The sequence below is a fragment of the Carassius gibelio genome, chromosome B3, assembly GCF_023724105.1.
Source record: "Carassius gibelio isolate Cgi1373 ecotype wild population from Czech Republic chromosome B3, carGib1.2-hapl.c, whole genome shotgun sequence".
Taxonomy (NCBI): Eukaryota; Metazoa; Chordata; class Actinopteri; order Cypriniformes; family Cyprinidae; genus Carassius; species Carassius gibelio.
This window is the reverse complement of record NC_068398.1, coordinates 16727520-16830414: the sequence shown is the minus strand read 5'-3', so window position 1 is coordinate 16830414 and position 102895 is coordinate 16727520. Positions and strand designations below refer to the sequence as shown.

The window sequence follows — 102895 nt, the reverse complement described above, 5'->3', positions numbered from 1 at the left end:
AACGTTCTTCATTATCAAGATAATTACAAATACAATAATTAAACCTGTCACTTATATCTTTTACGTTTTTGTGCTTGTTATAACTTTGTAGGTCACATGATCAACATAGCGGATGATGATATACAATTTGGATTCATACTTCATACATACGCATTTAGGCTGTGGAGTATAAACTCTTTTAGCGCTCCATAAGTTAGTACTTATTGAAATTAAGTGCCTAATTAAAGGGTATGCGGTTTCGAACGCATCCCGACAAAATCTCGTTTTGAGGTCTCGCGTGGTTCTATGTAATTTGAACAACTTCAAGTTACGCCTCCTACTTCAAGTTACGCCCACTTCAAGTTACGCCCCCGTCTTGCAGTCTGCAGACAGACCCTTGGATGGGGATGGGGTGTGGTTGGTTGGTGATTAAAGTAATGCCGAAAGAGCCCATGAGTAGCGCAATCGCAAATATCAAAACTCAAAACATGTCATTTTCATTCCTAAAATACATATTTTACAGTCACTGTTGTGCATGTTTATCATACACACATCTAAAAAGCTTCCTACCGTGGCCGTCCTTCACAAAACATAACATTTGTTTTATCATAGGTAAAATGCAAAATGTTTCAAAGCATTTCAGTCAAATATAATTTATGCAACACTTCAAACCTTTAACCCATGGGGGAAATCAAGCCATGGCAACAGTTTAAAAGTAGCCCAATTCTATTGAAATAAAACATACTTTACAATTTAACAAAAACATCCAGTATGCCACAAGCTACAGGAGTCAGATTTGACTAATCACGGGTTATGAGGAGAGTTGACTGACAGACCTTGATGGAGGATTTGCTGCTCAACAGATCCTGAGCTCAGTGACAAATATCTGATCTTTCTTTACACAGAGCCCACGTGATCACAAAATCCAAAGTGAAAGAAAACAGCAAGCACTCTTTCAAAAGAGATTATATTCTCTGCATTTTGATAGTGGCCTGCTGATGCAGGAAACTTGTGTGCAAAACTATTTGCATGTTTGAGAGAGTGGGCGGGACTAGACACAGTCTTCTCCAGGGGCTATACAAAAACACACACTGTAAATGGGAGCTCTAGAAAGCAAATCTTAGAAATCCCAGCATGATGCATTTTTGTGGTCCAAAAAGAGGACAACCTATCTAGAGGTTTGCCATTTTGTAATGTTCCATGGACAATTTATCTCATTTGTTGTAATGAAAACATTCAGCTCCACTCTGTTCACAACCAGAGCCATACTTTTCTTGCATGTACAAATATGACGTGAGAGCCAGTTACCCACATTATTAATGTACTATGATTTTGAACACTGGGTGAGCCCTGGTGAACAGGGAGTCTGTGGCTTCACTTTGATTTTCTGCAGGATTATTTAGTGGTAGTGTTATGAGATGCATCCAGTTTCTAGCTAGAAAAAGTATTAAAATAACCAAATCTGAATTAGATAGTAGTTTAAATAGGCCACATCAGTTCATAAATATTTCACACTCTTTTGTCCTTTTTGTCTCATTCAGAATGTCTAAACACTTCTCATATGATCGTCCACTTGCTGCTGGCACAGTGATTCTCTTGTGTTCTTCTTCTTTCAGTAGTCATGAGGGCCTGCAGTCGGAAAGCAGAAGGGATACTATAGGTGCCATATGGAAATCTTGAAGTTTCATCTTCATTAACAGTGAGATGCAGACTTTAATGTATCCTAGTAAAAATTCATTTTCACTCACAGCTTCAAGAGCACAGATGACATTTGCGTGTATTATTTTTCAATTATTCTGGTATACATAAATCAATCATAGTGAAACCAATATCACTACCAATATAATGTTTTGGTGACACATCGAATGCATATACACTTACATTAAATATACATCCATATATTTACTTGAGGTCAACTAGCAAGCATTCAAAAAGAGAAACGAACCACATCTAGATTAGCTAACTTACAGGAACTCAACTTGAACGTGTCGAGTCATCCCCATCATTTCCTGTCATTCTTTTCCTTTTTCCCTCTGCATATCGTTATGCTTCTATAATAAGCCATTGAGTTTGTTTACAATGATTCAAGAAAACCATTATATATTAAACTTATTTGTCCAGAAAAGATTTCAGTTTAAATTCAGATGGAATAGGCCTATGCGAAATACGCATTGAACAGCTTTTCATGGTTTGCTGGAGCCAGTCTGTGTGTTGGGCTTAATGTATTCATGAGCCACATTAGATCTGTGTGTTTGTGATTAAATGATTGTTTTACACCACAGAGCGGATCAATCCTCTGATGTCCCACAGGTTTTTACAGAGGCCAGTCCGGTTCATGCAGGATGGTTCAAAACAAACTGCAATGTTCTGCAGTGTAAAGCTACAGTGGAGCTGACCAGACCAGACCAAAAATGCTCTTTTCTAACATTACAATTAAAGAACAAGAAAAATACATGTATGGACATGTCCAGTTAAGCCATGTCTGGTTTTTCAAACAAGCAGCTATGCCTTTAGTTAAAATGAATTTGACTCTGCATATGACTTCTTCAATTATTAGAAATGGCTATATGTGTTCCGGTAGCTCTCTGGCAGAGTATTGCGTTAACATTGCAAAAGGTCATGGGTTCGATTCCCACGGAGCACAAATACTGGTAAATAAGAAAATGTTTAGCCTGAATGCACTGTAAGTCGCTTTGGATAAAAGCATCTGCTAAATGCATACATGTTAAATATGCATGGTAAGCTTCTCCAGAAACTCATGCACACTTTCATAGTTATATTTGAAATAACATTAGAGTTTCCTCTCACAAAACTATTTCCTGTTCTGCAACAGTATTTCACAACTAACTGAACCTCAGAACTGACCAGGTCATTTTTACACAGTTGCACAGAAAGAAAAGCTGACGTCACGTGCACGCTTAGGTGAACATGTAAACACGAGGAGAGCCGCAGACTTTACGACCCAGTTCACAGAGTCAGCCAGTCGGCTTTCTTAGTTTTTTTTACAATGCGTCTGTAATCTCATACGTGCTGCTAGAAGACTGAATAACTTAAATCTGAAGGAGGCAGAGCATCGTACTTTTAGTAAGTACCATTTACAGTTAGTTTCATATGCCGGAAGCTTATTATGGCAATTAGAGGATTTAGGTAAACATGCTGTAATGCCAAAATGACGTTAATTCGCTTCTCCAGAAGAATATCTTGGGACAAAATTTAAATATCAATTTGGTGTAATGAAGTTGAGTTGATGTAGTTTCTACTATAAATTTTAATCTGCACGTTGTTTAGTTTTAATTTAAATTATTTGCAAAAGAGCCTCTAATCACAAAAAAAGCTCTAAGACGTAGCCACCGTGAATGATAAATGATACAGAGCCTATTTATGAATTTAGAATAAATAAATAATTCCCCAAATACAAACGTAACAGGTGACTCGTAAATTCGGAATAATTACGAAACGCTCAGAAACTGATCAAACAGCCGGTATGAAAATAACACTAGGTGCAGTTTAATATAGGCAGGGTGAGCTTGGATAGTCGATTAGAGATTAATAGGGGGGATTTTAACAGTATGTGCAGATATGTGCATTTCCCCAAAATTGGCAATTTTCTTCACAAAATGTACTATGGTAAACAACTTCAATTACCAAATGTTACTATTAGTAAAGCTGTGAAAATGTGGCATTAGCTATAAAGTTATAATAAATAAATACATTTATTAATACAGTAATTGAATAAATAAATAAAAGCATGAACTGTATATATTAAAAAAATACAGACTCTTAAATCTGTATATTTTAACAAGGGAGTATAAACTAGAAAAAAATCTCTTTTCACGTGCTTTATCACTGTATTTAAGACGATCATAAAATGTGATAAAAGTCATAACACTCTCTCTAAATTCTTTCACAAAAAAAAGCCTGTTTTGGGACCATTAAAATTTATTGCATAGTGACATTATTTTAATTACAGTGAAGCACATCATTGTGATTTTGGTGTGCAAATATAACCTGGGCATTTTATTAACTGCTTTGTGAGACCCATACAACTAAAGTATTAGGCCTACATTACAACTGCTACGGTTGCCCTCCAACTCGATTTCCTTGTCATTTGACTAAATGTGATTTCTTAAGGTCCTGAAGGCATCACAATAGACTTGCATACTACAACTTCTAATCTATTCACATGAGTGTCTCATGTCTCCACAGAGCAGTAGAGCATCATGGGTGAAGCGGCTGTGGATGATGGCACTAGTGAAGTGAAGGCCCCTGATGGTGGCTGGAGTTGGGCCGTGCTCTTCGGTTGCTTCATCATCACAGGTTTCTCCTACGCTTTTCCCAAGGCTGTCAGTGTTTTCTTCGAGGAGCTGATAAGAGAGTTCGATGTGGGCTACAGTGACACAGCCTGGATCTCCTCCATCCTGTTGGCTATGCTTTATGGCACTGGTATGTTCACCACTGCCTTTAACTGAGAATTGATTGTTTACTGTTGTCCTTTTTGCATTATTGACACACTGTTTTCCAATTTAATACTGTAAAGCTGCTTTGACCCAATCGGTGTTGTTAAAAGTGCTATATAAATAAAGGTGACTTGACCACCAAACATAGTAGTAATTCACCCAAAAATTTCTTGTTCATGGAAACAGAACGTCTGAACTGTTTTTGTCCATGTATCAAATGTCGATAGGGTCTAAAACTGCACTGGAGTAAACAATGACCGAATGTTCATTTTTGAGTAACAATCCCTTTGATGTCTTTCTAATTAGTTAAAACTGGATTCAAATAGTTCAGAAAGAATATATGCATATAATTACTCTTTGCAGGTCCGTTATGCAGCATTTTAGTGAATAAATTTGGATGCCGTCCAGTGATGTTGGTGGGTGGCCTCTTTGCATCGTTGGGAATGGTCTTGGCATCATTTGCCACAAGCATCATTCACATATACTTGTGCACCGGAGTCATTACAGGTACCTCAGCCATCTTTTACCGAAGGACTGCTGTCTTTCCAGGGACATGTAAACATTTCTATCTTCTGATTCCAGGTCTTGGAATGGCTCTGAACTTCCAGCCGTCACTCATTATGTTAAATAAATATTTCAGTGAGAAGCGGCCGCTGGCTAATGGCCTGGCCGCTACTGGGAGTCCAGTGGCTCTGTGCTGTCTGTCCCCTTTGGGGCAGGTCCTTCAGTATGAATATGGCTGGAGAGGGGGCTTCCTCATCTTGGGAGGGATCCTTCTGAACTGCTGTGCCTGTGGGGCTTTAATGAAGCCTTTGGACCCACCAAAGACCTCAGAGACCCCTGGGATTGAAAACACACCAGATGATGGTAACAAGAAAGCAAAGCCCAAGCCCAAGCCCAAGCTGCTGGACTTCAGTGTTTTCAGTGACCTGGGCTTTGTCATTTATACAGTCGCTGCCTCCATTATGGTGCTCGGTTTGTTTGTGCCTCCAGTTTTTATGGTGAGCTATGCCAAAGAGTTGGGAAATGAAGACACAAAATCCGCCCTACTGCTTAGCATCATGGGTTTCACTGACATTTTCGCACGGCCCACATGTGGCTACATCGCTGGACTCCAGTGGGTTCGCCCTCGATGCGTTTACCTCTTCAGTATCGCTCTCATATTCAATGGCACCACAGATCTGGTGGGCTCCCTGTCTAAAGACTACACCTCTCTGGTGGTGTTCTGCATCTTCATTGGCATCTCTTATGGCATGGTGGGAGCCTTGCAGTTCGAGGTTCTCATGACTGTTGTGGGTACAGAGAAGTTCTCAAGCGCCATTGGTTTAGTTCTCCTGCTTGAAGCTACTGCTGTGCTGATTGGGCCTCCATCTGCTGGTGAGTGTTTACATTTTATTTTAAACCAAAATTATTTATACTGTGGGTTAGCTTCCTCTTAAACTAAACTAGGATGATAAATATAGAATCTTATATGTTGCTTCATATGTGAACTTAGATTTTGAATGGTCTGACTGCCCAAGAACATTAAAATGAACACTTTAATCTTATGACAGACCATTTTTTCAGGTCAGAATTTCTATTGTAAAATAGATGAATTGATCAATCAAAATAAATGCACTAAAATAGGATCAAGGATGTTTTCAACTGATTAAAAGTGTAAGTAAAGAAAAATTTGTAATGTTATAAAAAATATTTAAAATATATATATTTTTTACTTTCTATTCATCAAAAAATCCTGAAAAAAACATATAATAAAAAGAAACATATCAAATATTAAGCAGGACAACTGTTTTCAACCTTGATAATAATAAGAAATGTTTCTTGAGCAGCAAATAAGTATATTAGAATGATTTCTGGTGGATCATGTGACACTGAAGACTGAAGTAAAGGCTGCTGAAAATTCATCTTTGTGCAATAAATGAGAACATTCAGGCAACCTACCAATTAGCCAGATATATTATGTATGTTAATGCAGTTATGTATTTATTAGAGTAGATATTTTACACATCTCTCGTTAATAAACCTTGCTACACTTACTGTGATCTATTGAGAATATTTGAACGTTGTTGAAATCCTTGTTCTCACTTTGTAAAGGTCATCTTTTGGACTCCACTAAGAAGTACATGTTTGTTTTCCTGCTGGCTGGGGTTGAGGTTGTGGTGTCCGCTTTAGTGCTGGCCATATGCAACCTACTGTTCATAAAGAAGAAGCCTGAGGCACCAGAGACTGCAACAAAAAATGGAGAGACGGTGCAGGAAAAGGAAAAGAATCACTCCAGTACACCACCTATAGAGGAGCCCCACAAGGCCGATGGAAACCCAGAAAAGAAAGCCGAGGATATAATGAAGGATCCAAGGGAAGTGGAAACCGTTCTTAAAGATAAAGATGAGCAGAATAAGAACATCACCTGTAGTCCAGACACCAAACTCTGATGGACATTTCTGCTTAACAAGAGGTTGAAAGACAGAAATAAGAGGAGATTGCAGAACTGCAGTGTTGATATGTCACTGTGTAGTCCGATGTGATCTCCTAATGAATATTTAATTAATACCTACACTGCACAGAGAGATTTAGATAGGCCAGTCTTAATATGTCAAACTCAAAAACACAGACACTTCTTTGACTGAAACCAACGTTACTAAGGTTAAAGGTGCTGCATGTGATTTTTGTCATGTAATTGTATGCAGATAATGATCCTACTCACTGAAATCACTGCTCTGAGATATCTCAGCGATCTCTGTGACAGTCCTAATCAGTGTTGGGGGATAACGCATTAACATGAGTTATGCAATCAGATTACTTTTTATAGTAACTAGTAAAGCATTTAATGCATTACTTTTACATTTACAAGAAAATATCTGAGTTGCTTTTTTGAGTAAGTAATGCAAGTCACTTTGTTTTCCTGTTTATTCACTGATATCTCGTGTCAAGAGAAATTAGGAGCAAGGTACAGTAGCACGTCCTTCAGCCTGAGGCTTATTCTTTTCTCTTTTGTTGTTTACAGTTGTTAAAACAGTTGTTCTCTTTTGGTTGTTTTTTATTGGAGTAATGCAGCATTGTAACGCATTACTTTTAAAAGTACATTCACTGGTCCTTGCATCTATAAACAGTAAAAGAAAAAAGGGCTCTAGACACATTTTAAGCCAATCACAACTCATTTTAAACACTTTGCAACCCTCAATCAAATTGCATGTTTACAGCAGCCATTTATGTTAAGGGGTGTTCGATTTTGACATCACCAAATGCCTTGAAAGGAAAATAAATAAATAGACTTTTATCGCTGGAGGAAATGGAGAGCTTTTAAGATGCTGATTTTTTTGTTTTTTTGCTTGTTCATCTTGGTTATGCCAAAATGGCAGATATGTAGAAAAGGGAGGCATGTCTAAAGTCTGAAAAGTTTATGCAGCGATCACAGGAACTGAAAGTCTGAGCACACTAAGGTCTGATCAAATGCATAGATATCAGCAGAGAGATGAGATATCTACAGTGTTTCCGCTTCTCACACAAAATGCACCTTCTGCTCCAACACTTCTGTAATAGTGTGTGTCCTATTTACAGAGCTCATACTCTATGTACAATGCTGTTTTGTGGCCCAATGGCTTTAATAGACTTCTGATAATGCCATGATAAGTACTGTTATATTCTTCGGTATTATTCCTGATAGACAGCACACTCATTTTTAGTTACTATAGTAAAATGTATTTAATAAGTGCCATCTATCATTTATTAAGTGAACTGCAGCTGCTCTCATTCCCTCCAAAAAAATAAAAGAGGTTTAGTCATTTGCTCACCCTTTATCGTTCCAAACTCACGAAGCCTTCAGCGTTAATCTCTGAAACACATTGGTTTGCAATGAAACCAGATTTCTGTCCCTCAATTTAATGCCAATTCCACATGAACTTAAACACTTTAAAACATTTAGACAAGCTCTGTGCACTGATAATATTTATGTGAATTAAAGCCTGAAATAAATATTTATCATTACATTTGATTAACACTTGATTAACACTTTTACAAAGTAGCCTCTTTATGACCAAAGTTAAAAATGGAACGTACTTTTAAATCGGTCAGGTTTCATTAATGTGTGACTCTTGATCACAAAACCAATCTTACTATAATTTTGACCCATACAATGGATTTTGGCTATTGCTACAAGTCTGCGATCCGCCATAAAGCAAGAGGACGACGACGCATCAGGCGCAGACAGAAGACAAGCAAATGCACTCAGGACAGGTTGGACTTTGTATGAATCAGAGGTAAAAAAAAACAAAAACAAATACTGTTCAGTTTCTTGCACAGACCGATTGTTTCGTGTCTTTACACAATGTATCGCCACAAGCTGTAGGCTTTAATTTAGTTTTGTTGTTTTTTCAAAGCCTTGATTTCCATTCACTTACAGTTGAAAATCTTCATTTGTGTTCTACAGAAGAAACACTCACCTACATCTTGGATGCCCTGGGGGTAAGCAGATAAACATCAAATTTTCATTTTTGAGAGAACCATCCCTTTAACTTAATTTTTGTGCACGCCATTCCTCACAGCCTCATGCAATATTGCGTCTAACCAACTCAATTAATTAAAAAAAGCCTTATGCATTTGGAACGACGTAGTAATTGATAGAATTTAGAATTTTTGAATGAACTAGGCCCATGTCTTTAAGAAACATCTTTTACATGCTGAAAAGGGGGGAAAAAAAACATTTACTTACAAGTACTTATTAATTTATTTACACATTTTAAAATACACAAATACAGTGGCAATACAAATGAGGAAAGAAATCTTCCAGGGAAGGAAGATTTCCATATTTCCACCTGATACAGCACAGTGTGATGCAGAAGGACTGGCCAAACAGTCGCGTGTAGAATGAACCAGAAAATGAAATTGAGAAATCCATAATAGCTCGATCCCCGACAAAGTGTACTTGTGCCTACATTTAAACACCACCAGTACTGGAGCGGCTGTTTCTGTGAGACCACCAGTGGAGAGAAAGAATTACTAACTTATCAAATCTAGAATGGAACAAATCCCTTGCACCTCTCTAAGCACTAGCCTTTTCCCCATACTCACAATACACACACACACACACAGACAGACAGTGGCTATGAAAAATGGTACATTGCCATCACTAGAAACATCCTATATACATGACAACAGAATTGAAGAGTTCCACCACTAGCCAACCCACCCCCCACCCCATCCCACGACTACAGAAAAAGCCCACGCTCTACTATGCTGGGTGATACGGACAGGCAGCTCGCCCTCCACGTCCTGTGACTTATAGCACCAGTAAGTCAAGGAACCACACTTCTGAAACAAGGGAAAGGTAGTACTAAAAGCACTGGTAATACTCAGTAAATAAAGCTAAAGAAAAACAAAACCTTGCATCTCAATTGTTAAAAGTGTCAGTCAAAAGAAAATCAAAAACAAATCTTCCATGGCTTAAATGATGGCTGGTGTATTCTCAATGAGACAAGCTGGGCTCAGGACATCCTTTTCCAAATCCAAAAACACAAATGTTAAAAGAAAACATGCCCGCTTTTCTCAACATATGCCCCAAGTTGTTCATATCTATACCCTCGGGTCAGAAAAAAGAAGCCCTTTTCACATTCGACTTCCTGCTTTAAATGTCTGTCAAGAGTCTTGACCCAACCACGTGTGCCTGCGATACTGTAAAAGCTTAGTTCAGGGGGGTTAAAAGAAACAAACATCAACATTAATAACTCTACAATACAGGCATTTCACAGCTTTTGAGAAACCAAAGAAAAGCATAAGGGAATGCAATAAAAAAATCAATGAGCAAAAAACATGAGTTGATAAAGAGGGCCAGGTTGGTTGGTGCAACAAAAACTAAAAATCAATTGGTGATACTGTGGGTATGACTACTTGAACCTTTGCTGTATGCTTCTCCGCCTGGCCTTCCACATGATAAACTACAATAAAATGACATAAAAAGGACACTGCCTTCATCCTGCCACATGAACGAACAGGCTTTCAAACTTTCTATTTAATTCTGCACATTTCATTAAGCTTAACGCCGTTAAACTAACAAAAAGAGAAAAAGATTCACCTGCAAAAGACTGTAGCCAGTGTGAAATCAATTTAATCTCGGTTATACATAAACAAAAAGACAAAAATAAAAGATTACGGTATGCAAAATGTCAATGGCTATCAGTACAGCTGCATTTCAAAGCTGTGTAAAAGTAATTTTTTGCAACAGGAGAGGGTGCATCACGCTATGAGAGCCACTGTACATGGCTTGGTTTGTGAAGAGGCCCTTGGACGGCAGGACGGCCCTCTCCTCCTGATTTGTGTCAGAGGGCCGAAGGCAGTATTTGCGGAGAATCACACCCCGCCCCGCCCTGTCCCGTCCCTCCCATCTTGCCAGCAATTGTCTGGCAAAAAGTGAAGTTAACAAGCACAAATGTTGTGCCCATGTGTCTGGAGTAGTGTAGGTAAGGAAATGTGTGTGTGGTGTGTGTGGGAAAAAAAAGAAAAGAAAACCAAGATCTGTCCATCTCTGGAGTTTGCGTGACTCTCAAGTGTGTTTAATTGCATTGAGAGGAAAGAGGAAATGAAGTCTCGTTTCAATTTGATTTGCTGAGGTTGATTTCACATGGTTAGAGGCTGCTGGAGATGTCCTAGTGCAGATCAGGGTCGTGGTTGGTCTGCTCTTGAGGCGTGTGGAGGGTCTCATCGAGGTACGGCAGACTGCAGGCCACTTGGGGTGACACGAGAGAGAGCCTGGCGTGGGGAGGAGAGGAGAGACAGACACATTAGTTTCTGAATGCCGCATGATAGAAATACAAACTGTTGCTGAGAGCATCTCAGAAGTTTCCTGAGTGTTTTTAAAAGGCCAATTCACACTGCACTGATAGACAGACTAACGGTCCCTGCACACAGAGTCCGAAATTCTCATCCGAAACTTTCACGTGTTAAAAAACAAACAAAAAAAGACCTGTGTCCAACATGTTTACACATTGCTTCTGAAACATTCGTCCGTCACCATAATTAAACTTTCGGTGTTTTTCGCATCTGTAGCAAGCATTTTGAGAGATGTTTTTACAAAGGTGTGCAAGGTCTCGGTGCATAAATTTTTTTAGGTTGACTCAGTGTCCAAGGAATGTGAATTAACAGACATTTCAAGACACAACAAACACAGAATCAACACGTTTAATCGGCGAAAACAAGTGCTGACCCATGTCAGAACACATGATCAGACAAAACCTAATGAATGCGTCTTGTTGCCATTTGTCGGTGCACTGTGAATTTGCTTTAACAGTGCAATTTTAGTTTGGCTACGTTCAAGCAGTCAGTATCTTGGAGTGATAACTGCTAGGCGTGACTCTTTAAAAGATGAAATGCAGGAGCGGATAAGATGATTATGTCTTTACAGACATCGCCAAATTCTATTGCTTCACAAATGCTTGCATAACACCTGTAACCTCAGCAACAAATAATGATCACAAATAAACATTGAATTCAATCACATATACTACAGTTTAAAAATATGGGGTGTGACTATTTTATTTAATTTTTTTATAAAATAATTTTCAAGGTATTAAAAAAAGCATCAAAAACACACACAAAAAAACTGAACTGTTAAATATTTTGTTAAATTTTAAAATAAAATACTGTTAAATATTTTGTTAAACATTAAGCATCTTAATGACACTAAACTTGTAAGTGTACTTCATGTCAATAATGTGACAACGGTCAACTTGTTTAAATGGTTCTATTCATATAATATATCAATATGCTCTCTTATTTCACTATTGATTAATGAAGATTTATGACTGTCCATATTTAAGACTGGTTACAGCGTGTCAGTTTTTTTTAAATGAACTGTGATTAATGAATCATATTTAACACTCCAAACAGGACTGACAACCATATTATTCTGCTGTGTGAACATAGCCATTGTTCCCCTATTCCCATGAATCAGCTCAGTTTGACTGTGTCATGGAAATACCAATGAAAAAAGTATAAGCTCTAAGTCTCAGGTGATCCAGCCACAGGCAGACAGCACTCAAAACATGTAAACAAGGAAAGAAACACTGTGATCCGATCACTGCAAGCACATTACAAGGTGGTCACAAACAAGTGACCACATTGCATGTGTGAACACAAATTCATCTTAATTTATTGAAAACTCAAAGGACCACCTATTTACCTGTCAGTCAGCCACAGGACTAAAATACATTTTTAAAATGCTGAGAGTTATGTACAACTTCAAAGTGAAACCAAAGTGCATTTATATAAACATGCACAAGTGTTTTGGCTCAACCAAGACAGATCATAATACCAGGTATAAACAGTCAGTTCAGTTCTCAGAAAGACCATTTTCAGATTCATGATGTCATTCCATAAGGTAAGTCATTAGCAGCCCGGGTCAACTTCTCTGAACTATACACTTCTTACTAGTAATGCACCAAAAGGTGTTTTTTTGTTTTGTTTTTTTTTACAACAAAACACTGACAACAAAATAGTTTCAGTTGAGCTGAAAATGAAAAATTATTTTTATTTAATAATCAATTCATCAACCAACCAATCAAGTTTAATAAAAAAAAAATTTCTTATAAAAACTGAGTTACATAAACATTTGAAGTGCACATCCAGCAGATTTTATATCAACTTTCCAATGATATAATTGTGACTTCCAATTCGGTGTTCAAATACAAACATTTAAATGGTGGCTGTAATAACTTTTTTTATTACAGATTTATTCCAAAATATGTTAATTAAGATAGATTAAATTCATATGCAATATACTGCATATTATTAGCATAATGAATATTGTGATTTTTTTGGGTTCTAGCTAACTAATGAGCTATGGACATGAAATGGCTTTCCTGATGTAAATAAAAGCTGTTTTTATTGAAGTTTTTCACAGTTGATTGAGAAATTAAAATTAAACAACCCACCAAAAGACTGAAACACCTTTTTCCAAATATTTTTGGTGCAAAACTAGTTCTTACAGGGTGGTAACTCTTTGTGCCTGCATGCTTTGAGTCTTAAATATTTTAAGTGGTCCTGGGGCTGTCCTCTGAGCTCCCCCATGGCCTGCCACAGCAGAGGGCATATGGCATGAGAGGGGGAACAAGGTTTATTACACCAAACACAAAGGAGAGGAAAAACCAAAACAATGCATGCTGTATTATTGGTTTCCACTCAGGGACACAAATGGCGGGTTATTTCAAGATTGGAGGATGGGCGCCAGCTTCCGATGCACAATAAAATCTGAGGTGATTAATTACTAGGTGGGGATGCATTTTTCATGATCCTCCCATCAAAGGCAAGGCAGTGCTGGGGGGCCCACGAGGGCTCTAGGGCCAATCATGTGACGGCTGCTCTCAGAAGGGAGGGGGTGAATCCATCTCTGACATTACAGAGGGAACAAAAGAGCTGCAGAGGTGAGCCGTTCAGCAAATCAGAGACTACCAGTAAACAATTCATTCAGGGCAGAAACAATAATAAAGGAACTTAATGGAGGTTTTCTGTAAACTGAGGCCATAAGCAGCAGGTTTACACTTAAACAACTAAAAGCAAAAAGGCTTAGTGTAAAGTGTAAAGCTGCATTGATTAAGGTTGCACAGCAGCACAAAGCGGGTGATCACACTGCATGCCAAGAGAAATCCAAAACCAAGCACTGGGGGTTAAAAGATTGAGACAGAAAGAGGCATCCACACCCAGGAGACTAGAGGTTATGGATACATCACAAAGTAGAGTGTAGACACACACACTCACAAGCAGAGGGCGATGCACCGCACACAATCAAGAGCTCTCTGCTGCACGGCATTTGGGCTTCCTCTCAGCTTCAGCGACTGATTTTGAATTAGCTCTCCAACACTAGATTAAGCTTACCAATTATTGGGTTCTCTAAATACATGTAAGAGTACACAGTGATTGTGTGTAGGCTGCTAGGACAGCTGTGACAGATGGTCTGGATGGCATACGTGACATGGGAGCACTACTTTTTTTTTTGCACTAAATGAATGCAGAGTGGGCGTTGTGTTTACAACTCTTGATCTGATCAAACCCAAGCACTGGGATATGGAGATATGTCAGCCAGAAATTCACGTGACTGAAAGGAATAGCATAAATTGCATCCTCAAACCCACCAAGGGTTGAAATTATGCTTTAAACTGTTTTTATGGCAGGGAAATATTTCTGGAGACTAATGCTTTAGCACAATTTTGAGTAAAAATAAGCAAAAGCCCAACCGTCAGCTTAGAGGATAACAGTACTGTACTGTCCATCTGTGAGTAACGCATCGCATCATCTGGTGTTATGAATTACTTTCTGTGCAAAGATTAAAAATACCATCCGAGTCATTAGAGTGGAGCGTGAGGTCATAAACTGCTAACAAGGATGAAGCTGGAATAAAGTATGCAAGTATCCAGTGCTATGAATACTGGTGGTTTTATTATAGCCTTGAATACAAATTCAAATGAAATTTTCCCATTCATTTTCTCCATAGATTAAAAAAAAAAGAAAAAAAGTCTTCAATAAGGAGCCATAATACAAAGCATTTAGCCAGCTTTGAGATTAATTTTAAGGAAGGGTGTAACGATACAGATTCGTACAAAAAAAAAAAAAAAAAAATTCCGATACGAGTGTTCTGGTTCAGCATGCATGTGTACCAAAAAATGCAGTGCTGTTTTTACCACTGCACGTGTGGAACGCGTGTGTGTGTGTGTGGAACATAATCGAAACTGAGTTTCCCCCCAGGATAGGAAAGTACCGGTTATATCAATACATTTTGACACTGTGAACACATCTCAAATATAACGCATAACACGGTGATCTGCAGTGAGCTTATGCAAGTTGTCCAAAACATGCTTATATTAACTGCTTCAAACTATCTCAACATGTCACTTCAAAAACAATTTTTTTATTTAATTTTAAGGAACTCTGATTTGAAAGAATAAATGCTTATATGAAAAATGAAAATTCAGTCATTACCTCATGTAGTTCCAAACCCAAATTAAGGTATTTTTGATGAAATCAAAGAGCTTTCTGACCCTGCATAGACAGCAATGCAATTAACATGTTCAAGTCCCAGAAAGGTAGTAAGGACATCAAATTTAAAAGTAAAATAGTCCATGTGACAGTGGTTCAACATTAATATTATGAAGCTACAGATATACATTTTATGCAGAAAGAAAACAAAAATAATGACTTTATTCAACAATTTCCTCCATGTCAGTAGAGTCACAAGAGTCCGTGGTACTTAGATTGCTGTCTATGGAGGGTCAGAAAGCACTCAGATTTCATTAAAACATGAGGGTGAGTAATTAATGACAGAATTTCATTTTTTTGGGTGAACTTTTAATATCAGTTATGAATAAGCAAACTACAATCTCAGGAAAGACTACCCAAAAAAAATAACAAATGAAATGTAACAATAACACCACTGAGTCAGGTATGAAAAAATATTTTTGGAAGGCAATGAAGTTGATGTCTTACTTTCACTGAAACTGCTTTTGTACAGAAACTAGCTTGAAACTTCAGACAGACCGCTGGGCGCTAATCTTCAACAATGTTTGCATAAGATTCTTTTAGAGAACCTCAGAGCTGATTGTAGATTTGTGTCTCTATGGAGAAAATGTATGGTTTTTACATCTGGAGCCCGACTGTTGCACTCTGTTCGAATAACACCATATTGCTTTTCAATTGAACACTTCAGGAGCCTTTGCTAAACATCTGACTGCTTTATCTGAATTACAGTTAATATGAAGAATGAAGTTGTGAAGTCTCTTCATTCTGTGTGGTGAGATGTGCTGCGTAACAGCCGTACAGCAGTGATGTGGGACAGGGAGTCTATTAATCAAATGAAGGGAAGTGGAGGTAGTCCAGGTATTAAAAAGAAATAAAAAAGACACCCAGCTGACACTCACCCAATGCTGTCTCTCATACCAGAACATGGTGAGCATCTACTTGCCGTGTTGATCATAGGGAATGCTATTCTGAAGTGGGTGGGTGGAGGGGGAAACATTTATTTGTGGTGAAAAAAACAACAACAACAATGTGGTAAACACCTCAAAAATGCGGATCTGAACAGAAGCGTTAAAAGCAAATATTCAAATCCCCAGAGGCTCTCTGGACAGAATTATGACTGTGGGCAGCATTCCAGGAATGTGGCACGTTCTGAAAAGATCTCTACGCAAATAAGATCCAAATTATGTGGCAGTGGTTGCACAATACAGGGCTCAACAATAAGGATGGACCAGGGCCAACGCTTGCATTTCAACTATCCTTCCATTTATAAGTTATGTAAAGCAAATGTCACATCTTAGTGAAGTTTGAACAATGCTGTTTGCTAATTAAACTCGTGTAAATATGTTAGCAATGCACTGTTACATAGCTGGCTGAAAGCAACAGAGAGAGAGTGATTTGTGCTAGTCTTGAAAGAGACATTTACGTAGGCTTTAAAAAAAAAAAAAAAAAGTTTTGCACCACATTCCATCATTTTCCAGCAAAAATGCTTTTTTTAGGTTTGTTTAATGCTTTTTATCAGTAAAAATGTGTTACATGTAAAACTGGAAAAATCATTAAAAAAAAAAATTAACTGGATTAAGAGGGGGGGAAATCTTATTGTTGAGTCCAACAAGAATAATAATTAATTTTAAAAAAATCATTCTATTCTAATAGAAACATGTCTGTTTCCTAATAGGTTATTTACCAGGGTAAAAAGACCAGTTTATTTACTTTTTCGAACATTTATTCACATACTGTCAATTTCACTCATGCACACATTTAAAGATCAGCTTTACAGCATGTGTAGCCCAAAAACACCTCTGAGAGCAGAGTGCTTGTATAATGGCATGCCAAAAGCTCTGTAGACCGTGACATGGGCTCCATAACATGCCAGGCCACGGCATACAAAAAGCTCCATCGAAACACTCTTTCAGGGCTATCACTTTCTATCATCTTTTCCTGTGTGTCTCTCTGCTGGAAAACAACTGAGGAGGAGTTTGTTTATAAAGTCTTTCTAACCAACGTGATCTATTTTGTGGTCAGACTTGACTGGAAATAAAGAACTAAGAGCAGTGGAGCTGGGGCCACAGACTAACAATGCTGCCAAACACACAGGCGACAGTGGGATGAGTATTTCATGTCATAACGTTGGTACCTGTGATGTGGACATGCGTGAGGTGTCCTGTCGACCAGTTAGATCAGAGGAGGAAATGTTGACAGGGGCTCCACGGTGCAATCTCATACTGACCTTCCTGTCTCGCTCCATTCCTGGCAAAAAGACAAAGGAAGGAAGACACGTGTCATCGAAAGCATGGAAAATGAAGGAAAAAAGGACACTGGCACCACACATTGGGTTGTGTCCACCTAAACAAAAATCCTGCAGTTTTCCAACGTCTGAACCACAAAGTAATTACACCAAACTGGAAAAACTGCATTGAGCTGTGGGCCCCACAGAGAATAAACATTATTTGAATAATACTGGGACTCCAGTAGAGGTGACATATGGTGGGGGTTTATGAGTCTGTGCGCTCGACTCCTTGAGGACATACACTTCAAGACCAGTGCAGGGTCACTGTTAAAGTGTCTTTCTTGTAGAAATATCTGTGTGAACCTCTGCCCTTTGACAAGGCAAACGCTAGTAAATTTAAGTCATGTCTAGCAAACATCCTGCTGAGCATAGTAGCTTGCAACCCTTTAACCACTTCCTGTCAGCTAAGACGACAACAAATGGCAGGAAAGAAAGAAGCTGATGAATACAAATCGGTCTTGATCTGAAGCAGTGGAGAGAAAGAAAACCCTTGTGTAATCTTGCAAATCAAAATAATCCTTATGCAAAAACAAAAAAAGTTCTTCAGCTGTTTACTTGAGTTAAAAAACAAGCACCTACAGGCAGCAGAGGAAGTCTTACCTGTGTGTGAGGTTGGCGTGAGGGGTGTGGGAGGTGCTACCTCTTGGGTTCCTCTGGGTCTACCTGAGCTGGAAGGCATCATGCCACGGGCCGCAGGATTCCGCCCATGTCGCAGTCTTTCCTCTCGATCCCTCCGCTCTCTCTCAGGATCCTCTGCCGCTCTGTTTGCACCCTGAACAGCACAACACATTAGAAATGGAGCACGAAGGCTTTAATAGACCACAATAAAAACCAACAACAATTTTAAGAAATACAGCATGCATGCAAAGACAACCCATGTGTCACTCACAAATTTGAGCATATTCCAGTCAAACACGTAGTCGTATGAAAAGCCTTGTCTGTGGAAAAGGTTCCTGAAGAGCTGTCTCAGGTAAGAGTAGTCGGGCTTGTCGTCAAAGCGAAGGGAGCGGCAAAAGTTGAGGTATGTGGCAAACTCCGCTGGAATCAAACAAAAGGCACATGCAATGAAATTAAGTTTGTGTGGCCTTTAGTCACTTTGGTCGTATTTAAAGTCATCAACACAACTGTTCAAAAGTTTGGAGTTGGTAAGAGTTTTTGATGGTTTTAAAAGAAGTCTCATATGCTCACTAAGGCTGCATTTATTTGGTCAAAAAGACAGTAAAAAAGTATTATAATTATAAAAGAAATAGTGATAACTGATATATTCGATTGAATGGTCCGATCAAATGCTCTCTTCTACCACCTGCCTCTAACTAGTAAGCAGCATTGGTGTGATATAATATAACTTAAGCCTATTGGTTACTTAAAAACACCTTCTTTATAAGCAGAAGCTTACATGGGTATCCTTTGCACAGGACTTCAATAGGAGTGGACATCTTTTTCTCGCTGATTCGCTCATACTTCTGTCTCTTTGTGGCAGCCTTCAGACCCTGCCATGGCAAGGAGCCCAGGTTGAAGTACATGAGCACATAGCCAAGAGACTCCAAGTCATCTCGTCTGGATTGCTCTGTGAAAGAAAACACAGATGATAAACACTGTGTGTCATTTCAATCGCCAGACTATAAGACGTGAAGTGGCTTAATCGTAAATGTTCGGGTGATGACAGGTCAGGTCTGAAAGTACTGGAGGTTTTAATATATGTCAGTGTACCTATGCCCAAGTGGGTGTTGATGGAAGCGTAGCGAGCAGTGCCAGTCAAGTTTTTGTTCTCGCGATAAGGGATGTGCTGGTGGGTGCGAGCATCTCTGTACTTCTTGGCCAGGCCAAAGTCAATGATGTAAACAAGGTTGCCCTTCTTCCCCAGGCCCATAAGGAAGTTGTCGGGCTTGACGTCTCTGTGGATGAAGTTCTTGGAGTGAATGTACTCGATACGGCTGATCTGAGGACAGAACAGAAGACAGGTTCAGCAGGTCGAATGACTGAATGAGAAACTATGTGTATGCAAACCTAACACACCAGTCCAAATAAAGCAATGAGGGCTTGATAACCACTGAACAAGCAGTCCTTTCACATTATGCCTCCTTTCACAAAGCCTCTTGGCACTTAATACTCAGTCAAACACAAGTGAAAAAGAACAAACAAAACAGCTAAAAGGATGACAGTAAAGCTTGTCATTTCATCTGAACACCACATTATCCCATTTCAGGTGTCCTATAATAATAGACAGGTAGGGCTGAGAGGACAAAGGTTACAGTGATCATGTCTACCAGCATTACCATCTGATCAGCCAGCAGAAGAACAGTCTTTAGGCTGAACTTGCGAGAACAGAAGTTGAAGAGATCCTCCAAACTGGGTCCCAGCAGCTCCATTACCATCACATTGTAATCTCCCTCTGCTCCACACCATTTGATTGTTGGGATACCGACTGTAAGAGAAACAATTACCATTAGTACAGATGACTTTTTCTTGTAAAAAGGCAATTCGGATTTTATAAAGGAAATGTTTGCCAACTAAAAGGATCTTGAAAATTTTAATGACAGAATAGAGAAGAAAGTCTGACTAATACGTATTTGTATCTTTGAAGGACTGACTGACAGAAACTGAACGTGAGCTACACTATAATAGGTGGGGGGTTGGGAGCCCGTTTGTTTCGGTAGGGCAGTGATGGGATAAAACCCAAGCAGGGCTTCATCTTAAATAAACCAGCAGTCCTGGTTGGTCACCCTCAGAAAGGGCTTGAACTCATCAGCCATGAACCATAAACCATCTCTAACATGACCTTGAAGTGATGCAGGAAAAGATATTGGCCGTCAGGGAAAGACAGCTGATACCCAATTAGATCACTTTAAGGGCTTTTTCCTGCCCCCTCTTACCATTCAGGCACACGTGAACCAGGAAAGGCAGCTGTCACAACAATATAACGTAATCTGAATTTGTACTGATACAATGGATGTTAAATAATACACATAATCCTCCACAAAGAAGACTCTTATGTGATACAATTAAAGCTACCAGCTTCAATAAAATGCTCATTTATATTGGTAATGTGCAAATAAATGTGCATTGTTTCTCACTTTGAAATTTTAAATGAGATGGGAATACATTTTTTTATGTAACTTTACAAAAATATTGCATTAAATTACAGTAAAACCTGTTAACCGTTTAAAGTTACCATACACAATATAAAAATGTAAATGGTTTAACATGCCATAATTTTACTGTACAATATGGTTTTTGCAGGCAAGTACTATGAATTACTGTAATAATTTATGTAGAAAAATGTTTGGTTCTCCTTATTTTCGAGTGATATATATTAGCACATTTACATTTTCTGTTAATGATTATTGTTTATTTTTTTTTTTTATGTGTGGGGTGTTACACTGTTACACGTTCGATCTTTGTGTGTTTGAATATTCAGTTCTGGCCATGTTTTATAGACAGGCCACTTATGATTAACCAATTAATCATGTGGCTTTCTAGTTCCCCACCCATCATGGTGGTTATTATCAGTACCCTTTATCCCAAATAGCAGATTTCAGAAGATTTCATATCTCGAAATCAAATGATTTATGAATTGTACGTATGCAAGTAGAATACATGGGCACCAATATACCTTACAGTAACACCTGAACCCATCACCCTGCTTTTATTCACTTTTTGAAGCATCGCATCAGAATTGAGTGATTGTAATACTGAATTTCGAAAAAAAAAAATCCCTTAATTCTCAAAAAAATTTTTACACTCACTTGAGGTGGTTTTTGACTTGTGCGAAAAAGGGTTAATGTGAATAATGGGAGAAAATATGTTCCTCCAAGCACATCAAAAAAGCAATGTGACTCTGCGCTATGGGACGGTAAATCCTGACCAACCAAAGTCAAAGTATTTCTGTATTGCAGAATTGCCTCACAGAACTGCCGCCGAAAGCATTGGCAGCGTTTATTGTGTTTTTGTCTGCTCATTCTGAGCTGCAAGTAATGTGTTATGTATGATAATTATTATATTCAGTAGTTTCTCCTACTTTTCTTAGTGATGTGCAGTGCCAGTTTATCAGGAAAAGGAGATTTTGTTATCTTTGAATCGTTGGATGGAAACCGTGCTTGCTCGCAAATGTTTTGCACAATATTCCAATTTTGCGAATAAGTTAAATTCGCAACTTTGGATGGAAGTTTTTTTTTTTTTGCTTTTTTTTTTTTACAGTAAATTCCTGGTATCCACACCTGCCCTTTTTACCCAATGTAAATGTATTGTCATATTACAGTATAAAGAATGATTTTAGTCAAGCCTAAGCTTTTGTTTTGCGATATTTCAGGGATTATCAAGGAGAGGAAGAGACAGAGAGTTCAGCAGAGTTCTGGTAGGCCACAGATCTCTCGGCAGCTGCTGTCGTGTCTACGGCCATGTGCACCCTGAGCCTGGCCGATGCCTCCAACAACACAGAGCTTTTGCTATTCAGCACTTTCCAGAAAACATCCTCCAGGTCAGCTATTCCTGCGCAAACTCAGGAGGTTAAATATATCTCCTGGTCTGAGCTGTCCAGCACGCCTTTCCATTCTCACATCAGGAAAACTCTGACATGGTCTATATTAATCAGAATTAAAATAGAAAAATGTCAAGCCTTGTGCTTCTCCATGTATGGACTCGAAAAAGACCACAACTGTGCTGCTAAAACATGCAGAAATAATAACATACAAAAAGAAATGGCATAAAAGGATCTCTTCCTACAGTCAACATGCATGCACATATACATGCAGGTACCCGCACCTTTCTCAATATAAAGTTATCAGTGCGTATGCCTGTTCATGCTGTGCTAAATAAGGTTGCAAGTGGTGCAAGAAACCCAGTTAGGAGATGGAATGTACAGTGCTGGCCCCTCCCCCCCCCCGAAACCCACTCCCCTCCGCACGCACCATCTGGCCCGAGGTCCATGTGATCATAGAGAGCACAAGCGCTGAGAGGGAGGCTCACTCACAATGTCGGACTGTCAAGGCACGGATGCCATCACAACGTTTGGCCACCATGGAGAAAACGTCATGCATGCTCAGTCATGCTGGGAGAGAGCAGACAGACTAGAGCGTGTTTTAAAGTGAATGCCACAGACGACACACTTTTGCTGCAGGGATCATAAAACACCCCAGACAGGACTATCATACATCATGACATGGGGCCGATGGGGGGACGCATCCTCAGGCACCTCATGTATATTCATAAACCATCCCTATACATTACAACAGAACCAAAATTACAACAAAAACGATTCATGGTGGTGGTGACAGATCGCTGTGAGTAGTTTGAGATCTGATAATGCCACTCTCATTGGAGAAGGATGTGTTGACTCACTGACTGATGAAGCGAGGGGAACTGGTCACGATTGGTTTGCCGCCCACTGTTGCTACAGTATTCTGTAACACACTCTAAGAAATTAAGATCCTGTGAACTACACCTTACCTCCAGAGGACCCTCTTACTCAGGAGCTCATCAAAAGTACAACATTAAGCCAACATAAAATGGTCATAATTTATAGAGGCTTTTAGAGGCTAATACTACTAACCAGGGATCAACAGGAAGAACATCCAGTAGTTCCTGTTTTAAATTCCCACTGGCCCCAGCACAAAATAACCCATATTTATCTACACTATAATGTTCAAAGGTTTTGAGTTAGTAAGATTTTTTTGGGGTAATATATAAAATTTTCAAATAAATACAGCTGTTTGGAACTTTCTATGCTGGAAAGAACAGTACCACGGTTTCCACAAATTATTAAGCAGCACAACTGTGTTCAGGGTTTATAAGAAGAAAAAATTGGCACCAAATCAGCATATTATAATGATTCCTGAAGTATGTGTGACACTAAAGACTGGAGTAATGGCTGCTGATAATTCAACTTTGCTCGCAGAGGAATAACTAACATTTTAAAATATAGAAATCAAAAATAGAAGTTTATTTATATATAACAAAATACCAACCCCAAACCTTTGAATGGCTGTGTGTATTTTTATATTTCTATAATGTTAAGCTCTGCTTTTAAAATTTCACAATATGATTAAAAAATGGTACGCTATTAAACAGCCTTTCAATACCTAGCAATATTCAGTTTAAATATTACCCCCCCCCAAAAAAAACAACAACTAATAATGTAAATATCAATTTAACACCCAACTGTTCATATTAAATATAGTTAATATTATACAGGCTCTTATGTATGTGACAGCTGTGTGATGTGTATATGTGTGACTCATGGTTCTGCGTTAATGGATAGAGACCACAAGGAGCTATTGACTGACCGCCTCCTTGCATCATCTTGTAGATCTTGCTCTCGATGTGCAGCTGTGGGTGCTTCGTTTTCACACATTCTAGCTTGATGGCTACTTCTTCCCCCACGGAGATGTCTGTGCCTGGAAAATCAGAAAAGAGTGGAGACAGAAGTCAGTAAATCTATATATAACCAAAAGAAAAAAGCGAAAAATGGATAGTGGGTGGAAAAACAACCAAATTACTTGATGTGTCTAAAGTAGATAGCTTTAACAAAAAAAATCTGCTCACGTACCCATGACGTATAATACACAAGCATTAGAACAATAAATCCACTCAACTAGAGAGGCTTTGCATTGTCTAAATACTCCTAGCTTCCAGTGCATTATTGGGACACAATTAATATAACTAAAAAATAATGAATTTGCAGGCCTACTATGATAAAAAAAAAAAAAAATCCACATATCTAAGGTTGACTCATGCATGTAGCTTTCCAGCATGAGGGAGTGGGAACAATTATCTACACGGACTGCTATACCTTCTTTCCGGCCCACCATCTGCCTCACCTCCACATCCTGAGCAGAGGATGCTGAAAATCATCCACGGTCATCTGCTGTAACAGACTCCCAGTGAAACATAAGGAGAACGACAAGACTGTGGCATTCCCAGGAACTAGGCTATGCGTGTGTGTTATGCCTGAGGGATGTGACATGAAAGACAGGATGAATGAGCAGGTTTAAAAAAAACAATAGCGGTTAAACGGATCATAGTTGATCTGTACGGACCAAGCCCCACGGTTCAGCACGCATGTGATCCATGGATTAATTGCTAAATTTAACCAAAATAGAGTGTAAGTTTATCACTTGTTCGTATTTACACAAGCAAGCGAATTTTAAACAATTTCAGAGAGAAAAGGTGAGAGGAAACTTAATTCATTTCTCGCGTGCTGTTCTCTACATGCACAACCGCAGGCGGCGTGCGAATACCAAACTGAATCCTCTTCTGAATCCACTGAACAAAATTCATAAAGTTATGTCTCAAATGAACGAAAACAGCTGAGAAAGAAATCCGATGTGATAAATCTGTCTTAAAGGGACAGCGGCCTATAAATACTGCAGCTGTGATAAAAATCTATATTTAATTTATACAGTGAACACTGCTGTGTTATTTTCCCTAATTATTATTTTATTTGTTCTTATTTTTATCGGCTGTTCAAATGTTCTTAGTTAATCTAGTAGTATTTGCGGTGGTCTCAAAGAAGTACTTCACTTCAAGTAATAAATGGGAAGCAAGTTAAATTTAATTATTTTTCTTTTCTTGCTGTAGATAGCTGTGAAGCCATTATGCCGGACATAAATTGGCATCAGCTTATTGAAAGGGTGGTGGTGGGTATAACATCAACATGTTTGATGATAAAACTCACTGTAAAATGCCCCTCCACAATAGACAAGAGTGAATATGACATATGATACTCAACTCCGAAGTGACTTCCAGTAACATGAATCATATAGTAACATTTATCAGAATGGTAAGAACTACTGTTAACACATTTTGGTACCAAGAAAAAAAAAAAAAAATGTATAGCAAGCATATCACAGGATACAAGAACAGAATACATGCAGAAACTACAACTAACAACTTTTCAAGTGTGAAAACACAGTGCAAGTAAAAGCAAATACCGCACACATCAGATCCTGTTGGTGCCTGTGCCAGGACGTTTCTCTAGAACTCGTTTAGTAAATATGGTTTAAATGTTGGATGCGCAAGCGGTTTATTTTTACAGGTTAAACAAGTGCTATACCAGGACCATGCCGCAGTGGACCTGGATCCGGTACACTCCTGTTGAAACTCATCATGTATATATTTCCAGCCACTGCGCTTCCTAAATTACCATGATCTATTTCCATTTTAAAAAGACACTCCAAGAGGCACAAGCAGTACCAGCTTCATAGGACACACTCTACAAAGCCATCACTTGTCATGGCTTTTGGAAATAGGCAAGCCATCTAAACAGGCCAACTGCTTATATGGGCCCATACGATACGACTCTGGTGATTGTGACCCTTTTCGATCACATCTGTAGTGGTTTTCCCACAGTCCCAAAGTCCCTAAAACCTTAAACTCATCCTGGGAGTACTGCCGCGTGAAGAGTGGTATAACAATCAATAATTGTCAATTAGGGCTCCCCTCAACTAAAGATTTTTCTGGTCGACTAGTAGTCATTTATTTTAAGCATTAGTTGACAAATTACACATTTATTAATAAACATTTAAATCATTATAATGAGACTTTAATTGCCTACATAGCCTATAAGTGCTCAAGTAAATATATAAAGCCTGCCACAGCACACCGCAGAAGTAATGATTATGAATGTGTCAGGAGAAGGAGGCTGTAAGGAGGCAGTAAGAAAGCTGCAAATAACATTTTCATTATTTATTCTTTGTTTTCGGTTTAATAGATTAATTCAGCGACATGGACTCGTAATCTCCGCAGTAGTGGATGCGCCTTGAATGCATGTTTCATACGCATTACATATATTTGTGTTCCATTTGAATTGGTTTATTTTAAAGTAGACATTTCGCTCTCTATAGATGTTTTTCTATCTTTAAGTATACACGGAGATTCACGCTCAAGTTCACAGAGACCGAGACGGCAGATATTGCATCCTGTTTGCTTTCATTATTTTACAAAAGCATAAGTTTTGTTGTTATTATGAATGCACACAAATAAACGCAGAATTTTTATAGATTCAAGAGATGTATTATTTGTATCTGTATGACCAAAAACCATATTTTAGGAGTGAGCGCACCAGCGCCTCCATCTGTTACGTAGTGACTGACTTTGAGGCAATCGTGAATGTGAACAGTTTATGGAGCTAAATGCTAAAGACCCTCTAAAAAAAGCCTAGCGATGCCCATGCTTCTTGTGTATATTTCGGAGGACTGGGACAAATATTTCAATCGAGGCAGCAAAATTTGGCACTGAAATCTGCATTCTGATTCGGTTCATACTGGTTCTATAGGTACCAACCCTAGTAACTAAACAACTAAAACAGTTTTGGTTGATCAAGCCTCTTCTGGTCAGTCGACTATTACGGGGCAGCCCTACTTTCAATACTATAGTGCTCTTCAACACTGCTCCTGAAAATAAAATGAGCTGGCCAAAGCTGCTAATGCATGAGCTGGCCAACACAATTAGCTTAATAAAGCTACACATTACAGATGATCAAATATACATGATGGGTCAATAAAATGTATGGATGAGCAACAGCTCTCACAGACGGAAAGCTAAAAAGAGGCACACTATCACAAATATTAATGTACCGCAAGTCTGCTACTTTGATACATAGAACATCCTTAATACAAAACTGTGGGTGAACAGATTGTGCTGCTTTTGCAAATTTACAGTATGTGAGAATTGTTCTGTTCTCATGAAATCTACTGTAAGAGAGTAGGGTTATACTTCTGCCTTATTTGACTATAGAAAGATTTTGGTAAACCAACAGCTTGTTGGGACCAAAATTAATACTTTCAAGTTCTCTTTTTTTTTTTGGAAGCGGACAACTAAATGGTTGACAAACTAGGTGTTAACCTAAAAGCTTTGATTCTGGGCTTTACAATGCATTAAGGCAACCCCTGTTTTGTTAATCATCACAACAGGAATCAGTGACAAATAATTTGGTAGACATTCTCACCTAAAAGAACACAAGCATGTCTGTTTCAATTGCAAAACAATAGTGAGGATCTGTATGCAAAAAAAACACTCAAACACATTTGTATCTTTGTATCTATCCTTACAGTCAAGAAGAGCTAGACAACATGGCAAGACATGGGAAAAGAAAAAGACAAATGATCCTGATGAAAAAAAAACATTTAACATGTTGACTGACTTGGCTAACAAAACTGTCATCTGTTTCTTTGTCTGTTTAGATTAGGTTAGGTCTTGCCCAAATATACCATAACAAACATTTAAAACATTTGTGAAGCTGCCGTAAAACTGAAACAGTGACAGATCTTTGCTTTCATAATGTGATAGTGTAACGGATTATCAGAAATTAAAATGTCAAGCAGGGACTTGGTTCTATGCATAAGTTATAGGGCTGTCACTTTTGTGAAAAAAATAATTTTTGATTTAAGACATGAGTGTTCATTGAATCGATTGTAAAATCGATTTTCCATGTCTAAAAAAAAAGACGGAAAAAATATATATGCAGAGGGGACGGGTGCCATAAAAAAAACATCACAACAGGCTTCAACCCGGCTGAATTTATGATTTAGGCAATTAAAAAATCTCCAAGATTATTTTAAATAATGATTCAATCCATTCCAAACAACTTTTATTTCATTTAAATTTGAACAATGACAACAATTAAAAAATGTTTTATCAACCCTAGTATATTGTATACATCACCAGACCACAAGTCAAGGCATCACAAGTTTCCTAAAGAGGTACATTGACACAATTCTTCATGTAACCTCAAACATTCACCACCTCCACTTATTGGGATAGTTCACCAAAAAAAGAAAATTAGCTGTTTATCTGTTTACCCCCAGGGAATCCAAGATGTAGGTGACTTTGTAACATCGGAAGAGCACAAACAAAGATTTTTAACTCAAACCGTTGCAGTCTTATAATCGCAGTCAATGGGCTCCACTGTTTTGAGAGTTAAAAAACAAACAAACAGACAAAACTAAATTAAACCATGCGCTTGTGACAATACACTGAGGTCTTAAGATATAAAACGATCGGTCTGTGCAAGAAACTGAACAGTATTTGTATATAAGTGTATGCCACATTACTGTCTGTTTCTATGTGCCAGGGGCATCTACTAACATACATCTATGTCTACTATGCCAGAGCAAGTACATGCATCACACGCAGGATGTTGCTGGAAATTGGAATATTTTAAAGGTTCCTGCCAGGATTTACTGCTGTTTGTCAGTGTGCACAGCTACTCTCATCAGCCACATTTCCATTTAATTGAACCAAGTCCACTGTTGGGGATGGTGAGATTTTCCCGTCACACACGAGTGAGACCAGGCTGCAGAGCTCCAATTGTCCTGCCTTTTTTAGCCTCGCAGTACGAGTACATAGTACATACACAAGAAAAGAGAAACAGCAACACATCAGATACATTAGAGGCATATTACTACAATTAACATGAGCAAAGCCTAGACACCTGATCAGGCTTATTACAAGAAGTCCTAGCTAAGCCCATGCAAACAAACAAGGATCCATTCAACCATTTTCCATATCAGCCTAATCCAAGTCGCTTGTTTTATTTGTCACAGTCAAGACTAAGGTGAGTGGTACGTTTTATATTGTGCATTTCTCTGTAAAATATCTCCCCTTGATCTTTTGGCATTTCATGCCTCTATGAATGTGTTACACCACCACTACTGCTGAATATCAAAGACTGCAAAGATATGTACAGTGGAATTTGATTTGCCTGGGCACATTCAGCAGAGAGAATGTTCTTCTTCCCCTATACTGACAGCACAGGGAACATGTTCAGACACATTCACTCAATACATCAGTAAACACTACAGTGGCCCATCCTTAACACAGCTGTCTACTTGCACATGGTTCAACAGCGAATGACACAAATGACTTCAACGCCCTTGGTTACTTTTCATTCACTGCTGAATATCAATCATGGTTTTGGACTCTTTAGCCTTCTCTTTTCATCTGCTTGAATATCTGGTTCCTTCATAACACACTCTGCTAATTTCTTCCCCTTTAAGATAAAAGTGCAATATTTTTTCTGGGGACGCCTTCCATGATGTAAACTTGTAGATCAATAAATGTCAGTCATCACCCCAACTGCAGGCAGCTGGCATATTTCTCAACCCCCACCCCACACACCAGGCCCAGGGCCCTCCAGAGGGATTGGGGGTTCGGCCTGAGCCTGTCTGGAGAACAAATTGGTTGCACTCATCTCATTCATGTGCATATGCTCAAATTCATTTTGCGTGACCACAAGGTTGTTAGTTTGTGCAGTGCAGAGACAGATGGATACTTGTGTTGCAATGTTGAGATTCAATTCATTAGTGAGAGATCTGCTAAATAAGCATCTCTGGTAAATGAGAGAGCAGCATGTTAAAGCAGTGTGGGTATAATACCTGTTCAGCAACACAGTAAGAAGACATTTATGACAACACTGGGTGTTAAACAACACTCAAAGAGCATGTGGACAAAGTGTTCTACAGGGTGGAAAACCTAGTAACGAATTTGAACCAATTGCAACAAGTCAATTAGTTTTATGCTATGCCCGATAACCGACAAATGGCTAAAATTATTATTATTTTATACTATTTTGTCTAAATAAGCAAAAAACACAACTAAAATTACAAATCAATCATTGAAATGCATACAATATTAGATGACAGCAAAGCTAATCTACGGCTACATCCACACGAAGTCAGAGCCTTCTCTATCCTAACCTTTTTTTTTTTCTCTTCTCAAGAAATAACTGCATCCACACGCAACAAAACTGACACAAAATGATGTAGTATACATGCCAGACCAGTGTGGCGCTGTAATTCTGCCACAGAAATGCACTAAAAATGGAGAAAACGCGATTTTCATGCACATCTCATCAGTAAAGACGCTCCTTTAATTAGAAGTATTATCTCCAGCACGTGTGTTCAGATCAGGTGCCCCCCCAGTGCTTCTCAAAACTAGTCCAAAACTAATCGTGATTCCAGGAGGTTCCCAGATTTAAAAAAAAAAATGCTTTCCGGGGTTAAAATATACGTTTTTTTTTTGGCATGGTTGTCTTGTTAAAATTCGCATTTTAGGGGCTAAATATCATGTTATTGGTATTGGGGTTGCTTTGAACCGCGGACATAAAAAACAACAGCAGACTTGGCAACACTGGTTCAGGTGGAGCTGCAGTTACTACAGAGCCGTAGTCTACCGACAACTAACACAAAATCGCTTTCAAAATCGACAAAGAATCGCCTCCGATTTTAAAATCGATTTTGTGTAGATTGTCAGTGAATTACGGCTCGGTGTAGTAAATACCAACCAGTGTTGCCAAGTCTGTGGTAAGTTTTTCATGTCCGCGGGTCGAAGCTACAATACCAATAACATGATATTTAGCCCCTAAAATGTGAAGTTTACCAAGGGAACCATGCCATAAAACTTAAATTTTAACCCCGGAAAGCAATTTTTATCTGGGACCCTCCTGGAAACGCGATTGGGCTACTTTTGGACTAGTTTTGAGAAGCAACTGGGCAGGATTTGTTGTGAAAACTTGGCAACCCTGATCTGAAAACACGTGCTGGAGATAATACTTCTAATTAAAAGAGCGTCTTTACTGATGAGATGTGCATGAAAATCGCATTCGATTTTTTGCACAGCCCTAACGCATTATACAAACAAACATGGAACAATACATTTATTAATCGGTGTTAATGTTATTTAATGAAAAGACAATTGTTCAGTGTTTGTTCTTGTTTTTGTTTCTGTTATGTGTCGTAGCAGTGTCTGACTAGGGGCAAGATGTGGACTGATAAAATCATTTTTACAGAAAATATACAGATTCACTGTCCACACAAAAATGAAATGAAATCAGTAAAAACTGAACTGTTATTGTGAATTATTACTACATTTTAAAATTCATTTTATAAATATAATTTAAAACAATTTATTCCTGTGACATCAAAGCTGAATTTTCAGCATCTTTACCCCAGTTTTCAGTGTGACATGATCCTTCAGAAATCCTTATAATGTGCTGATTTACTGATCAATAAACATTTCTTACTGTCATCAGTGTTGAAGTTGTGCTGCTGCTTTATTATTATTCTTTTTTTTTTATCTAGTTTTTTGTATTCTAGTTGTTGTATTCTTTAAAAAATATTGTTTAAAAAAGGCGTTTATTTGACTTTTTGTAATATTATAAACATCAGTCAGACATCACCAACCCTTAACTTTTGAGCGGTGTATTTTGAATAGTGTAATGCTCAATTCCCATATTTACACAAATAAATATTCAAAAAAGAAAATTCCGATACAGTTCCAAAACGCGATATAGAAGTTGTTGTTTACTGAAGACAGTGGAAAAACATTGTGGCACTGAGCCACTAAAAACGCTCTGAGCTGCATGATTTAACAAGCCACAAAACATGTTTTCATGAGAGCTCTGCGAGTAGCTATTTCCCCATCTCTGGTTCACACAGACAGGCTGGGTTTGTACTTTTTAAGAGGCTTGGTAAAGAGACCATGTGTTGTTGATCAGGTCAGTCTGGCCTCCATCAGCCGCAGCTGGAGTTTGTCAGGCCCTGCCTCCTCAGGTGTCGGGATATTGGGAGTCTTTGCATAAGCCCCTAGTGAGTACCATTTCCAGTACACCAGCTGAATCACCACTGTTGCATAACAACATTTAGGCACTTGGTAATTCACACACTTGGATTCTATGTTGACCATTAATTCCACAGCGACGTGTATAAGATGTGTAACCTAACTCTAAAGTGCACTGATTGTGCCATCCTGTAAACGGCCAAACAAAAATCCTTCTTCCTACTTGGTCCGCAAACTTCAATGGACTTTTGCAAAAAAACAAAATTTCACAAGAACTTAATAGGCAACTTAACCATTCAGATTTAGGATCTTGCTCTGGAACTAGTGGTTGTTTTTTAAGCCGTTTCTGGAGAGTAGTACAGAGAGGAGGCGGTGAGCATTTCTCCACCAAAGTACTTCAGAGAACATTTCTTAATCAACAACTCTGGCCAGCGATGAGATCATAGCACACAACTCCAACTGCAAAACGAAAACCAAGGAGTTTAGCAAGAGCACAAAGCCCATCAAACCACAAGACACCATATGCATCCCATATTGCAATGCAAAAACTTTGCATCACAATCCAATCCATAAAGGCCGGCGCAGGAGGCTTCAAAAGAAACTAAGCACAGAACCATATATATAATAACTTTATTGTGATAACATAAGACCTTACCACAAAGGTACATTAAAAGGCAGCTGCCTATTACAATACTAGTTACCTCAGGCCCCAAAAACCAATGACGAAAGCTAATATTATGTCACCAGTTCTTTTCACAAGACCATGTGGAAGTTAAGTTGAAACTTGCACGCGAAGGGAACTTGCCAACTTGTTCAAGTTGAGCATAACAGACCTTTCATAGAGGTTCTTATAATTAAAGATCTCTAGCAACATGTAGAAACAACTCAGAAGTTGCACACAGCGTGCGATACCAATGCTATCTGTTTACTTGTGAAAAACTATTTTCAACTTCCTCTTCTGTCAGACCTGCAAGACCTGACAAATCAGTGAGATAACAAAAATACCGTACACATACAGTGTGGCAGAGTCTTTAAAAGGAGGGGGGGGGGGGGGGTTGGCAAGTTGACTTACACCTTGATATAGAAAATATTAGATGTTTAAGACACAAACACTTTGTCTTTGAAAGGATATACCAGGTCAGGACATTGCCATTACAATAACACCTTTCAAATGTGAGACTCCTACAGCACACATAACCAATTATGAACATAATGACACATGATTACTGACAGTTCAGCAAACTAAATGTACAACAGTGTTTTTAGAAAAGGCAAAGCTGAATTACGATCTGGGACTTACAGTTTCTTCACTGTTTGTTTTATAGTAAGAGTACAAATGTAACTTATATATACAGCAGTTTTGTAGGCTCTTGACAATATCATTTCTAATACTGTCTGGTCAATAAAGCATAACCGGTTAGGCTGGACCGCCTGTTTCTGTATTTTCACTCAAGAAAAGCCTCATATCACGTAATATTCGTAACAATATTTGTTTACACAGAAACACGGGACTAATGCCGGTAAACTGTCGTGTTAAACCAGCTTTTAAACTAGCGCTGGTTAGTGGGGGTTTTCGACACTGAATCAGACTCTCGAGAGCAGCTGACTGAGGGTCACTGGGAAGCCATTTGAGGTTTCAAAACAAAATATGGTGAGCACCATTATCAAACTGACAGATGAACAACTAGACAACGACTTACCCAAATAAATGTCACCAAAGGATCCAGAGCCAATTTTCCGTCCCAGTCTGTATCGGTTTCCTACTCGCAGCTCCATGATAAACGGATAAATAACAAAGCTAGCGACGAAGCTAGCTTCAACGGGAGTCGTTTAAAATTATATATGCTCGGCGAGTTTAATAAAAGCAGCGAAACCCCGTTCTTTGTTGTCCGTCTGTTCTTCCGTCTCTCCCAGCCTGAATCCCCCTTACACAGCCTGCTAGCTTGCTAACTCCCTTCACAGCAGCTACCCAGTTTTCACCAGTCGTTTTCTAACATTCCGAATCGGGGAATATCAAAATATTAGGCTTAATAAAAAGAGTAAAGTGTGAACTTTATGCTCTAGTAAATTTCACCCTGAAAAAAGTCTGTTTAAGAAAGGATGAAGGCGGATTTTGAGAGCGACTCCCTCCTGATCCCGCTGTCCCTGGACCTACCATCGACTCTCTGTGTATCTACAACAGACGCAGCGATCCAGCCGGCCGCCGTGACGTCACGTCCCCTAGCAACAGCGCTGGAAAATCTCGGGGTTGAGACAACAAACCGTCTGCTGCGATCGGTCGAGATTCAGAGACATCCGTAGCCGGAGCTCCATCAATGTGTAAAGACTGTTTATTTACAAGTTAGTGAAGTGTTTTATTAGCCATGTTCCCACTGATAAACCCGGACAATGCACGGGGATGTAAATGATTGTGTTTAAATAAACATTTAAGCTACGTGACCCTGCTGGACCACAACACCAGTCGTAAGGGTCCGTTTTGTTGTGCCGTTTTTGTGTGTCATCTGAAAGCTGAATAAATAAGCTTTCCATCGGTGTGTGGTTTGTTAAGATAGGAAAATATTTAACTTGGATACAAATATTTGAAAATCTGAAAAAAAAATCTAAATATTGAGAAAAATGTCTTTAAAGTTGTCCAAATGAAGTCCTTAGGCATGGAAATTACTAATCAAAAAATAAGTTTTGATATATTTATGCTAGCAAATCTTCATGGAACATTATCTTTACTTTATATCCTAATGATTTTTGGCATAAAATAAAAAGTTGATCATTTTGACCCAATGCAATGTATTGTTGGCCATTGCTAGAAATATAACCGTGATACTTCTGACTGGTTTTGTGCTCCAGGGTCACATATATATAGGTCAGCTAAATAAGTCATTGCTGAATAAGATTTATTGTTTGTCTATTGTAGTCTATTTAGTTCAACAGTGAAATGACCAAGTGTACATCTGTGGGTGTTCACTGGGTGTGTTTGTGATGATGTGTCAGGAAGATAACTCACAAAACCAGTTTGTGAAGTCGAAACTTATTTTAAACACATAGTTGACATATTTTCCACCTTTATGTAATCAAATGGAAATAGATTTAAGATGAAGATAATAGTTGCACAGTAGTTTCTGGAAGGAATTGTAAAATAAACCCAATATTGATTGGGTTTAAAGGGGTTTATAATACTTAGTTTATTTATTACAGTAGACTTGCCTATGGGCATGTGCATTATTAAAAAAGCCCTTTCTAATCATCTAGAATTCACTTGAGTTACACAAGCAAAGCATTTGATTTGCAAAGATTATTCTGAAAGTTATGGAGAGAGTTGTCCAAGGCCATAGACTAAAACATTAGTAATAACATTTATTATCAAAGAAAGCATGCAGTCTGAATATATTCACAACATTACTTGATTATTTACAGCAAATTATCACCTAAAAAGGTAACAATAACATAAAGCAGAAAGGAAGTGGAAAGAGACAATGATTACGGGAACTTATGCAGATAATGACTGATTGGTGCACATTTGTGCCTGCTGATCTAAGAACTATTTTTACTGCAATTGCATGTATTTAAATTGCAGATACTGCTTAATAGCCTTTTAAAAGTTCAAATGTAAGCTTCATTTAATTCATATTTAATGAAGTCATGTTTAAAGATGCAGCTGTACAGTGTTACATGATTCAGTAAACTCTCCTAATGTTTTAGGTGAAAGAACAATACATTTATTACCAAAACAAATGTTAACACATAAGAAAAAAAGTCTTTGCATGTATGTTTTGGAAAACTACTCTTGAGCCTCTTTTCTGAAACATGGTCATTTTAATCTGATAACACCCGCAGGAGCTGATGTTGTATTCAGTGGAGCATGATTGGTCCGAGCAGAGGCAATGCTCGAGGCTGTATAGGTGAGAGTCACGTGACTGAATTACTCAGCTTTCCGTTGCATGTGCTCGGTCACGTTGAGAGCAATGCGCCAGGAAAGTGTGTGAACGCCCACTCGAACAGCCACAGCAGATTTCCACAGCTCTAGCATCAACAGACTGTACTAGTGCAGCGATAAACAACACAAGATCTAAACAGAGGAAACAAATACATTCACCACAAAGAGTTGACAAAACGGGAACGTTCTTCTGTAGATTCTGGCTTAACTGGTACTTTATGGGAAGTGTTTTCACCAGTGCTCTGTCAACACAAATGTCATGAAACAACTGCATGCATTGATTCTATTAATAATAAAGAGAAGATTCAAGAAAACATACCACAGGCATTCTACATCAATGGGCAAGCTTGAAAACAACACATCTCAAAGTGTTTCTTATGATGCAATGCAATGATGTATTCAATCAATTTGATGTATTTAACAATACATGGTTTAATTGTATAAAAAAAATTATCTGAAAACTGTATATTAGAAAAATAAAAAAAGTACATTTAAAAAAATAAAAAATTGATTGAACATTGCTGAACATTATCATTCAATAATATTTAATGTATTTTAGAATTACTTTCGCTTTATTCTTTTATTAGTTAATGAACGTGTACAACTGGGACCTTCAATTTTAGTTCATGTTTTTTTCATCCCACATTATGTGGACACAATATCCCACAAAGATGGCAATATCCAAAATTCTTGGATCTTAAAATGCCAGCAGCTTTTGTGAGGGGTAGGGTTAGGTTAAGGGGATGGAAAATACAGTTTGTACACTATTAACCCCAATAGGACTATGAACTGTCCCCTTAAAACATGGAAACCAAACTTGTGTGCCTCTGTGTATATATTTGCTTTTGTTTGTTTACTGAAACAATGTGGTAGATCTACTTGTCGTTGTCTTGTTTTTTTATTTATCTTCTTAGGTCATCTAAACATCCTGTATCTTTTTAATAACTAATAGTGAATTCATGGTAAGTAACAACAACAACAATGACATCTAAAAAGTAAACTAAACAGAGGACAGAAAATGGCTTATAAAGAAAAAGACTGAATGCCTACTACTAAATGATTCGGTCAACACTGACATCTAGTGGTCAATTATAGAGTAGACGTAAATGTATTATTTCACCTAATCTGTAAACCGTCTATATGAGACTCTGGACCACAAAATCAATCATACGGTCAATTTCTCAAAGAATAGTTTTATAATTGATGTATGGTTTGTTAGGATAGGACACTATTTGGCCGAGATACAACTATTTGAAAATCAGAATACTGAGAAAAATCACCTTTAAAGATGTCCAAATGAAGTTCTTAGCCGTGCATTTAACTAATCAAAAATTGAGTTTTGAAATGTACAAAATATATTCATGGAACACGATCTTTACTTAATATCCTAATGATTTTTTAAATAAAAGCAAAATCAATCATTTTAACCCATTTGATTTGAATATATATATTATTTTTTGCTAAAGCGACTTAAACTGCATTCAGGCTACAGCACACACACACACACACACACACACACACACACACACACAAACATACATACACCAGTATGTGTGTTCCCTGTGAATCGAACCCACAACCTTTTGCTAACGCAATGCTCTACCACTGAGCCACAGGAATACCTTTCCTGCGACAAACACGCGTGTTGCGTATATACGAACACGATCACATACAAACAACAGAGATATACATTCTAAAGATGACATGACTGATTTTTACATTTGAACAAAACCATAATGTACAACCCACTTCAACATATATATATCTTGTCATAATCCCCGGAATACATCAGTAGGTTTATCGTTTCCTCACGGATGTATTTGACCGCGGCACACACACACTTCATGTGCCGCTAGAGCTGCTGTCTGTGGTTGGATCTCACGCTACTGTGTAAGTATTTTGCTCTCGATACAGTCTGTTTTAAACGAATGACAGCTAATGGCATCTCAGAGTGAAGCTCTGGCAATGTCTATGTCCTTCACTCGTTATTTCTTCAGATATGTAATACAAATCAATCCGTGGTCTCAGACTCCTGCGATGAAACACCTTTTCAAAATGTTTAGTGGTAAACGACAAATCCAGATTACTCCTCATAACACTAACGTGTAATGTTAATGTTAGAGCATACGGTTAAGATAGGTGCTATGCTTTTTTATAGAGTATTGTCCATTTCTCGTAGTCATTGTGATTTCATCAGAACCGGGTAGATATATATTAATTATAACTCGTTACTGATTCCAGAGACTTTCTAAGTGAATATTAGAGGTAGGGTTTTTTATTTGAGAAAGATGAAAAAGAGGAATTCGAGAGAATCTATAAATTATGAATACATTTTTGCTATTGTGTAAATAATATGTAATCATGTAATCCATAAAAAGTATCTAGTCTGACTACGAGTATTTTGAAATGTAATTGAATCTAATCTTAGTTTGTGGATTCTGGTAAGGTGATTCAGATTACATGTAATCAGTTACTACCCAGCTCTGGATTTCATCTTGTGCATGCAGCATGGCGAAACCCCGTGGGTTCGAGTTCTGGAGGGGCACTCTGAAGGCTGCGCGCTATGTGGTGGCACCCATGGTGGAGCAGAGCGAGCTGGCCTGGAGGCTCCTGAGCCGCAGACACGGTGCAGAGCTCTGCTACACTCCCATGCTGCACGCACAGGTGTTCGTCAGGGATGCCAACTACCGCAGAGAGAACCTGTACATTGAGCTCAACCAGGAGGACCGACCCCTCATCGCACAGGTGGGCTCCATCGTGTTTGAAGCCCCTTGAGGTGACACAGAGGACTCTGTGAGTTATTCACTGCTGTCTCCTTACAGTTCTGTGCCAATGATCCAGAGGTGTTCATCCAGGCCGCCCTACTTGCCCAGGATTACTGTGATGCCATCGATCTGAATTTGGGTTGTCCTCAGATGATTGCAAAAAGAGGTACTAAGCTCAGCGGACACTTCATTTCTGATGTATGTGAGAGATAAACCACCATTCATGAGACTTTTTTTTGGCGCAAGGATGCAGTAAATTAGTAAAATGTGAGCAATGTTGCAAAAGATTTTATTACAAAAAAAAAGCATTACTATTCTAACAAATATATTACCAGCACAACTGATTTCAACGCTGATAATTAGAAATCATGTGACATTAAACATGATTTCATGTGACATTAAAGACTGGAGTAATGATAAAATAAAAAGGAATAAATTATATTTAAAATGTAATAATATATCTAAAAATATATTGCAATTATTTTAAATTTGTTATAATATTTAACAGTATCCAAGGTATAACAAAAAATACACTTCCATAATGTTCTTAAAGTGCTCTATTTTCAGGCACTAATTTTGTACTTAATATACTAAACATAATTCTTTTGTACCTCTTAAGAATATCGAAGTAAGTGTATTTTGGGACACAAAATCAGTGCGCAAAAATACAGCACTGATATTATGGAAGTGCACGTTTTCTTCACCCTTGGTTACTGTTTTAACTGTATTTTTGATCTTATAAATACACCCTTGGCGAGCATAAGAGACTTCTTTGAAAAACGTTTGAAAAAATCTCAACATGAAGTTTGATTCTAAAAATACTTGCTTCATTCGTTCACTGAAATCTCACAGTTTAGCGAAATGCGTCCCTGTTTCCCCATTATGGCTGATTCATAAATTCTCTCCTAGGCCATTATGGTGTGTTTCTTCAAGACGAGTGGGATCTTCTCGAGAAAATGAGTAAGTTGTCTTATTTTAGCAGCTCAGTGCAGATGTGATCCACGTAGAGAATGTGTCTTATTCTGGTGCCGTCGTTTACAGTTAAACTGGCCGATGAAAAGCTCTCTGTGCCCATAACCTGCAAGATCCGGGTCTTCCCAGAGATTGAGAAAACCGTGAAGTATGCCAAAATGCTGGAAAAGGCTGGATGCCAGGTAAAGTGTTTCCCTTGTGTATTATATAGCAGATACTTTTATCTAAAGTGCAAATGGAGCGACCTAGGAGCCCTTGAGAGAGAGTGAGTCTTACGTCTCTCCAACCTGGAATTGATCTCTAAATGTTTGTAATACCAGCTGTAACCACTACATTACCTCAAATATCAATCTAATGCGATTCATATATTCTTGAACCAGCTGCTGATTTAAAAAAAATCCATTTGTAGCTCCTCACAGTTCATGGGAGAACTAAAGACCAAAAGGGGGCTTTGACTGGGATTGCAAGTTGGAAGCACATCAAAGCCGTACGGTAAGAGAAGCAACACTCGCTTCTGCTGCTGACTGTTCTCAGGGGTCTGTACTGATGGTGTGCCTTTTACTGTATTTGTGTAGGGAGGCTGTAAACATTCCCATTTTCGCCAATGGGAACATCCAGCACCTGAGCGATGTTCAGCGATGCATGGAGGAGACTGGAGTACAAGGGGTCATGAGCGCAGGTAACACATACAAAGACGAGGTTCATGAACCTGCTTGGACAGAAAGACTCCCGCTTCTTAATGCAGTAATGGAACAATATGAACTCCTTACATTTACAGAAGGGAATCTGCACAATCCTGCTCTGTTCGAAGGCCGTAGTCCACCTGTGTGGGAGATGGCTGAGGAGTACCTGGAGGTTGTGGAGAAGCACCCACCCTGCAGTCTGTCTTGTGTCCGTGCTCACGTCTTCAAACTGTGGCACCACACGTCAGTTCCTTCACATTTGATGCTTGCTGCTTGAGATTTTAGTCACTTAATGAATGGAGAGAGTTCAAAAGTGATTGACTGGTGAATTGTATAATAATAAGTATTTTATTTTTTTATTACAACAGCTTACAGATACATCAAGATCTGAGGGAGGAGCTGGCCAAAGCCAAAAACATCGCTGGGATTGCAGAGGTCAACCGACAGCTGAAACAACGTTGCCAGGTAAAGGAACTTTGTTGATTTTCATACTAATCATCATAGTTCAACTTTATTCAGACAGAAATGTTTCTAAAGCTTATGAGAGAGTTACATTTTCTTACCTTACTGTTACAGGAGGAGATGGCTAAAGATGAATCCGAATGGACTCGGACTGGACTTCCCTTCCCTCACTGGATCTGTCAACCCTACGTCAGACCACCGTGAGGACACGTTTTCTGATTGTGTGAATGTGAAGAAACCATCACAATTATAGTATTTCTGTGCTCTCAGCAAAACGGTATAATATCAGTCACAGTCTTTGACAAAGCCAAGGTTCAGAGAAATCATTTCTGTCCATGATAGACATACACTAGTTTGAATATAAGACATGAACATGATTGTGAAGCTGGTATATTTTGCAGGCCTAAGGATCCAAACACTGAAAATGGGCAGAGAGCCACAGAAACCAAAGCTGTGAGTGTAAAGAGGACGCTGGAGGACAGCGAGGGACCCAACGACTCGCTCTCCAAGAACAAGCAGAAGAAGAAAGCCCGTAACCCCCACAAGAACTTCTGTCCAGAGCTGAAACGTGAGGACAAATCTTTTCCCAATATTTCCCAGAGCCCACTGTCCTGATGGGGCCTTCCTTTAAGTTAGATCGATGACACTGCACATTATTGTCACCTTCAAATAATAATATAGGAAAAAAGATATGAAATGATACAAAAAAATGCTTATTAGACATGCACTACCATTCAGAAGTTTGGGTCAGTAAGGGAACAGTTGCTGTTTAATATTTTTGTGGAAACTTAGAAAAAAATTCTGGACACTAAAATAGAAATCATTTGTAACACTATAAATGTCTTTACTGTCACTTTTGATCAATTTAATGTGTCCTTTCTGAATAATAAATGATGTTATTTTCTATTTTACTTTTAAATGGTAATATATTGTCATTAAGATATTGGCTAACGCATAATGATTAAGGTCAATAACATTGCCTTTGCATCCTTGTTTTCTGCAGCAAAATACATCAAGTGTGAGCAATGCGGAAACCCTAAAGTACGTCTCATGATTCTATTTTTTCATCTGATGATTTTAATAATGTTAAAATGTACTCATTTTCGAAATGTTTACAGAACCATTTCGTGCGCTTTTTAAAAATCTTAATTTCACAGATGTACACAAGGTAAATAAATTTTACTCCACACCTTCAACAGGGGAATAAATGTGTGTTCAGCTTGTGCCGTGGCTGCTGCAAGAGGAAGGCTTTCAAGGAAGTGGCTGATTGTCCTGGTTAGTACTGTACTTCAAGCAGCTGCTTTCACTCCGACTACATCAGGAACACAAATCGCTTCACAAGGGAACGAGATTGTTTAGTGATTTGATACTGTAAGGAATGAGGCATTAGAATTTGATTTGCTAAAATATTTTATCAGTGTGTACTGAGCCTAAGAGGAAGTTACATTAACTTCTGAGAATGTTTAAATTAAAACACTATTCTGATGCATGTATCTGAATGTAACTTGTAATGTCCTACCATTTCTAAAAGACTAACTGTTTGCTCTCTGTTCATTGTTGTGTTACAGGCCATGGATTGAGATTCAAAACCAAGGCTTTAAAACAGTCGAACTCTGATCCAGGTGATGGGCTGACGAATGGGAATCCCAACACTCAGACAGTTTCCACTGCGGCCCATGATCCACTGTAAAGCAGACTGTCTAGTGTATGTGGACAACAGTCACGTCTGAAAACACATTGAACTGGTTTACCACTTACTTAACATTGCTGCACTGAATTAGAAGTACAAGACTGCATTTGTGGCCAAACCTGGTTTTCACTGTTGATGTGTGACTTGGATCCATATGACACCAAATGAACTAAACGTGCAAAGAAACAGAAATGGAAAGATCAGTGCTACTCTTACTTACACTAGATCATCTGTAGAGTCATTCTTTTCTGTAACAAAGTACCACTTTCTGGACTGCTGTCGGGTGAATAGTTCCATAGTCTTAATAATTGAAGAGGGTTTATTAGAGTAGTTTATTTTGATAATTGCTGGGCACGTGGTATATGAAGCAGCCGCTCTGAATGCACAATCCTGTACTGCTCACCTAAGATAGAGGAGCTGGACGTTCGGTGGAAATACACCAACGGACAGCTTCTCTCAAACTGTAGTTTTACTGTATTTATTGTCTTCCAAAATGAAAGATTGGGCATGGTGGTATGTTGCAACCACAGACAAACATCTTTGACTTTTAATGCATTTTTACCTTTTTTTGTTTGTTTTTGGAACATGTATATAAATTCAGTTTTAATCCGAGACCTCTACTTACTTTCCTGTGCGGTCATGATCATATGATGGTTTCACACACACATACTGACATTTATTGTACACAGTACACACTACAAAGATTCCTGACCCAGTAAATTATTGGTTTTGAAAGATGATGTGAGATTCAGATGCCTTACACTATCAATGCTATTATTGTACTGCCTTTTATCTTCATTATTTTAGTGTTTCAAAAGAAGTATGCAGTTCTAATACAACTTTGGTTCAACATAATGACATTTTCTTTTCATTATAGGCCAAAATGTTATTTTTTCACAAAGTACTTTAAAGCATCAGGACTCAACGCAGTGCCTTAGTCTTAAGACGTGGGACAGTTGCTCAGAAACACCCCTGAATGAGTCCCTAAATGTAAATGTGTGTACTGATCCGTGACTTCTGTGTGGAGGTTTAGTTTTTTTCCCGTCGGTTCCTTGGGCTTAGTATTGTTGAAACAGTTTGGAAATTTTGCTCGAATAAATTCTTAAGTGATAAAACTTGCCTTTCTCCTTATCTAATAACATGATCAAAAAACTGAACCGTTTTTAAACGTTTCTAGGTATCGTTTATTCAAGGCCATAAAAGCAAATAAAATCTACCTTCGTTGAAGGTCACCGAGCAGCTGATGATGATTCACTGGAGTAACAATCTTATTAAACAGCAGAACACAACACAACAGAGAAATAACTAAATGTTCTGAAACAGAGATAACGCTGCAGTTGTTGAAAGTGTTCGAATCAGTCTAATTGCATTTCCGACTGCAGCATCAGAAACACAGAGAAAGAAGCATCTTTTTGAATGTATGTTTATTTTAAAAGCATGTTTTGTGATGAGGTTTCTCAATGTGTAATCAAGGTTTGTCACAAGATACAGAGGAAAGTGCATCCTTTACAAAGAACAACAGGCCGGTACAGCTGAAGTGCCGCATTTCTCTTTTTCACTTTTTTTTTTTTTCCTTTTCATTTGAGCAACAGGGTGTGCTTGTCTTTAATGCAGACAGCAGATATCTTCTTCCCAACTTAAATAAAGTCTTTAGATTGTGATTTTTCTCTCTTCAGCAGGGAAATAATTTGATTTCTAACCAGGGGCCTAAGATGCGGCAGTGGCCCCGTGAACTTTCCCAGGAGAGGCATCTGGTCGGGTCTTCACATGTTGGTGCTCATTCGTGTTTGGCTGTTGGCAGGTGTGAGCTCCCCTTGACTGCCTTCTCTTGGAGGGGACTGGGAAAGCAATGAAAGGGATCAGTGAGAAGCATCATGTAGAGCGGGAAAAACAGATTGAGAGGGAAAGGCATGCTGGTGTTGGTGAAGAATGACAGAGATGAAGGGTATACTTATAGCTCTTTCTCAGGGAACTGAAGCTCACAAGATCTCGGAGCTTACGTTTTTTTTTCCCACATATATCAAAGCAACCTGCATCTAGTTGATTGCATACATGCAATAAGCTAGAGGATGGATTTAATACAAAATTCCAGGTTCAATACAAATTAAGCTCAATCGACAGCTTTTGTGGCTTAATGTTAGTTAAAAAAAAGACTAAAAGAAAAATAATGCACGATTTGAGGTTCTGGAGAGGCACTTACAATGGAAGCAAATGGGGCTAATCCATAGCTTATTTTTAAAAGCACTGACATTAATTCTTCTATAAACATTTGTTTATTGTTTTAGCTCTAAAGTTGTTCCCTTGATATTTATAGTCATTTTAGGGTTTAAGCTAAGCTGTCTTTGCAACAATTGTAAAATTGTATTTACATTACCATTCAAACATTTAGGGTGAGTATTTTAATGTTTTAAAAGCATTTATTTGATCAAAAATACTGTAAAAATAGTAATATTGTCAAACATTATTACAACTTCACTGTTTCAAATGTTAACATTTATTTGCCATATCAGAAACATCGGCTATATTCATGGCAACATTAACAGTATCATATCAATACATCATTTACAATAATTTTTTTTATATATTTTATTTAATAATTTATTCTTCTAATGTCAACGCTGAATTTTCAGCATCTTTTTTTTAGGATTCTCTGGTGGACAGAAAGTTCAAAAGAAAAGCACAATCCTCTTACTGACCCCACATTATTTTTTTTTACAAATGTAATTTCACATAGACAGATATAGTCTACTTCTTTTGGTTACACTGCTAAAACAGCAAGTACTTAAACATTGTTTCGGATTGGCCTCGTTCATTTCTATTGCAAGTGCCTCACTGTGACCCAAATTATTTTACTTTTTTCAAAGAAAATGAGAGACAAGTGCTGTCAATTGAGATTAGCCTCAAATGAACTGAGAACATTAATTTAACATTCACTTAGTACAACAAAGCTCACATGCAGTTTGCTTTTAAGTGCAGTTACACAGCGAAGGCAACTTTACATGAGTGTGAAGAACACAGCTTCATCTCACAGCATCCTCAGATAGATGTGTTACTGCTTTAATAAATGCAATGCTTTGACTGGGACTCAGAAACAGAGAGGGGCTCGGAGACACTCATGCTGATGGTCAGGTGATGGTGAGGTGAAGAGCAGAGCGAGGACACATTACCCTGGGGACCCTGTTACCTTGACGTGAATCTGATTACGAAGCACAGCTGCCCGCAGGATCATGGCTTTCGCTCGTCTCTGGAACTCTTTGCCCATCTGTAGAGACTTCTCAAAGGTTGTGCTTCTCTGATCCACGTCCCTGGCATACAGGATCTACAAACACGGTTTTCAATTCACAGGTGAAACTCAAGATTTAATGCAAAATCGTTGTGTTTCTAGAACAGTCCCTTGTTTCAGGCAAAAAGGCGATACGGCATGTTTTATTCAAGGTAAGGTGCTTAATGAAAAAGCGAGAGAAACGTGGTTTTGAAATATAATTCAGTCAATGCTGAAAGGTACTGATACAAAAAGTCTTTTAGCTTAACAACAAGAAAAGGGAACATTGTTCCAGAAAAAGAAGTGTCAGGGTGGATAAATGAGAGACCTTGCTGTGGGAGTCGATCCGGCCATTGATCAGGCCCTCCAGGATCAGCTGGGTCAGTTCATCCTCCAGAGCTGCCACTGTGGTATTAAAGGACACGGCCATTTTGTTCATGTCTGCTGACACATAGGGGCTAAAGTACTGCCCGTGGGAAACACAAGACAAGGTTAATCAATCGGTCATCAAAGTGCGACTGTGTTAATACTTTAGGAGTCAATATTATCTTATGGCCATTACACTTTTAACTTTACCTCGCATTCCAAATCAATATAATAATGTCAAGCAGGGCTCAAAAACACAGATGACCTGATGTTCACTGATCATGTGCATTGGTTAATATGGCTTGAACATATTGAACACTGCTTTTGGGAAATCTCCTGATTTAAAGGGATAGTTCACCCAAAATGAGCTTCTCTCATCATTTGCTCATCCAGTTATCGTTTTTAGATGAACTATTCCATTTAAGGAATCCAATTAAGTCGTCAAAGTTCGGCAACTAAATGAAATTCATAGACCTAAAGCCTATATCGCTTTACGTACCTGTATGAGGGCTCTGTTCCTGATTTGTGTGTACAGTGCTCTAACATGAGGGGCCAGATACATGTCTAGGAGGAGATTATCCTATAATACATCAAATAAAACACTTATGAATCACAGCATCCAAACAAAAATGACAACAGAAAGAATCAGTGTTTGCTAAATCAAAATCTAGCAACTCGGCACGCATCAATAAAACTCACCTTCATTTCATCCAGCATTTTCAGACAAGATGCATACTTTGACTCGTAAAACTTGAAGATAATATCACGGACTTGTGGTTCCAACTCTAAAAATAATTTAAAGGAGCTAAAAAACAAAAAAACAAAGGGCGAGTAAAATTAAATCAGTGAGGTTTCATCCACATGTAACCAGTAGCAATCTACATCTCGTGTTAATTTGAACACCTAGTTTGAAGGTGCAAAGAGTTCACCTGCTTGAGATGACATTTCGCTGCAGTTCCTGTCGGTCAAATGTAGCCAGGGCACACAGGCCCCCGTACACTGCTACATTACTGGGGGAAAGTAGCTAGAGAGCAAACAGAGCATCTCATCACACACTGTGTCTCATTCATCTTCAACGGTATTATTAGAAATATCTGATGTGGCATTAGAACAAAGCTGAAAATGACACCAACCTCAGGGAAGTCGCAGTGGTCGAAGGAGGCCTGCAGGAAGCACTTGGCAGCCGGTTTATACTTTCTTGAGGCAAGTTCTGCCAATCCTATTGTCACGAGAGAGATGATAATATCAAAGCACAAGAAAGACATGACTTACTGTAACAGTCTCAGGAATTTACTAAAAATGTGACTACAATAATAATAATACAAATTCCTCATGAAATAAATACACACATATATATTATATAAATTGTTAACAGATTGAGTATGTATACATATTGTAAATAACAGACTAAAATAATGATATATATATATATATATATATATATATATATTTGAAATACCAATGAAGCACTTGCCTGCAGCACATTTCAGTTTGGTTAGAACAGCTTGGTTTTGACTATCTCTCTCTCCTCGTTGCTAGATTGCAGAGATAAACAATAATAATTGCAGATTCATTCTCTTTTGGAATTTCTCAGCGTAGTAAACCAGAATGAAAGGATGCTCCTACCTCTGCTATCTCTGGAGTGGATTCAGCCTTACTGACGTAGCTAAGTACATGGGACCAGTTCTGGAGGTAAACGCTAACCTATAAAATATTAAGGTTGTTTGGATCAGTTGTCAAGAGACTGCTTGAATATTTAAGCTTTCTGGACCAAAAAGATTCATAACCGTGAAACAGGAAATTCTGCTATATGCTAATTTAAGCTTTAAGCAATAAAAAAAAAAAAAAAAAAAAAATATGCCCTTTCATGAATATTGTATCATCAGTTGATGGTCAGGGAAGACAAAAAGCCCATACCTTGATTACATTAAGACACATGTTGATGACATGCTTGGCGCTAGTGCAGTAGTCTCTGGCTCGGGAGTAGCATTTCAGGGCATTGCTGAGGTCACCACAGTCAAGATAGTGATCTCCGAGGTCATCATGACCCCTCCTGAACACATGCAGATGTTAAAAAAATAAAATAGCAGGAAGCAGGATGACAGACATTCAGTCTGGCCTTACCTTATGCTTTCTTTGATGGAGTTTCCCTTGTAGTTCTTGAGGTCAGTGTCCAGCTTCTCCAGTTTGAGCAGGGCTTTTTTCCTGGTGGATTCTGCCCAGGCTGTGTCGAGAGGAGGGGGTTCAACTGCCCCCTCCGGTACCGCATCTGGGACACCTTGCACATCCCTGTGTTGACAAATATTTTAAAGTACAAACCTATTCAAAGTCATGCATGTAATATTTCCACGAGGAAAGCATGTTTGGTTGTAGAAAAGAAATGAACTTGCCTTGTGGCTTCAGTGAGTTTGCGATGGATTTCTTCGTAGACATCAACATTAAAGGTTCTTTGGACAAAGGACAGGGCCATCTTCAGGGCTTCCACTCGTAGCTGGGGGCAGTGGTCTGCGATAAACTGCAGCCTCTCGATCCTCATCAGCCCACTGTAACTGGAGGCATACTGCTCTAGATCCTGTGCAAAAATGAAGTCAGCTCTCAGGTCAACAAAGTCTCCAAAAATGTTGTGATTCACATTATATCAGCGCTATATTGATGGTCAAACAATATGACAGATGCTCCATTTATACACTTAAATTAAATGAACATTAGATAAAGGCAATGCTGAAGCAGTGTTGTTACTGTTTAAACAAAAACTATTAAAATAGTTTTGTTGATTGTAATAAAGCTGAAATAAAGTATATGGTACATTTACATTGAAAAACAACAACAACAAAATTACAATGATATGTTGCCTTGGATGCAAAATACAAGTACTATAAATTACTAAAACTTTAATATTTTTTGAGATATTAAAAATAAAAACTACTACTAAACTAAAAATAAAAATAGAAACCACAAAAGCACATAAAATCACTAAAAGTTAAACTAACATTAAAATTAAATGTGAAGTATAAAAAAAACTAAAAAAGTAAAATATGAATACATGCTATTACAATAAATAAACAATATTAAATAACGCCGAGGTAAATACAAATTACATTAATGATTTAATATAAAATGCATCTTCAGCAAATCTCACAATGAAAATATTTTGTACTTTAAACTATAATGCCGTGATCCCTAAATCCCCCAAATGTAGCATTTAAAATTTTATATATATCAAATTATTACAATATAGAATATTAACATCAGCCATTTACTGGTTATCAGACAGAATCTCTAACAAAAAAAATTTAAACTTTTTCTGTGATTCTGAAAATGATCAAAACAACAAGAGAGTTTGGATGCTGCACCATATTTTGTTAAAAATAATTCCAAATTTAGAAGCTACTGATTTATTATCGCGAACAGCTTCAGGAAGAGTGTACACAGTTGTATAGATTGATACATACCAAAGTGGGGTTTTCCACAACATAGTTGGAGTCAGGCGCATTCTGCTGGTCTTCCTGAGGGTCAGCATCTATCTGCATGGGCTCTACAGACCCCTGTCAACACACGAGACACCACGTTTATCACTCGGCACTGGAGGAATGTGTTCAAGTGTAGCCGGACATCGACGAACCAACATCCTTACCGCCAAAACAAATCTTGTGTGGAAAGAAAAACATAACACCACTACACTGAGCGACAGCTCCAAGGCTTCCAGATGGCCTCACATCCTATCTGCCTTCATTGTGCGGTTACCTCCAGTGAGTATGATGAGGAGCTTGAGCTGTACGCAATCAATCCAGCAGTAAAATCCATCAACAGATCAGACACGCTGCTTTGACCGCTGACGTTCAGCTCTACCCATGAGGACGAGGCTGATCTGACTGGCAAAATCACGCTTTCCCTGAGCCTGTCCTGAACCTGCCCTTCAGCATCCCGCGGACCTGACCAAAAACACTCCTGCAAGAAGCCGGACGCTCATCAAATCACACTGGGGCGGACAAAAACAAGACGAAGCTGTTGAAATGAACACATAAAGATAAACCAAACCAACTGAAGATTGTGAGGGTTTAAAGAAATTCATTAGATGAAAGAGTGGCAGCAACAAGTACACACTGGCTTCTTACATGCAACATTTTGACGCAGATTTATAACGACTAAAGACAACAAAATTGGATCTTACTAGTCGAAAATGTAAGTTTTGTTTAAAACAGGATTAGTCCACCAATCCTAAATAAACGGTTACGAGACAAACTTTTTATACACTACATAAAACTGCATTAAGTGACCTGGTCTGTCCATTCAAGATTAACTACATTTAAATAACACAAATGACAGTCTAATATAACTGAATCTAGCTACGGTTTCTAAAATTAAAAATTCTGCTCAATAAAATATGAGCAGCTCCGCGGTGTTTAATCATTTTGGTCAAGAAAACCTGATCAGGTTTAAATTGAAATAGTGCTCTATATTCACCTCTGCTAAAAACCTAACGAGCAGTCTACATAGACAGTATTTAAGGGCCTCATATGAAGCTGTAGGACACTTAGACGAAGCATAAGATGCGTTCTAGCGAGGCACAATCACAAAACACAGCCTGAGTTTAAGCACACTGGCTAACGATACAAAACAGGCAGCTTGCTACATACACTTAGCCGGCTAAAGAAAGTTTCTCCCCCAGTGTTTCAGAAACAACCGCGAGAAAACCTACTGGACCATTTTGTGTGTAAACCAAAGCAGCTCTGTTGGATGTATTGACTGTCTAAACTGCACTGGTCCCGCTCCTCGGGCGGATAGAGGCGCGCTGTCGCTAAACTGGTCGCGTCCCGAGGGCCGCTGTGACTGACGAGCTCCTGCTAGACGAGCTAACACATCTCAACGGCTGCGGCGGGGGAGGGATCGACACTGGAAACTGAGGCGCTTCGACTCGGTGCGCTGCTTTTAGCTGCTCTCGTGTTGTGGAAGAAGACGGAAAAGCATTTAAATGTGCTAATTTACCTGAAAGTTAAAGACCTGCACGGGTAGTGGCATCTCCTCCTCCTCTGCAGAAACAGAGCACACAAACACATCCGGGGCATGAGAGTGCGCGTGGTCGACGTCTTGCAGCGCGGAGACGTCACTGCACACGCATGTCAAAAAAAAATATATATATATTATAATTATGTCTGATAATATATCTATATATCTATCATATGTCCTCATATTTATTTTATTTTTGATGTGTTTTTGTAAAGTCAATTTTGTCAATATAATACTCTAATGACCACTTTACTATTTAAAATGCTTAAAATATTTACTATTTAGATTTTTACTTTGATTTTTAGTGAACATTATAATAGTTACTAATTACAATAATAGCATATGGAACCAAAAAAAAAAAAAAAAAAAAATATATATATATATATATATATATATATATATATAAATACTTGCATATTATTTTTATAGATAACAACAGTGAGACTTCAATATTATTCTTTTATTATTTATTTATTTATTACCACTGAACAAGGTAATGTCCCCAGTTTGCATGTCAGAAATCTGGTCACCCTAGTTTGGGTGTTAGTCAGGTCTAGTTATGTACTAAGGGATATTGTACACTGAAGAGTTTATTATAGAGTTTATAATAACCTGTTAGCTGTTGTACAGTATACAGATGTTGCTTAGCAAATGAATAAAAGACCACATAACAGCCACAACCATACCTTCACAATGATCTCACGTCTTGTTCTGATTTATTTTTGACAAGAACTTAAACTGCGACTGAGATGATGTACTGTATGTGCAAGTGATTTAATTTTCAGTCATTAGTTCAATAAAAACAAAAATGCCTAATGTTAATGCATACTAACAAAAACATGCTCAAATGGCACACGTTTTTTAATCATTAAAATTGAAATATTAATCATTAAAAGGTAAAAGAACATTTCAAAGAATCATCTGAACACTTACAACTGTTAAAACATTTTGTTAGCCCTGCACAAAAATCATTAATGGCACATTTCATTTCATCGTGTTTGAAACATATCAAAATATATAGGAAAATGTATACATCTAAACTAAATGGACCATCTAGACAAAATGGTTTTCATTGTAAGTTGCAGAATGAGGTCCATTACAGACAATTGTGATTACAGCTTATTTTATATAGTATTATTTCTATTTATAGTATCACATAATAGTACTTTATAGACAAACTAATATTTCAGTGTGTAATATTTCTATCATTATTTAACAAATTATCACATACAGTAGTCACATTAAAACACAGGTACAGTATGAAATGTTTAACAGGCGATAAAAGCTGAAAATAAAATGCTTAAGAATGCATTTACCGTCACCCCTCAGGTGAGAGCATTTAACTACAGCCACACATTTAAGTCGCAAAATATCTTATGTATATAATCTTCTGACACATTTACAGATCCCAAAAGGGAAATTATGTGCAGATAAAATATGAATAGTCACGATTTCCACAATAAGCTCATAAAAATGTAACATTTGTTGCAACAGGGCAAAGAACCTTACAGTTAGCTCTGCCGGTTCTTCAGTAAATAATTATTCATCCTGATGCCATGGCCTTACGTCATTCTCTTCCAATAAATGTTCACATTAAACCAACAATTTAAGGCAAAGGTTAATAAAAAACAAAGCAAATTTGGCATATTTACGTTGATATATCAGTTATACCAGACAGGCCAAGGAAATGCATGTCTCTGCAGTTTGTCACCTCACAAGCTGGATTTATCTGTTGATAACAGCAGAGCTGAAGAGCAGGAGCCCGCAGTTTACAAGGCATATCAATCAAAAAAATGTTCCTCAGAATACAGTACACTTCTTGCCCCTTTTCTTTACAGGTGGAGGACATAAAACAGCGCGGATGGCCTCATCAAACACAGTTTTTAAACCCCGTTGAGTAAGAGCAGAGCACTCCAGATACTTCACAGCACCTGAAAGCCAAAGATTTCAATGAGCCAACTATACATGATACAGTTCCCCGTGGCAATGACATAACACTATTATAGCACATTGAAAAAGTACTTACATTTCTTTGTTGTAAAACAAAGACTAAGTACGCTTGATACATATATATTTACATTTTCTTGTTTAATTAATTGCACTAGTCATTTCTTAGTAATTGTTTGTAAGATGTACCAGCATTTTTTGTACCAGCATTTTTTAAACTGTATCTACACCAACTTTGGTTTTCAGTGTAGGTTCGTTAAAAAAAAAAAAAAAGGAAATTAACCATATACATATAAAAAAAAACGTTCATACCAATCTCTCTTGCCATAGCAAGCCCTTGCGGATAAGTGATGGGAGCTAGTTTCTTATCCCGCAGACGTTCAATCGTGTCTTTGTCATCTCGCAGATCAAGTTTAGTGCCCACGAGTATGATGGGGGTGTTTGGACAGTGATGGCGAACCTCAGGGTACCACTGCAAAGAGAAACCTGGTTAACACAAGGCACCCTAATACACTGTGGATCTTGTTGAGGAATCAAAATGCTCAAGAGCTATTTCTTATTCTTCAGTGGATACTAACCTTTGCTCTTACATTCTCAAAGGAAGCAGGGCTCACCAGTGAGAAGCAAATTAAAAACACATCCTGTAGAAAGCAAAGGAGACTCTTTGTAAAAATCAATGCCATCAATTATTCATTTCTGATTACACTGCATTATATAATGCTGAGGTTGTCAGAAAACAGAATAATAATTTTTGAAAACTTTTTATAACCTTTTTAAATCATTTATCATTTGAAGAAACACAGTACCGCTCAAATGTGTGGAGTCTGTGCAATGTATTATTAAAAATTATTATTAAAAGAAGGTCTTTATGCTCACCAAGGCCTGATTTATTTTATCAAAAAAATACAGTTAAAACTGTTATATTCAGACATGTTATTACAACTTAAAATAACTGTTTATATTTTCATATCTTTTAAAATGTAATGTATTCCTGTAATGGCAAAGTTGAATTTGTTTTGTGGAAACAGTGATTCTTTGATGAATAATAAGTTAAGAACAGCATTTATTTGAAATAGAAATGTTCTGTAACATTAAACACTGCAAAATAGATTTTCTTACTTAGTATTTTGGTCGTTTTCTAGTATAAATATCTAAACATTCTTGAATCAAGATGCATTTACTTGATAAGTAAAAGATTTAAGATATTAAGTCTATAAAAATTCTCAAAAGTTTGTTAGTCTTTGTTTAAAACAATCAAAATTATCTGCCAAATGCGGTAAGAAAAATAATCTTAATTCAAAGGCTAGACAATATTTTTTTTCTTTCCCCTTTGGCAGATATTTTTGCTTGTTTTAAGGACAAAATTTGTATATATATTTAATTTTTACAGAAAACAAGACATTTCTTAAGATATCTTAAGCCATTTTACTTGTACAGTAAATTCACCTTGATTCAAGAATTGTTTTGATATTTATACTGGAAAACAAGACAAAAATACTACGTAAGAGAATAAATATATTTATTTTATTTTACAAATTTTTTGCAGTGTAATTACTGTCAATTTTCATAAGTATAATGTGCTGAATAAGAGTATTTTAAAAATCGTACTGACCCAAAACCTTTGAACAGTAATGTACATTGTCATTTTCATAACAAAAGGCAGAGGAAAGTTGGGGGGGGGATTAAAATTTTTAAAACACATTGTAAAAATATTGGAACAAGCAAATAATTCAGTTGGATGTATGCACAAATCCCTGCTCAGTGCTCAAAAGATATAAGATCCAACTACAGACAAAACTAGTCTGTGTATCAAAATGTATTATTGGTTATAATTTACAGAGCAAAGAACAGACTATGCATGAGTCATTCCAAAAATTATAATTAATGAAGTCTAGAAATTAGTAAAAAAATAAAAAATAAAAATAAGCATCAACAAAAAACACTGTCAAAATTTTAAAAACTTCAGATTACATAGCCAATCACGGAGATATTTACGCACTGTTTGGGGATAGGAGAGTGGTCTAAGGCGGTCATAGTCCTCTTGTCCTGCTGTATCCCAGAGGCCTAAGTTAACAGGTTTACCATCCACCATAACATTGGCAGAGTAGTTGTCAAATCTGAGGGTCAGAACATTTCAGAAACACATCCACAGAAGTGAACTGTGAACACACATGGGTAGCAGAGACACAGGAATAATTCCCATTTTTAAAGTATCAAACTGTACTCACACTGTGGGAATATATTCTCCTGGGAAGGCATTAGTGGTGTAGCTGATGAGCAGGCATGTCTTACCCACGGCACTGAAATACAAAAGACGCTAAGTGGTGAGTGTGACTGCAGTACTGAGGACCGAGGACTGCACATACACGGCACATCAAGAAAACAATTGTAGAAAGGCCTGTAGTTATTCATTCAGGCATTACATTCACTCTTGGGCTCGATGGCACACTGGCAGACACTAATTCACAGTCCTGTTGTCAAATGAACTGCCCCGCCGGATGAGGAGTGAATACAGGGTGACAGCTTCTTGTCATGAAAAACACACTCTGCATGCACTTACACAGAAAGAGGAGGAAAGAGCATAGACAGGAAATGCAGCAGCTGGGTGAAAAGTGATAAAAAAAATAGGAAAGGAAGAGTAAGAGTGAGAAAGTCTGATAATAAAAGGGGCAAAAATAGAAAAAAATAAGTAAGCAGGCTAAAATAGCAAGTATGTTTGAGGGCTTAGAAACCTGAATTTGTATTCCTGTCATTAGATCATTAGGCTGTGAGTTTCACATTGAAAATGACAGAAAGCTTGTACCATGAGACAGGGGCTAAATGGTTACAATGAAACAGCAAATATTAATTCTCCATGGTCTAAAAGAAACTATGAATTAAGCCCATACATTGAACTAATACCATTAAATAAGTACAAATCACACCAGTAGAGATAATAAACGGTTTGGCCAATATGCTTTCTGCTTGACATGTATTTTAAGCTAAAACAGTACTAGTATCATTATTGTTAAAATTGTATAGTAGGCTACATATTGCATTCTACTGTTGTAGTCTAATAATTATCTAGTGATTATAAAAAAAGAATGAATAGTGGTTATGTAATACTTTAATGTTAAAAAATAACCGGTATGGGCAATGAAATGATAATAAAAACAAATGCTAGTAGATATCTACCAAATACCAATTACAATGCAACTATTTGTTTCATTCGATGTTTATCATCGCTGGGGAAAATACCGTATTAAGAATTTAGGATGGAATTATGCTGATTTTACATGATGCGCTCTGATAAAAGAAAAAGAAAAAGAAAAAAAAGGAAGAAAAAAGAATGAATTATGAAAAGGTCAACGATAAAGTTTAGGTCATTTCCACCGGAGCTCTAGTGATGTAAAGTAGGTGTGAAAACATGACATCATTACGAGCCATTCCACCGTACACGCGCATCTCATTTCTGCACCGCACGAGATGCGTGTAATGTTTGCATGGTTTACATGTGTCATGACTGCCACAAAACTTTAAAGAGAAATCGATTCATTTAAAAATGCAACAAATGCGCACAACTGTAAACGAGCATATTAACAAAACAGCCAAAACTAAACAGAGCCTATGCTCACTACAATCTAATTTTAAACCATAATGATAACAACTGCGGTGTGTCGGAGAAAAACACGGTCATATTTAAAAATGTTTAATAATGTTAAAACCCTCAATTTTGTCTCAGCAGGACTGAGCCAAAGCACGATCCCCACTCCCCAGCTCCTTCTCGCAACAATTGCTTTCCCCCAAAAGAAAACCTCAGTACCAAAATAAGCAATTTTAGCGTTTATTCTTCAACATCTTACCCGTCGCCGACAACGACACACTTAATGGCTTGCATTTGCAGTGCACGAGTAGTATCCGAGGAGCGAGGAATCTGAAGAAATAGCCTGAAATGTGATGTTAAGGTGCCTGTGGGCTGCTACGACTGCTGATCAGTGTTCAGTTGCAGCAGCAGCACTATTGGGGGGTATTTCCGGAAAAAGACGAACACAAGGTTCGTACACTTTCGGAGATCTCGTGAGTCTCTCTTCTTCTTTCTCACACCACACCGTAACACAGTACAATTCACATGTGAAAATATAATATCAATTTAATAGATAAGGAAGTAAACACGGCACGTTGAAATTAAAACCCCCTAAAAAAACAGGTTAATATATTTAAAGATTTTATTTGACAGGATAGGGTTAAAGGAACAGCTGTCATTCCAGCGCCAGACAGTTGGGATGGCATTTGTTGTGTTGGGTGTGGAGGGGTGGGGAAAATGATACAGAAATCTCTGAAAAAAAAGCCATTAATTCACATGACTACAAACATTTTGGGAAGAGTCAACTCCCTGGGGGTGAATAATATGAGGAGTCCTTAAAAGTAACAGTTGTAAAATAAATATACCTTACAGCCATTTTAACAGTGCGATGTCATCCAATCAACATTTCTGCCAAATAGACTCTTAGAAATGTTGTTTTTTAAAAATGTATTATTAATCATTAATATTTTAAGGTGTCTACTTACTTTATACTATCAATTAATTATGCATGTATGTTAGTGACCCTAAGACAAATCCTAATCCTAACCATACAGCAAATACAAGTAGTTAATTAATATTTGTCTGTACATAAATATAAAATTACACTGTAACAAGTAACTTTTAGTATTTATTGATGATGTACTGTAGCTTACAGAATTAAAAGTCAATATTCGGTTGAATGTATTTTGTGTCAAAATATCTAATCCAAAAAGCATGTATTACAGGACGCAAGGAGTATTAATATTGGAAGCCTTGAGAGAAATATTCTACAGTAAAGGAAACACAAGACACTTACATATTCAAGAATTAATCATTTTATTGCTTGACCTGCCATTGGGACAATCTATACCAAAAGATTTACAACTGGAGCACATCCAATGAAATCAAACCATACACAGTTATAGAAAAAGAATAATAGAAAAATGGTCCTCTTACATCTTACAACTCTCTGTGCTGATGGCTAATCAAACTGAAGAATGGTTGAACAGGAGTCTCTAAGCCTACAAGCAAATTTACCAATTCTTCTGTATATACTAGAACACAATTTTACTGAAAACCTCAGAAGAAAACACCATCGGCAGTCACAAACAGGGAATGAAAAGCAAACTTTAAAAAAAGGTTGGTGGGGGGGGGGGGTGTTGGGGGGACAAGCTCACTTCTAGTGTATCAGTGAATGTTCTTCAAGAAACAGGGCCTGAATTTGTAAATAAATCACAATAAAAGCAAGCAGAAAATTGAGTTAGCTGTGGAAAAAAAGTCACTTAATTTATTCATAAAAGGGAACGAATTACAAGAAAGTTTAAATGATGCAGTCTACAGAAAACCGGGAAAGACTTATGGTTCATTTGATCTATTCTGCACTGCCAAATTAAGTTAAATGAACAAAGCAATGCATATATGAGCAATAACAAGTACACCATTTAGCAATTTTATTAACAAATGGTGTCACAGTTTACATTAAGGGCTATATAAATTACTTCAACATGTTTATTTATTCAACCCCACCATGAGGCATAAACCACTCAGTGAATAGACAGTAGAACAGGTTAATCAAAGGCTACTCTTCACATATCATTAAGGGTGCAGATTGTGTCTTTAAAGCTACAGCACCAAGATTTGACCGATTCAGAAATTATAATCCAGTCTAAAGGGGCAGAATCGGGGAATGAGCATCTTTTCCCAGAAGACTGCAGTAAAGGCCTTACATCAAGCGTCAGCGAGGTAAAAGAAAACGATTCCTCCGTGTGGTCAGTCGGACAAAGTCAAACGTTGAAGATAAAAACACAAAATCTAGGTCAGTTTACTTGCACCTTTCTTTAATTAACATAGCAATTTTGGGACAGTTCAGTTAAATAAACTCTTAATTCCTGGAGCTTCAAGTCTAAATAAATGACACTGCTAAGGGTATCTGTATATACCGATGAAAAATAATATATTGTCGTTTACAGATAATACAGGTAACAAGATGACATTATGAATAGATTTGGGAGGGGAAAAAACTACAAGGACATTTCTGTTGGCTATGCACTATGAAAGTAAAGAAATAAGGCACTTCTCAAAGCCTAAATTAGCTCGAGTCTGCAGTATAAAGGAGCTGGACAGCTGTGTAACTACATAACACAAGATGTGTGGGAAACAAAAATACACAAATTTAAAATTCACATCAACTGTTTTCAAATAATACAAGAATATCTCTGTGTGACAATTAAAATCTACCTTCAGCAACAGTTAACACTATTGTACCCCCCAGTAAAATCGTACAACAAAACTCCGAGAACCCCAAGAACAATATCTGAGAAGAGATTAAGATGGTGGCAGTAGTGGATCGCACATCTATATATGATGGATCCGAACCCCATGACCTCAACACAAGCGGTAAATACTGGCCATGTTTTAAGACTGTGATTTAACTAAGGAGTATATTCTTAATTCTCAATCAAAAAAGGACACTGATCATTTGAAAACTACTTGTCTTAGTCCTGCTCTGTTAAAAAAAATTAGAAAGAAAGAAAGAAGGGGGGGCATTTGGGATTTCAAAACAGTTTTCATACACATCACATGGGATCTTCACTTGGTTAAAGAGGTCACCAAGTGGTCACTTCCTGTTGAGGAGCATCCTCACATACTCTGTCAGATTTCATTAACCATTACATTTCTGTAACTCTTCTTAATTCATCAAACCAAACATTCCTACTTTTTTCTGTACTTAAACGCAATGTTGAACACAAGATAACATCACCTTTTTGTGGGGGAACCAAACAAAGAAAAGCATTTGCAGCAGGTGGCATTTCAGAAGGGAGAAAATGCGAAACAAAACCTAACTTTAAAAGGAGATTTGTCTAATGTTGGTGAGTCCAGTGCAAGCCTGTGTGTAGCATGAAGGATGAAGGGAGAACAAAACATCCAACAGAAAATGAAAAAGTCCAATGAAATGGGATCACATGCCACAATGAAAAACAGCAGGCGCATATAAAGTGTATTTTTATATATATATATATATATATATATATATATATATATATATATATATATATATATATATAACACACACACACACACGTATCTATAGATATCAAACTGTGCAAAAAAATATGGTTGTGGTCATTTACTTCTAATATATAATAATTTACATACACTATATATGTGCAGCAATAACAATAAAAGAGCAAAGCTAATCACCATGATAAACATGGTGACATTTTAACTTCAGTACCTCCAGTAAAACAATATAACACACATGGATTTATGCCTTTGGCTTCCCTATACTCAAATGCTTGAAATGAGCGAGGGGAAACAGATTCTGAAACCCGATGCCTCAATTAAGATCATCATACACTGAATAGATAGACTACATGACTGTTAACCCTGCCACTGGTTTCCTTCATTCCATTCGAAACACTGTTATACAGAAACGTCAAGCAATTTGGAGGAGAGAGACAATCCCGACAGACCTTGTTAGTTCAACATGTTCACATGACAGGCATCTGTGGCACAATGACTGGCTCGTTTCTCAGGCAAAACTAACAATCAGCCTTATGGTAAATCTATGATGGATACGAACGCGACAGGGTACAGCACGAATCAAACAAACAGATAGCGAGAGAGAGAGAGAACACTGAAGTCAATGGGCACCTGGGTGTTGGAAAATGCATAAAGAAAAGTAAGAAAATAAAGCGGATTTGCATTGGTGGACCCTGCAATAGAGGAGGAAAGAGCCTAGAGCACCTCAGACGGACAGAGACACGAAGCTGTTGTACTGCTGAATGTTTCGCTTCAGGATATCTGAGCAGGGGCCGAGCACGCGTTCGAACCGCGGACGGTCCAGTTTTACGCACTTCAACGGGCCGCGAGCAACCACGGTGGCGGCACGAGGCCGGTTCATGAGGAGAGCGATCTCACCTGTTGAAACACATACAGAGGGAAATCAGAAAAGAGCCATAGAGAAACAAACACACACATTAACGTGCACTTACGGACACTCATCATGGACTCACATTAGCAAAGGGATTTCTGGGATATGGTTAAATATACGCGGCATGACTGATTTCACAGAATGTAAAGAAAACACAATTACCAAAGTAGTCAGATGGTGCAAGTCTTCCAACCTCTACAAATTCCTCATTCTCCGACCGTCGCTGCAGGACTGCTGCCGAACCCTGAGGACACAAGTCCGAATCAATACGTCTGTTCTTCCAGGACGCCTCTCTGAGGTTTTAGGACTACACTTTCAGTTTCACCATCATCGAAGTAGTATATAAAACCATATGACTCTAACTAACACAAAAACTTGTTGGAGATGCGGATGAGTAGATTTGAACGAATAGATTTAACAAGGAAAGCTACCTCTAGAATAATGAAAAATTCATCTCCTGGTTGTCCCTGCACAACAATCTTCTGGCCGTCTTCAAACTGGACCGTCTCGAGGGCATCAGCAACTGTCAACCGTTCCCATTTATCCAGAGACTCTGCGCAAATAATGTCAGCATGTTATCACCACAAAAGGCAAACTACACACACATACACACAAAGACACAACCTGCAAATATACATTACAATAAAAGAACATAAAAAAATACAAATTTATGGCAGACGAAACATCAAACTCACCCAAAATGGAGACCTTGCTAAGGAATTCCTCATACATTTTTCTCTTTCTCAGAGTACTTCCCTAAGCACGGACAGTAAACAAGACAAATCAGTTTAATTTTAAAAAATGAATAACTAATCAGTGAAGTCGTATACCAACCATGAGTATTCTCCTGTAGCTGTCCCGGTCGATCCCCCACAACTTGACATTGGTCTTTGCTCGGACAGTGGCTGCTCTGGGAGTCCCATAGATCAAAGCCAGCTCCCCAAAACTGCCACCCTCTCCAATACTGGTCACCCACTCGTTGTTGACGTACACCTGTCAAAAAACAACAGCACTTTCAAATATATCCATCCATATATCACATTTATGCATTATTATATTACATCCTGATTCATCGCTAATTTGAAAGCACTGCACTTACATCCATTTCACCTTGGTCAATAACATAAAAATTGTCCCCCTCATCCCCTGAAATGAGAAATCCCATACAGAAATCAATTTATTTGTCCTATTTTTACACATTCAGCTTCTGCTAAAAAGAAGCCTTACCTTGTTGAATCACAGTCTCTCCTGCAATGTAAGTGACTGAGAACATGGCGTCAAATATGTCACTGTGAAGAGTAAAATAAGTCACTTGCAATAAATGACGACAGACCGTATGAGTTACACTGAATATTTCAATCGACAAAATGTGTCACCTTCTTTCATTGTCGTCAAGATGAGCAAAGAGCACATTCTTTTCGATCGCTTTAGCAAGAGCAGCCATAGTTTTATAATCTTTAGGAATGACCTGTGAAAAACAGCAAAAGATATTTTCTCACTAAAGAGCAATTGTACTGTTGTAATGTAGAATTCAGCACAACAATGTTATTTGTGTGGTAGAAAAATTCTAAAAGAATGACACAAACGAAAAGTTACCTTTCTGACATAAGACGCTGCGTCTTCCTCGGTGTAGACCTCTGCACTGATGGCACCGCGGCGCCGTCGGCCCTTAACCACAGGGTTCATGGGAGGAGAAACCTCATCTTCACGGGAGTCTGAGCGAGAGCTGGACTTCTGCTGGCTGACCAATTGTTTAGCTTCCTCCTGACACACATAAACAACAATTGAGGCACTGGAATTTTAGAGCAAAAGCGTATTTCTAAAGAACACCGACTCTAAGAGCATGCGGTTTCCCGTGAAAAATGACTGACCTTCTCAAGCCTCTCGAAGTACTCTCTGAGGAAAGCCATGGGTCTTTCAGGCCTGTTAGTGCACAGATGCACAATGCAGTCCTTCAGCAGCTGCTGGATGTTGTGCTTCTGCACGTAGCGCTCACACTCCCGCAAGCTCCTCTCTTCTTCACTGCTCGTACTGCTGGACGCCATAGTGACCTGCTGACCCGACACATGCACTTCATGAAACCCAACCAATCCTTCTTCATGAGCCAAAAACATCATTAGACCAATTATTTGCATTGAAATGTGAAGATCTGACAATCATCATGCCTTCTAAACTGTAACGCCATGAAGTTTTCACAAATTTTTACTGTAAAGTCTGCTTGAATCTGAAGTTGCAAGCAACGTTGTGATGTATTTCTGAATGAAATGGGATCCTGAGGGCGGGGCCATCTCAAGCTGGCAGCAGACTGACAGCTGAAGGCGAGCGGATGCTCTGTTCATGCGTCACACAGACGTCATCCGAGAAGGAACATCATTCCAGAGGAGAAGCAAATTCTCTTATGTTAACTACGACTATGAAGACAAACCATTCTTTTTATTTGGACATGCACTTAGATGAACTGTTTACCACAAGACTTGCGTGCTGAGTAAACAGAGTCAAATCTGATTACATGTGGACTTTAAATTCAAAAACAAACTGAGATACTACAAAATATTTTGTACTATTTTGAATTTTGCAGACGAAACTGTTATGGAAGTCATTTAATTAGGCATATAATATATTTGTGTTAGTTATGAGGAAAAATTACTCTATTATATTTACACTTCAGTGGTTTCTCATACACCCACCCCTGTGTATGATCATGTGTAGATGTTCTTGTGGTTAAAATAACTTCCTACACTTATACACATATAAATTACACCCCTTACCATGTTTTTCAGAGTTAAGAGCTTCCCAGACATGTTGACCAATGAACTTGTCCAGTCCATCTGCCGTTACAAGACACGGAATAAGAACTATTTTGAAAAGTGAATTTTCCAACGGATTCAAATGCTAACTTAACAAAATCAATAAAATGTTTCCATTACACAAATATAATTTTTTTAATAGGTTTTTTTCCCATTTCTATTACTAAATTAAATGAAACTTTTCGTGATCATATCTTAATGAAAAAAAAGTACCAATGATACAAAAAAAAAAAACACGTAGTGTTGCTGCAACCCAATACAACATTAAACAATTTCAAATAATAAGTTGTCAAACCGCAACAAGAACAACATTGTCTCCTATATTTCTAATAAATACGTAGGTGATTAAGCTAATAAGCACAGAAAATTCTCTCAAGTAACATATATATTTTTTTTAATCAGTGTTGTATTTTGACAGTCATACCGTGGCCCCTAGTTCCTGTCGGGGCCCCTGAGCTCTTCAAATTCACAGTTCGCATCCCCACAGGCGTTTCTCAAGTCAACGCTAATCGGTCATGTGAACATAACATTATTTTAATGCGAAAGAAGCATGACATTGTAAACACAAGCTGCTAGGCACGTGTGTGAACGTCAATCAGCGTGACCCTGCAGCCTCGTGCAGCTCGGTGTTTTCTGTGAGCGGTTTTGTCAAGCAGCAAATACGCCATCTTGCAAACTAACGTTACATTCAAACAACAGCGGAAGCCGACCGCGTTACACGAACCTCTCTAAGAGGCCGTCAGCCCACGCATCGACACCAACAACTGTCACGGCGAAGACTTCTGCTATTAAAGATTCATACCTGAGTCGCTTGGATGAGTCTATGTACGTGTTTAACTCCGTTTACACGGGCTTTCTCACAGTCCTCGGATGGACGGTTGCCTCACCGGAAATGGTTATGACCAATCACAACACAACGATTGACGTCAATGCCCGTTACTCCTGACAACCTTAAAGGGCAAGGGGTTGTTTTTGTACTGAGAGGAGATCGAGGTTCAGACTGAGCTCATTTATTACATTCTGACTCACATGATGTGCTACATGTGCTAAGTGTTTAGACTATATTTTGCGGTCCCCCATGTCGTGACATTGCATTTCAAAAAGAACGTATTTAATTTTCCACGTGTTTAAAGCTGAGAGAGCCTGTGTGATTTGGATCTAATGAAGATGAAGAGGTTAAGTCTGTAAATAAACCCAAGCCTAGTGTTGTCCTTATTCAACCAGGGTCATAAACACCACTGAAATTGCGTTCTTTACTGCAACAAAACTAATACTTTACCAGTAACACCAACATATCTATCTCTCAGGTTTTATGGCGTATTGATTACACTGATCTATATAAAGACTATTACCATTACTATATTATAGATCAGTGATTTCTAAACACGTATATAACCACAGTTTTACTACAAATACCATGGTTTAACTATAGCAACAATGTTTTTTGGTTTTATTTTGTTGTAAAACCATGGTTAATTTCCTTAAATTCAGCACATACATTTATTTATTTATTCGAAAAGGATGTTTAACCATACTGACGTACAAAGGATAATAAAATACAATAATACAAGCAGAAAGAACTATTTGAAGATAAAACACAACAGATGAAGTGGTGAAGTGTAATTTAAAAGGATGAAAATACTGCCACCATTTAATTTCCCTCATGTCGTCCCAAAGATGCATGACTTTCTTTCTTCTGTGAAACGCAACAAAAACATTGAAGAATTTTGGCCAAACCAAATTGACTTCCATTGCATGGGAAACAAAGACAATTCTCAAGAAATCTTCTTTTATGTTCTTTGGAATGACATTATGGTGAGTAAATGATGATGGAAATTTCATTTTTTAACTGTCCATTTAAGTGAAAAAATAATCTATTTTTAAAATATAACCCATTATCATAAGACCATACAGGCCAGGTGCCTTATCAGGATATGAAGACACACCCCTCTTATCTCCTCCCTGCTGCCTCTGAAGCCTTTCTTACGACTGCTCAGCCTCATTCGTGTCGACTGCCCAGAGTCCACGAACATAGCCTTCCAACAGCTCTCCAGCACAAGGATATAGGGATATATCACTATCTAGCAAAAGAGAGGAAGAGATAAAGGTGAGGGCATAGTTAATATTCCATAGTCAGGAAGAGTTGTTGTTTGGTGTACAAATCTGCAATCACTGCTCAGTCATATTAATGTACTGTAAATTACCTATATCCTAATAAGAACTGGATAGAGAAGAATGACTCTTGTAGAACTGAACACTGTTAACATGTTGGCAAAATTAATTTAATTCACTTGTAATTATGGAAATGTTGTGTTTTGGTAATGATTCCATATCTTGGAAATTGTGACATACATAGCTGACTACAGCTGACTGTGACATGTGGTTATAATGTACCATGTGAATGAAACCGGCTCACTAAGGAGAAATTATACCATTTAGAAAAAGGACAATCAATGATATCTGGGCAGAGAACTGCAAGCTTTTTAGTCACATTCATTTTCATGATTGTATGCTCTTCCTGACATCTGCTGTGCATTCCAGGGTTTCCCTGTTGAAACATGTCCCTCTATAGCTTTGGATTGGAGCCTCTGTCCTGTCATGCCTGGAACAAAGACCGGACACGTAAGAGCAAACTAGTTGAGCTACATTTCAATGTAAATTACATCCCCAGCGTTGCTGCCTGCAGTCCCATTTTCATCCATTATAATCTACTCAGAGGAATATCAGATTGTCTTTGGGAGAAAAGCTGCACTTCTTCATATGAATCATCAGTTTGCTATGAAATTATTGTAATATTGCTGCTTTATACATGGGGTTTGTCTGCCAAAAATTCCAATCGAAATGATTTTTAAAGACCGTTTTTCTGAATATAATAAAATAATAATATTATATCTTTTTTTATTATTAGAAATTGCAGTAAGTCCCAACAGCAACGTTGTGTACATATACCAAAAGCAAGGAAAGGAATGGACTAAGGTTCATGTACTGACAGAACACAGTGGGCGAATCACAGGTAAGACAAAAGAGAATAGCTGCCACATTAGTCATTAACCCACCGATTCTGTGAGACTGACCCATAAAACAAACGTTATCTCAGTGCACCAATCAAAGGTATTACATAAACCACTGTAAACAGTGCAAGTCTACAACTGAGTCTTATAATAGCTGGAACTTAGTTGCAATGAAAGAAGTAGTGACAGACATTTCTTCTGTATTGTGACATGTGTCCGAATGAAAAAGGTTCGATCCACCATTATTGATTGGATGAAGGCATATCTGAATGCAAGCATGCAGATGTATGGAAAGGGAGGGGTTTATTGTTGAGAGACATTTTGATAAATTACAAGGTCAAAACAAATGTAAAAATTATGCATGGATGAATAGGTCACAGAGTTTAATTTTGATTTCATCGCAAATTTAGATAAGATTTACATTTTCCATTTACTAAAACTGCACAATAGGGGTTTTGCGCAATAAACTTCCGTATTCTGTCAAACATGTGTTGTCACTTCCAGTTCAGGTCATTTATTTTACTCAAGATGCCTTCAAATGACACCCCAAAGATGAGGATAGCAAACATCCAACACTTGCAGCCTGATATCTAAAATTTTTTTCTTCTTCTTTATACTAACTAACATTCAGATATCAAAATTATTGAAACACCAACAATAAAAACAACTAGCTAGGTCAGCTGACTACTTCATCCATTCATAGATATTGTCATCAGTTCCTTCTTCTGTTAACAATTTCTCCAACAGTCGGATGTGTTAAGACCCGTTTTCTAGTTTGGTCATGTAACGTGTGATATACTATATACCCCATTCTATAGTACATTTAGATTCTGATAATAGTAATAATAATAATAAAAAACATCTTTAACAACTGAATTCATTCTTAGGGATTGATTGGGCCCCAGAGTCCAACCGTATAGTGACATGTGCCTCAGATAGGAATGCCTATGTATGGACGCTTAAGGATGGGGTTTGGAAGCCGACGTTGGTGCTGGTTCGCATTAATCGAGCTGCCACGTGTGTCAAGTGGTCTCCTCTTGAGAACAAGTTTGCTCTTGGAAGTGGGGCTAAACTTATTGCAGTGTGCTACTTTGAAAAGGAGAATGACTGGTGAGACCTGCTTTTAAAAGATTTTTTTTTTTTTTCACTTGCTGAGATAGACGTTACTAAACATATGTATTATCTCATCCATACCAACATCTCTTGTGTTCCTGATTGACTCTATAGGTGGCTGAGTAAGCATATCAAGAAGCCCATTAACTCCACCGTTCTGAGTCTAGACTGGCATCCCAATAACGTACTGCTGGCAGCTGGCTCAGCTGACCTGAACTGCAGGTTTGAATAATCAGACTACTTACGCACCATGCTGCTTTGCAAACCATTTTATTGGTAAAATATTTCTTTTTATTGGTATAGAATTTTTTCTGCATATATCAAGGACATCGAGGACAAGCCCGGACCAACACCCTGGGGGTCCAAAATGCCCTTTGGAGAGGTGCTTCTGGAGTATAAAGAGTGTGGTGGCTGGGTGCACAGTGTCAGTTTCTCTCCATCTGGTGATGCTCTGGCCTGGGTTAGCCACAACAGTGCCATCAGTGTAGCAGATGCCACACAGGGAAAAAAGTAATACAAACATTTACAAATAAAAATTAGCTTTGTAGAGCTCCATTACTTTATATACATAGTAAGTAAATCAAACTAAAATAATTAAATATCAATTATCCTTGATTTCCATGCATCCATAAAAACCACTGGAGTCTGCTGCCTGAAATTAATAACATGAACAGTATGACCTTTACAAGTCACTTTTATACTTCCTACATATTAAATTTTGTGCATTGCAGGGTTACTCAGTTGACAACAGGACATCTTCCATTGCTGAGCGTGCTGTATGTCAGTGAGGCTGAGATTGTAGCTGCGGTAAGGAATTTTCCATCACTTACCGTTTCATACTAAGCCGTAAAATGATTGGTCTCCATGGTTTATCTTTAAAAAAAAATTAAATGAGTTAAGATAAATCATTGTAGTGTTAAAATGTTTTGAGTGAGTTCAAATAAATGCAAAATATATAAGAGTTTAATAATCTACCAGAAAATAGAGAGAGCTTTGGTGATAACTGAGTGAACATGACTAATTTGCATAAATGGAAATGGTGTAAAAAGTGGAAAACGTTGGTCAAAAACATACATTTACACACAAACTGACTACAAACCAACTCTGTACAATCAATCAAATGTAAACTACATTAGCACTCAGAAAAACAAATTACAGCACAAAACAGAACGAACACAACATAATTAACAACAGTTAAAAGCCAGAGAAAAAAGATGGGTTTCGAGTTTGGCTGTAAACTCAGTCAGTGTACCATCCACAACTTTCAGATGGCATATTTACATTTGATCTCAACTGTCATGGAATAAAGCACACATATAACACATGAAGGTATCTCAGTTGACAGGATGTGACATTATCATTGGATTCGGATGTGCCACAGTGCCTTATACCTGTTTAATATTAACACCTTTTTGTGCATATGTCTTTGGTGGGGATTTTAGGGCCACGACTGTTGTCCTTATCAGTTCTCATACAAGGGTCCTGGATGCTTGGAGTTTGTGAAGAAAGTGGACATTCCCAAGCAGAGCTCCAAGGGCAACATGTCTGCCATGCAGCATTTCCGTAATCTGGACAAAAAAGCAACTACTGAGGAGGAAGAAACTGGGTTGGGCAGTCTGCACCAGAACAGCATCACGTAATATAAGGCTTGACATATGCAAGCACTGTCTATTTAAGCACCTTTTGTATTTTGCTCACATTTAGGAGAAATTGCATTGCAGTTTGCTAAGGCTTTGTTTCTACTGTAGTCAGCTATGTATTCTGGAAGGGCCGAAAGCCAAGGTGCAGAAATTCAGCAGTGTGGGCTTAGATGGTGCCATGGTTGTCTGGGATTTTAAGGTATTGTATTGTCATAAAACAATATTTTGATAGTGCTGTTTAACAAAAGATTGTCTAAGCAGTCACCTAATGACATATTCTAAAAGTATTAAATGTTTTCCTCTTTAATTTGATCTTTAGCACTGAAACACCATGGGATCTGGAAAGAGCCGAAAACAATAATAATCGGGGACCATCTCTTGTTTGTTTTCTCAGACACTTTTTACCCTTCACTACAAAAGTTACACTTTAAAGTGATTAAAGCCTGTTGATTTTATTACGATGTGCTGTGGTGGGATGGCTGATCCCAAATGTGTGGTACGCAATAGTTTTTGTCATGCAGTATTAATTCACCTTAACAGGGAAATGTTTGAAGAAATTGATTGCAAAAAAAAGCAAATGATTATTAAGCACCAAAATGATAATTAACCTTGTATGCAATGACTATCATAAATGGATATTTTCTACTCCAAATGTGCTGCTAATGTAATAAAAATCTGTGCATTTTTTTTCTTTCTAGATTTGATAAAACAAAGCAACAAATGATTATTAAAAACATTGTGGGATTTCATTTATTTTTTCATTGTTAGATGCAAATAAATATGAGTGAGACATTAGAGCATTAAACCGATGTGGTGAGAAGAGAGTTTACCTGCAGAAATATGAATACAATGTTAAGAAATTACTTGACTATATTACAATTACGCATTTCTTTTTTTTTTTTTTTTTTTTTTACATTTTTTATAATAAAAAGCATTAAAATTATGAAGAAATATATAATTATTAATATGTATATAGTAATATTAAATAATATTTTAAAAGCTACATAATTGCTGCAATAAACTGAACTGGAATGCATGACATTTCAATAAACAATTTTAATTAAACGTCATCAGAAAACGTTCACAAACAGCAACACTGGAAGGGATTTTTGGAATGATTTAAAGCTTAATATATGTGATCCTGGTTCACAAAAACAGTCATAAGGGTCAATTTCTTGAAATTGAGATTTATACATATACATAATCGTTCCATTGATGTATGGTTTGTAAGCATAGGACATCATTAGCTGGCCGAGATACAACTAACTTTAAATCTGGAATCTGAAGAAAATACTGAGAAAAATCGCCTTTGAAGTAGTCCAAATAAAGTTCTTAGCAATGCATAGGCCTATTACTAATCCAAAAAATTTGGCATAAAAGAAAAACCCGTGCAACTTGGTTTTGTTGTCCAGGGTCACATTCTCATGCCAGAATCACCGATTCGGTTCAAAACTAGTCCGTGAACTGTTCAAAAGAAGCGATTCTCGGAAATGAGTCCGACTTCCTTAGACTAATAAGCATTGTGGAAAAGAGGAAAAGGCTGTGAATGACTCTGTCATAAGTGTTTTCCTGGAAATTTTGATGTGTTTAAATTCTCTGAATAATATAATTTTGCATTCCCAAACCACGCCCCTTTCTGCTTTAATTCCGCACTTACAGCCAATCAGCGTCTGCCTTAGTTGACTCGCCCAATCAGAGCTCAGCCAGACGACAACACGGCGCTTTCTCTTCCACCACTAGTGTGTGATGTTGATGTGACGCAACAACGATCAGCTGGTTTTGTTTTGCTTCATTCTCTGTGCTCCGCTTGAAGTCGTAAATGTACAAAAAACTAGCGTTTTAATTCATTAATGTGAGGCGGAAGAACAGTCGAAGCGTTGGAGTGTATTCGTCGTCCACTATACTCGGACCATCCAGTTTTTCCTCAGTAGGTCTCCGCTTTGGCACTATCTTTCCGAGCGGTCCAGCCGATCCCAGGCCTCCGATCCAGGGCGGAGGGAGGGAAGGAGGTCGCTGGGACTCGGGATGGAGACCGGAGATGTTGGGCCGGGGCTGTGCTGCGCCTCCTTCAACCAGGACTCCACGTAAGCGCCTCACATCTGCACACCAGTCTTGCATCATCTGCAGAGGAGGATATTAACCGCGATAAACCCTGCTAGAGGGAATGTCACCTCCGCTTAAAGGATTGACCACAGTTTATTGTCTGTTTTGAGTATTATCCATAAAAAGCTCATCACTATGTTATAACGGTGTTTTGCATTGGTGGGGAGTAGGCAGGATTGCTTTAGATGGGATAAACTAATACAAAAAACACTACAAAATCCACTCATATTATTTATAGAGTGGATATGAGTCTTGTTACTAATTTACACCGCAAATGTATCACATAAGCTCTACCGAAGTGGCTTTTAGTTGTCTTTACATCGACTGTTTAAAGGTGGCGTCAAATTAGTGCTGTCAAACGATTAATCGTGATTAATCGCATCCAAAATAAAAGTTTTAGTTTACATAATATACTGTATGTGTGTGTGCTTTTAAAATTGGTTATTTATGTATAAATACGCAAACATGCAACTATTTTTTACATGAATATAAACATATATTTTATATATAATTAGGCTATATAACATTTTTCTTAAATATGTACATGCATGTGTATGTATTTATATGTACATAAAAAATACAGTTCATACACATTATGTAAACAAAAACATTTATTTTGGATGCAATTAATCGTTTGACAGCACTAGAAATTACCACTTTGGTATTAGGGGCTGAGGTGGCTGGAAACAGGCATCATTTATTCTCTGTTGTGTCTTTACTCTGTATTTTGAGCAGGTATAGAGCTTGGCTGTGTTAAAACAATTTTATCCTTAATTTTCACAAAGGAGAAACTGAATGTTTGAGTTGCCTTTTTACTCACAAGTAGAACTGAATTTGCATGATTGTGTCTTATTGATCAGTCCACAGTCTCCTGACAAACTGATCCACTCGTGTCCTCTTTTCTAGCGGATGATCACAGTGGTTTCTTGTCTTAAAAAGTCAAGCACAGCAAATTCAACACAAAACATGATACTGAGAGTCAGGTGATCTGACACATTGCTTATTTGAGATTGACGTCAGCTGTGTCTCTTGGGGCAAAACACATTTGTATTAGAAAAATCTGAATCTTGTTATTTTATATACAGCGTGTTAGTCACAGCGGTAATTACCAACACAAGTCAGACACAGTCATTTGAAGTCCTGCTCTAAACACAAGGTTTTGTTTTGGGTTTCAGCAGTGTGGTCCGTGATAGTGGAGACATACCTACGTTCTTCAACAAAAGTAGGAAAGGACATGCTAAGCACAGGATCTGACATGAACGGCTTTGTCTAGGAATGAGGAGCCTGCCAAACAGATGTGGACCTTATTTCCTTAACAAAATAGATCCATGCAACAGACCTAAACTATCCTGTTTAAAGAAAAGCCAAATAATTACAATCAAACTTTGTTGAGGTTAACACAAACTGTTTCTAACTTGCGTCAGGACCGCGGTTGTATTATTATTAGTATATGTTGTATTTGCTAACTGAGACTTGTTATAGCACATATATTATTGCTCTTTTGTTGTCCTCATCTGTAAGTCACTTTGGAAAAAAGCATCTGCTAAATGTAAATGTACTAGGATTTTTAAGAAACTTTACTTGCTACTTTAATATTAGGCAGCAGTGTCTTTGTTAGCCATTACAGTACATCTCTGTGTTACTTCATTATGTATTGCTTCAGCCTAGTGACTCGGCACCTAAAAAAAAAAAAAAAAAAAAAAATATATATATATATATATATATATATATATCTATATATATATTATAAGCTGCATATGCACAAGTGAACTAGATACAGAAGTGTACAGAGTTGATACAGCATCAGATCTTATTGTTTCTGCAGGTCTTTGGCTGTGGGCACCAAAACTGGATACAGGCTATTCTCTGTGACCTCGGTGGACAAACTGGACTGCATTCATGAGAGCAGTGAGACAGTCTCCCATTCTTTTTTTAATTTAATTGTGATATAATGGGCATGTATGGTTGTCTACCAAAACTACCATGCAATAGGTGGAACCAACACGTGCCGTAAAATATAGTCATCATCATATATGGGTGTAGCCTCTTTTTTACAAGTCACTTACCAAATAAACTGAAAATGCCATCTCATTTCCTTTGTATTGTGTTGAGAAAGAAACGAAAAGAAATTTGACTTTGGTTGAGAGAGTTGTCTCTCAAAGCATGTATGTGATCTGTGGTTGTGCTGTCAGTAAGTGTGTTGTGATAAACTCGCCCTAGAAGTCATAAAGTTATCCTCTGTGTTTTAATGGAGTCAGAATAGCCTGCTGATTCATTTGACCTGATGGCAACACCCTTATGTGTTTGAGATTGTATCTGCAGTCCACAACAAAGTCATTCAAATATTTCTGGCTGGTAAAAAGCTGGAGACAGAGCAACGGCCTGTTTTGCTAATGTATGCAAAATAAAAGGTATGCTTGCAAAGTCATAGGGTTAAAATATGGTAATAGTAAATAAAGATTCTGAATTACAAAAAAAAAAAAAAAAAAACACACACACACACAAAAAAAACATAACATGAAGTTATATATACAAATAAAAAAATGACCACACCCTCAACCTCGAACCTGTATGTTTCTATTACTTCAAAAATTATATTGACACTCATTATTAAAGGTACATAATGACTTAAACAATGATGTGCATGACCGATAATGACAGAATTTTCGTAGATGTTGCTACCTCCTTAAATGTTGCTTTTGTCTCCATTTCTCTCATCTGAAGGAGTTCGGACTCCATTCCACTGTCACTTTTGACTCGATTACTCTGGGTTTGAAAGACACATCAGCAGCATTATGGATTTGACTGCACTGGCTCTATCAGATGAGAACAAAACTTGAACTGGATTGAGCTGGATAATGACAGTCTTATCTTTATAGCGCTGCTTTACATCTGAATCAGACTTGGTTCATAATGGATGGATTTTGCAACACTGACACTGTTATTAAACTGAATTTAATTAAAATCCAACAGTCTTGAGCTGAAGATTGACACTATTGACTTTGCCAGATTTTTTTCATTTATGAACTTTACACATTGTCTTGTTTGAAGCAGAATTAGTTTAATATTTAAAGACGTTTGCATACATTTATCAGTATTTGCATGATTTACCTGTTTCTCGCTGTGAAGCTGCTTTGAAGCAATCTGTATCGTGTAAAGCACTATATAAATCAAGTTGACTGGACTTGACTTTCTAAATGACCACTGAGTGCTTGTACATGAACTGCATGTGTTTAGATGTGGCTTGTTTTCTTGAATGTGTCCTTTTGTCTGCTCCCCTTCAGTAGAAACTCCAGACGTGTATATCGTGGAAAGGCTTTTCTCCAGCAGCCTGGTTGTGGTGGTGAGTCAGTCCGTGCCACGTCGCATGAATGTCTACCACTTCAAAAAGGGCACAGAGATCTGCAACTACAGCTACTCGAACAACATTCTTGCAGTGCGTCTAAACAGACAGGTAAACACCACACCGGCAAAACACCTGCCAGTTATTAAACATGCAGCTCCTGGATGAGATGAAGGTTTGTCTCTGCTCTTTAATAGTTTAGGTTAAACATGTGGAAATGAGCATGTTTGGTTTGTTTTTCGTGGCAGAGACTGGTTGTCTGTCTGGAGGAATCCATTTATATCCACAATATAAAAGACATGAAACTCCTGAAGACCCTTCTTAACACACCCTCCAACCCATCAGGTGAGTGAACTGAAAAACCTAGAATTATCATTGATGTTTTATAAATCGATTTCAAATATTCAGATATGAATCTGTACACTGTGTTTATGTGTGGCCACCCATGTGTTTCTGTAGGTCTCTGTGCTCTCTCCATCAACCATTCCAACTCTTTCCTGGCATATCCAGGAAGTGACACCATCGGAGAAATTATTGTCTATGATGCCAACAATCTGGTAAAAATATTGTCCCAGAACCAGTTTTGCAGCTCATTTTGGCAGTTCCTTTTGGTTCAGTTAGTTGCTATACGTGAGACAAAAGCCTAGTTTTAGTCCTGATGCACCATGTGAATCTTGTTCTTTGTTGTATGTTTGTGTCTCTTCTTTCACTCAGAGCACTGTGACCATGATTCCAGCTCATGACAGTCCACTGGCCGCCGTCACCTTCAGCGCTTCTGGCACCAAACTGGCCAGTGCTTCTGAGAGGGTGAAGAGCCACTGTTTATTTAGAAACACAGCCCAGTGAACCACACAACTAGTCAAGAACATGTCTGAGTCATGTTTCAGCCTAAATCCAAAGGAAAGAAAACTGTGGCTTTAATACTTTAAGGTTTTTTTGAATTCACAGTTAACTGTCACCCGTCCCCTCTGTGGGACGCCTACATTTACTTCACTATATTACAATTAAATCTAATCTAATCTTGACAAACTATATATCATTGGAAAGGTCTAAGACTCCCAAATATATATTTTACCAATGTTTTTTGTTAAATATTATGTAGGAAAAGTAATTGATTAATTTATGACAAGAGTGTACCCTCAAGAATCTACATTGCAAAAGGAGATTTGACCTTTGTTAAAAAGAAAAAAAGACTTCTTTGTTGCCCTTTTCTCGATCACATTTTAGAAATCATCAGACATTATATATCGACTGAAAACTTAAAATCTCAAAATTCATCCTTTAAAACCCATTTTAAAATCAGACATTGCATTACCATGTAAATGGTACATGAATATCATGTTACAAAATATTTTCAGTCATGAATTATAAAAATGTAAGTTTGGATCGTGCACTACAAAGTCTATGTTCAAAAATGTGAGTGACAGGCACATCCCAAACTGCCATTACCATGCTCCAAAAAAAAAAGAGAGAGAGAGAGAGTAAAAATAGAGAAACAAATCATATTGTTATACAAAAAATTTTTATTACCTAAATTGCAAAGTTTATTTAATGATAGGATTTGTTATAGAACTTTTATGCTGGTTTAAATACAAAGAAAACAATTTTATTATAATATTTTGTTATAATTATAATAATTGTTTATTTAACTTTTTTAATCTACTATAGTAAAAATGCTCTAGAACAGTGGCTATCAACCTTTGTGAGTCCAGGGTCCCTCAGTGTCCACAAAAAAATTCAAAGGGCCCATGACCTCTACAGTTGTTCTTGACTTATTGGATAAGAATTAAGGTTAAAGATTTAAAAAAAATTTTTAATCAAAATTTCTACCCAATAAAATATTTTAAAGATTGCATTAATTAAATATAATATAATATTCATAAAATATATAAACATCTCCATGGGGTATCCTGGTCTAGAAATGAAAAAAAGGGTGAATTAAAATATGAAATCAAGTGAACATATCCAGGCGATAACAAGGTTGGGAATTTGTGGCAAAAGTGCTAAATTGGTAAATAAAATGGGCTTCATTATGCAAAATATAATTTTTATATAATAATATATTATTTGGGTGAAATCAAACACTGATGTTTTTTTTTTCTTCTTTTCTGTTTTTTTAGGGCACAGTGATTCGTGTCTTCTCCATTCCAGAGGGACTGCGCTTGTTTGAGTTCCGGCGCGGGATGAAAAGGTAAGAACTCACAGTGAACCGTGAGGACACTTTGATCGTACAGAAGAAGAAACGAGACTTGGAGGCATTTGTGTGAACTGTGGTATGTTTGAGTCTTTTTTTTTTCTTCTTCACATTTTTGACCTTTTGTGTGTCTGTGTTACCAAAGGTATGTCAACATCAGCTCCCTTTCCTTCAGCCCGGATGCTCAGTTCCTCTGTGCCTCAAGCAATACAGAGACGGTGCACATTTTCAAGCTTGAACAGCACAGCCCAAGGTACTGAAAATGCTCTTTGCTCTCACAAATGAGTCAGAACGTCTGCTTTTACTGACATATCTTAACTTTATCAGTGTTTGTGTTGGTCTCTCTTGCAGTGGGGAGGAGGAAGCTCCCTCTTGGTCAGCATATGTAGGTAAGATGTTCACAGCAGCCAGTAGCTACCTCCCAGCGCAGGTGTCAGGCATGATGAGTCAAGACAGAGCCTTTGCCACCGTCCGGCTCCAGATGGCCGGTCAGAAGAATGCCTGCGCCCTGGCAATGTGAGTCTTGCACTCATTACACAGCCATCTACAAAGTTTACCCCTGTATTTACTGAGAAAAAAACTAACTCAAGAGTTTCACCTGATCAATCAGAATCCAGAAGCTTCCACGTCTGCTTGTGGCCTCCTCTGATGGGCAGCTATTCATCTATAACATTGATCCTCAAGATGGGGGTGAATGCACTCTGGTGCAGAAGCACAGGTGAGGCATCATCGCTCTTTTAACTGAAAAACGAGTCTAATTTCAAAGTAAAACTGGACAAGTTCAAAGACTGAATCTTGTTCTAAAAATAGTTTAGAGTAGATCACTGATTGTTTCACTTGTTGTTATTGTTTTTTAGTTTGTATTTTACATCTGTAAGCCAGTGGGTGGTGACTAGTGTCTGTATTTTGTGTGTTAAGAGTGAGTCGTCCAGACTCTCATGTACTTCATTGAAAAGTATGACCAAAGCAATTTGTATACTCCAGCATAAATGTTGCGTTTTCCCTCACAAACAACCAGTTTTGTTATTGTTAACTAAAACTAAATTTATATTAAAATAATAATAATAATAATAATAATAATAATAATAATATATTATATATTATATATAGTCAATTACAATTAAAATAAAGCTTGGATAGTTCACCCAAAAGTGACCATTCGTTCATCATTTACTCACCCACAAGTTATTTCAAACCTGAGTTTCTTTTTCTTTTTTTCTTTTGAACTCAAAAAAGATACTTTAAAGATTGTGAGTAACCAAAGAGTTGATGGTCCCCACTGACTTCCATACTATAGAAAAATATACTACGGATGTCAATGGAGATTTCTTTTTTTTTTTTTTTTAATTATCTTCGTTTGTGTTCAACAGAAGAAATACATTTAAACAGGGTTTAAACAACTTGAGGGTGAGTAAATGATGACAGTTTTCATTTTTGGGTGAACTATCCCTTTCACTAAAGTATAAATACTGGATGAAAAGCACAAAATACTAAAACAAAACTTGCCGTGTCAACTAAAAGTATTAAAATGAGTCAAACGAAATCTATTTTAAAGAGAAATTAGCACTAAAAAAGAAATATAAAGCCTTATAAAAAGCTAATAAAAAAGGCAAAAGCAAATAAAATTACTTTAAAATAAAATGTTGACTTTTAGTGTTGACCACACTATGCTTTGAAAAAAGCTTTTGTCCTAGGTGCACTTGCGCAGTGTTGTTCGCATTATTGCTGTGAATAAAATTGTCTCGGATGTCACCTGAGCGAACAACATATCCACTCTCATTCATGCATCATAAGTCTCCTTGTAGTAGATAGCAACTTCATTTTAAAGCACACTAGTTTCATAATTCACTTTGGGCTATGACTGTTTGCAGTTTATAATGTAGAACACAACATAAATGTCTATTTCAGTAGTCCAGGCCACATACCTTATTTTGCTAAAACGTACCAATATCGCCTTTAACCCCCAGGTTGTTTGGCTCAGATAAGGACTGGGAGGAGACTGAGAAATCCCAACTCACGGAGCCAGCGCAAGCATGCCAGTCCTATGCTGCAACCGTGGCCATCCCCACCTCCGGACCCGTCACAGCCACTCTCACAGGTCCCACAGCACACTCAAACACACATCCTTTCACATTTGAGCTCTTTCTCATGATCGCCCAACTGTGTTCGTCTCAGGCTACTCGGAGGACGGCGGAGCTAAGAAGGGTGAGGTGATTCCCGAGCACGAGTTTGCAGCAGGGCCTGTGTGTCTGGACGACGAAACTGAATTTCCTCCCGTGAGCATTCGCTAACCTCCCCACGTCTAAGCGGCGGTGGTGCATTCCAGTGTACGGGCTTGTCTTGTCCCTCTGTCCACAAGCACTCAAACTAAGTGTGATTTATTATCTTTAACCACACCAACACCAGCCTGTTCAGGTCTGATGACAGAAAGTAGTTCATATGCATAATGCATTTTACCAGGACCAAATGTTGCAGTTTAATCATGTCAGAAGAGGAATATGTTGTCTGTTACACAACATAAAAAACAAAAATCACTCCAAACATTACTCCTTTCATGTATGAAATAATGAAGTACATATTTCAGTGGTATTATTATGTATTTATACTGAAATAATGCTACATTCATGTAAGTTCTGAGTGAATACTGACGAAGTGGGACACTTAAAGCTTAATCATTATTACTAAAATTCAAAAGATTATATAACTGGTATGTCATGACATACACTACTATCAATAGTTTGGGACAAGTAAAAAAAAATTTTTTTAAGATAATATTTTTATTCAGCAAGGATGCATTAAGTTGATCAAAAGTGTTAGAAAAGACATTTGTAATGTTACAAAAAATGTAAAATGTTCTTTTGAACTATTCATCAAATAATCCTGAAATAAATATGAAACCGCACAACTGTTAATAAGATAATTATAAGAACTGTTTCCTGAGCTGCAAATCGGCATCTTAAAATGATTTCTGAAGGATCATGTGACTCTCAAGACTGGAGTAATGAATGCTCAAAATTCAGTTTTGACATCAGAGGAATACATTGCATTTTAAAATATATTCAAATAGAAAAGTTATTGTAAACTGTTATAATATTTCACAATATTACTGTTTTACATGTATAAATAAATAAATGCAGCCTTGGTGAAAGTAATAGACTTCTTACAAAAGCAATACAAATCTGCATATGCATTGGCTTATATCTAACGGCAACGGAAAGTCATTAAAAAGTGTTCCACACGATCCGTATTCATCTTAGATGTTGAAAAACATTTTCTGACACTAAACCTGCTGTTGCTGTTGTAGTCTTAGGATGTTTCTGATCTTATATAAATAGACATGAGCACAAGTTAGAAGACTCATTTGTTTGTTTGTGCACAGACAGGACAATGAACAATGCATAAGTTATTTGTCTTTTACATTCTGTTTGGCCTTCTCGATGAAGTAAATGCTGGGTTAATTCATCACCATTGCTACATGAGATAACTTCGAGAGCTTTTTTTCTGTTTTAGTCTAAATGGTATGATCTCAAACACATTTTTGTCTATGCACACACACAACATACAGGAGTATTTCAGCTCAAACATGCTACATCTGAACAAATCTTAATGGATTAATCACATTTTAACAACGAAAGAAACATTTTACAGTGCAAGCCATCTCGAGATCAAGAGGAGAAAGTAGAAATGATGCTTTATATTGATGCAGTGCTCGCTTAACTCCACATGGCGGAGCACTTATTGTTGTCCAGCAGGCCTTGTTAAAGCTAACACTTCCTAGCTCGTTTTGATAAAGCTGATGTGGTAGTTTTTCAGAGTTTTAGACGCTTAGAGGGATAGTTCACCCAAAAATAAAAATTTGCTGAAAATGAACGCACCTCTGTCCATCCAAACAGATTCTGAGAGATTTAGCATTATATTGCTAGTTCACCAATAGATTCTCTGCAGTGAATGGGTGCCATCAGAATGAGTGTCCCAACAGGTGATAAAAACACCACAATAAGCCACAAGTAATCCAAAAGATTCCAGTCAATCAATTAATGTCTTATGACGGAGAAAAAAAAAAAAAACGGCGTGTTTGTAAGAAACAAATCCATCATTAAAATTTCAAATTTAGATTGTTGCTTCTGGCCAAAATAGTCCATGATCCATAATAATGGTTCCTCCAGTGAAAAAGTCTATCTCTTATTGTCATCTCACATCAAAATCCACCAACATATTTGCTAACTGTTTTCACTAGTAAATGGTGCTTGATCTGTGCATATTTCTCTCCTGATTCAGACATTGAACAATAATATTCACAGTATTACCAACAGAGGACTCTTATTTTAGACGAAAGCAGTGGTTTAAAGTTAAAAACATTTTGATGGATTAGTTTATTACAAAGACGCTGGTTTTCACTTCATGAGACATTAATTGATGGACTGGAGTCCTTGTTGTGATGCTTTTATCAGCCGTTTGGACTCTCATTCTGACGGCACCCATTCACTGCAGAGGATCCACCGTTGATCAAGTGATGTAAATCTATATATCTCAAAATCTGTTCTGATGAAGAAACAAACTCATCTACATCTCGGATGGCCTGAGGATGAGTAAATTCTCAGCAACTTTTCGTATTTGGCTCAACAACTATTACTTTAAATGAAGGAGCTTAGGACTCTGATGTCAGACGAATTTGATCATTTATAGGATGTCAGTTTGGACTAACATACTCAGATGCCATTGCTATTTTGTTTATATAGTTTCCAAGTGTCATTGTGTATTAAAATGTCATTGTGGCTAACTGATACGGCTCGGACATGTTCTCAGCTAGCTCCTGTTGAGATCTGTATCTGTCTATAACACACCCGTGGCCGAGGGAACAATAAAGCTCTGTTCTGTTATCCGGTAGATAAATTGGTGCCGTGACGGATCTGGGCGAGGCAAGGGGAGACGACCGTGAGAGGGTAGAGAACAGGTGGAGGCTACAACTGTCACAGGAGGATCCTCAGTGCATGAGCAAGGACAAACAAATAAAAAAAAAAAAAAACTAACTTCAGGGTGCTAAATTATTAAAGGAACGGTTGAAATGCTAATATCTTAAATTGAGTTGATCAGGGATTTGGGTCGTTGTCACTCAGACCCCTGAAGGGTGTGTTATAAATGAGGTGCATGACTGAAATATAACCACATATTGTTCTAGTTATGTAACACATTGCATTAATTCAGTTGTAATACTGTAGCATTTTATTCTTTTAATTTATAACACCATCATCATATTGAATCATAAGAGAAGAGGAATTACTTTTTTATATATGTGTTTTGCTGTATTGATACTTAATATGTTTACATGTTACCATCCTGAATACTAATACAGCGGGATGTTTTGTATGTATGTGCCTATGATATTATTTGTAAGAGTGCAGAGTATTTTGCTGGATCGCTCAAGACCAAAAGATAAAAAAAAAGAAGAAATGAATTATGTAGGAAATCTATTAGGAATGAAATTATGCAAAACACCTCCTGTCTCCTGTCTTTTCTTCATCAGATTTGAATAGACACTTTCAGTCTAACGTTCTTTTTTTTTTTTTTTACTTGTATTCATCAAGGACATTTTAATTTGATCAAAAATGACACTTAAGACAATAATGTCACAAAAAAGATTTATATTTCAAGTAAATGCTGTTTTTGGACTTTCTTTTCTTCAAAGTATGACACTGAAGACTGGAGTAATGATGCTGAAATTTCAGTTTTGTCATCACAGGAATAAATTACTACTACATAGCTGTTTAAAATAGTAATAATATTCATGTAATAACAATATGAAACGCAACACTGTTTTATTATATTACTGTACACCTTGGTGAGCAAGAGAGAATACTGTCAAACATGTTTTATAATGATATCTTATATTATAATTCAATAGGTATGTTATTCATGACTTTAAACAGCTGTTTTTGTCTTGAGTTGCCAGATAAATCAGAGTAATAAACACACAACCTGATCAAATCTAATGAAAATGGAGAAAGACTAAGGACACCATGAACATTTCTGTCATTAAGTTTAGATTTCTTCCATAGGTCACATTAGATAATCTATCTAAAAGTTGATGTTAACTGAATAATGTTTTGTCTTCATTACCCACATTTTTTATGGTCAGGCCCACTTCCACAGAGAGATCCTAAGATCTTTCATTTTAATACACATGAAGTCTATGATATATATAATCAATAGCATACTATAAAATTATCTAGGATATGTGGCTTGTACAAATATAAGATAATTAAGACTGGATTATTCCCCTGATGACAGAACGTGAACAAGATAACCTTCAGATAATTTTTTTCCCATGTGAACATGAGCACTGTAGTGCTGTGAAGAGTCAGCTGTGCTACACTGATCATTATTTGTTTTGAAAGGCAAAGGAACATGTTGAGCTTTGGGCATTATCCAGTCAAAACAACTTTGTTGATCCCACAGAGCTTTGTCTTCATCTTCTGGGATCATTTCCATGGGAGATTTCATGAATTATTCTCTGCCCTTTCTGTACATGCTAATTCTTGTAAAAGGATATTAAAGCCACTAATGATATCCAATGAGATTTGCATTTATGAGTTTAAATGCATTTTATACACAGTCTGAAATAATCTACGCTTCTCTTAAAGCAATGAGCAATAAATCACTGTTCAAAGTCAATGCAACATAATCCTCAACAACATATGCAGCAAAGCAGTATGTAAAACATAATACAGCCCCTTAAGTATACTGTTATGTATCATTTCAATTAAGAAACATATTACAGTTTACAACAAAGAAAGTATACGTGCTGGTTAAAATGTTTTGCCTTCAACAGAATGGAAACAGATTCTAAGAATGGCTCATTTAGAATAAATAAAATAGCAATTAGCACCAATGAACATGCTTTAGAGTGATGTTGTTTTTCAATACACATCTGGAGGAGGAACAAGAAACATAGAGTCACTAATACCTGAAAAGGTGCCTCTAATATCTTGTACCTGTTGAAGCCCCCGTAACAAAAATGCAGATTCTCATAATGGTATATTGATGATAATATTTGACCTATTCACCTAAAAGTGCTAAAACGAACACACACTACAGTTTTAGGCATATTCCTATCCTTATGTATTTGCACAAGTACATTTGAATATCAAAAAATGGCCTTGGTGTGTGTGATAAATGAGCTGTCCAAGGTACCAAACAATATTCCACTGCAATCCGACTGATGTCTTGTGCTTATATATAAGGGTTAGGCATACGCACAGATGCCTGTGATAAATCTTCTGGAAGTTACTGAAATGATAATCATAACACTTACACAGTAACTCCCAAGACATTGTAAATCAGCATATAATGATCTTATGAACTCTTGGTATGGTGAACTCTAGTGTGTTAAAGCATATTATGATGATAATAATTAATCTCGCTAAGGTATCTGTGAGTAACAATCTTAGGAAAATACATAGAAATAGAAAAATGCAATATAAGCACAAATACGTGGAGCATCAAAGGGTTAATTTACGTACTACATTCTACTTGAGTGTTTCTCAAACAGGAGTTAATAAGACTTGACTTGATCTAATGCCAGAGGGTCCGTATTAAATATCTGAATGGCCTATGCCATAAATATTTGATTTTGACATATGTTTCCTTAAAGAGTAAGATAGGATAATTGATGACGTGGCTGAATATTGGACAAGTCAACTAATGTGACTAGTTTATGACTACTCATAAAAAACTTTGAGATACACCCCATTAATCTGTGGCAACTGTAGATAAGAAACCAGATATAAACAGTGCTGCTTTGTTTTGTGTGCTGAGTGCAACACAAGCACTCTCCATCTAATAATTATGAGATACAATGACGCAAGACATTCTTAGATAACAGCAGGGCTGGACTGGGACAAAAAATAAGCCCTGGACTTCATCCAGACCGGCCCACCATGCATGTAAACATGCGCGCACACACACACACACACGCACACACGCACACTACATGTCTATACATACATTAATCTGGATGTAAAATTACTGATTAGAATGTATTACTATCAAAACCAAGAAAAAAACTATTAAAATAATAAACAAAGAAAATGTAAATTATTTTATCAGGCTTTATTTTAAATATCTAAAGTTCTTAATTTATGTGCTTCTTATTATTCTAATAGACATATTAATGTTTAGGGTACACAATTTCTGCTGTAACTATATTTCATGTGCTGCAACATAACACTTTTTTTTATATTAATTCACACAAATTACCTCAGACCCGTTGGCTGCTTATAGTAGGCCAGTATTAAGACCACTGAACTATAGTAAGCATTATTTATAAAGACCACTGATCTACAATAAAATAAAAGAGTAATTAAGACAAAGAACTTTGTGTAGTGATTTATTTTACATTTTTCATAACATAATCAAAGGCCTTTAAAAAGCCGCAGCATAAATGGCTGCCCACTTCTCCGGGTGTGTGTTCACAGTGTGTGTGTGTGTTCACTGCTGTGTGTGTGCACTTCGGATGGGTTAAATGCAGAGCACAAAGTCTCAGTGTGAGTCACCTACTTGGCTGAATGTCAGGTCACTTTATTCAAATGCAGAGCTCAATGCTAGGGTTCAGAACTTTTCTTGCCCTGCCAAAAATAAATACATAAACAAAGATAAAAATAAAATTGCTATTGTTTTCTTTGTAAATAAGCTGCAATCTCATTTCACAATTGTAATTTCAATACCACAATAAACACTAACTATTAAGTTCAAACATTAATGAAGACAAGTAAACAGTCAGTAATAAAAATGTTTAAAAAAATATCATAAACAGCACCGTTTTCAGGTACAGATATTGCATAATCAAATGTAAAATACTTTAGGTGAAAATATAATAAATATGTACTGTAGTGCACATATTTAGCAAAATACTCCTTTCTTATGGCTATTTTTCTTAGGTCTTTAAAGGGCTTTCTTGAGGTAAATGTAACATTCTGTGAAATAATTGTTCTCCTGCTGTTTTGACTGATAACTGATCGATATTATTTCTGAGGCATATATAAATTCCTGTAAGTTGTACTGTATCTTTAAACAGAAAGTAACAGATGATCGGTTTACTTGAACTGAGGCGCTAAAGCGATCTTTCACGTCATATTTTCTGACACCAAAACGGTATTGTCTGAATTTTGTCATAATATGGACAGAACCTGAGAGCTGAGAATTGTAAATGTAATTTATATAGATCAGTGAATGGTGGCATATTACAGCTGGAATATCCTAACTTTTTGAAACAAAACAATGCAGTAGCCTACGTGTATCATTACATTTCTGTCTCACCTCAGCAGTCAAGTCCCGCCCTGAGGACGTCTTCACTTAGCTAAGTCTTTTGCCTTCCAGCAAATAATTTATTTATCTTGACACATTTGGTGGCATCTGCCTCAAGTGCTTGTTGTTTTCTCTCTCTCAACGTTCGGCCCCTCCTTTACGCTAAGATATTTTATTATTTAACATTTTGAATTTCGTCGCAGTTGTAAAACGGCCGCTTTTCAAGGCTAGAACTTGATTCTGATTGGCCAATGAGCAGTGAACACGTCACGTCTCGCAGCTCGCATCAGCATCATGTGCACGTGTCGTTTTATCTGTCTTTATACTGCTTTTTGTAATGTTTTAAATAAATTATTATGACTAACGTAAAAAAGAGCATCTTGCAGCTTCATGAGAGAGACACGTAAGGCCGGAATTGGACTGTACAAAAATATACTTACGAATATATTTGCGATAAATAATGATTTAAAAACAAAATACTTAACGCACCGGCCCAACCAGACCGCGGCCCACCGGGAATCTCCCGGTAGTCCCGATGGCCAGTACATGCCTGGATAACAGTTAGCTGGTTACTTATAAATGACAGGTTCTCTTTTAAGGCCACCTAGAAAGATAAATGCATAATCTGACCACTGGCAAAGACCTTGGGGATTCAAAAGATAATTGAACTTTTTAGCTGTAAGCAAGCAGAAATGAAAAGAGTTTTGAAAATAAAAGAAACGTTATGATGTAAAAAGAGGAATAAATGTTTCAGATTCTGCACTATTTCTAAGTCGCTATTCAAATCACTAATCAAATTAAATTTGTGAATTATTTGTAGCCTACGGTCAGTGTTCTTCCATCGAAGCTCAAGTTGCTCAATGGATCATCTCAATCACGCTACAGAACATAATTATCAGATTTTACACAAATTTGCCGAGCAAAAATGGGACTTTCTGGAATTTTTCAATTATCCGTTTACTTCAAATGTTGTGCTGATAATATCAGTTTTAATGCATATAAATATGTGTATTTTATTGGATGAAAATCGTCAAATAAAACCACACCGAGCATGTCCCTGAACTTTTCATCTCTCTCTCAAGAAAACAAAACAAAAATAAAACCTGAAGCAGTATTAAAAAGCAGTAAGCTTGTTTTAACTGTGGGTAGTAGCTTTTCAAATAGTTTTGTGGGTTACCCTGCAAACATGTTGTTGCTGGGGCAATGCTGTTTTTTTTGCGGGCACAGTGGGCTAGGGCCACCCCAGACCAAACCCAGACAGGCCCGGTGCAGGCTTGCCCAGGGGAGGCCCACAGCTTTGGGCTCACCACAGGGCAGGCTCTCTGTGAGCAGCCTACACTGTGGGACTGCCCACATTAATCCAGTGATGGCCCAGTTTTGGCCAGACATGAGCCTGTTAGTAAGAATTTTGTTGGCAGTTTTTTTCCTTACCACTAGGGGTGCTTGGGTGTTTTAGGTTTCTTTAAGTAAAGCCATGTGGTAGAGAGCTAGTAATAATAGCAAGCAGCAGTAGCCAACATGGCTTACCTGCTGAACACATTGTGCTGTTTCCTGGTTGGGAAATGTGTCAAATCAAGCCCAGTCTACACAAGTTTTTTTTTGTGTAAAAAAAGTGTAGCTTGCTGAGGTTTTTTTGCAGAGATGGTACATATGTATGGCCTAAATCTGGATTGATGCTAAGAGTTTAAGATATGTATTTTTATGCATTTTAGAAGGTCTCTTTATTTGTGAGGATACCACATCATGCAGTTTAATATGGATCTAAAGTTATTTTCGACTATTTTTGATGGTTCCTGGTTAGGAAGAGTCTGGTGTTTGAGAGCTGTGGCGTGTGTTTTCATTACAAGAGGTTGGATTATTCATTTGCCATCAGCCGTCTTTAGCTATGGACAGTGTTTGGTCACTGATGGATTACAGATAAGACTTTCGCACACATTAACTTTCACATGACGAAATCCTGCAATCTTACATTGTTTTCTTTTTTTTAGGTATGTAGCTGTATTAACCTGAACTGAATGTTTTCTATTTTTTATTTAATAAATCCATTGATTTGAAATCCCTTTGACTACTGTACATTAGTTATGTGGCGTCTGCATCCATTTCAGATGTATAATAACTGTTTTCCCCAAAGACCTAAGTTATAGTAGCTGAGAAGTATTTAAAGTGAAACGGATGTATTGTTATAGATCAAGGGTGCATCCTGTTCCTGCTACCTTGAGTTCAGTTCCAGCTCTGATTAAACAAATCTGTCTGTAATAATCAAGTGCTCCATCAGATCCTAATAAGTTAGTTCAGTTGTTTTTGAACAGGACCAGGTTGGGCACTCCTGTTGTAGATTAATAGTGTGGGCTAAGTGCGGGCTGCCCGTGCAGGAACAGCACTAAGGGGCCGATGTTTTGCCAGTGAGTAAAATCTCAGAGGCCCTGTGCTGTCAGTCTGCTATGGGCCCTTAGGATAGTAAAGACCCAGTACAGTTGTGTTTGCAGGGTACAGATACAGCTATTCATGAATTAAGAAAGCAAGGTTTGCACACCTAAGAGTTACTAAATGTTGATTTTCAGTCTGTAATTACAAGGTGTCATTAAATGCGTGCTGAGTCTTTATGAGACACCTCGTGCTGGACAGAACTGGAATAAACCAGTTTTACCCTGCTGGCTCACGACAGAGACACTGCAGTGATCCTCACAAGATGTTTCACTTTGGTGTGTACAAAATGACTGCTATTCGATAACTAAACTATTCATGAAATATGTGTATTTCCACAGAACACAGAAGGCTAGTTGCGGTTAAATGTAATCAAGTTCATTAGGATATGATAAGCTTATTTGCGTTTTTTAAATAAATAAATAATATTTTTCATTGTGTTATGTTTGTATTTTGTTAGCTGTATTTTTATTTATTATTATTATTATTATTATTATTATTATTATTATTATTATTATTATTATTATTATTATTATTATTAATAATAATAATAATAATAATCAGAACATCCCAACTTCCGTTTGATTGATAATAATTGGAATGCAGTAGATGCAATTTCAGAGTTCAGATGCAAAAGCCTCTAAGTGCCATCTGAAATTTTCATCTAAAATTAGGATTTTTATTAAGATCCAATGCATATTTATATATATATAAAGATTTATCTGTTTTTGAGTTCAAACGATTTGTGTGATTTTTCTCCCCCTGTGTAAACCATACAGTATGTCTGTGTAAACACAGACAGGTGAGATTTGAGCTCAGTTCCCAGCGCGCTCCCGACTCTCTGGTATACTGCTATCGCGGGCGCGCGCCTGAAGACCGGCTCCAGCCGGTATAAAATCTGCCAAGCTTAAGAAAGGGGAAACAGACTGAGAGCTGTTAGATAGTACTTGATTCAATTATAATTTCAGTGTTTCTGAATTGCTAATGAAGTCACCCATAAGCTAGAATCGTTATATTTGAGCGGAGTGATTGTAACTCTTTCGCCCGATGCTCAGAGCGATGTTCTCCACTGAACACTTCAGCTGAGGAGCCGGCTAACGTTAGCTCGCGTGCGCTTTGTTTTCTTTCAAAATTCCGAGTTCTCCTCAGTTTCTTCAACGTCTCGGTAAGTTAAAACGATTTACACCTAAACTATATTGTATTTGTGTATTTGTGGCGCACATGACGGCGACATGAAGGTTTAGGCATTAATATATATATATATATATATATATATATATATATATATATATATATATATATATATATATATATAATGTAAAAAAAGAACGGGGTAACGTATGTGATTAAGTTAACTCTTTGGAGTAATCTGAGTGTTTTCACAGACAGTATTGCGCGTCGCTGGAGTAATTGAGCACGATGTTCTGCTGCACTGCGTCTGAGGACAGAGATGCCTGATAAAGTTATTATACCGCTTGTGTCTAAATAGTTAAAACAGTCCACGTCTTGAGAAGTTTATTAGTGTATATAGACACTAGCTTTACTATCTTATACATTACAATATGTATTAATGCAACTATACATTAAGAGTTCCATTTGAAATTTTCTGCTAAAGTGAGCATTTTTCTCAGGCTTCTTCCTATGTGTAAGTTCAGTCATTTCAGTGTAATGGCAATAAATACGTTATTTTTATTGCCATTAAAGTGAAATGACTAAACATGAACATAGGCAAAGACTGTAGAATACATCTTGGTTATGTATGTAACCTTGGTTCCCTGAATAGGGAATGAGGTGCTGTGATGATGTCATCGTTTTGGGAACACCTCCAGTGTGACGAATGTCTGAAGCCCTTATACCATCACGACAATTTATTGGCCAATAGCGCTTAGCACCGCCCCGAGCATACGTACGTATGCTCATATATGCGTGCTGTGTGCTATTTCATCAGATTTTACACTATGACGAAGGAAGAGCTATCGAAAAGTACGGAACAGCCAGCATCGCAGCATTTCGTTCCCTATTCAGGGAACCGAGGTTACATACATAACCGAGATGTTCCCTTTCATAGGTTCACTTCAATGCTGCGATGATGTCATCGCTTTTGGAACGATATACCATAATGCTTGACGTACCTAAGATAGCTGGAGGACCAATGAAAGAGTCTGCTCAAGCAGAAGAGACCCGGGAGCTAAGAGCCATCCTCACAATCATACAAGTAGAAATTGATGAAAGTGTTAGGAGAGGACTAACCTGCCACAACACTGACATCTCCCATCAAAAGCTCCTAAAAGAGAGTCTGAGAAGAAGCCATTGCTCTCGTTAAAAGAGCACGCACCTTAGAGGCAAAGTCACACCACGCACCTCATAGGCTAAAGATATAGTACTATCTGACCTCGCATAGCAAGGGAAAAGAACTCCAACCACTTGCTGAGAGTGAACAGTGTCAAAGCAGCCTTAGGATATACTAGGCCTAAGAAGCAGTAAGACTTAACCAACCTTTGAGAAAAGTCCACACAAGAGGAGCTGACCGAGCCTGCAGATCCTCATTCCTCTAATAGAGAATATGTGATTTCAAAGTTTTCTGACAGACTAAAATGGCTCAAATGGATGGCCTGCCAGGCCTTCCAACCGAAATAAGTTCCAAAAAGGATCTGTGCTGGGTGGAAAGGCCTAAGCTGTATCGTCCCTGCATAAATGGGAAACCAGAGGGTGACATCCCTCTGAAACACCTCTATGGGTAATGCCCAGCAGATATTGCAGCCATATAAACCTGTGGCAGGTCCCTACAGGGTAATGGACTGGTTCCAGATTGTGTCCGCTTAAGGGCATACAGCGCCATGTACGAGTGGGCCAAAACAGTACCACCAAAAACAGATGTTCACTCTGACCAACCTTACTCTGAACAGAATCATTTGGAAGCAAACAGGTAGACGGGAAGGCATAAGACATAAGACTCTTGGCTAGAGCATCCACACCCAGAGGCGACAGAGGACACAAGGAAACCAGAGCGGGCAATGCGCATGCTCGAAGAAAACAATCCACTTCTGCTCGGCCGAACCTCTGCCATATGAGACTCACCCAGCTGAGGGTGCAATCTCCATTCTCCAGCCTTCAACTTAGCCTCAAGAGTAAGTCCACTCCAGAGTTCAGGGGACCTGGGACATGAACTGCTCTGATCGACAGGAAAATGGTCTGAGTCTAAAGAAGAACAAGTCTCACTAACCTGATAGGGGGCGAGAGCGTTATCCTCTCTGACCAATGTATGAGACCACAACATGGCTATGGTCTCATACAGTCCTTGACCTAATGTGAAAGCCACTCAATTGGCGTTCAATGCCAGTTCAATGGAATAATAAAATATTGGCAAGCTTCATTCAAAAAGCAAACCTGAGGAACTTCCTGTGTTTCTTGACGATCTGGATGCAGAAGTACGCATCCTTAGACTGATGGTCACAAACCAATCTCCGGTTCAGATAGAGACAGGATGAACATCTGTGTTTGCGTCTTGACAATGTAAATCCAATCAACCCAAATAAGATGGATGGTATAACCATACGACAGCCTGATCCTCCCTCATTAGGCCCCGAGACAACTGAGTTTCGGGTAAAACCTCTGAATCAGGAATGGATACTAAATTAGACATGCCAGCACCAACCACAGAGTTGGGACTTGGATGTCAACACAGGCCCTGCACCAATGTCTTTAGGGCTATCCTTTCCATCTTCAAGCTAAAGTGCGGAGAACAGTAAAATCAGTCCAAAACGCAATATGCGGCAGAATAGCTGATGAAGGAAAACTTGTAGGTTGCCCATATTTATACACAATTCCAGCTCAATGCAACAGCGGAGCTGAAAAGAACAGAGTAATTAATCATGCAAACCACTGCTTGGTAGCATGAAGCACCCAACAAGTGCTCAATAATGTAGGCTGTAGTACATCATTTGACCATTCATGTGAAGCGAGTGTTGGTAGCAAAAGCGTCGCATCAATCACATGAAGTAGGCTGACCATGGTGAGCATTATTGCTTGCCCTAAAGATACTCTTACACGTGAACTCATTCACAATGTAGCTCAGCTCAGTGCAACTCAGTTGGGATGAGAAAAATAATGATTAGGCCAGTTATGCAAATAGAGTTAGTAGCCTGAAGTGCCGAAAACCATGTTCCACAACAAATGTATGTTGCAAAACTCCATAGATTCAGCTCAAAGCACAGAGTCCACTATTTGTTCCAGCTTAAACAGCAGTGGAGCTGAATAATTATTATTAGGTGGACAGTCTAGTGTTTGGTAACATGAAGTGCCAAAAACCAAAGCGCACTGCAAATGTTAGCTGTGGAGTCCATGATAAAAACATTAACTAATGCAGTGCAGGAGTAGAGACAAGAAAAACACTGCTCACTCTGCAGTCTGCGGTCTTGTTTAGGGATCTGTGAATTTGTGCATACAGACATCTGACTGCTGAGTGGTGATTGTGTTTTTCAGCAATAGTGTGCAATCCTTAGTTTACAGAGAAATGAAGGTCAGGGGAAAATCTGTAGAAGCAAAAATCTTCATACAAGTTCTTTGTGCATTTTTATTTTTTTCTACTTGTAAATTTGCACTTTTTTGTTAGAAAATGTTTATTAACTATTTATTTAGGTTTTTAAGGTATCTGATATTTTGATACTTCATTTCCATGATCTAAAATGTTAGTAAAAATGTAAAAAGAAAAATTTTCATTTGTAAGTGTGTAGGCCCTATGGCATGGTTATGCTGTAACATTATGATTATACTGTATATTCAGTGAACATTTAAAATGGTCTTTAAAATGACAATAATATCACTTATACCAATTATTGCAGGGGCAATATATCGCACAACAAAGAATTGTTATTGTGAGAGGCCTATGTGTGTGTGTGAAAGTTTGAAAGTGTTGCTTGGCTCTGGCACTCCCATTTTTCTCTGATATCTTAGCAGTGGTTACATAAGTGTTTTATGCAAACTTAGTTTTAGCACCTTGAAAGGTAAAATAATCCAACAGACAAAACCGATTAAAGGCTTGCAAACAAACCCAGCTGTTGAGTTGACAAGGGCACACCATCAAAGCCGCTGTGGAAATTATATCATACCTAAAACGGTCTGAACTGTAACTTTGCTTACATTTACAGAAACGCCAGTGTGCGTCATGACAGGAATAATGTCTGCCCTGAAGGGCTGCACGAGCCCCAATGTGTACGACGAGGTGCCAGACGGAGGCTGGGGTTGGCTGGTGGCTGTCGCCTTCTTCTTCGTGGAGGTTTTCACCTATGGCATCATCAAGATTTTTGGGATCTTCCTCGTGGACCTCATGACAGACTTTAATGAAACCAACAGCAGAGTGTCTTGGGTCGTCTCCATCTGTGTCTTTGTCATGGCCTTCACAGGTAACTCAGTCTAGACTGTTTAAAGATACAATACGATAGTACTAGGTGTACCTCACCGTGTTTACACAAAACAAATGGTGTTTGCACAAGAGAAAAATACTGTATGGTACAGCAGAAAGATGTTGTCTTGTGAATGTCTTTGTGGGTTACTTCACTTTTGCAAACCTAAATCCATTTTTAATTACTGGCTTTTGCTTTTCCTATCATAGAGGCATCTGTAAAAGCCATTGTGTGCTATTTTTAAGTTTGCTCCATCATGATCAATGCAGGTTTTAATCTGCAGCGACCGCAACTTTAAAGCTACACCAAACACACAACTCCGTTTTAGTTCAGGGAAGTTGAGGGGAAAAATAGGTCATTATAAAAAGACCGGGCATATCCCAAAAGGCGGGGCGGGTGCAAAGTATCAAATAAAGAAACAAGCTGTGTCATCAGATCTCTCATTTCCATGTAATTCTCTCAAGCCTCAAAGGGGTAGTTGAACCAATAAACGTGACATTTCTGGCTTCATTTTCTCACCCTCATGTTATTTCACAAGAGGATATTTTGAGAAACATCTTTTTTGGTCCATTCAGTCAAAGTCAATGGACACCAAAAATAGTTTGGTTACCAACTTTCTTCAGAATATCTTCTTTTTAATGTTTCACAAATGAAATAATGTTGAGAGCTGGGTCCACTATCCCTTTAAATAATGCACAAAAAGATACTGAGTTCCTTCGGTGTGAACCTATCAAACTGATTCTGTCTCCCCAGCTCATCTTTTCATATTGGTTTTTGTGCAGAGAGCGAGCAATGCCCCATTTAGTGCATGTACTGAACTGTGCTGTGTAAGGACTGCCGGCTGACTGGAGATTCACTCACTTTACCCAGTGACCATTACATGACTCAGTGGAAGGATTCACATTTTTCCAGCTAAGAGGGCTTCAAAGGATCATACGTGTTCAAACAGCGGCAGTCACTCAGATGACTCAGATTGAAAGTGACTAGTCCAAGCAAAACTTGCTAGTGATTCTGTCTTCATGCCTTTGCTGCAAAAATGAACCCACCATTAATAGATAGTTTAGGACAGTTTTGAGAAGGAAGTGCATGGATTCACTGTGTCTGTATCTGAATTTGAGCTGTAAGACTGTCTTGAGTGTTATTGGAAGTGTTTATGATTGGCACCTTCTTTCCCACAGCTCCTCTCTCCACGCTGATGAGTAACCGTTTTGGCTATCGGCCTGTTGTCATGCTCGGTGGACTCCTGATCAGCCTGGGTACAATTACAACAGCCCTTACTAACTCCATCATTGAGATGTACATTACCATGGGAATGGTTGCAGGTAAATCCAGCTCGAGTGTGGCTTTATATTTGGGATGCATGTTTTGTCCCGTATAATCAAATATGTTCGGTAAATGATTGGGTTTTTTTGTTGTTGCAAGCGCAGTGTGTAACTGAAAACATTTTTCCTCAGTGTGGTGTGGCATGATATTGTGAAAACTGATTAATATTTAATTTTTATATTAAAGATGGAACCGATTTTCTTTACATAGCATTTGCAAAGTAACAATCTTCAATTCTGTGTAAAACTGTTAGTTAGCTCTTAGTCATGTCATGAATTCTGTCATTTCCTATGTTTATTTTATTTTCTGTTTCATTTCTTGATTATTTTCCCTAGTAAGAATGATGTTCTCGTCTATTCACTTACTTTTTTTAAAGACAGAGAGGGAATTCAAGCAGTGCTGTGACTGGTGTATGATTGTCAGCATCACTAAACCTGATTCTTGACAGCTTTAGTAACACACCCCCTTCCAAAACAAGATGAACGTATCATAGTGTTTTTGGGTGGAGTGTTTTCATGTGTTGACGATACTGCCGTCCGATATAAACAGACACTAATTTGTTAAAATATATCTCATAATGCGCATTCTAAATACCTTAATATAACACAATATGTTTGAAGATTTAATTTGTATTAAATAATCTATTCACACTCACGCAGTCCAATCCACATACGGGGAATCCCTTTTTCATTTATTTTTCATGTAAAAAAAAAAAGATTTTTAAAAAATGTATAAATGCTCTCAATTGCTCAGTTTTGAATTGACTCTCAGTGTGACCACGTAATCATTTTGTTTTTCAGATTTCTCAAAAGATGCACTGCTAGCTTTCCCCAAATATCAAACACTCGCTCCCCACCATCATTAGTTGATCCTAACCTCGCCGATCTTTGTTTCTCCTTGTCTCTTTCTTGTCTCTTTTAAATACAGTTTTCTTTCAGCTCTTTGTCCAGTTTGTGCTCCGGAAGAGAGCGGCCTGGTTCTTGGTGTGCTTTGAGCCCGGCCCCTCAGACTGACCTGAGCCCCTTGTGTTGAAGGGACCAGTGGCTGTCATCTCCCTCTTTGCATTTATTTACAGGCCTGGGCTACTGCCTTACCTTCCTGCCTACAGTTACGATCTTGTCGCAGTACTTCAGCAAGCGCCGTTCCCTCGTCACATCCATTGCCTCCACAGGAGAATGCTTCTCGCTGCTAGCACTTGCACCAGGTACGATCATTAAAGCTGTGCAATCTGGATACTTCAAGTCAAATGGAAATTGCATCATTTACTCACCCTCAAGTCATTCATTCTTTTGCAATGCATAGCACAAGACATACTTTGAAAAATGGTCCGTTTTTATCCCAAACCATATTGAACCCCATTGACTTTCATTGAAACAAAAACACTGGGCTCTTTTGAGCTCCACAGATTAAAGACAGTCATACGGGTTTGAAACAACATGGGGCTGATCACATGATTTATTATCTTTTAACACACAGACAGACTTGTTTTGAATGTTATATATTAGCTAATCATGTACATAACATGATAAATGTTTCTTTGGAACTCATAGGCCTAAAAGACTATTATTTTTCACAGGAAGCCTACTGTTTTTTCAGACATGTTGTAAAACTGGTCTTTCCGTAAGTCTTTTCATTTGAATTCCCGTTGCAGCTATGAACGCGCTGAAGGAGCAGATCGGCTGGCGTAACTGCTTGATCGTGATTGGGGTTATGCAGGCCTCAATTATTGTCTGTGGGGCTCTGCTAAAGCCAATAGTCATTAAACCCAAACCCACCACCCCAGAGGGCTCCACATCCCCCCTTAAAGAACCTGAATCCAAATATGACCAGGAGAATGAACTCACCCGTACATCTCTCGGCTCTGTGGACTCAGGGGTCCAGTCCGTCACCTCTTCCCAGATCAACCTGTCCGAGGGCCAGGAATCTACAGAAAAGGAGAAAAAAACACTTAAGGAAAAGGAGGAAGAAGAAAACAAGCAACCAATGCTGCCTGAGACCCCAATCAAACAGGAACTAGAAGACTCGAGCGCCTCTAGGCCCAAGTTGTTGGACTTCTCTGTGCTCAGAGACGCCAGTTTCAACTGCTACGCACTGTTTGGCCTGTTCGCCACGCTGGGCTTCTTCGCTCCGCAGCTCTACATCATTGAGCTGAGCGTGAGCCGAGGAGTGTCACGTGACAGCGCCACCTACATGCTCTCGGCCATGGCCGTGGCTGAGATTCTAGGTCGTCTGTCCATGGGTTGGGCGCTCAATCGCAGGCCTATCCGCAAAATCTACATCCTGCTGATTTGCACGGTGCTGCTGTGTCCGGTGCTGGTCGCCTTCACCTTTGTCACTGAGTTCTGGGGCCTCATGTCCTGCTCCTGTTTCTATGGCTTCCTGCTGGGCACCGTGGCCTCCAGTCACATCCCAATGCTGGCTGAAGATGACGTGATCGGCATTCAGAGAATGTCATCGGCTGTTGGCGTCTATGTCTGTATCCAGAGCTTTGCAGGACTGGCCGGGCCACCTTTAGGAGGTAAAAGCAGCCTCTGTAAACCAATGCGGTTACAAGCCACTTTGAACACCTCAGCAGAGGAACCGGCTACAACAGGGGTTTTTAAAAGACATTCAACAATGTTGTGAAGGACCCCTTTACTAAAATACAAAAGCAGCTATGTATCTTAATGCATAAAAAGCCATTTATATTGCGTGAGAGAAATTTCAAAAAATCCCACAAAGAAATATTATTCAATTACATTTTAATTACGTATATAATTCATATTATTATGAGAAAAATATTCAATTTAAAAAAACGACCAAACATCATCAAATTTGATTAAATTATTACCTTTTATAATTACATGTTAATTAGACAACAAATTACATTTTTTACATTGTCAGTGTGGTCAATGTTAGACCAGTCTTTAGAAATGCATCAACATTAAGTGAATGTAAACAACAACAAAAAAATCTCGTTATATTTCATCAATATCTTAAGTTCATCTTAACTTTGATAGCACTAAAAATTAATTTTGCAAGCTTGTTTTCTTTCAAATGTGGCCCCCGTGAATCTGGACAATGATTTGAAATACACGAATAAACCATTCATGCTTCTTCCTCCAGAAATAGTTATAAACCTATACATTTGCCTCCCACAGATTTATAGAGGTCATCTTGTGTTTTTTGTTTCAGGTTTTCTGGTAGACAGGACTGACAATTACGGATCAGCCTTTTACTCCTGCGCAGCTGGGATGGGAGTCGGGGCTCTGTTTCTTGGACTGGTGCGTCCTGCCAAAACTGGCCTTTGCCTTTGGAGGAGGAGAAATGGCCAGCAAACAACAGACGGAAACTCCAGCTCACAGGGTAGGGATGAAGGCCCTGCTGACTTTGTAGAAATGGACATGGAGATCGACAACAGTCCTGCAAAGAGCAAACCTTGGCCAGTGTGAATACTGCCTCGCCTCAAGAGTAAACACACTCAATCCTTCACTTGAATCATCATCCCAAAGGCTGCCATACACAAACCCTGTGCAAACAGGTTAAAAATAGAACTTTACATCAATTAAAGAAGAGTTTGATCACTCTTCATTGCACTTTTTTGCTGACCACCCAATCATAATCCCCAAAAAACGTTTACATTCCTTGTGTCTATTTATTGAAAAGAATCAAGTTTTGAGGTTTCTTTCCGGTCATAGTGTGCACCGCCTACTAGTCTCTACAGATAAACACACTTTTAGAGAGGAAAAGAATTAAACCATTAAGCATTCAGTGCTATTCCTCTCGTTTACCAAAGTCTTAGCGTGAAATGCAACTTTGCTCTTTATTTCATTGTTATATTGTGAACAAACCATCATACTACTTTGACCACTTCTGGCTTTAACATCTAAAAAAGAAACCTCAGGCTGTTTTGCTGCTTACAGTACGGCCATGATGCATATGTATATTAGGTTAGGTGGCATTCAGAATTGAAGGTGAGACAGGTACAGAGCTGTCTTGTGTTTCAGGTTTATATGTCATTTGCTTGTCTACAGATAACGGGTCTGTGTTCAATGGTTTAATATTTAACTAGTATTGCTGTTGCAAATGGAAACTAAGGTGGCAACATCTCAGCTTAGATACTAACGTGGCTCTGATGATAAAGCAGGACTTGGACCACTCGGTCTTCCATAAAGAGTAACCCATCGTCAGTCAGAACTGAATGAAGGATTACTTCTGCTGACCCAACAATTCCTGCTCAGAGATGTAGAAACACCTTCTAGAGTTTCTTATGAAAAATGATGGCTATAGAATGTCATGTTAATCGCTGTAAGTTGAAGTGCACCATCTGTGCCTTGTCAGAGAATTCTGCAGAATGATGAAGAGCGTTTGACTTGAAACGGGAAGCTTAAAGGGGCCATTCATTTTAAAACAAGATACGCGCTTATTTTTTAAAAATGTCAAAGATGTCGGTCAATTGCACGTTGACTTAAAAAAAAAACTGAGATTTGGCTTCGACCAATGGAAAAGAATGTGTAAACCACGAGTCTGAAATTCTGTTTGATTAACTGTATACGGACCAAGTCTCCACTTCTTTAAAAACAACTGTATGTGAGTTTTTTTTAACCTTTAAATATAAGTTTTAAGATGATTCTGAAGGTACACTGACTTTTAATAAGGCAAATGTCCTCTGTGCACCCCCAACGTCTGTTCTGAGTGTCTGTATGTTTGGTGCGCAGTTACGATTCTGCAAAAAGGGCAGAACAGCAAGGGCAGCAACAAATGCACATGGTATTACTACAGTGATATGTGCACAATAGTGAATTGCTCTCAGCTGTAGGGGGTTCCAAAATCGCAATTAAAAAAAAAACTAAAATGACAGTAGCTTTCAATGATCTAGAGGCCCGTAAAAAGTGGCACAATTGAACATGTTCCGTGAGAACCAGTCCTGAAAATAATACACTGAATGAGCATCTTGACTAGTATTTTTTTATGTGTTATTCACTACACAAATGACAGAAGAATGGGTAATTTGATGGAGAGAAATGACAGTATATGAGTACTAGAGTTAGTTTAAAGGGGTCATATGACGTTGTTAAAAAGAAAATTATTTTTTGTATGTGGTGTAATGAAATGTGTTTATGCGGTTTTTGGTAAAAAACATTATTTTCCACATACTGTATATTATTAATACTCCTCTATGCCCCGCCTTCTGAAACACGTAGATTTTTTACAAAGCTCATCGGTCTGAAAAGTGAGGTGTGCTCTGATTGGCCAGCTATCCAGTGCGTTATGATTGGCTGAATACTTCAAGCGTGTGATGGAAATGTTATGCCCTTCACCATACTGTGATGACGTGTCCCAGTCAGAACACCGGCGTGACAAGACTATAACAAAACCCATGACAAACAAGGCATTTGTTGCATCCAGTGGGGACATAATTAATGACTTATACTCTTTTTTACGCATTGCGCTGCATCACACCACGTAAACATAACAAAATATCTGCATTTGTGATCGGAGAAACAACTAACAACAAGTGCTACTCTACACTGCTCAAAACTCACGTTTGAATCATAAGGGGCAAATTCTTTAAATATGTAAACGTACTTACAGACAGCCAGTCAGAACAAGCCAGCATTGTGGTCTACTCTCCCAGGATCAGGAAACAGTCGTCCATAAAATGTGCTGCACACATCTGAATATTTGGACTGCACTGTTCTGAACGGTGTTGTAAATACAACTTAACCACTGATTTATAGTCGTGTCCTTTTTTGGAAGACCAAACAAAGTAGTTTCGCTTTCACAATGAGACACACAGCGTCTCCACAATATACTACAGCGAGAATCAAAGTTACGCCTTCTTTCTTTGCGTTAACATTTGGGCGGTGTTGTGCAAATGTTCCCACACAGTGACGTGGGGGCGAGTTTAAAAGAGGTGTTTTAGAAGGACGTGGATGAGTCTGAACTTTTATAAAGAATCTGGATTTGAGACTTTAGTCTTTCCAACATTACAGATCTTCTTTATGCACCAAGAGCTTGTAACGCTCCAAAGAGAAAGGACATTTTTAAATCTCATCATATGACCCCTTTAAAATGAAAAAAAGAATGAAATGCATTGTAGCACCATGTACTGCAGGAGTCTGTAGGTAAAACCCATTAAAGCACTTACCTAATGACTTGAAACCTTATGTACCTCGTATGTCCTGTAAACTCTTTTAATTGGTCATACAGTGTGTTTGGGTTGTGTACTTTTGATGAGAAGACATTGTGTGTGTCCTTTTAATTTTTAATTTCTTTTTTTAATGTAATGCAGACTTCTGACTGAGGTCCTGCACTTCTGTTCTGAATATTGCAATTACAGTACATGTTCAGTGTAGAATAAAAGCAATGATTTTTATAACCAAATCCTGTCAACCTTGGTCATCATTTGATACTACACAGGTTCATCCTCATTGGGGAACCGCACATAAGCAGATCATATTGTAGTGGCCTGTAATATGAAGTAGTCACATGATCACATTACTGTGCCGCAGCAGTGTCCCTCTGCAGAAGAGAAGCACAGCTCATGCAGCTAAACTCTGTGGAGACAGCAGTCTGGTATCTTAGGAGTGTGAAGTGCCCTAAAAATGCCTTTCCTTTGTGCACATCATTTTTTGCTGAATCATCCATGACACTAAATTATAATTATAATCACAGTTGTTCACACGGTTCCTTAAAGAACATTTTAGATTTAATATAAATCAAGCATAGTTTATAAAACTCTTTTTAAGAACAGTATTTTGTCTTTTTTTTGTCATCTATATTACAATTGAGCAATTCAGAAATTAAATGTTTCAATGTTTAAGCATATAAGCAACAGTTTGGACAGGACCCTCTTGTATTCTGACAGGACAATGCCTCGGTGTATAAGGCAAGGTTCAAAAAGAAATGATTAAT

At 37.9% G+C, this 102895-nt stretch overlaps 9 protein-coding genes across 15 annotated transcripts; 5 read left to right on the top strand and 4 right to left on the bottom strand.

Moving 5' to 3' along the window:
* Positions 1–2835: 2835 nt before the first annotated feature.
* LOC127952118 (monocarboxylate transporter 4-like) lies at positions 2836–7740 on the top strand. The gene is made up of 5 exons (XM_052550414.1): positions 2836–3063; positions 4186–4422; positions 4800–4943; positions 5019–5813; positions 6531–7740. The coding sequence occupies exons 2-5, from the start codon at positions 4200–4202 to the stop codon at positions 6866–6868; spliced, it is 1500 nt and encodes a 499-aa protein (XP_052406374.1). The 5' UTR covers positions 2836–3063; positions 4186–4199; the 3' UTR covers positions 6869–7740.
* Positions 7741–9135: 1395 nt separating this feature from the next.
* On the bottom strand, positions 9136–34461 carry LOC127952119 (casein kinase I). Of its 2 annotated transcripts, XM_052550416.1 has the most exons (10): positions 33975–34461; positions 24003–24113; positions 19998–20146; positions 19432–19660; positions 19118–19288; positions 18611–18759; positions 18322–18493; positions 17569–17681; positions 16334–16402; positions 9136–11177 (listed from the first exon to the last, which is right to left on the bottom strand). In XM_052550416.1, exons 1-9 carry the CDS (start codon positions 34048–34050, stop codon positions 16370–16372), a joined length of 1203 nt encoding a protein of 400 aa, XP_052406376.1. In that variant the 5' UTR covers positions 34051–34461; the 3' UTR covers positions 9136–11177; positions 16334–16369. The 2 variants fall into 2 exon arrangements, with proteins under 2 accessions (XP_052406376.1, XP_052406375.1); XM_052550415.1 differs by lacking the exon at positions 16334–16402 and having other exon boundaries at positions 33975–34459.
* Positions 34462–37978: 3517 nt separating this feature from the next.
* Positions 37979–43500, top strand: dus1l (dihydrouridine synthase 1-like (S. cerevisiae)). Of its 2 annotated transcripts, none has more exons than XM_052550412.1 (14): positions 37979–38095; positions 38713–38950; positions 39028–39136; positions 39880–39930; positions 40012–40124; positions 40352–40434; positions 40518–40621; positions 40721–40868; positions 40994–41090; positions 41202–41287; positions 41489–41655; positions 42091–42128; positions 42287–42362; positions 42656–43500. In XM_052550412.1, exons 2-14 carry the CDS (start codon positions 38714–38716, stop codon positions 42775–42777), a joined length of 1431 nt encoding a protein of 476 aa, XP_052406372.1. In that variant the 5' UTR covers positions 37979–38095; position 38713; the 3' UTR covers positions 42778–43500. The 2 variants fall into 2 exon arrangements, with proteins under 2 accessions (XP_052406372.1, XP_052406373.1); XM_052550413.1 differs by having other exon boundaries at positions 38035–38095; positions 38676–38950.
* Positions 43501–44186: 686 nt separating this feature from the next.
* LOC127952116 (COP9 signalosome complex subunit 1) lies at positions 44187–51513 on the bottom strand. 2 transcript variants are annotated; one of them, XM_052550410.1, is made up of 14 exons: positions 51392–51513; positions 49858–49950; positions 48796–48977; positions 48530–48694; positions 48323–48458; positions 48032–48109; positions 47880–47940; positions 47539–47624; positions 47335–47429; positions 47105–47210; positions 46905–46985; positions 46368–46505; positions 45962–46096; positions 44187–44615 (listed from the first exon to the last, which is right to left on the bottom strand). In XM_052550410.1, the coding sequence occupies exons 1-14, from the start codon at positions 51422–51424 to the stop codon at positions 44541–44543; spliced, it is 1464 nt and encodes a 487-aa protein (XP_052406370.1). In that variant the 5' UTR covers positions 51425–51513; the 3' UTR covers positions 44187–44540. The 2 variants fall into 2 exon arrangements, with proteins under 2 accessions (XP_052406370.1, XP_052406371.1); XM_052550411.1 differs by lacking the exon at positions 51392–51513 and adding an exon at positions 50040–50161.
* Positions 51514–51862: 349 nt separating this feature from the next.
* rac3a (Rac family small GTPase 3a) lies at positions 51863–57368 on the bottom strand. Its single transcript, XM_052550409.1, has 6 exons — positions 57202–57368; positions 55588–55659; positions 55359–55476; positions 53938–54000; positions 53672–53831; positions 51863–53343 (listed from the first exon to the last, which is right to left on the bottom strand). The coding sequence occupies exons 1-6, from the start codon at positions 57234–57236 to the stop codon at positions 53213–53215; spliced, it is 579 nt and encodes a 192-aa protein (XP_052406369.1). The 5' UTR covers positions 57237–57368; the 3' UTR covers positions 51863–53212.
* An 853-nt stretch (positions 57369–58221) lies between these two features.
* On the bottom strand, positions 58222–65100 carry LOC127952113 (cAMP-dependent protein kinase type I-alpha regulatory subunit). Of its 2 annotated transcripts, none has more exons than XM_052550406.1 (11): positions 64945–65100; positions 63207–63389; positions 62932–63099; positions 62712–62803; positions 62563–62624; positions 62435–62481; positions 62170–62328; positions 62031–62091; positions 61767–61888; positions 61498–61579; positions 58222–61322 (listed from the first exon to the last, which is right to left on the bottom strand). In XM_052550406.1, the coding sequence occupies exons 2-11, from the start codon at positions 63378–63380 to the stop codon at positions 61150–61152; spliced, it is 1140 nt and encodes a 379-aa protein (XP_052406366.1). In that variant the 5' UTR covers positions 63381–63389; positions 64945–65100; the 3' UTR covers positions 58222–61149. The 2 variants fall into 2 exon arrangements, with proteins under 2 accessions (XP_052406366.1, XP_052406365.1); XM_052550405.1 differs by having other exon boundaries at positions 63207–63386; positions 64945–65097.
* A 980-nt stretch (positions 65101–66080) lies between these two features.
* On the top strand, positions 66081–70640 carry LOC127952114 (actin-related protein 2/3 complex subunit 1A). The gene is made up of 10 exons (XM_052550407.1): positions 66081–66249; positions 66684–66764; positions 67051–67155; positions 68041–68263; positions 68381–68488; positions 68570–68776; positions 68998–69073; positions 69709–69902; positions 70015–70105; positions 70226–70640. The coding sequence occupies exons 2-10, from the start codon at positions 66701–66703 to the stop codon at positions 70229–70231; spliced, it is 1074 nt and encodes a 357-aa protein (XP_052406367.1). The 5' UTR covers positions 66081–66249; positions 66684–66700; the 3' UTR covers positions 70232–70640.
* Positions 70641–71643: 1003 nt separating this feature from the next.
* On the top strand, positions 71644–83041 carry wipi1 (WD repeat domain, phosphoinositide interacting 1). 3 transcript variants are annotated; one of them, XM_052550403.1, is made up of 13 exons: positions 71644–71990; positions 73835–73917; positions 75297–75463; positions 75601–75697; positions 75812–75909; positions 76067–76159; positions 77473–77543; positions 77692–77799; positions 77898–78062; positions 78157–78264; positions 79514–79644; positions 79722–79822; positions 82435–83041. In XM_052550403.1, exons 1-13 carry the CDS (start codon positions 71932–71934, stop codon positions 82483–82485), a joined length of 1332 nt encoding a protein of 443 aa, XP_052406363.1. In that variant the 5' UTR covers positions 71644–71931; the 3' UTR covers positions 82486–83041. The 3 variants fall into 3 exon arrangements, with proteins under 3 accessions (XP_052406363.1, XP_052406362.1, XP_052406364.1); XM_052550402.1 differs by having other exon boundaries at positions 71645–71990; positions 75294–75463; XM_052550404.1 differs by having other exon boundaries at positions 71645–71990; positions 75294–75463; positions 79722–79873.
* Positions 83042–90131: 7090 nt separating this feature from the next.
* Positions 90132–102364, top strand: LOC127952106 (monocarboxylate transporter 7). The gene is made up of 6 exons (XM_052550393.1): positions 90132–90438; positions 94421–94675; positions 95854–95997; positions 97074–97202; positions 97650–98516; positions 99173–102364. Exons 2-6 carry the CDS (start codon positions 94438–94440, stop codon positions 99427–99429), a joined length of 1635 nt encoding a protein of 544 aa, XP_052406353.1. The 5' UTR covers positions 90132–90438; positions 94421–94437; the 3' UTR covers positions 99430–102364.
* The last annotated feature ends 531 nt before the right edge of the window (positions 102365–102895 follow it).

Coding starts and splice junctions, on each gene's coding strand:
- LOC127952118 (XM_052550414.1), top strand. CDS start 4,200: ATGGGTGAAGCGGCTGTGGATGATGGCACTAGTGAAGTGAAGGCCCCT. Junction 4,944..5,018: donor GTGCACCGGAGTCATTACAG/GTACCTCAGCCA, acceptor TTCTGATTCCAG/GTCTTGGAATGGCTCTGAAC. Junction 5,814..6,530: donor GATTGGGCCTCCATCTGCTG/GTGAGTGTTTAC, acceptor CACTTTGTAAAG/GTCATCTTTTGGACTCCACT.
- LOC127952119 (XM_052550415.1), bottom strand. CDS start 34,050: ATGGAGCTGCGAGTAGGAAACCGATACAGACTGGGACGGAAAATTGGC. Junction 24,114..33,974: donor CTTTGGTGACATTTATTTGG/GTAAGTCGTTGT, acceptor CTGATTTTCCAG/GCACAGACATCTCCGTGGGG. Junction 19,661..19,997: donor TTCTGCTGGCTGATCAGATG/GTAATGCTGGTA, acceptor TTCTGTCCTCAG/ATCAGCCGTATCGAGTACAT.
- dus1l (XM_052550412.1), top strand. CDS start 38,714: ATGGCGAAACCCCGTGGGTTCGAGTTCTGGAGGGGCACTCTGAAGGCT. Junction 40,125..40,351: donor TGGAAAAGGCTGGATGCCAG/GTAAAGTGTTTC, acceptor ATCCATTTGTAG/CTCCTCACAGTTCATGGGAG. Junction 41,288..41,488: donor CAACCCTACGTCAGACCACC/GTGAGGACACGT, acceptor TATATTTTGCAG/GCCTAAGGATCCAAACACTG.
- LOC127952116 (XM_052550410.1), bottom strand. CDS start 51,424: ATGCCACTACCCGTGCAGGTCTTTAACTTTCAG. Junction 47,430..47,538: donor ACCACTGCGACTTCCCTGAG/GTTGGTGTCATT, acceptor TTTGCTCTCTAG/CTACTTTCCCCCAGTAATGT. Junction 46,986..47,104: donor AAATGCTGGATGAAATGAAG/GTGAGTTTTATT, acceptor GATGTATTATAG/GATAATCTCCTCCTAGACAT.
- rac3a (XM_052550409.1), bottom strand. CDS start 57,236: ATGCAAGCCATTAAGTGTGTCGTTGTCGGCGACGG. Junction 55,660..57,201: donor TGTGTCGTTGTCGGCGACGG/GTAAGATGTTGA, acceptor TTTGTATTTCAG/TGCCGTGGGTAAGACATGCC. Junction 53,832..53,937: donor TTGAGAATGTAAGAGCAAAG/GTTAGTATCCAC, acceptor TTCTCTTTGCAG/TGGTACCCTGAGGTTCGCCA.
- LOC127952113 (XM_052550406.1), bottom strand. CDS start 63,380: ATGGCGTCCAGCAGTACGAGCAGTGAAGAAGAGAGGAGCTTGCGGGAG. Junction 62,482..62,562: donor AGAGACTGTGATTCAACAAG/GTAAGGCTTCTT, acceptor TTCTCATTTCAG/GGGATGAGGGGGACAATTTT. Junction 61,580..61,766: donor AATTTTTCATTATTCTAGAG/GTAGCTTTCCTT, acceptor TTGTGTCCTCAG/GGTTCGGCAGCAGTCCTGCA.
- LOC127952114 (XM_052550407.1), top strand. CDS start 66,701: ATGTCCCTCTATAGCTTTGGATTGGAGCCTCTGTCCTGTCATGCCTGG. Junction 66,765..67,050: donor CTGGAACAAAGACCGGACAC/GTAAGAGCAAAC, acceptor TTTTATTATTAG/AAATTGCAGTAAGTCCCAAC. Junction 69,903..70,014: donor CTGCACCAGAACAGCATCAC/GTAATATAAGGC, acceptor TTTCTACTGTAG/TCAGCTATGTATTCTGGAAG.
- wipi1 (XM_052550402.1), top strand. CDS start 71,932: ATGGAGACCGGAGATGTTGGGCCGGGGCTGTGCTGCGCCTCCTTCAAC. Junction 75,698..75,811: donor CACACCCTCCAACCCATCAG/GTGAGTGAACTG, acceptor GTGTTTCTGTAG/GTCTCTGTGCTCTCTCCATC. Junction 77,800..77,897: donor CTTGAACAGCACAGCCCAAG/GTACTGAAAATG, acceptor TCTCTCTTGCAG/TGGGGAGGAGGAAGCTCCCT.
- LOC127952106 (XM_052550393.1), top strand. CDS start 94,438: ATGACAGGAATAATGTCTGCCCTGAAGGGCTGCACGAGCCCCAATGTG. Junction 94,676..95,853: donor CTTTGTCATGGCCTTCACAG/GTAACTCAGTCT, acceptor TCTTTCCCACAG/CTCCTCTCTCCACGCTGATG. Junction 98,517..99,172: donor GGCCGGGCCACCTTTAGGAG/GTAAAAGCAGCC, acceptor TTTTTGTTTCAG/GTTTTCTGGTAGACAGGACT.